The sequence below is a fragment of the Excalfactoria chinensis genome, chromosome 2 (genome assembly GCF_039878825.1).
Source record: "Excalfactoria chinensis isolate bCotChi1 chromosome 2, bCotChi1.hap2, whole genome shotgun sequence".
Classification (NCBI taxonomy): domain Eukaryota; kingdom Metazoa; phylum Chordata; class Aves; order Galliformes; family Phasianidae; genus Excalfactoria; species Excalfactoria chinensis.
In genome coordinates, this window is record NC_092826.1 from 99,340,891 (window position 1) to 99,485,069 (window position 144,179).

The 144,179-nt window shown below is 40.7% G+C and overlaps 3 protein-coding genes across 8 annotated transcripts in view; 2 read left to right on the forward strand and 1 right to left on the reverse strand.

Annotated features, from left to right (window-relative positions):
* The first annotated feature begins 1,281 nt into the window (after positions 1–1,281).
* On the forward strand, positions 1,282–28,945 carry UBP1 (upstream binding protein 1). Of its 3 annotated transcripts, none has more exons than XM_072328584.1 (16): positions 1,282–1,885; positions 9,458–9,609; positions 13,061–13,137; positions 15,589–15,694; positions 16,492–16,598; positions 17,710–17,862; positions 18,015–18,125; positions 18,682–18,789; positions 23,183–23,286; positions 23,860–23,914; positions 24,127–24,220; positions 24,830–24,920; positions 25,405–25,514; positions 26,632–26,774; positions 26,869–26,920; positions 27,111–28,945. In XM_072328584.1, the coding sequence occupies exons 1-16, from the start codon at positions 1,773–1,775 to the stop codon at positions 27,146–27,148; spliced, it is 1,614 nt and encodes a 537-aa protein (XP_072184685.1). In that variant the 5' UTR covers positions 1,282–1,772; the 3' UTR covers positions 27,149–28,945. The 3 variants fall into 3 exon arrangements, with proteins under 3 accessions (XP_072184685.1, XP_072184684.1, XP_072184686.1); XM_072328583.1 differs by having other exon boundaries at positions 1,632–1,885; positions 24,130–24,220; XM_072328585.1 differs by lacking the exon at positions 18,682–18,789 and having other exon boundaries at positions 1,632–1,885.
* Positions 28,946–29,146: 201 nt separating this feature from the next.
* Positions 29,147–77,187, reverse strand: FBXL2 (F-box and leucine rich repeat protein 2). 4 transcript variants are annotated; one of them, XM_072328442.1, is made up of 15 exons: positions 77,061–77,187; positions 63,950–64,011; positions 50,727–50,781; positions 48,947–49,021; positions 45,022–45,116; positions 42,653–42,721; positions 42,470–42,565; positions 42,035–42,161; positions 41,773–41,847; positions 38,807–38,937; positions 37,079–37,139; positions 35,316–35,360; positions 34,725–34,781; positions 31,541–31,753; positions 29,147–31,134 (listed from the first exon to the last, which is right to left on the reverse strand). In XM_072328442.1, exons 1-15 carry the CDS (start codon positions 77,061–77,063, stop codon positions 31,027–31,029), a joined length of 1,272 nt encoding a protein of 423 aa, XP_072184543.1. In that variant the 5' UTR covers positions 77,064–77,187; the 3' UTR covers positions 29,147–31,026. The 4 variants fall into 4 exon arrangements, with proteins under 4 accessions (XP_072184543.1, XP_072184541.1, XP_072184542.1 ...); XM_072328440.1 differs by having other exon boundaries at positions 31,537–31,753; XM_072328441.1 differs by lacking the exon at positions 77,061–77,187 and adding an exon at positions 76,477–76,578.
* Positions 77,188–105,835: 28,648 nt separating this feature from the next.
* The window catches only part of SUSD5 (sushi domain containing 5), a 39,983-nt gene continuing 1,639 nt past the window's right edge, over positions 105,836–144,179 (forward strand). Inside the window, exons 1-5 of the mRNA XM_072328443.1 lie at positions 105,836–105,946; positions 114,186–114,363; positions 126,959–127,077; positions 134,324–134,512; positions 144,177–144,179. The exon at positions 144,177–144,179 is cut by the window's right edge and continues 1,639 nt beyond it. Of these exons, the coding sequence (XP_072184544.1) occupies positions 105,853–105,946; positions 114,186–114,363; positions 126,959–127,077; positions 134,324–134,512; positions 144,177–144,179 (583 nt within the window). The 5' untranslated portion in view covers positions 105,836–105,852. The remainder of the gene's footprint in view (positions 105,947–114,185; positions 114,364–126,958; positions 127,078–134,323; positions 134,513–144,176) is intronic.

Consider the following 144,179-nt stretch of genomic DNA (forward strand, 5'->3'; position numbering starts at 1 on the left):
CACAGCTCTGCAAGAGGAACCATACAAGTAACAGTGAAGATGTCCACTCCCACCCTTGGTTTGACTCTGTTCTTCAGTGCTGCTAACCCCAGGGGTGGCGTGTACTTGAGCTTTATTCAGAACCACATTCTCTGCTGGATCCTCCCATGAGGGACACCCATAACACAGGCCTTGAACTTTCACCTTCAGCCTGGTGGTCGTAATCACAAAGGTGTCTGGTTCTGTCAGATCCCTTACCATGCATCAGTCCCACACCTGTATGTCAGTAAGGTTTGTACAGAAACAGAGTTGACTTATGGGAGGATGTCAGTGCTTGTGGGGAGTGGATGGAGTTTATAGTTCACTTCTGTCCCATAAGCTCTGCTCTCAGCCCTGCTGATCAGCATATGTTTATAATATATATTATATAAATATGTTTATAACTTGGGCATCGATTCCGCAACCTCATCCTCAAAGAAAGCTCCTTTGTGTGACTGGAGGGACTGCACAGGGCTGCTGCTGCTTCTATGGCAGAACAGGGATTGTGTCAAGAGAAGGGTTATCCAACACGCCGCGTCTGCACTGCGTGTGGATTTACAGCAGTTTCTTTGTGGTTAAATCCGCTGTAGTTTAACGTGGAATACAGACAGCAGTAAAAATGTGATAAATTAACTGTTCCAGTCAGGACTGAAAGGAAAGGGAAAGGGAAGGGGAAGGGGAAAGGGAAGGTAAAGGGAAGGTAAAGGGAAGGGTAAAGGGAAGGGGAAAGGGAAGGGGAAAGGGAAGGAAAAGGGAAGGAAAAGGGAAAGGAAAGGGAAAGGAAAGGGAAAGGAAAGGGAAAGGAAGAAGAAGGTTTGAGCTCTCAATTTAAAATCTAATTCTTCAGTGACGAGAGTTTAATCCAACTTCTCCCACAGCTGCTATACACTGAATAGTCACTACCGGTCTATTAACGGAACTTCCGCTTCCTTTCCCTTTCCGCTTCCGGGAGGCCGCTCCCGGCATGCAACGCTCCCACGGCGCGAGGGCGGAGGAGGAAGCGCTCTGGAGCACCGCGCGCCGGCCTGAGGGCGGAACTGCTTCTCCGTGACGTCTTCCGGTGTTGAGGAAGCGCCCGCCGATTGGCCGCGCCGCCCCCTCGCCTCTCCCCGCTCCCCTCCGATTGGCCCTTCCGTTGCAGGCCGGCCAATCGGCGGCCCCCATGGCGAGCGGGCCGTGACCCGGCAGCGGCAGCTCGAGGCGGGGGGTGCGTGGAGGAGGCCGCCATGTTGGCGTGAGCGGCGGCGCGGTGCGCGGGCGGCGGCCGGCGGGAGCTGCGCGCGGGGGCCCCCCAGGGGCGGCCTTCGGCGCCGGCGGGCCGCGGACGCCCGCGCTGCAGCTGCTGCCGCCCGGGCGAAGGATGTGGCGAGAGGCGCCGCCGAGCCGGGTCGGAGCTCGGACGGCGGCCCCGAGGGGTGTCCGGTCAGGGAAGGAGGGGAAGGGGGAGGAGGCGGCGGCCGCCGGGCCCCCAGCTCCTCTCGGCGGCCGGGCGGCCGCAGGATGCTGAGGGCGGCCCCGCGCCCAGGTCGCGCCGCGGGCGAAGGGCCCCCCCGGGGCTGAGCGCGGCCGCTCCCCCGCTCCGCACGCGTTCCTCCGTCCCGCCCCGGCCCCGCGCCGCCCCCGGCCCCTCTCGCTTCTTCCCGCCCCGCGCCGCCCGCCGAGACGCCGCCTCCCGGCGGAGGCTCCGGGGCCGAGCTGCTCCTCCCCGTCCGGCTCCTCCCGCAGCGCCGCGGGAGCGCGGGGGGCGGCGGAAGATGGCGTGGGTGCTGAAGATGGATGAGGTGATCGAGTCCGGGTTGGTGCACGACTTCGACGCCAGCCTCTCCGGCATCGGGCAGGAGCTGGGAGCCGGCGCCTACAGCATGAGGTGCGCCCCGGGGGCGGGCGGGGGCCGCGGGGTTGCCCTGCGCGGAGCGAGGAGGCGGCTTCGGCGCTTCCTTCTCCTTCCCACCGTTCCTTCTTTTCCCCTCCTCCCCTCGTTTCCATTTCCCGCACCCCGAGTGCGGGCACGTGGCACGGGGTGCCCTCTGCAGCTCCCCCGCTGCGGCCCTGCCTGCCGTTCCCGTCCTGAAAACGGCGTTTTCCTGCCCCTCGGCTGTGCCTGGCACCTCTTCCACACACTCTTCTCCGTTCTAGTTCTGCGGCTGTACTTCGCAGTTAAGCCGTGGCTGCGTTCTCTTTCGAACGTTTTAGAAGCCTTCTTTCCCGAGCGAGTAAACGTTGTGGCTGTTAATGGAATAGTAAGATGGCTGTACTTTAGTCACTCTGTTTATTGTTTCGTATTTATGCGTGGAGTGGGTCTTTGATGACCTCCATTTTTTCCTTCCACCGCCGTGCAGCTCTTTCTATTGGAGCTCAGCAGTTTCTTCTCCTCTTGACTGTTTTCCAGGCTGTACAGTAGAAGTGTTTAAGTAGTCTCTGGGTGTGCTTACTAAAGTGGAGATAAAATGGTACTGCTTAGAAATACAGTACGTTTGATCTAAGTTATGGGCAGAGCAGTTCGGTTCGTGAGTGACTTGTTAGTGTCAGAAGGGAAACTATTTTGAGACCTTTGATTTTTGGGAATCTTTCATTCTAAGGCCTCGGTCATGTAACTCAGTGTTTTTTAATCCATTTTGGTGGCCAAAACTGTGTGAGAAGTGTGCTGTTTCCCAGGGTTGCCTGAAGCTTGCTCTTGTGTCCCTCCCTCCCACCCCTTAAAGTTTCATTTCTCTGTTGAGGTGCTGTGACTGAGATATATCTGTCTTTGAAGTTAGGGGCTGGAGTTCCAGCTGAGCAGGAACAAGGGCTGTTGTCCTGGCCTTGGGATGGTGTGCTCAGCAGGCACTGGGTGCAGCATACGTTTGATGTGATTATTATTCTTTACATTAAAACTATCTTTGAGGATTTGCCAATTCACAGAACCAGGACGATTCGCCTCTTTCAGTGAGGATACTCGTGAGTGTGTATTCAGCTCTTCTGGATGGTTGTTCTTTCTCTGTCCCATTTCTGTCTGTGCCAAGCAAACGCTGATCCCACAGAGCAGTGCTGGTTGTTGGGGCTGTATGGCAACTGCCTGGGTAGCTTCTCACCATTCACTTACTGCTTTATCTTTCTCTCACGCAAACAGTAATTGATAACACTTGTGTCTGCGTTAAAGAAACGTGCTTTGTTCATCACCACGATGCAGTTCTTTCTAGGGGATTTCAGGATAAAAATCCTAAGGTTTGAATGGGCTTTTAAAGGATTTCCCTGTCTGTTTATGGAGTTCATTTCTCCTAGTAACGCACGCTGCTTAGTTCCTTGAAACTTTTGTTTTGCTCTTTAGTGGTGGTGTTTTATCATCCGTCTTGTTCTTGTTGTTATATTGGTGTTTCTAGCTGCTTATTTAGAGTTACCATAGAAAGAGTTCGGGCAGTCAAAGAGAACTCACAAAAAGTAATGTTGGGTAGATGGAGTTGTACGTTAATTTTCAATGTAATATTGTCCTCTTTGCAATTCTGATGAGTCGCTTAAAAGTGTTCTGGGAACATGTATGAGCATTTGAACTGAATTCTTTGAGCACAGTGGGATCACCTCGCTGCAGGTGCTATGGGCACGACTCGGGGATTTCAGCATTTTAGGCCTTTCTTGCACGTTTTTCAAGTGATACTTGTGGGAAATGATGGCCTGTTTAGTTGATGGTGATGTCAGATGGGAAAACTAAGGGAAGTGGTGTGACACAGAGAGTGCAGATGTTCCGGTCTTGGTTCTGTGTGCCAGCAGAAGCTGTGCGCTGTCACTTCCTTGCAGAAGGGTAACAGAAAAATAAGTGTTTCCTGGAAAAGAATATTGGGAGAACTTCTCCAGCTCTATGGCTTTGTATGTTTTTTAAGCAATGCTTGCGTGTGGCGTCTGCTTTACCTGCTCAGGATTGCTTATGACGTAGTCAGTCCTTCCTTGGGTTGGTGTGTGTGCCCCGATGCAGAGTATTTGGCATTATCTGTGTGGATATTGCTGGTGAGAAGGCTGCTGGTGAGCAGTAATAGCGGGTTTCTTGGAAGGAAACTGGCCTGACACAGCTTCTCTGGAGATTTATCTTTAAACAGTGCTCAGAGTTTCTTTACAGTCTTGAAACTCAGCTTTGCTGCTTTTCTTTTTCCCCTCTAATTCAGGCAGTGAGTGTATAGCCAGGAATTTCAGTGCAAATGTAAGTGCCTTTAGCAGTAGCGAATGTGAGTATTGCTGTGAAGTTAAACTGGCAGTGATGGTGTTGCATAGCAGCACTCATTCTCCTGCTGATTTCCTATCACTTACCTGGTGTAATGTCCATGACCAAAGGCATTATCTTCATAGCGCTGCAATAGAAGATAATTTTGGGGACCGCTAATCTTTGGTGAGAACTATTAGAAGGTGGAGACTGATTGAAAAGAGAACCTTGAGGAACTACTTGCCATTTCTTTAGCAAAATTCTGTATGTAACCAGAGTGATTTGCTGTGTTAATTGATTTAAGCTAAATGAGCACAAATACAAGAGGTACCTTACTACCCATGTTTGAATTTTTATGTGTAATTTGGACGTGCAGTATATGGATTTCTTTAAGTGCATGCAACCCCAGTGGTGTTTGTGGTGCAGAACTTAAGGCCTGTCCTTAGGAAACGTGATTATTTCAGGTGTGGCTCCATTTTTTGGGCCATGAAGTTGGTTCAACAATCCTGTCCCCTTGTAAAGCGCAGGGTGTCTGTGGGGAGCTGAGCGGACATGGCTGGAGGCAGTGGGAGGCTGCTGCAGGCGGTTTGGTTTTGCTGTGCTGTGGGGAGCTGCCTGTGGCCTTGAATGCTGAGGGAATGTTGTGCACCGACTCGCCTCCGAGGCTCGGCACTGAGGTTGTTTGTGTTGAGTTAGGTGACTATCCTACAGCTCATCCTATTGCTCTCAAGTGAGAGAGACCCTCACAGCTTCTGAGTCTCTGATATCCTTTTATTGACATCTATTTAACAAGGCTGGGTCGTGACAGTTACCATGCTAACTGTGCAGTCCCTATACAGAAAGAAAGAAATGGAGTTCTGTGGTTCAGGCCCTGCTGCCCCTTGTGGCTCTTTCTGTCAGACAGGATGACTGCTTACTTACCCCATATCCCACCCACTGCTCTGAAACTGCCACTGGTTACACATTCCTTTTTGAAGAGAAGGGCTGACTTAAGGTGTCCCACAGGGGGGGTTTGTTTTTAAATAAATGCAGCGTTTTCTGCATCACAAATACAAAGTCTGATGTTGTGGTAGTCTTTTCTACTTTTATGTCTTTCACTGCAGAAAAAATACTTATCACCGACCTCGGGGCTCTGTAAAATAGGATGTTATGTACTGATTAGCTTTGGAACCTGATTCTGTGTGCGGACACAAGTATGGAAGTATTTGTCAGGAAATAGGTATCTGGGGAGAGAGAAAATCCACAAACCGAAGCCTTTATTGCCACAGAAGGCATTTCTGGTCACAAGTGGTTCAGTGGCTGTGTTGAAAGATTAAATCTCATCCTACATCACTGACACTGTTCTGGTTTTTCTTTTCATTTCTTCCCCCCCGTCCCGGGGTTGGATGCGTGATAAAAGGTCAATGAAAAGACCTTTCAGCTCCCATACTTGTATTCAGTCTTTGCTCCTCATGGTGTACAGAGGCAGGGACTGAGCGTAGGTCTCTTAGATGTGTGTTACCAGCAGTCCGTACCCCAGATGGTGCAGATTGGAGCAGCTGCCCGATCTCCGTGTGTTGGAGAAGAACTGGGGATTTGTGGCTGTAAACAAACCTTGGTCGTACACCGTCATCTTGTTTCCATCGCGAGGTTAGGAATACAGAGCTTGTGGAGGTAGGACTGCGGGGTGTGGATGTCTGCTGCCAGACTTCCCATGAGCCGAGGCCTTGAAGCTTTTCAGTTTCCATGATGAAGTTTTGCAGGATTCCCAGCAGAGCAATACGTTTGCACCTGTTTTCCCATTCGTCTTGTGTCACGTCAGAGAAAGTTGTTTCCCAGCAGCTACTGCTGGTGATCTCTTCTTACACTGAATTTCCTTTTCTGGATGCAGGGAAAGTGCTCGGTGGTATCAGCCTGTTTCTTTTCATGTTCCTATTGCTTGTTCAGACACCTTAACAGCGCAGAGCTTAACTCCTATTCAAATAATGCTCACGAAACATTTTTCTCAAGGTATTAGCCCCTGTGAACCGTGGTTTAAAGTTTCAAAAGATCTGCGTGTTCTTGGATGCTGTAGTACTCTCACACCCTAAAGCACACAGTCCAGACACAGATAAGGCAGGTGATTGATGCAGTGTCACTTGCAGTTTTGATGACATACTAATTCCTATTTTTGTAAGGACAGGAGGTGGTTCTTTTGTTTTATGACCATAAAATCAATAGGCAGGATTTTGTATTTGGAAGGAAGGTGATTTTTGCGGCCAACAAAGGCATTTCACAAGCATGGGAAAAAGCCAAGTCGTGTTTTTCTTGGCCTTTCTGTGCTTTGTTCATGTGGGCTACTGAAAGTGGGATAGCTTATCATGTGTGATCCATCCCACTGATGGCAGAAGACAAGTCTTCTCTTCCCGGAGCAAACAGCTTCACAAATTGATCTCAGAGTTCCTTGCATCAGGAGAGTAAACCTTGGCAGGTCATCCAAGGTTTGTCTGCTTATTCACATGCTGTTAGTAAGGCTAACAAACAGTACGATTGGTGAAATAGTGCTGCTCTGTTGTAGCTCACATGCTGTGTTAGACAACCTGAGTAGAGCTGGTAGAAGTGCCTGCTGCTAATCTGCTTTGGGCTGACAGTGATAAAATTGCACCGAGTGAGTGAGTAGAAGGATGATGAAAGGATGCTGGTTATGATGATTTCCTAAGTAAGCACAGGGGTTCGGTGATTGTGTTATTTCTTTAACTATGCATGAGGAGGAGAACGGGCATCACTCATTATGCCTGCCCTCGGATTATGTTTGGCAGGATGGGGTTTGCCTGCAGTAACATTTTCCACCACTCTCAGCTGTGTAGCTGTACGTTAGGCTGTGCTATGTGCTGATAGGGATCCCGAAGTAGCCCTGCAAAATATTTTGGAGGGGGAAGGGAAAGTGGCCCATGTGGCAGGAATTCCTTATGCCAGCTGCGCTCAGAAAACCTGCTCTGCTGAATGATGGGCTCTCAATTATTGAATGGGATGGGCCGTGCTCAGTTGCTGTGCCACAGTGCCAGAAGAGCCTCATTGGAGTGGGACAGAGCTCATTTCTGAGTTCCTTGCTTAAGAGGAGTTAATAGTTGGGTTGAAATCAGGGTATGTTTCCTTGTCACCGACGCTTTACAACCAAGATTTGAAGTAGTTTATTAATACCCTATTGATGCTCTCAGCTTTAATCTCTATCAGATAGGCATACACACGTGTTTGAATGTGAGAACGCTGACGTTCCATTCTTGTAGTGAACAAAGCTAAATGTTAATGAAGTGGTGTTTTGTGTCATCTCAGAGGTAGTTTTGAATTGCTCTGGCTTCTCTTTTCCTTTGGAATGCGCTGGTGCCCAGAGGACTTTCCTTTCCCAGAGACATGTATGATTCTGTGTGGGGACAATCTCAATCTCTGCAGGTTCTTTTAGACTTTGTGCCATTTTTCTGGAGCTTTTCTTGGAATGGTGGCTTTTAAGGATGTGCTTCGTGTGCTCTTTACAGCTAAATGGTGCGGTTGGAATAGGATGCCTTTTTTTCCTCTGCAGTAGCAGTTAGTCATCACCACTCCGCAAGTATTAGATAGAGCAGGTTTCAAGCTGCTTACATTTGTCCTCTGTGTTTGGTGCCTTCCAGTGCCTCGTCTGTTAGTTTAACTACCTCCTTAACCACTGCACACATTCTTAAGGTAGGTCAGATGCATCTTCATTTTCTACCTGTGGTTTACAGGTAAGGGCTTGAAAGGTGATTTATGTAAGTACACGAGAGACTTGCTTTTCAGTTTTGTGTTACGTGAAAGCAAGTACTGCAGGCACTGAGGGCCGTGGGTTATTCATTTGGTGAGATGCTTTGCATGCCTTTTTTTATTGCACTTCTGCTCTTATGTGTGTGTATTTTAAACACTTTAATTATTCCCGTGTTCTTTCCATTTTAAAGTTCCTCTTCATAAAAGCTCTGACAACTGTTCAGCATTCCAAAGCGTGTCACGAACACAGGTTCCTGGTGCTGAAGTCCCATCTTGGGACAGTGCTTCTCCCTGGCTGGTGGCAGGGCTCCCTCCCATGTTGGGCTGCCTCTGCTCAGCCATGGAATGCTTCCCTTTGTCTTCCCACTTATCCTCTCATAGTAGCCCACTGACCTAAGGCATTTTCTCTTCTGCCTCTGGATATGTGGCAGCTTTTGTCTATAGAAAGGAGCTCTTTATCTTTGTTAAGGATTACAGCCTCCTTTGGGTTCCAGGTTTGGGGGCTGACATCACTCCAGCAGGCTTTTAGTGCTTTCTCGAACTAAGCTTCCTGCCTTAATGCTTTCTTTCATAGCATCTCCTGTGCTTCCCTCCTAATGTGAATGAGCCAAGGAACCCGTGTGGATGTCTTTGAAATTCTAGTTGTTACTTCTGGGAGAGACTGTAAACCCTCTGTGAGAATTCCCTTCCAATAAAGCAGGCTGTAACAGCACTGAGCAATGACAAAACATAATTTTACTTCGAAAACTCTACAGAGTACAAAGAATAAGTGGTAGTGCATTTTGGACGAGACCTTTAGATTGCTTTTAAAAAATGTGTTAATGTTTGTAAGAAATGGAGGGGGAAGAAACGTAAGAGAGGTGTTTGGATTAATGACTGAGCAGTGGAGACGATATCATAGTATCATAGTATTGTGTGAGTTGGAAGGGACCTTAGAGATCAATATATGATATGATATAATATATGATATGAGAAATGTTGGTTCAGTTCAGAAACCAATCTTTGAAAAAGGCTCTGTGGTTCTGCAGGTTGGTATTTAATCATGAACAGAAACTCAGTGGTAGAAAAACATTATCCTGGAGTGGAACTCGCTTATCTCTTTGAAAACTGGTGGCCTATTTCTGTATGCAAAGGCAACAAATTAATATACCGCTAGTACAGGGTATTCTCTAGAAAGTGTGTCATTGGTTGTGGTGAACTTCAGTTTCTTACATGCTGCCTGTGGACGGCATGGATTGCTGTTTATGTTTATGCTTCAGAAACTAGACATGCAAGGTTTAGCCAGTCTTTTTTTATTCAGTAAGTGAAGCAAATGACGGTATATGCTGTCTGTACCTGGTGAGTCTGCTGCTTAATCGTTACTGTACTGCTCGGTGTGGTAAAACCAAACAACAATTAAGTCTGAAAAATATTATTGTCAGCAGAATTTATGTTAAATAAAATTACATTAAATGGGGAGAAGGATTTTCAGTTGTGTCTTCTTAAACGTTGGGCAAGATGAGGCCAACAGGCTCACAAAGTTATTGTTTTTCTTTTCAGTGATGTTTTGGCGCTGCCTATTTTCAAACAAGAAGATTCCAGCCTTCCACCGGAAAATGAGGCTCAGCACCCACCCTTCCAGTACGTTATGTGTGCTGCGACATCTCCAGCAGTAAAATTATATGATGAAACTCTTACGTACTTGAATCAAGGTTGGTATGCGTAGATTGCAGGCGTAACTATCCCGAATGCAGCTTATGGTGTGAATTTCAAAACTAAATTTGTTTGTGTTTTGAACAAGTGAGTCTGGATAACTTGTTAGCGATGCTGTGTTGTCCATGTGGTACGTGGATAGCTATATGTCTTATGGTTGAAACAAACGTAAGTGCAACTACCTTTGTAGTTACCAGCTGTGTGTGTCTCCCTTTTGTCTTGTCTGCATTTATCAGAAATGAAGTAGATGGATATCTCCTCTGAGTTTTGTTTGTAGCCTGTGTCTGACTTGTGTGACAGTATGGCTTGCTTTCTACAGACAGCACTGAATGCTGAGTGATACAATAAAAAACCTCCATATAATACAAAACCTCCCTCACCTCTGGAAGTGCTATTGCTGCCCTGAGTTTAGCCAGCTAGTGTTGTGAACTGCAATCAAAATCGTTTTATGGTTTTTGGACTATATTGATAACCTTTGTACACTCTCTCTCTCCTTACTGCAGCTCTAATGCTATAGGATCACTGTTCCTTTGTGGGTTTGATTTTCCTTTGTGTACCAGCACCTAAAAGTCTCAATAGACAGCACTGTAGTTAAAAGACATGGTTCTTCAGCACAGTTTGTGTGAAAAATACCGAACCAAAAAACATACACCATTTATTTTCCAGGTCCTACTGCATTTTGGTGCATTTTATCCTTTTAGCTCAGGTGCTTCTCTGAGCAATGCGCTTAGTATGCAGGTAAGAGGGCATACAGTAAAATATGCATTGCTCAATTTTCATTGGTACCTGAACAAGTTTCATTGCACAGAGGGTCCCTTAATTTAGTGAGAGCAGATTGTGTCTAATTTCATAATGACATGGTGACAGTGAATCATTTTGAGCTTTCCGTGTGAATAAAGTTGCCTAGTGCTTCATCTTGCAGCAGCAAGTCTGTCTAAATATACCTTAAACATTACTTGGCTTGTCTACTGATGTGAGTATTGGAAGTTCTTGAGGCAATTAGTCGTTTCTTACAGACACGTGATTGCGTAGTTCAGCAATTTGCTCAGTCAGGCTTACTCTTTTTTTAATCACTTTTTGTACCTTGCGTGCTCTTTAGCAGTAAGCAGTACAGTTGCATCAGTGTGCTGGACCAGCAGCGTGCTTGGCACTGTTTAGAAAAATCTGGTATCTGTAGAAATACGCTTTTTCTTCAGGGACAGGATCCAGCCTCCCTGCCCACACAGCGCTTGAAGGTCAGCTCAGCGCGCTGGGGAAGCAGCACAAGATAGCAAGCTGAAATAAAAGGTGCTATCTGACTTCTGAGGAGAGCTTGTCGTTTGAGCACCACTGTCCAAAATAACTGTAATTGTGTCATCTGGCCTTGGAAATCTCTGCTCATATAAAGATTTCTTGCAGAGTTGTTTTGTGGGTTTGCAGTGCGCTAGGTAACCTGCTGACACTGGAAAATAAAGACATCGGTATACACTTGTTCTAAATAAATTCATTTACTGCTCAGATCCCCTCTTCAGTTTCATAGTTATCTTACTGTACTGGATCAAGACTACCAGAAGCCAAGAGAATGTTTACAGTATCTGTTAAGGTAGGATGACGTTTCCTAAGGGAACACCTAAGTGTGCCCTGGCTTAACTCTCTGTCAGTAAGTGTTTTAAAGAAAGTAGCTAATGGAATATTTTAAGCGATGAGGTTTTCAGCTAGAGCTGATGCCAGGAGTTCGGATCTTGGAGTGATGATGGTTGTTAGGGTTTGTAGTTATAAGAGCTGTTAAATGAGCCCACTGAGAATGAATATCAGAGATGTAGGACAATGTTCTAAGCTGGCTGCTGTTCAACCTGATGTACATCCTCTAATAGCAGAGATGGTATGGAAGAGAATCCTTGTTAGAGGGGAAGCTTGTAGGCTTGTTTATACAGTGCAGCTGGGCTTACAGTTCTATGAATGCAAAGACTGCTAAGGAGAGATGAGACATGCCAGCAAGGAAATGCTTGCAGAACATCATTATGGGAAAATCACAAAATCCCTTCTGGGAAATGGGCGATGTGGATCGCCTTTCTGTAGTGTGTGTGCACTATTACATACAGCATGAATTAGAGATATGTGTGCAGCTATAGGGATATGGTGGTCTTGAGGCTGTGGTAAAGTGCAGCCTCTGCAAATTGACGGTTACACCAGAAGGTCTGCTGCTGTCCTGAGGTACTTCATCAGGCTGGAAAAATGAACTGGCACAAACTTTAGAAGTTTAGCAAGCAGAAGTGCCGCATCCTGCACCTGGGGAAGAGTGACCGCATATGCCTTTACGTGCTGGGAGCCACTCAGCTGGAGAGCAGTTTGGCAGGAAAGGAGATGGAAGTCCAGGTGGACACCAGATTGAATGTGAGCCAGCAGTGTGTCCTTGCAGGAAAAAAGGTAAACGGTGTTCTAGGCTTCATTAGGCAAAGTATTGTCAGCAGGTAAGAGAGATGATCCCCCTCTACTCAAAACTGGTGGGGTCAGTCCTGAACTGTGTCCAGTTTTGGGCTCCTCAGTGCTAGAGATGCATGGACATACTGAAGAGGCCATGAAGATGATGAAGAGACTGGAGCACTTCACCAGCGAGAAAGGGCTAAGGGAGCTGGGAATTAGCTTGTGTACAAATACCTGAAGGAAGGGTACAAAGAGGAAAGAGCCAGGCTCTTGTCAGTTGTGGCCAGTGCTCAGACAAGATGCAGTGGGCACAAATTGAAACACAGGAGGCTCCCTCTGAACACTAGGAAACCCTTCTGCACTGAGTGGGTTACAGAGCACTGGCAGAAGTTGTCCATAGAGGTTGTGGAATCTCCGATCACAGAGTTAACTCAGAAGTTGGGAGTTGGTCTGAATGTCTCTTGAGCAGGTTGGATGAGGACCTGCAGAGGTTCCTTCCTAACCATCCTGTCGTTATTTGTTTTTGTGAAAGAGCTACTACATTTTGGTGTTAAACACTGCTTTTTTTTTTAAACTTTGCAGTGTTACAGCAAATAAAATCCCTTCATAGGAACACTGTTTAAAAGGCTTATATTTGGAAATCATATAAAACCTCTCTACTGATACAAAGGCAAAAGGTTAAATGGACAAAATTAAGCACGGGGGAGTGGTGTGTATTTTGGATGAAGCTTTTAAAAGCTTCTTTTTTTTTCCTGGGAAAGCAAAACACACAAAAAAACCCAAAACATCAGAAGATTATTTACACTAAATGTAAAATGTAATGCTCAAGCTTTGGGTGTATCTGTAGTTACACGAATTAAAGCAATTCACTTTTTTCGTTGCACTAATTCCTGTACTGTGGAGTGAACCTTGATAGAGAAATCTCTTAAACAGAAGTTTGAGGGACTGATACTCTTGTGTACGAATCAAAGGCTGATGAAGGTGCCCTAAGCACAAAATGGCTTTGTGGTCTGACTGTTGTGTTGATAACACGTGTTTTCTTTACAGGTCAGTCCTATGAAATACGGATGCTGGACAATCGGAAAGCTGGAGACATACCTGAGATCAATGGCAAACTGGTGAAGGTGAGCATCAGTTCTCTAAGAGTGTTGCTGTCAAACCTCTGCTGTTTTGCATATGAAAAGAGTAGCTTTTAACCCTTCCTTGCGGAGCAGCTCACGGAGGGAGATGGATTAGCTGATCTGACCACTGACGAGAGTAGACGTATTGGAACCTAATGCTTTGTTTTGTTGTTTTGCTTGTTTTGAGTTTACTGCAAATTAAAGGAAATATACATGTACACATTTTCCCCATTTATGGATGAGTTCATTTCATGTAACTTTAGATAACTAAAGGTAACCTTATCGCTTCATTTAGCCTCTGTGAGGTCTGCAATCTGATCTGTTCTGAGATGAGATGAATCTCCATTGAAGTACACTGAACTCAGGTATCTAAAGTTGGGTGAGATGAATCCAACCCACAGGCTGTATATTTCATAGATATGTTTTTTTCTGCTGCCACCAGATGCTTGCTGAATGATAGTTCACCAGTGGTACTATATATTTCATAGATATGTTTTTTTCTGCTGCCACCAGATGCTTGCTGAATGATAGTTCACCAGTGGTACTAAAAAGAACATAAAATACTACTTATAGTGTGCTAGTGTGTAGCAAAGACAGCTTTTTTACATGTGAAGCTTTAAGATACGTAGATATCTATAGATGCATATCCAGCATCTTCTGAGCCAACCCCATAAGTCCTTAGGAAGGTAGACCTCTGTAATTCTGGCTGCTCATCAAGCACTGTGTTCCATAGGTGAACTCCTGCTCTAACTCTGTATTTGTTTTGTTATGCTTTAATATTAGCAGAAGGTCTGTTGAATCTGACACGGTGCACAAAGTAGGAGAATGAGAGAGTGAAAAGTGCCCAATTTGTAGTACGTATTATTAAAGGAATGGCCTAGTGGTGGTGGGGGGGGGGGGGCAGGATTAGATTTTTCTCTTTGCAATTTTTATCCAATCTTCCAGGAAAATCTTACTCATGTTTTGTGTTCTGAGAAGGAGGAAAATGTGAAGTTACTTCGACAGCAGTACTGAGAAATTAAACCAGAACGGCGTGCCTGTGGGAGGCTGAATCTTTACCTGTCAGCTTTGGGCTGTGTCATTTGAGAAATGTGGCTGGCCTGTATAGTCCTGGGCTTTGTTCTTACGTGTCCGTGGGATGCTTGTTCAGAGATAATTTGAAGAAGCGTTAAGCACAAATATAACATTTGGCTTTGGGAGTTCTGCAATTAAATCTTTACAGCCAGGCATTTTGACTTGCCATAATTGCATATTTTGCCCCATTAGGTGCTGCTTTGTTATAGCTCTGGAGAGTCTCTCTGCTGCAGTTGTATAGAATCATACATTGGTTATGAGCCGTTTGGTAGGTGGAATGAGACAAAGCAGTGTAAAAGTTTTATAAACTAAACTTTATCGTAGCAAGGTATTGTGCTGCTACATCAACATGATCTGCACTTTGGAAACTTCAATACCAGAATCTCAGTACATTGAGAAAGAAGATGCTTCACACTGGTGAATTTGTGCATGTTTTGAAGCTTGATGCTTGTCGATCAGTGCAGCACCAAAGGGGTGGTTTGTTGGTGCCCATGCACAAGAACATGTGCTCTCTGTTATCTCTGATGTAAAATCAAGACAATGTTATATACCTTGTAGAGGTGCTGCGTTTAGAAGTCCTCGGTTTGGTTTTGTTTTTAGCACTTTTGCTCACAGTTGATGACTGTGGACGATACAGTGTATTTGTTCTCTCTGTGTTACAAATTGCTTTGCTTGTTCATGCAGCAGAACAGAAATTTCTTTAGTATGGTTTGGAGCACAGCTGCAACAGAACTGCTCATGAGAATAGGTACTGCTGGGTAATTGCTTCCAGATTCACAAAGTTAATCCAATCCTAGTATTTTAGCTCAATATTTCAGGTAGAATATCTGGAATAGCTTAGAATTTGTTTATTGCCTCTTATCACTAACTAAAATAAGTTCTAATGTAAACCTGTTTACAAGTACTGGGTGGAATTATTAATCCTCATGTCTTAGAACTTTCTACAGTAATTCACAGAATTTCCAATGAAGAGATGAAATGGTGGAGTTATATTCCCCGCTTTTCAAAATAAAAGATGGTTTTGTGTTTTCTTTCTGAGACAAGTTTATGTAGCCTACGCAGTGTTGATGTTGTGCTGCCACTGTTGCTCACTTTGCTGCATGTGATTTATCGTGACCTTTAGAATACAGAATTTGTAAATCTCTTTTTTCCATTTTTACCACGTTTTCAGCTGTTTCCTTCTGTTGAGTTTTATTTCAGTGTTCTGGGTTATTCTGGGATACTGATGGTTGCCAAGGATTTTCATTTAAAATTTTTCTGTAACTATGTGTTTGTCAGCTGTATGGCTATTTTGGAATGCTGTAGTGCTTTGTCTTCAGGCTGTTTCTAGGCATATAATAACATTGTGGCTCATCAGATTATTGTTCTCTTCCTTATTAGAGTATTATAAGAGTTGTGTTCCATGACAGAAGGTTGCAATATACTGAACACCAGCAGCTGGAAGGATGGAAGTGGAATCGCCCTGGGGACAGACTTCTTGACTTAGGTATAATTGTTTCTATCTGCTGGCATTTTATTAGATTAAATACTCGCATTTAAATCGATCATGATCATATTTATGCTAACATTGATGCTAACTGATGAAAAACACAGTGCAGTGTTCTGCGTGCCACTCGGTCATAGTGTATTTTGAACAAAAATATTCTTTCACTTTCACATTCCTATAAAACCTTGAATCATAGAATCACTCAGGTCAGAAAAGACCTTAAAGACCATCAAGTCCAACCCCAACCTAACCATACTACCCTAACTAACAACCCTCTGCTCAATCATGTCCCTGAGCCCCACATCCAAATGGTTTTTAAACACATCCAGGGATGGTGACTCAACCACCTCCCTGGGGAGCCTGTTCCAGTGCTTAAGACGTGCTGCTGAGTAAGGTAGCAGCTCTGCGTCTTTATCCATTTAGTACTCTTTGTGATTTTGATTCCTCAATGTTATTGTAATTAGGAGAACACAGATAAAAATAACTTTCTCTAGTAGGTTGTGGAAGTGTCACCTGTGTGATTTCTTTACCTTGCATAGCTTTATACTTTTATTTCATGAGTTCTGTTTCTCTGATGGGGAGGAGGGGGGAAATCAAAAAAACACCCTTGTACACAGAGTACTTTGTATGTTGAGCCTACTAAGATTGTTCAGATCTGCCCTAAAAAGCTGTTCTTGGCAGCCTTTGTTTTCTCATTGTGCTCGTATGTGCTCGTGGGAACCTTATATTAACATGTATTCCTGTTGTTTTCTTGGATTATGATTGTTTAAAAATATGTATTACTTGTTTTAATGTAGATATTCCAATGTCTGTTGGAGTCATTGATATCAAGACAAACCCAAGCCAGCTCAATGCAGTTGAATTTTTGTGGGATCCAACAAAATGTACATCTGCTTTTATTCAGGTTTGAAACTTTACTTGACTGGATGTTTGTGTTTGATGCCTTTCAGGTCACAAACAGTGGTAGGACTGTTAGCACTGGTAGCACTAGGAAGTTCCTTGGTTTCTAACAAGGCCATTAAATAGCAGTTTGCTAAGAAGCAGAGGTTCTCAGCAACTGGTAGTTATATGAGGGTTCCTAGTAAGGCTTTTCAACTTAATTTGATCTTATAAAAACAGCTTTTAAAGAGGTTTTTCAAAAAATGTCTTTAAAAAAAGAGTTCCTGGTTAAAATATTTAGTCCTATGGAGTATTTGAATTCATTTATCCTAAATAATTGGCACGTTATTTTATTTAGGAGAGCCTGGATCGAGTTTTTAGATGGGATATTCAAACTAGTTTCTTAGATCAGCAGGAGCCTCTGTAGCAGGATTTCTATTATTTATTTTTTCTGACTTGATACTTAGGCCGCTTAAACAAGCTATCTTTGCATTAGATAGAATGTTCAGTTTCTCACTGCAGTTTCATGCTCATGCTCATGATTCATTCTAACTCGCAGTTTCAACTTACTTTCTCATTAGATCCTTTTGGGGGATATTTCTAGCTAATAAACATGTGCTTTCCAAAAAGTCTGTTGCCTTTCATAGGAAGGTGGTATTTGAAAATACCGTTTTCACATGAGATTAAAAAGCTCTTCCAAACCAGAGTTTTTCTACAGCTTTGATAATACTCACGACAAGTAACTCTCTAGTTCATTCTAGCTACAGTACATGGAACAGTAGTATCTTGAAGATTTGCTGTATTCATGGTAGATGAAGTTGCCATGCTCATGCGTTTTTCTTAAAATATGACAGTTTACAGCAAATTCTCAGTAAGAATCTGTAATGAATTGTGGGTTTTGGAGGGACGTTGTTCTCACATATGCTTATTTCCTTTCTTCCTTGTCAGCTCATGTGTAACTTTTGGCTTCATTTGCACGTGAGCAGGAAAATACAAGTTAGTTATGCAGATTGGTCCTCAGATACGCTGGGTCATTTGTTGCTTGCCCTTAAGAACATACTTGTGTGGGTAATACTTAGTGAAATTCCTGTGTAGAATACTTCAGAGAATGTTATTTGTTTGAATTGGTTTTTTAGGTACATTGTATCAGCACTGAATTTACCCCTCGTAAACATGGAGGAGAAAAAGGAGTTCCTTTTAGGATTCAGGTTGACACTTTCAAACAGACTGAAAATGGAGAATATACAGATCATCTGCATTCAGCCAGCTGTCAAATTAAAGTCTTTAAGGTAAGGGTGGAAAGCAGGTATTTAATGAGTCACCCAGAAGCTCCTTTAAAGGTGGGGGACACCTTTATATTACTGTTTGACTTCCGAAATCGGATTTCAGTTATAAATCTGTTTTCCTTCTGCTTTATGTTCATGTAACTGTTCATGTTTAGCCAAAAGGAGCAGACAGGAAACAGAAAACAGACAGAGAAAAGATGGAAAAGCGAACTGCGCATGAGAAGGAAAAGTATCAGCCTTCCTATGACACCACCATCCTCACAGAGGTAACAAAGCAGATTTGCTTCTGTTTGCTGAGGAAGAAATACGTAGGCATAGTCTTGAAAGGGTTGGGGAAGTATTAGTTCCATGCAAAGGTAGGCTTTTATTTGGCAAACGTGTCCAGCGGACAGCAACATCAAATTCACAGATCCTGTTGAATAAACCTTATTTAGATAATAGATGCTTGTATTAACACACGCTAAGGTAGCACACTGTTTGGCTGACTGTACTGAACCCAAGAGCGAGCCTTTTGGTTCAGATCTAAAAACCTTGCAGCTGAAAAGGCTGGGAAAAAAACCACCCCAACAATTAAAACGGGGGAATCTAGAATTTTATTAGTTACTAAGATTTCACTTCAGACTACGGGGTTTGTTTGGGGTTTTCTTGGATGTTATTGAGTTTAAGGCCAGAGCCTCAGTTGGTTTTTGCATTATCTTTTATTTAAGCACCAGTGAGTTCTGTACAGTTTTCTAAAGAATTTCAGGAATTTTAAAAGGTTTTTAGATCTTTCCTCGCTGTATAATGAAAAGAAATTGATCCACATCTTTGGTGTTTGTCCAGATGAGGCTTGAGCCTATAATTGAAGATGCAGTTGAACATGAGCAGAAAAAGTCCAGCAAGCGGACTTTGCCAGCAGACTACGGTGATTCTCTGGCAAAGCGAGGCAGTGTAAGGGACTTCTGCTTACCTTTTCATTGTGCAAGATACCTTGTGCAGTGTTAGATATAGGAGAAACTTCCATAACATAAAGCAAAACTATTTTGATTGCTGTGTCTTAACTCGATCCGCTTACGTATACCAATTGCTCCATCTTTGTTCTTAGCAAAGGAATACTTCCTAAATCTAACACTTAAGATAAACTGTTGCAAAGGGACTGTATAACTTTACAAAAGTAAAGAGCTTTACGTTTATCCGACTTTAAATGAAATAGCCTTTTGCTTTCCTGTATGTGTGTGCTTAGTGGGAATAAGAACAGTGAAATGTAGTGAAAATGTTTTGTCCCGTGTTTTTATTTACATTCAATATGAATTTCCATGTACGTTGGTATTTTCAAGTGGCATGCAGCGTTGCACATGGTTGATCGTTATTTACTGATTTTTCCCTTAGCCATCTACATGCTGTGCTCCAAGCGGGCTTAATGTAGCTCAGAACAGTCAGCACAGCTTCATGTTGTGTGTATGTGCACCCCTGAATCTAAAATGGTTCTTCTCATCAAGGGTTAGCGTTAGATTTCCTAAAGGCAGATATCAGTGGGACCTTAGTCATGGTTAAGATAAGAAACCATCCTGCATCTTCCGTTTGGCAAAGTTGGAATGTCTGTTTATTGTCTGGCTGTGGAATACAATTACTTGGCTGTTGTTTGAACAGAACTATTGCCATTAGCTTTCCAGCAGCGCTGAGGCAGTGACTGCCTGACTGTTGTCCCTCAGACGTTATTTAGTTTTGCATTTATGATCTATTAAAATGACACACAGGGTTCTCTCCAGTGTGTGCCTCTGTTTGTAACCAGAGAGGGATCAGGCATTATGTAGGTGGGTTCTTCAGGTACTTCCTCCTTCCACTCCCCAACAGCTGTAAGCGCTGAGCTGTCTGGATTTGCCTGCTGCTGTTTGTGGGTGCGGGGCTTGAAGGTCCTCCTGTAGGATTCTGCTCTGCTCTTCTATCCTGAGAACCTGGGTTATTTTCATGTCATTTGTCTTTCCTTTCTCATTCATTTTCACAGAATGCCATGTAAATGTGCCTTTCCATCACTGCCCTTTATTTTTCTGACCTCATGGTGTATTCACCGCAGTGTCTGCACTGTTTCTCTCAGTATTATAAAAAGCTGCAAATGTAACACTGCCTCCTGGGCTTCAGAGCAGCCATTTATGGACAGGTGACTTTCACCCAGAGGCCATCAAATGGAAGATGCGCACTATTTGGCTTTCAGATACACAGAAGCTAGATCCTACCTAGGGAGGAAAAGGGAAAACAACCAGCGCTTTCTTTTCCCTGCCTTGAGTTGGATGAGGCAACAAAGCCAAAAGAGACTTGGCTGACGGTTATATTTGGTTATAGTGCTTTATGTGTCACAGTCCTAAAGCTACCATCTGATTAAGCTTAGCCCAGTTGTGGGGTTTGTTGTTGTTGCTGTATTTATTTTCCGGTTGGCTACAAGGCACAGATGGAAGTTAGAAAGCTTCCAGGTATAGACCTTAAAATAAATGGGTTATGAAATCCTGCTGCAGAAGTTACATATAGTCTATAAATGACTATAGTTTAGAATATGGAACTTAGAGGATGGAAGAGCCAGAAAGCGGAGCTGGAGCAAAACGATTTAGCAGCATAAGCATATGGCATTTCTTGCATTTGCTTCTCCTTACATCCTGTAGCAGTAGCGGTGTATGTACAGGATATGTAATATCTGCGTATGTAATGTTTGGGGAATACCTTCTGCTACATTCAGAATGATCAAATCTGTATGAGTAGAAGCATAATGAAATAGCCGCCCTGTTGCCTAAAGGTGATACCATGTGCCAGAGTGTGAGACTGCTTTGGAGCATGCTCTTGTTTTATGTTTGTTATTTGAATACAGTATAGAATGTCCTGTATCTAAAACAACCCACGCTCTGGTGGTTGGTGACCCTACACACAGCAGGGGGGTTGAAACCAGATGATCTTTAAGGTCCTTTTCAACCCAGGCCATTCTATGGTTCATTCTTTGATATGTGCAAAGAAAGATTTTCTGCCTTCCAATTTAACTCAGTGAAACCCTTGATCAGAAGTCGATAACTTATTCATACCCCGTACGGAAGGATGTTAAAGATAGGAAGCCAGAATCATTTTCTCCTTATCAAGAATCAGAAACGCATAATTTCTGGAGTACGGTTTTATCAGAAGTGATGTGTCAGTGTGCTGGTAATGGAGAGCAGTGCGTGCTGACACCTAAGGACTTAACCAGGGTATATTTTTGCTGGTTGTTGCACAGAAAGGTAGAGCACCGGTGTTTCTTCTGCTCTCTGATGGCTCTTGACACACTTGGATTCATCCTTGGCATCCTTGGAGTGACATTTTTCTGTGATGTGTTAACATCAGTAGCTCATTGGATGGCCCTGGTTAGCTCCGCTGTGGGTGTAGGAATGTCCCAAATGCTGTGCTGAGTCACCACAAGTCTGTAAGTGCAGCGCAGTGGCTCTGACTGCTCTCTGGGGAGAGCCTGCAGCAGCAGGCAAGTCCGGCTGCCATCTGTGATCCACTTCCCTTGTACAGCCCCCTGGGGTCCAGAATTGTCACGCGGGATGTTAGAAAGGCTCCAGCCTGCTGAGTCTTGATGGACTCGATGCCTGGAATTTAGTCTAAATCGTTTTTCTGACCTGATAGGTTTCTGCAGTGTGGGACAATTGTGTGTTTTCAGAGCTCAACCAGATCGCATTAATTGCAAGAAGACAGTGGAAGAATGTGTGCCGAAGCCATTTCTAGTTTTCATGCTAGGCTTTTTTTTACCTTGGACTAATGAAAATTAGGTATCTCAGTGCCCGGATGCTCATCCCTGCCACACACAACCTCTGTGACAGAAGGAAGTAGAGCTGAGCCGGCGGCCACATTGCAGGATCACTATTACGTAGCGCCGCTGCTGTTGTTGCTGGTTGGTTTTGAATAGGACTGAAGTACGTTTCCCTGAGAAGAAAGGCTCCTTGCTTTTGGTTCTTTCAATCTCGAGTCTGCTTCTTTCTCTCTTTAAACTCAGAGCTTTGTTGTGAGAACTTCAGCTGAGTTTGACTGAAAGAAACACGAGCAGCAGTACGTGCCTTGGTTCAAAGCCTGTTCTCTGACACCAGTGCATTCTTCTGCCCCTGAAATGCTTGCAGAACTGAATCTAAGTGGAGCAGTGGCTGGGGATGTACAGGTTGCATCTGTGCGTTCAGATGAATGTTTGCATTAAACTTTAGTTACAGAACCTCAGACAATCAAGGAAAACGTAGTCGGCTTCAAAAATGTTCTAGAAAAACAGCTCATGTTACTGTGCTGAGTGCTTAAAATTACGCCTTTAGGGCACGTGGTTCTTTGAGGTGAGCTTTAAAAGTAGCTTGAGGAGGAACAACAACAGGCAATATGCAGCATGGGAGGAAAGGTGGCTGATGCTTCCCAGCTTGTGGAAGGATCCTTTAAGGGAAAATCATCGAAACAAGTTTCCATTGTTACTCTTGTTTCTGGCTGCCCTCCCCATGCAAAGCTCTGATAAAGCTGTGGGAATTCCTTTACTGGTGCACGATGTATCAGAAATCTTGGTTGTTCTAACAGGTACGGTCTGAGCTTAAGTTATCTTGGGCAGCTTGGTTGTTCTAACGCTGCCTTGTAACACACCAGATCTGTTTGGTTATCATTTTTATTTCAAACGATGAGTTTGCACTATAATTGTGGAAGGCTTTTATCATGATAGTTTACAAAATAAGCCAGAGGAGACTTTGACTAAGCTGGATGGTCAGCTCACTGAACACTCGTGATCGCATAAATTTGTGCGTAACAATTCCAGCTTACCAAGCAACTTAGGAAAGGCAGCACATACAGCACAACTTTTAGTCCTACAATAAGTTAATAACAATTCTCATTTAACAGAACTCAGGTTGTATTTAATTGCTGCCAGGGAGGCTCTATTAGATCGACCAGCAACGTGACGTTGAGCTTCTCATTTTTCCTTACTGCTGCTGAACACCTGTTTTGTAGCTGCAGTTAAGCAGCCCGTTCATTCAGGGATGAAGGAAGTTCTCTGAGCAGATAGCTTGGGGTTGGTTGGTTTTAAACAGAGCAGGCCGTACAGGTTCTCTATCAGTTCCACCACCGATGCCTTCATGGTGCTAACTGTGAAGGTGGAAGTAGCATTCTTCCAGAGAGAACAGGGAAACGCTGGCTTTGGCTGGGAGTATCTGCATGTCATGTATGGGATGGAAGGAATATGTGTTTGGAGCTGCAGATCAAAATTCAGTGTGGAAGAAAGCCCGCCTTGGATCTAAGTAGAAGAATTATGCATGAAAGTAAAAAATGAACTGTTAAGAGAAACTGAGTTTGAATTCTTTACCTTCAGTGCTCACCGTGGCCTGATACTCCTACAACATTTGTAAACAATAGTCCTACTCCTGCTCCAACTTTCACCTCTGCTCAACACAATACCTACAGCGTCCCAGACAGGTAACTTCCTTTTCTGCTGCCTCACTAAAGATTGCACGCGTACATCAGGTACATTCAGAAGTGCCTTCTGAATAGATCTAGAACCTTGCTGCTGCTGTATCTGATTTCATCAGGGAATGAGGGGTTTGTTTTGACCTACGGATTTATTTGAGAGTCTGATACAGCTTCTTTTTTCATTAACAGCACTCTCCCCCTCACACAGCTCACATAATTTGTGAGATGCAAAAGATCTTCATTGCCTTAGTAAAAACATGTCCCACTGAGGCATTAATTAGGTTACTGCAATTAATCTTGGGTGATCAAGGAGTAATTTACAGCCGTATCGTCTGTATACTTTTGTTAGCTTCATATTTTACTGCTCTTCTGCAGTCAGCCTTTAAGACAAACATCTGTGTGTCTTCTCATGACTGCTGGTAAAGCTGCTCCTCCAGCTGATGAGGAATACAGAGGTTAGGAACTGGATGATGGAGTGTCAGGCTGTGATGATCTTTCTCTCAGATATGTTTATTGAGTTTCAGCCTGTGCACTGTTTGATTTGTCTTAATACCATCTTTTTTTCCCCCTCCCCTGTAGCAATTCTTCCTCCCCAAATCATCAAGGAGATGGAACCTCTCAAGGGTCTGGAGACGTGAGTGTTGGTTTCCTGGTACTGATTGTGGCTGCATAGTGACATACCTTTGCTTTATTTATTAATACCTTGGCATTAATACCAATGGAGGGAAACCATTTAACTGAGGGAGGCTTCAATATTTTGGGGGTGTGCTTCTTTTTTTTGTTGCCGTTTATTTTTAGTTCTGGTTTCTACACACAAATGTTCATGTCCAGCCTGGTTTCTTACAGCAGCTTCATCCTTCAGCCACAATCCAGGAGACGCAGCAGTGGTTGCTCAAGCACAGGTTCTCTACCTATACAAGACTCTTCTCAAATTTCTCAGGTACCGATAACTTCCCTTTGATTTACCTTTGTGTTAATGTGCCACCGGTATTTATCGTAGCTTGTTTACGTGTGATTTGCTTTTTAAGTGCTCGGATTATTTAGGCAGAGATCCTTGGAAAAGCTTTAAATCAGTTCGTCTTCTTCCTGGTAGTCTTCATATGTTCACAGCAGCCTAATACTGTCTGGCAGGTTTCCTTTGAAGCGAAAGATGTAGTGTAGCTTTTCTTGTGCTACTTCAGCTGTGTTTTTATAGCAGTACTTATGGGCAGCGATGGCCGGTTATTCTTGCTGGCTTTTATCTGTGCATTCCTAGATCATCTGTGCATTGTTTCCATAAATGAAGGCCATCTTTTTCTGTCTTCCCACTCATCAGTTACAGCTACTGATTTTTCAGACTTCTGTTTTCGTTGTTGACACCCGTGTCACTTCTAATATCCTTCCATTCAGTGTGTAGAACTGATCAGAGCTGCTGGTTGCTTTGTAGTGCTGGCTGGTGCCTGGGAGCAAGCGGGCTTTGTTATTCTTGGTTCAAACCAACACACAGTTTCTTCTAAAAGTCATAAATATGCAAGAATAAACTTAGCAAAATCCTCATGTGTTTCTCCAGGTGCTGATTTATTAAAGCTGACAAGAGAAGATCTGGTACAAATCTGTGGTCCAGCCGATGGAATTCGGCTCTATAATGCACTGAAATCCAGGTAAAACACAGAGACTTTGTTCTGTTGCTCCCTAGAACATGGAGATGCAGGGAGTGAGAATTCAGCAGCTGGATGGGCGCTGAGCACTGCCCTAAGGCTGGCAGCAGTCAGATAGAGGTTCCTGCAGTGCCCTTGGGGAAGCCCTGCTGTGTGCAGCAGTGGGCTCGGAGGTGAGCTGTAGGGCTGGTACTGGTGGGGCTGCGCCCTGCTGGCTTCCTGTACGTGTGAATTTGTTGCCACAGCACAGAGCAGCACTTGTAGGCGGGTTAAGAACAGCCTGAGGCTTTTGGATGTTACGGGCAGCATCTTGACTGATCCGTACCGATTCTGACTGAAATGGGCACTCACTACTGCAAACCTTTATAGGAGCATTTCAAGCACACTGTTGGCATTAGGAAATTACAGATAGCACTTGTGCCAAACCAGTTCTTGTCCTACCAGGGCAAGGAGGCATTTCTGTAAGCGTGGTCTGTTTGCCTTGCAGGTCTGTGAGGCCCCGTTTAACAATCTATGTCTGTCAGGAGCCAGTAAGGAGCATACAACTGGAAAGACAAGATGCAGGCAACGGTGATAGCAGCAATGGTGCAATATACGGTATGGAGCAGGGGGTCCCTTTACATACCGCTTTTGTATCTGAGAAATGTAAAGCAGGATGGGTGTAAAGAGCTGAAGATGGGGGAGAAACAGTGGAAAGTTACATTTTGCTGTCATTTTCTGTGCAGCTGAACTAAAAGTGGTGCAGCTTGGACAAGGAGAGACAGCCCCACCGTGTTACTCTCTTATGGCTTTACTATTGTTTCCCTAGGAGACAGCTCTTGTTTCAACACAGATGGGAACTTAATGTTTAATTGAAAGTTCTCATCAATCCTTGAGTGGAGCTATTTGAAATTACCATTTTCTTATTGGAGAGCCATCCCTGCCTGCAACCAACCCACCATTAGAATCCTTAATGTCTGTATGGGCTGCTGCTGTATTGGTAGCTGTGTTTGTTCTGAGGTGGAACAGATACTTGTTTCTGTGTTTTGAACTGGGGTGGAGGAGGATCTGTAAATAGAGCCCTGCCTGTCAGATATGTGCTTTGCTCTGGATATCTTCGGCCTGTGGTCTGGGAAAGAAGCACGTCCAAGCATAGAGCTGCTAAAGGCTGCTGGCACTATTGAAATACAAGACTCTCAATACAGCATCAAACCACTGAGTAGCTACTTGGTCTGACTGTTTACCATGTTGTGTTTCATCCCTGTTTCTCAGCTCCAATCTGTCAATAAGAAAACTTATTCAGACAAATGAAAAAGGTCTTTCTTTATCAAAAAGGTGGCAACGCACTGTTTCAAGCAGCAACGTCACAGTGCAACTCAGAAGTATTGTTGTCTTTTGAGGCACTCCAGAACTACTTCCAGAGTCACCTTCAGGTGACTCCAAAGGGCCGTTGAAGCCTGCACCGTTTGCATTTTGTGCAGGGCACAGGAAAAATGTGGTACTTCCCTTCAGTGTCAGAGCAAGCAGAGGCCTCTCCCTGTGCAGAGAGCTGTGCTCCTGCCGTCACCTTGAAAGAAAGCAGCTTGTGCTGCTTAGTGAGTCCAGGGAGAGCAGAGGAGAGGTATCTTCAGCTTCTACCCCTCCAGGAGCCGGCTGTGTAAACAGAGTCAGGTTTTCTCATCCATCTTTCCTTTTCCAGTGGTGCTTATTTGTGTTTTTTTCCCTTTCCCGGCAGTTTATCACGCAATCTACTTAGAAGAAATGGCAGCCTCAGAAGTCACGCGCAAGCTTGCTTTGGCATTTAATATTCCTTTGCATCAGATCAACCAGGTTTACAGACAGGGTCCCACTGGTATCCACATTCTTGTTAGTGATCAGGTAATGGAAAAGGCTGTTTTAGTATCTGATGTAATGAATTATCTGCGCTGGACGTACAGAGGAGGGTTTCAAAAATGTTCTTTTGTTTTTTTAGATGGTTCAAAACTTTCAGGATGAAAGTTGTTTCTTATTCACCACGATAAAAGGTACGGTATCTTGTCATGATATTTGAGAACATGGATGCTTATTGCACCACCAGGGCTTGTTTAAAGCAGTCTCAGAGCAGTAACGAACCACTTCTGCATGTGAAACCCGTGCCTGTTCCTCAGTGTTCTGATGCATTGCTGGACAGGTGTGCTTCTGCTTATGCAAGACTGACACTGCTTTCTCTTTCAGCTGAAAATGGTGAAGGCTTCCATATAATTCTGAAGTGACGCCACACGAATGCTAGACTGATATTCCAACGCTGAACAAAATCCTGCCTAATATGAAGATCATCCAAAACCTTAGGATCTAGCTTCACCGTATAAGATGTTTCATATTGAAAACACAAAATGACCTTTCTAATGAGCTGTTTGATAGGTGAACTTTCTTGTCACTGCCATAGCTAAGTGTCCTCATGAGAGGTATAATGCCATGACAGCTTACGTACAGGCATGGAAGACAATGTAAGCACAGGTGCTTGCCCTTCACTGAAATAAGGCGAATTACGGCCAGTAGATACAGTTTCTAGAGGTGAAACGCTTCTCTACTACCTGTATCCAGTTGGGAGATGAATGTAAACTTATTTGAGGGCATTGACCTTTCTGTGCCAGTTTGTCTGTGACTTGCTTGTACCTTACGCTGGTTTTATTTTTTGATGTTAGCAGAGCACATATTAATCTGTGTGGAGATGAGTAGTGAAGCCGATAGTGATCAGGTTGTCGGGTCTCGGAGAGTAAAGCTGTCACAACAGCTTCCGTGTAAATTGTGTATAAGAGTGTATGTAAGAAGTGTAAATGCCAGAATAGGGCTTTGAAGAAGTCCTAGACAGATGCAATATATGCATGCAGCAAACTGCATTAATAGTACCTTACTGGAGGGGTTAATACAAATCCTATGGGGTACCGAGTAATTGTGTTTTGCTTTAACAAACTTACTTAATGGAAAAGAATTGCCTATGCATCCTTTATTTTTAGTTTCCTAGGTTCCCTGCAGAGCACCGCTGCAGTTTAACTCTGGGCTTATAAAGTGTGGGGTTGAAACACACTGGCAGTGAGGTGGCTCCTTCTGACTTAGTGCAGTTACACTCACAGAGAGGTGAACCCGCAGGCACTGGGGGCTGCTGTTGCTTTCGGCACCACCGAGCAGCTGGCTAAAGGAACACTAAATGCACGCCCTGGGAGCCTCCTCAGCAGGTGAAACCTTGCTGGAGCCACTGTTATGGACGACCATAGTACCTTTTCTGTTGACTTCTCTTTGCCCTCAGATCCGTACTGTAAGGCTGGTACAGTGCCTCCTCCATCCAACCCCGCTCTCCCTTCACTCTGAAGCAGGCATTGCGCTTTTTCAGCATTTTGGCTATTTCTTGTAAAGACGTGGCACAGCATTTCCTCCCTTAACGTTGTTCCAGCTGTTTAGGTACTCAGAAGGGAATACTACAGAAGGTATTGAATGACGGTTTCTTACCTGTCATTTTGTGCCTTTGGAAGTTTCCACCTTGTGCTCTGGCTTAAAGCTTGGCAATACTTTGCTTTTTATGCTGCAGTGTTCATTGTAAACAACTACTACAGCATGTAAAAAAAGCAACCTTATTTTTTTTTGCCCCCTCTCATCCCTGGCTGAAGCGCTTAGCAGGAAAGCTTTTTAAAACTGTAGCATTGTAAAACTTACAATTCATCAAAGCTATAGATTTGGGTTTTTTCCTATTCTTTCTGCACTGAAATTAGAACTTTCTCTCCTTTTCTGCCTCTGAGTTGTTCGCCTTTGGGGTATCTTTTTGGTCCTGGTATTTTCTTGAACCGCCGATGGTCTTTTCAGCTCAAACCACCTTCAAATCCAAGTGTGTTATGACAGATTGATTGGAAAGTTATCCCACTATCATCTAATTTTAAAGAATATTGGAAGTTGTACAGTAGTTTGTCCAGCTCACTTGAAATTGGAATTAAATTATGGCACCAGCAAATTGCTTTCGTTTTTTAAAATAAGATGTACACATTTCAATTTAAGTATAATAAATGTTTTTCAATAATTTTGTAAATGTGCTTTTCTTTTTATTTGTCCTTTTGCTTCCCAAGAGTTATTAGGGATACCTCTGTAACGACTCGGAGCCTGCATTGCTTCCCCTCACAGAGTGGTTGGTAAATGTTCATAACCGAGGTGGAGCACCTCCGCAGTCGCTTCTGTTTCTAAAGGAAAATTCAAGTTGGAAAAAACTCCCAAGGAAATCCGTATTCGACATCAGCTGATTGTTTATTTATTGAAGTGCCCCATACTGGAGGAGGTTCCGTTTGTTTTTGTACATCTTTAATGCAATGGACATACTTACAAGGTTCATTATGTTCTTTAAGAAAAAAAATGAGCCAACAAAAGGAGGCAACACATTTGGACATAAGTACCAATGGCTTCCCTGGTATGGTGGAGAATAAAATCTGCTTGAAACTACAGCAGTACCTTACTGGGAATCTAAGACTGATTGTCTACTACTGAGCAAAATGAGCCCCGATTGATGGGCCTTCTGCAGTAGAAGAGAAAAACATGTACTGCGCTATCATGGTATTTATCCTTAAAGTTGAGATCTCTTCATTTACCATCCCTGTCTCCCGTGAATGGGTGAAGCAGGAAAGTAACACAGTTGTTGGTGTCCGCAGAGGTTTTAATGTTCACATCACTTGTAAAATGTAGTTCTGAATTTATGAGAAGATGCCAGAAGGCTCCAGTAGGAGCTTCTCGATGGCTTTTTTAATGAAGCCAGTATTTCTGTTAGGTTTCAGTAAACACGCAGGCCCCAAACTCTTAAAACATAAACACACACAATCAATCTTAGGCAGAAAAGCTTTCTGAGCTGTTGAGTAGCTTATCTATCTCAGATAATTAGGTTGCCTTATATAAAAAAAAAGTTTATCTACCTAATCCTCTAGCACTGGAAAACTAAGGATGAAAGCATGGCCTCAAGAGTTAATAAATACTTATGTACTTATTTAGATTATTTCCTTTTTTGTTATTGTTCCAAAGTTGACAGCTTCTTCAATAACCCAAATGTGAAGAGTTTGCCTTTCTGCCTTTGAAAACCACTGGTTTGGTTCAGTTCCTGCCCATCCATCTCTCTGCCCATCTGCAGCCCTACATGGGACAAACAGCTTGAACTGAAGTCCCCACTCCATCACAGTTCCTGCAACTGAACTTGACCTAGCTTCCATTCCTCACCTTAGGAAAGCATGAGCAGCGCATCCCTCTTTGTAGAGCTGCTCCGTCCTTCCATTACAAACATGATGTGACTGAGGACACAGTAATGGCAGTACAGGAAGCACCACGGATGGTTGTGGCAGCCCATTTCAGTGGAGTGCACAAGCTCCACACCAAGTGGATTTCCAACCCCTTTTAACAGCTGATGGCATCGGGCATAAAACGTGCTTCAGTGATGGGCAAGCTTTATCCTAACTTGTAGTTCAACTGAACCAAGTTCAAAAATTTGACAAGTATTTGTACAGTTATCATGAGGTACAATCTTTTTTTTACCTTTTGACATTACCTATTATGTCCTGTTAATGTCATTAAATGCAGTGCTGGATCATGAAGAAGTATAAGCTATTTTGCCGGAAGAGCACATGAATACCTTGCATTTTTGGTCAACGTTTGCTAAAGCTGATTTGTCCTTAAACCTGATATTTAATCTGCCACGTATATTACAGAACAGCAGGTTCGGAGTCATCCCGTGACTGACCTGAGCCCCACCTTACATTGGAGCTCATGCTGAACAGTGCTTACAGATACAAACTAACTTCCACGTTAGTGAACGTTCACCAAATACCGTAATGCTGAAACGCCCCCGCGTCGTACACAGCGCTTCAGTTCTCATGCCAACAGAAGGAAGGAGTCACTAGCACAAACCAAAGCACCACCGACTTAATCCACATCTGAACATTACAGTAAGACTTTTCACCTGGAAAAAAACAAACAACTGCTCTTCTCGTCACAAAACTGGATATGACCAAACATCACCATTATAACAGTCAGGAAACCAACTCCTTCCGCTGACTTACTTGCAGTCCGGTTCTTTTCTTCAGCAACAAAAAAAAACCAAACAAAAAACGCTGTGTGGCCGCACTTCGTGTCAAAGAATAATACAGCATCTGCAGAGGCGCTGTCCGCTCCCTCCGACCGAAGGAGGGGGAGTTACTGGAGCAAAGTAAGCATGCACTTTCACGTGGGGCCGATGAGCCTGTGGATGAGAAGTCTGCATTTTAATGGGAGAGAAGCGTAACAGGGCCAAAAATGAGCTCTCGTTAAGGCTGGTTAGCCAAAAAGCATCATCAAATTCCCCAACCTCTTCTCCCCACACGTAATTCCTGCATTCCAGATGCCTAAATATACTAAGTGTACGTACTGTACAGATATAGAAACACTCACAGTTCCAATAGCAAAAGCACCTAGAATTATAAGCAGATTACTGCTGCCCACACCAGCTACGTTCCGCGGGATTGTAGATGGGAACCTAACAGAACGAGCTCAGATGCTGTTTGCTGCCCTCCCTTTCCTGGGAGGACACCTACAGGGCTACTCCCACCATCACAAGAAGAATCAGTGGCATGGGTGCCCCCTCCAGAACAGGCCCACACAGCACCTACTCGGATTCTTTTGATTCCAGCCCGCGTGACTTGCTGGCAGTCGTACAGCTCAATTCTCTCCAGGTTGTGGCAGTTCTCCAGGTGTTCCAGGGTCACATCAGTGATGAGCAGGCAGTTATCGAGCTCCAGTACCTGCAGCCGCTCGTGACCACACGTGCTGTTGCTCAGATGAAGAATCCCATCGTCAGTGATGAGTTCACAGTGAGATAAGCTCTGAAACAAGAGAAGTATCAACAATATCAGCGCAATTCTCAATGAGCCAGTCCTCCAGCCACCAGCAACCATCTTCAGCATCTTTCACTCCACTGGTTAAACCTGCAAGGAATATAAAGTTTAAACCCAGAACCGTAAGAAAAGGATCAGTTTAGTTAACAGAAGAAGGGCCCTACTTAATTTTTAGCTTTGCTTCCAATTGAGTAGTAGAGCTTAAGAGTCCAAGCAGGTGCATCGCTGGCCAACTCCTCAGTGACGCTCCTGTTGAGTGTGGCAACCTATTGCATACCTTGGTCATCAAAAGGTCCAAACAGCACATCCAGGGTGCTGGAAGCAGGATGACCAAGAACACACAAGGAGTGACTTTCACAGCTACCATAATAGATTCAGTTTTCATATATGCCACTAGGACCGAGTTTATGTATCCTGCAAAGGAGAAAGCTGAGCCAGCAGCCAGAAAGGAGGATGAGAGATGGCTCTCTGCAGCTGTCCTCTTTCCCTCACCTCTGGCTGATTCCATTTTACTCACTCACCAAGAGTGAGCAGCCAGCAGTGACTGAGCAGCACCACAACTGCTGTGTGTCATCTCCAGAAGGTGACAGAAATAAGAAGTTTGTCCCTATCAAAAAGCATTTTATCTTACGTTTACATTCTGTGAGTCTATTAACTCACTGACTACTTAAATTCTCTCCTGTATCCACTTCCACGTAGGAAACCTTGAGCATCTGAACTGGCTCACAGTCTGGAAACAATCAGCAGCTGCAGGGTTAAAGAACATTTCTAACAGCCCCGCTGTTTCGAGGAAGGACAGGAGCTGTTGGCACAGCAGCAGCCTGATGGCTAATTAAGTTTTCCATCCCAGGAAGTAAGCAGCTTATAACAGTCAGCCTTCCTGAGACACTGTATTTGGTGCTGAAAGAACAATACAAGATGGACAGCTGATGTAAAGCTGAGTTCAGAGGACTCTGTAAAACAAATATGCAAAACTGTCTGATTTCACACACTTGTTGGTAAGTGTTAGAAATATGGAATTTCCAAAGACTTCTGCTTGAAATCTTTAGGATAAGGAAATATGGCCTTTTTTTTTTTTTTTTTTTTTTTTTTTTAACAGAATTAACACATATCAAAGATTGTGCATAACTCAAGTATGCTATGATACACTGCACCAGTAAGAAACTGTTATGATAAACAGAGCTGAAGAACTGAACTGTCTTTTCCTCTCTGGGTCTACCCATGAGTGCTTCACACAGTCTCTACTGATCTGAATGCACAAACCTCAAACAGACCCATTGGAAATTACTTCTCAAGTCCAGTAACTAAAAAAGCACGAGTGAAGATGTAACGGTTGGCTGCAATCTAACAGTGCTTTCCCTGATTTCCACAGTCTAAGTCTCTGAACACCAAGAAACAAATTCAGAGTTGTCTTCTTCAACTTCAAAATGCTTGCTTAAACTGCAAGTACACCTGGACGTACGCTAAGCCACAGCCACGCAACAGTTTACAGACCCATAGTACATGATTTCAAATCTAAAGTATCAGGATTACTTCACGTAGGTTACCTGCCAACTGCTTTCTTTCCCTGTGATTGTCACTCTGCTCATTCACAGTTTTGAGGGCGCATCCTTGCAACACACAGGATACACGTGCCAACAAAAAAGTAAGCTTCTCTGGGTCCTCTATAAAGGTGCCATGTTTACTATTGCCGCACATCCCCATCTGTGGGCTAACAAAGGCGCTCATCTGTGCTAGCAAATGGCAGCAGGTTAAGAAAAATACTTGAAAATTATTCATTTCTATGATCTCTCTGGTGAAGCACAGGCAGAACTGGTGCGAAAGATCTTTTGCAAGTACTGGTGATCGCTGGGACAACAGCACGAAAACATACCCATTGCAGAGGCACAGACCATGTAAGTGACTCCACATCTCCTGACAACTCTGGTTTGGCTTAATGTTAATAACCATTATTTCTATGGAATAGAAATGAGGTGGGACAATTAGCAAGCAAAAATAAAAACCATCAGCAACAAATACCGAATAAGGCTCTCTTTAAAAGCCATCTCTCGCCACCTCGCTGTCTTAGTGACACTGAGCTGGAAAAGCCAATCATAAGACAATTCACTTAATGAAGCAGCAAGCCTTCCTCTAATCCCATCTAAGAGCAGATTAGAAAGATACAGGTTCTCACAGGTACATTGCAAGTAGCATGTAAAAGATCTACGCTTAACAGACAACTGGCCCTAAACAGGGGAGCCCCTGCTCTAAGGGCAATCTAGCGATTAATTATGGGGTACCTTGGCCAGGGAGCAGCCAAACTCTCATCACCTGAAACTGTTCCGATGTTCAGGAAGATGTAACCAACCACTCCCTACAAAACAGCTCCTTGCTGTGCAGTAAGCAGAGTGCCCCACTGACGGCATCTCAGTCCTCCCTGATCTCTTTGGAAAGGTCAAAAAAACCTTCTTTGTAATTTAAGTCCTTGGGAAAAGCTGCGTGCATGCAAAACTAATTGCAGAGGAGGATTTGGATCTATCTTCACTTAGTGATTTTTTTGCTGTTGTTTATTCAGCATTTGACTTCAGTCTACAGTTTCCAGTGTCTGCACCTCAAGGAAACCTTTACTGAACACACAGGACTAGCTATAAAGGATCTGCATACTGTAAATTGCCCCTTACAAAAGTCTTACTTTAATTGAGGAATCACATATGAAGGAAATGAGCCATAAAATATAAGCTGGTTATTACTCATTAATTGGATCATTTTTTTAAAATCAAACAATGAATGAAATACTTGGTAGCAATCCACTTCTTACAGACTACTCAGGAAACTTCCTTTTTTTGACCAGTACCGTACTATTCGAGGGGATTTTTGTAGCTAAAGAGTGGACATTCTGTTCTTTATGTCACAGACCCACAGGGATGCTGTAAGAGTTGCGTATCAGGTGCTGAAGCTCACAAGCAGAAGTTACACTTACCAATGCTTGTAGTTTAGGACAGTGTATAGAAAGCTGTATCAAGGTGCTGTCAGTTATCTAGAAATAAAAAAAGCAACAAACAACAGTAAGCTGCCAACAGTGGCGAGGTGTGTGCATGTGGGGGCAATGATCAAGTAAGATATCCCTTCCCTTATCAGATTAAAGCTGTTTTTTTCCTCTACCATACACTTCTCTGGCAAACACCCAACCAGCTGTTACTCACAATGTATTTCCTCGTACAGAATTTCCACATAATTGCTTCTATTTACTCTCAGTACCACAGCACTTACCCCCCAATCCTCTTCCCAGTCAAATAAACAACCCAAACCACCAAAGCAAATTTAATTCAAAGTGCAGATGATTCTGGAACAGGCTGACCACAGATGCTGTGGAGTCTCCTTCTCTGGAGACACACAGAACTCGCCTGGACGTTTCCCTGTGTAACCTCCTATAGGGAACCTGTTTCAGCATGGGGTGGACTCAGTGATCCCCAGACGTCCCTTCCAACCCCTAAGATTCTGCGATTCTATGCTGTTATTGGCACTACGTTCCCACACTCGGCGTTCAATATTTCTTTAAAGGAAATCTCACCAAAACACATTCTTCCAAGTCCATCTTCTCCAGCTCGTGGCAATTCTACAATAAACAAAAAACAGCTAAGATGAAATCAGATGTAAGATAATGCGTGAGGCCAGTGATGTGGGAAAGCATAATCTTCAAGAGGAAAGTGTGAGCTCAATCCCTGCGACTATCTGACCACCATCAAAGAACAAATGTTAAAAACAATAAAAACCCCACAAGCAACACAACATCTCCCTCTCAAAATCTTTACATTTCCAGCCTTTTCTCTTAATGATGCTGGGCCCTCCTTGCCCTGCAAGATTTGTTTGTGTCATCAGCACTCAGCCATCCCTGCTTTCTGCATTCCCCTCTTGGAGGGATTCATAACTATGGCATTTACAGCCTTTGTATTCAAGTTACCACATCTGCATGCAGATGAATTCAACTTCTGCATACATCAACCTGCATCAAACGGATCTGAAAGACACCACCGCCTCTGAAACACCTCTCTTTACCACTGAAGTTTTAGAATGCAGCCTTAAAAACAATTTCTTCTGCTAGCTGAAAATACTAAAACAGAGTCTACTTTAAGGCTGGGAGAAAGCTGCACTTCACATCGATTGCTTCTTTTTCTTGAGTGATAATTCAAGCAATTTTCCCAATATTCTTAGAGAACCTGGTCTCTTCTCACTGCTGACAAGTGACAGGATGAAGGGAAAGTTTTGCCAGGGGAGGTTTTGGTTGGATATCATGAAACACTTCTTTACAGAAAGGGTTGTTAAGCACTGCAATAGGCTCCCCAGGGAGGTGGTTGAGTCACCATCCCTGGATGTGTTTAGAAACCATTCAGATGCGGTGCTATTGAGCAGAGGGTTGTTAGTTAGGGTAGTATGGTTGGGTTGTGGTTGGACTCAATGAACTTTAAGGTCTTTCCCAACCTGAGCAATTCTATGATTCTAAGTGCCTATGATATCTGATCGTGACTAGTTTCAAGAAAATGATGTCACCTTGTGAGCTCACAGCAGAACACGCAGTGCCACGCTGCTCAGACCAACCCCCAGCCCCTGTTACCAGCAGGCACAGGAGGGTACCATTTAATTGCAGCTCACAGAAAAAGGCTTGAAGTGACAACTGAAAGCCCCAGGCTGCAGTGGTGAATGATTGAAAACCACTCAGTTTAACCACTGTGGATGGAAAGATTTCCATTCACCCAAAATACCAGTAGTGTAAATTATTCCTATTTATGCAGCATATTTTTGTGCTCAGCTTTCCTAAACTAACAAGCATACAAATGTAACTTCGGGCATTTGGTGCAGTCAATATGCTTACCTTTCCACAGCACGAATCGTGGCACAAGCACTCACAGTTTGCAGCATATGGCTGAAAGCATTCGGAAGCTTCAAGGGATGCTCAGAATAATCTACTACACGATGATATTTTTGGATGCAAATATGACAAGGGTATTTGTCATCTTTAAATGGGAAATGTGGCTGGAATGTGTAACAATGTTAGGCTTATGCTAAGCAGAATGAATTCAATTTAAACATACTAAAAAAAAAATAAAAAAATAGAAAAAAAAAACCCAAGAAGGAATCTATTAGCAAAACAGATCTAGTTGCAGCTCTAAGAGCTGAAATAAAACAGATTTAAATCCTGTCCCCTCCCCTTCAATGGACTCCTTCTAATTGATTTTTCTCTTTCTCATATTCCTTCCCAGCAGGACAACATCAACTCACAGCTGCTCAGCAGCAATGAAAACAAGGTGAGCTCTGACTTTCTGAAATGACCCTTACCCGTGCTAACAGGGTAAAACCAGCATCTGTGAGCTGTGAACATCTCGCAGCTTCCAAAATCCTGAAAAAGTTGGAAATGGAAAAGCAGAACGTTAATACAGGGGAAAGCGAGTGTATTTGAGATAGAGGTTGTGTGTGACTCAGAAGCTCTTAATAGCGAAGGCACACAGCTATTTGTCACACTGATTGGCAATTAAAAAGCACTGGGCAGACTCTGGATCCAGCTTATGAGAAGATTCTAACAGTCACAGTACAGGATCAAGTGCAATCCTCAAATCTTCTCAACAGTTAGTGAAAAACAGAGTACATAATTGCAGGCATTTAAACCTCTTAAGTAAGTTTTCTCAAGAGTCATCGGAAGAACCATGTGGGAGAATATATCCTGAGTTAAGGAAACAGGGGTAAAGACCGTATCTAAAATGTGTCATTTGGAGCACATCTGGTTGTAAAGTTCTGAAGCAGGGGATAAGAAACCAGAAGACTGGCAGGTTTTTCCTGAAAGGGGGTGTGCACTCAGCCCAAGGAGTCTGCAATTACATCTCCCCTTTCCTTTCAACCTAGTTTGTAAAGCCATCCGTACCACCTGTCCTTCCATCACACACTCCTCTGCAGTAACACACAAGTAACAAGCAAAGGGTGAAATGCTCTTTCTGCTGTTCCTCTTCACAGCGGCTGCCTTTTCCCTCGCGGCACAGCTGAGGACCAGCAGCTTTCATAGCAAAGGCAGGATTCCCATCTTCTTAACTGCCTGTTAAGAAGATACTATTTTCTAGAGGAAAACAATTCTAGCTACACCTGTACTTCCCTTGGAAAGATCCGTGCAATTAATAGTGCTTCAGACTTCTATTTCCCATGTGAGCTGGGAACTGAGAGAACTGGAGAAAGGAAAAAGTCTTTTAATAACAGCACGGCTTTCTTATGGAACACAGTTGAGTGTGGCAAAAGTTTACTTGGCCCCAAGGAGAAGCTCTCGTGATTATGAATGGTAACGTGAGGAAGATCATCACTCCTCAGCTGTCTCAGGGAAAAGTTTTCTGAAGTAACAAAAGCTCTTTTGTCACTCTGAGCAACAAGAACTCTGCACACCAGCACACTGGCTTCTGCCATCTCAATGGAAGATCAGGCACCAGGAATGTGCAAAGATGGAGACAAAACCAATGCTTTACCTCCACGGTGTGGAGGTAAACCTCTGCTCTTAAAGTATGTTAGATTCTTACGCTTGCTATAAAAAGCACTAAGAAAGTGGTTGGAGAAGAACCTGCTCCAGAAAATGGAAACTCCAACCAGCTCCTCATCCTTTGTTACCTGAAATGCATCCCACAAACACCAGAGGCCTCAGTGCCTGCAGACATTAATGTACTTCATACCAGAGTTCAAGACTGCCATGATGCACTACAGAGCATAATAACAATGCATATATAACAAAATCTGTACATACAATATTCAGCTAGAAGAACTGAACTTACAGGATCTACATGTGTATTTGTCATCTGTTAATTCTTCTTTTTCCTCTATATGGCAGACTACGTTTGTTCCATAGCTACGCTGAGGACCAGCCTTTTAGTTTCCATTCAGCCGATACCGCTAACTTAATGTTTTCACTATATGGGTAATGCACAGCTAAACCAAACTCATGGATATCAGCTGATATCTAAAGAAGTGAAATTCACAGATCAGGCCAGTAACAACACGAAATACATACACACAACATGCTCATGAGATACTCACTTCAGCCTTGGGCAGTTTAGACCAAGTGCTGTGAGAGAAGCATCTGTAAGGTTGCAACAGCCCGAAACACACAGTGACTGAAGTCTATGGCATCCTCTACAGATTTTTACAATACCTTCATCTGAAATTTGCTGCAACACAGAAGAAGTTGAAATCACTCTGTTACTCACTTGTCTGACAGGAACAAAAACTCAAGTCACATTTCTGAACTTTTTGTCACCCTGTACGTAACCTGTGGATTTTCAACCCAAAAATGCCATTCCGATCACACGTTTAATGATAACACTGAAAATAATCAACACAGACAATTCTTTCTCCTCTCGGCATTTTTCCAAACACAGAATACTGCCCAAATACCATCTGAAGAATAGAGGGAGATTTTGTTCTTCTCCTTTCTCTTTTAATTTGCATTTGCTTTATAGTTTTCATACAGAGCTTTCTCTTTTTAAATGCAGTTGTCCCTATGCGAGATGTTTCACTCCTGTTCAACAGCAGGAGAATCGCAGCTACAAAACCTATTTTACACTCAGCAGTAAAAACCCTTCAGCTACACTCAGACTCAAAGAACGGAGTTTTCATTTCTCAAAACCGTTCCGTAGTTGACAGACTGAAACATGAAGTTTTTCTCAGTCTGGAAGATAAAGAAAAAAATCTCTCCGACACAGGCATCAGCCCCAGGTAGTCGCAACGCAGCTGTACATGAAACAGCAACAGGAACTACATTATTGGATGTGTGAGCAAATATCTGTTTGTTTAGAGGTCCTCTGCTTTGGAAAAAGTCTGCCTTCCTCCACTTGTTCCTACTCCATGACCTTCATTTTTCTGCCTAATGGCTAATCCTTCATGGCAAGGCAAGTCTTACAAGCCTCCCACCTACGTATGCTAACACTACTACAGTAACTACTACTGCTCTAACCATTACTACAAACACCACCTTTCAAAGATGGAAATAGGATGGGAAGCCGCAGTTCAGCACGAAGGATATCACCTTATGTTCCTCCCCCAAACATTTCAATACCAGCAGTTTAAATGTGCAAAATTTTCTCTCAAATAAAGACTGTTCCAGATACAAAACTAGATTGCCTCTTCATTGTAGATCCAGGACTTGCATAGGCTACAAAGATAAGTTTTGATTAACACAACTTATTAATAGTCCAAGATAAACCAACTATTTTCTGGCTTAGACTCTCCCAGAACATGATATATTTTGTTGCCTTTGAGATACATTCATGACATAATTACTGAGTAAATGAACTACTTCATAGGCAGGGACCATGCAGAACCTCACTCTGCTGCCAGAGACAGAGCAAAAACTTCAAGTTACTTATAGGAATATTCCTATTCTGAAATTGTGATTTCAATCCTTCTTAAGAAAGAAAATTGACCAGAAATGCCTGCAAGTCCCCTGCTTCTACATTCCAGAAATGGGACCTTTCAGATTTCCAGAGGTAGTGTCAATTCATTTTCATTTTGCAGCTACTGGATTTTGCCTGTCATTTTAAGAGGTCCATAAAACAAAGCCGCTAGAATTGAAGTGTGCACCATACAAAGTACAGGGAGACATACTATGTAAAAAATCAGTGGTAGCCAACAGTGTGCCCATGTGGCCAAGGAGGCCAGTGGTATCCTGGGGTGAATTAAAAACAGTGTGTCAAGCAAGGTGATTCTCTACTCTGCCCTGGTGAGGCCACATCTGGAGTACTGTGTCCAGGTCAGGGCACGTCAGTTCCAAAAAGACGGGGAACTTGTAGAAAGAGTCCAATGGAGGGTCACAAAGATGGCAAGGGGCCTGGAACATCTCCCTTCAGAGGGAAGGCTGGGAGACCTGGGGCTGTTCCGCCTGGAGAAGAGAAGGCTGAAAGGTCATCTTTCCAGTGACCACAATATCTAAAAAGTAGGTATCGAGAGGGGCCAGGTTCTTTTTGGTGGTGCCTGGCAACAGGATAAGGGACAATGGGCACAAATTGGAACAAAGGAAGTCCCATATGAACATGAAGAAAATCTTCTTTACTGTGAGGGTTACAGAGCACTGGAACAGACTGCCCAGAGAGGCTGTGGAATCTCCTTCTCTAGTGGCATTCAGAATCCACCTGGACACTTTCCCATGTAACCTCCTATAGGGAACCTGCTTCACCATGGGGTTGGACTGTATGACCTCAAGATGTCCTTTCCAACCCCTATGATTCTGTCATCTATGTGACAACAAACATACTGAACAAAAAATAGTCCTATGAAGCATCAATTGATGAAACAGATTCCAGTGCTTGAACTCAAGCAGATTTTATGGCATGTTCAGCAATTATTATTTACAGATGAGAAGTGACTTAACTACATTTCAAGCCTACAAGATCTATCTCACTCCTAAAAAGTTAAATCAAAAATAAAGAAAAAGCAGACATAATGCAGCAAACCTAAATTGTGTGTATTCTATGTACCATCTAATAAACATGAATGATTCCCAGTTATTTCATTAGAAATGAAGGCCTCCTTCCATTACTGTTGAAGAAGCATGCCCTTCTGCTATTTAGATGGCTCTGAATCATTCTCAGTTACAATGCCAATAGATTTTACTCTCCATTATGTAGCCCACAATATGGCTTCTGCTCAATTAGAAATCTTAACATTATGAACAGGTCAAAATGTTTGACCTTAACAGATGGGAGAACAAGAACTACATCTGTGATACTGCATGTTTTAGCGCACACACACATTTCACAAGAGCTGAATGAATGCAGTTAATTCTTACTCTAGAGAGTCTATAGTCAAAAGACAGAATGATGAAAAAATACCCCATGTAAATTCACACTTGGCTGTGGAACTGCCAGCACATTCCACAAGACATCTATTATACACAAACTTATCTGAACTGCAGACATGTACTATCTGAATTATTTAAGCGTGTCATTCATCTGGAAATGGTTTAAAATTCCTAGAGAAATATATCTTTTGATGTACCAAATACTTACTGTGCAGGACTGCAAATTCAGGATTGCAAGCTCATGACAGTGATTTTGAATGTGTTTCAGTGCTTCATCTTCTAACTGTATCAGCAATTACAGGACAAAGGAAAAGAAACAAGAAATTATAAGCAAACCAAAGGAACGTATTTATCTTGTAACACTGAACAAAAGACTACAACAAAAACAATACAGTTTTTAAATTCATGGAGATTTCAAAAAGCCAAAAGAAAAATTTTATTCCTAAAGGATCACCCAAGCAGTTATGTACCTGTGTGCAACCTCTAAGAAATAGAGCTTTTAGTCCACTACACCCTTTCACCAGTGCTTCAATACCATCCTTCGTAATCTGATCACACCAGGAAAGATTCAAATGTTCCAGATTTCTGCAACCCTCACTGGGAGAATTAAAAAAATACATAAAGTTAAATCCAGCCTTCAAATAGTCATAACAGTGGGAAACCCAAATTAAACACACTGTTAGAAATTAATGATAGCCAGTGGACCGTGCCAGGCCTCCACAGAAAAGTCACGAGAAAAGACCACACACAAACATCATTGTCTACACCCAAGAAGTGCTAGATACAAGATACAGCCAGTGCTGATGCACAGTATTAAGGTTCAACACTGTGGTTTTGTCTTAAAACTTTATTATATATTGAACAGTTCTTTAAATTCTTTAACACAAAACACTACATCTTCTTACCTTAGACCTTTCAAAGAGCTGTTTGTGATGGCTACACAAGATGTCAGATCCAGATGTTTCAGCTTGGAACAGAATCTGCTAAGACTGTAACACGTGCTGCAAAACAGCAGACACACTAAAAATACCTTCAGCTACTTCTTTTTCCAAATGTCACCATCGAACAGAAAAAAACCTTTGACTTACCTGTCAGTGATTTTTGTGCACCCGTTTAAATTTAAGTGTTCGATGTTTCTACAGTTCTGTGCAAAGGTCCTAAAACAGCAATAAAAAGCTGGAGAATTACTATAATGCCAGAAGTTACAATTCAGTCACTAGAGCGCGCTACGTCCCATAACTCCTTCCCATCTCGGGCAAAAAACTTCACCTTCAAGCCACAGAGAAAAACATCTGTTCCTGTGATTGCCTTTTTATTTTGCTACTGCAAGTTTCTGTCTTGGGTAACTCCCGAAACTAAGTGTTGTTCCTCCCTCAAATACCATCTGAGAGAGGTGTTTATTTCTGCCATTAAACAGAACTGATTTGCTTTCAATGCCTTTACTAAAATCATTAAGGAAAGGAACACAAAGGTTGGAATGGCACATCAGTTACATACTAAGTGTAGTTAAGCTTCTGGGAAGAGTTGCTACACATTTCATTACTGAAGCTTATGTAGGCACTATTAAGGAGCTCACTCCCACATCAAACAAAAAGAACATGCCCTGCACAACACAGAACTGGGACCTAATCTACTCGGACTACTAAGGGAAAGTCCTGTGGGCTCTAAATTAGTTATTTATGATTTTAAAAATTAAAATGCATCTGTGTGCACCACTGGGTATGCACGCTAAAGATGATTACAGCTATTACACCACTAAAAGCCTGTATGTATCATTATACTAATTACCCAGAAAAAATAAAAAAAAAGCATCAACTTTCTTTTCATCTCTGCAGAGTAATGTTTACAGCTGCACTGCATTTCAGAACACTGTTTTTATGCCCGCGTTTCCTCCAACTGCATGGATTTTATTGGCAGGGGTGGAGGAAACACACAAAAACATTCTTGTCTGGAGGCCTGCCGTGGTTAACAGATCCGACTACACACTCGGCTGGTAACAACTTCCTGGCTCTCCCGTGTGAACTGAAAACAATGGAAAAAAAACCAACAAAAGCAGCAGCAGTTACACTGGTGATAGTTTCCACTTGAATTCTCAAAACAGCTATTCCAAACTTCACATACTGGAGTGAGGTTTGCAATCTAGACATTGTTCAAATCACGCTATACTCTATAATAACTTGCAGGAACAGCCCGTGAGATTCAAGCAAGGGTGTGTCTGTACATGGATGCCACAAACATTCAGCACCCGCATAGCCAACACCTGCTTTGATACCTGCCTGTTACTAAATAAGCCGTGGACGTAGAAGAAGGAAAAAATGGATAATTTGTATCGCTCCCAGAAATACTGAAAAGGTCCCAATAAGTCTCATCTTAATGTTAAAGCTCACGCTTTTATCTTTCAGTGGTTAATTTCAATACAACCCACTTCTATTTCAGGGGTGTACCACCGTACTTCCTGAAGTGTCTCAGACACAGCCACCTATACCAGTTATTACAGATGCACTTGTGTGTAGTGCCAACAGCCCAGCAGCTGGTCTCAGCTAACCCTGCCCTATTTCCTGCTTGCACAACTAGCCCACTGACCCATTGATGCACACAGGCTACATGCTGAACTGCTAGACACACTTACTCCAAATACCTCTTTCCTAAATAAACACTGCCATTCAAAACCATCACAACTTCAGTCCTCTTCTCAGACACCACTAGTACCTGAATTCACTTGCATTTACTGGTTCTATTCACTGCAGGCCCCTAGCCTTAGTGTTCTGATTAGTACTTGTAAGCCTAGATTGGATATGAAAGTTAAGGGGGACAAAAAAGCAGCCACATTAAGTCAGACTGAACATCACCTAGCCTAGACTGCTGAGACAGTGAGGAAGGAGCAACAGCTGCCAAGAAGTTGTATCCTGAGCCTGGCTCCCAGTATTCTGAGTCCTCAAGGACTTGTCAAACAGGGGCCCCTTCAGCAGGAGGTAAGATCAGTGAGTTAAATAAACAAGAAATACCCACAGAGGAATCTGGATCATCAGTCTACATATAGAAAAAGCTTACAGGGATTCAAAGTATCTTGTGAGAACAAGCTGCACAGTTCCGTTTATCTACTGCATAAAGAAGGGCCAGCTTCCCTGAGGTGCTTCTGCTGCCTGTTTGTTCTTACATTGCAGAAATAAGAGAATCCCACACCCTTCCCAATTTGGCAGGCACTCAACTGCACCAGTCTTTAGTTTCTCTCCCATTGCTAGGGTCACCTCATGTCTAAACAAAAACTATAATCTAGCTACTGGCTATACGTTGTTCTCAAACTGATGGCTCATTTAGTCACTGCTAAGGTACTTAGTAATTAAGTGTCCCATTTTGACCATCAGATAGTACTTAAAATCCAAACAAATCTACCAGTAATTACTTATTTCCTAACATTTGGAACAAAAGCAATGTCTTAGCCTAGGACATTACTTACTTTAAAGAGGAGTCTCCAACAACGTGACATCCTCTCAGACTAAGTTGTCTCAGGAACCCACCGCACCTTTTCGATATATTTTCCACAACACGACCCTTAAACCAAATAAAAGGAAGATTTTGTTGAGTTTTATTCTGACACAACATTCTTAGCAAATTAAAAATCCCAACAGAACCGTATCTCTTTGAAATTCCTTTTCTACTTTAAGAAATAGGGGTACCCGATGAGAAAAGTGCTGCTCACTTCAGTCTTCAGTTCTCTTTTTGAGTCTACCATACGTGGCTCAATTTTTTGCTTCAGCAATACCCTACCCATTAAGTTTGCTGTTAGTTCTGCAAGAAATCTGCAGAACTGCCCAGAAGCACAACAGGAGGCACCTTGATCCTCAACAACCAGTTGTTACTCCAGCGCACAAGGTTACATTATCCACAAAAATGTGCTTAGGCTAGCATATGACACTGACCTACAGCCTCTTGTAAGTCCTGTTTTACAGAATAGCTTGGGTTGGAAGGGACCTCAAGGATCATCATGTTTCAATCCTCCTGCCACAGGCAGGGCCACCAACCTCCAGACTTGGTACTAAACCAGGTTGCCCAGGGTCCCATCCAATCTGACCTTGAATACCTCCAGGGATGGGGCATCCACAGCCTCTTTGGGCAGCTGTGCCAGCACCTCACCAGTCTGTTCATAAAGAACTTCCCCCTGATATCCAATCTGAACCTTCCCTCCATAAGCTGAAAACAATTCCCCCTTGTCCTATCAATGTCTACCCTCATAAAAAGTAGATTCCTTTCCTGTTTATAATCCCCTTTTAAACACTGGAAGGCTGCAATGAGATCTCCCCGCAGCCTTCTTTTCTCCAGGCTGAATAAGCCCAGCTCCCTCAGCCTGTCCCCACAGGGGAGGTGCTCCAGCACTCTGCTCATCTTCGTAGCCCTCCTCTTGGACCCCCTCCAAAAGGTTCACGTCTTTCCTGCACTGGGGGCCCCAGACCTGGACACAGCACTCCAGAGTACTTCAGTCACATCCAGAAGATTTGCCAGAGCCTACCCTTTCAAAGTTATATTTATTTGCATATCTGTTTCGACCATTTGGAAATGCCACAAGACTTCTCACGTTATGTAGCACAGTTTACAAAACAACTTCCTACCTGATCCGTTTGCTATAAAATTCTATTTATTTTCATCTTGAAAGCATTTTCCTACATAACAGGAGCAAGCAGAATAGTACAGTACTTCAAGTATTCCAAGCTTAAAGTGTAGCATTATTGAAAAAAAATGTGTCATGGTTTTATGATTTTTGATTACTGGTATCCACATCATAACATCATGTAGGGCCCTGGGAGTTAAAGTGTTAATGCTCCAGCTCCAGGTACCTGCCCGAAAGAGAATAAGAACTACATTCCCCAGAGGGCTTTGCTGTCAGAGAGGAGACAGAACTCCTGGCAAGGTCACCTGATGGGGTTTTTCTCTTTATCACTCTTCTCCTTTGCCTCTCCTCACCGCTGCCCGCCCCAACTGCGCCCATCACTTCAGTATTACTGTAAGGCCTGTAACACTGAACTGTTGGCTAATTCTATGTGATATCATTTTATCTGTGCTTGTTTGTTGTAGGCAACTAGTCACCTCCTCTCTCAAACATATTTACATCAAAACAAACAAACCAAAGATCATTATAAGCTTCATAAAATTACATATTTTTTTAGAGCTCTCCAGTAACTCAGAATTATTTCCCAGTTGAGGCCAAGTACCTTTACTGTCAGGATAAAGTCTTCTCAGTGAATTACATACAATGGAGGCTCAAACTACACTGTGGGGGGAATCCAAAATCTAACGCATTATTCAAAGCATATAGAAACAAAATAGTGACATACACTTTCTTATACACATTTATTACTTGAAGCACGTTAAAAACTCACCAAAACAGTATATTAAAAAGGACAAGTACATTAGAACGTGTTTAGGTATTTGAATAATATAGTGTCACTCAAAAACTAGTTCTTCAAATTACTCCTACTTGTGTATTTGGTACCACAGAGCAACAGATCCTAAGGAACACTTCACTTTAAGAAGATTTTCACACGTGTTTGCAGCAGGAAAAAAAAAATTCCTTTATAGTATAGAAATACATTTTTCTTGGTTTGTTCTATATCAAACAAGGTCTCAAAAAGGGAAAAATACACAACAAAACATGATTTTCCATTATCTGACAGTTTCAGATCAAGTACTGTTGGATGTTATGTGAAACATCACCAAACAGTACAACAACCAATGGAGCAAAAAGCTGCCAAATGCAGTTAGTAGCTCTTATCTGTCCTTAAGTCTACTGCCAAAAAAAGATAATACATTACTAAAACAGCTTAAAGCAAAATGAGATGTAGTTTTAGTAGCTTAGTGGGTAGTAATGGGAGGACGGCTGGACTGGATGATCTTGTAGGTCCTTTCCAACCTATGATTCTATGATTCTGTGATTCTAAAACAGAGGGCTTTAGCATTGAAAGTGAATGCATACCTCATTCAAAACTAATGCGGTGATCATTGATTTAAGTTATGAATAAATTTTAAGCATTCATATTACAAATGTACCTCAATACAATATGCTGAGGTAATCAAATTCCACAAAACCACAATGGGTCCTTACAGAGAAATGGGATCATAATTTAATTTCTTTCACTCTCCTTAACACTATGCTACAAATACATCTCAAAGGGCAACACCATTAGGTACAATAAAGACAAACTCAGCATAAATGTAAAAGCCCAACACATTTTCTATACAGCAAAAAGGCTTCAGTAAAAAGCTGGCCAAGAGAAAGACCATCAGTCTGGTGGGCTTTGCTTTTTATTTCTTGGCAAACATGAAACACGAGGTTGTTTTTTAAAGACAAGTGAAAAAGATGACATTAGAGCCCCAAAACATCTTAGACACTTAATTACAGATTCCTAAAGTCTTTCTCCTCCCTCTGCCAGATTCTCATATTTAATATCAGTTTAGCAGAGAAGTTGGCAATAAAATTTTAAGAGAACAGTGAGAAATTTTACTCTTTATTACTGTAAAGCTTCAGGAATTCTTTGAAATAGAGTTTGCAAAATATACCGAACGACCCCCATCTGGATTTTACTTATGTAATTAAAAGCAAAAATTCAGAAGCAAATTCATTGTTGTATTCTAAGCTTCATTTGCATTACCAACTGCAAATAATAAACTAGTTTAGATTAAATCAAGGAACTGTATTTCCCATAGGTTTTGGTCTTCATTTTCCAATGGCATTATTTATTTTCTTATGCACGTCTATGATAACATTAATACAAACGTGTTTTTTCTTATGGAACATGGCTGCCTTAATTGTTTCATTATACGCTGAAAAGGAGTTTAATCCACATGAACGTGCATTTCAGTCAAGGCTCAAGCCGTAGGAATGAAATGTTGATAAAATGGTAGTAAGGTACAGAGCAAAATAAATCCAGGCCAAATCAGCAGTAAGGAAAGATTTTTACCAGTTTGTTGCTTCAGTCTCTGTCCAAAGACAAGTACTCAGAGCGCTTTCAGCACTAGATGGCACTCTCACAGAGACTAGAGACTAGCAACACAGCCTTCCCACAAGGTAATGAGTCACTGTGAGCATCTCACTCAATCCAGAGACACTGCTCATACCTTTGTTTACTAGAAATTATCAGTTCTGACTTTCTAGAACTCTGCATAAATACAACATATGCAAATTATCTGATGCACTGCTTCCAAGCAAAAATCAAAAACGTAATCAGTGTAAAACAGTCAAATAGAGAGTTGTGCATTCACCACTTTACTGCTTTAATATGCTGAACTTTAGCCTTTAAAATGTGAACTCAAGGAGAGTCTATGAGGTACTTAAAACAGGCTATGCTCTTAATTATCACCAGAGGAATAAAATAAACATGGACACTAACCTCTATATCCGTCTGAAAGTTAAAAAGGTCTATTCTTTGCCAATTGCTTCCATCCAGAGCTAAAACATTCCATGCCTACAGAAAACAAATAAGAGTTATACATGTAACTGCCTGCCCCCTTTGTTTTCCTCTCAGCAATTCCAATACAACAAGCTCTCAAATACAAAAGAATATACATTTGGGTAGCACTTTTTAAAAAACCAAAATGTAATAGCAGATATTAATAATAAAATATTAACTAGTTAAAACCAGAACATTTGTTTAAATTAAGCTCAAAACTCCTAAATGGATTACACTTCACAGTCTTATGCCCATAAAATGTCTAACAGCAAGAAATGAAATGCAAAACACATACACAGCATGGTTTATCTAGATATATTCAGAGAGAAAAGTAAATGCATGTGAGACTTCTTCCAAAAAAGCCATAGTTCCTCAACATCACAAGTTACTGTTCTGAGAGGAAGACAAGCCTTTCAGAACATTGCTGACTTTCCACTGCTGGGATCATCAGGCCTTTCCATGTGCTGAGTTACATACACATTTGTTAGTTTGTTATTCGCTGTTGAAGCAGTTCTTCAAAGCAAAACAAAGTAAAAGGTAGAGAAACAAAAACATACTCAGAAAAAATAGAAATAAAGAATACTGCATCCAACTGGCATAGTTCTGAGAGAAAACAAAACATAACAAGGACTTATTAATTCACCTTGGGTTTCTTCTGATGTGTTCTAGGCTTTGACTGAAAGTTCTTAAAAAACCTGATATGTGTCTGGGAATTCAGTAGTTACATGATTATATATAAAAACCAAAGAAAGAGAAAGGAAAGGAGGGAGGGAAGAAAGGAGGGAGGGAGGGAAGAAAGGAGGGAGGGAGGGAAGAAAGGAGGGAGGGAGGGAAGAAAGGAGGGAGGGAGGGAAGAAAGGAGGGAGGGAGGGAAGAAAGGAGGGAGGGAGGGAAGAAAGGAGGGAGGGAGGGAGGGAAGAAAGGAGGGAGGGAGGGAGGGAAGAAAGGAGGGAGGGAGGGAAGAAAGGAGGGAGGGAGGGAAGAAAGGAGGGAGGGAGGGAAGAAAGGAGGGAGGGAAGAAAGGAGGGAGGGAGGGAAGAAAGGAGGGAGGGAGGGAAGAAAGGAGGGAGGGAGGGAAGAAAGGAGGGAGGAGGGAAGAGTTAATCTGCATTAAAAGAATAAAGAAAAGTGTGAAATCAAAAAGTTCATTCATGTTGCATAAGAATACACTTCACTGTACACATCTCATGTAGGAGAAAAGTAAGATTAGCTAAACATAAAAGCTTAGTTAGCATGCCTTCTCTACTACCTTCTGTGCATCTTTCTTCTCTACTGGCAGTCCATTTATTTAACACCTTTTGTACTTGGCAAGCAAACGATGGATGTACTTAATACACATGGTGCACATTAACTGAGCTACATGGAATTTTAAGCAGAACGTGTCTGAAAAATAGTGCTATACAGCCACGTGTTTTATAAAAAGCAAATGCCACGATGCCAAAATGGGCTTAATCCTTTCTCCAGATATAGAGCACACACTACTGGATATCTTTTCCACAGCCTTTAAAAAGAAGCTCAGTACATAGCAATTTCACATATCTGAACACAAAACTGGACCAACAGGTTTTTTTGTTTGTTTTAATAAAAGATGTTGAGAGAAATACTTGATCTTTTATTTTTTTTTAACAGGAAGAAGACCATCCCAATGCCCACAATTTGCAAGTAATTAAGAGAGGAGCTTCCCAAAGAACAATGACAACAAAACAATAGAAATACATACCTTGGAAACTTGTGCACATCGACACAAAGTAACTATGTCCAAGAACGAAAATATTCTAGAAAGAAAGAAAAACAATAAGAACGTTTTTATTAATTCAAACTAACATATGAACTCACTTTTTTATATAGCTCTAAGGAAAGATTGCCTGTTATACAGCAACAAGTTAAACAAAAGCATTCTAATATTTCGGATATTCAGGAGTAACCCATCACCTCAAGACAATTAACATCTACAAAATGAATCTTTTTAAAGTTTTCCCTGCTTCACTTCCCAATCACATATGAATAACAAAATATTTTATTGCTTTTAATTCAGAGAAACTGATTTATATACCTTTAATTGTGATACAATGAAAGAAATAACTTACACAGCTATAGGTGAGGATTTAAGAGTCTGGTTAAGGTTTATACTCAATTTGGTGCTACGAGTCCAGTTGTGTTTGAATGGACTCCCAACCTTAAGGAATTTGGCCATGCCCACTGACAACTCTTATGATTAGCTTCATGAATTGCGCTCTTATTTGGAGCAACAGATAACAGATTCTTTTAAATTGTCAGTGATAAATACACTGTCCACAAAGCGCGTGCAAGTATCAGTAATGTGAATAATACAGCTAACCCAAATGCATTAAATTACAGGATAACTCCACAGAAATTTTTGTTTCCCGAGACAAGCGCTCTTATAACTGATGTTAAATCTCACCCATTAGATGTTCCTAAGAGAGAAAGAAAAGCTCAACCTGTCAATAGGTCCCAGAAGCCAGTGGTGTATCCTCCCACTTTGTCTGCAATATCTTCCCCAAACTCCTTCTCTTTGATGCCACTTTTATACACCTTTCCTTCTTTCAAGTGGAACTTTCTAATCGTAAGTAGCTTTGTTGCAGTTGGTGTAAAAGAAGATTGAAAAGCTGCTAACTCAGAAAGACTGCTGTGCAGTTTATCAGTTTCGTCGTACCACCAAGTTCCCCTTTCTGCAATTTTAACACAGAACCTGGCTGCAGAGTTTTATACTTCAGTCCATCCTCCATGCTCTATCATCTCTTAAGAGGCAGCATACCAAGTTCCCCAGGAGCTGCTAACAAGCTCATGTTTCCTTGTCTTATGTTGCTTAGTGAACTACCATGGAATAGACTCCTTGCATATTTGCTGCATCCTACAGCAGAGGTTTCTTCAGTGCTTTTCTCAAGAGAGGAATACTCTGAATACTCTGACAGATTAATTCCAATAATTATTCCACATAATTCACTCCAAGACATAGTCACTCAAGCTTCACAAATATTTAGAAGGAACTGGGGAGGTGACATGTGGGCTCATTACGAGGATTAAATCTCCAGGGGCTCTCAGACTGCTCGCTATTTACAGAGTAAAACTATTAGCTCATTGTCATAGTATTTAGCAGGATGGTGTAATCATACAATCATTAAGATTGGACAAGATCTTTAAGACTATCAAGTCCAACTACAAATACATCACCACTAAGCCCGCTAACCACGTCTTTAAACACTACATCTACATGTTTCTTAACCTGCAGGGATGGTGACTCCACCATCTCCCAGGGCAGCCTGTTCCAATACTTTATCATTCTTTTGGAGAAGAAATGTTTCCTAATATCCAGCCTGAACCTCCACTGGTGCAACTTGAAGTCATTACCTCTCATGCTATTGCTTATTACCAGGGAGAAGAAACCAACCCCCACCTTGCAGCAACCTCCTTTCAGATAACTGTGGAGTGTCAAGGTTTCCCCTCAACCTCCTCCAGAGTAAGCACTCTCAGTTCCCTCAGTCATTTGTCTCAAAACTTGTGCTCCAGACCCTTCAACAGCTTTATTGCCCTTCCTCTAGACACACTCACACCTTTATGTCCTTCTTGTAGTGAGAAGCCCAAAACTGAACACAGTACCCTAAGAGTGGCTTCACTAGTGCCAAGCACAGTGAAATGATCACTTCCCTAGTCCTACTGGCCACACTACTTCTGATGCAAGAAAGGATAGTGTTGGCCTTCCTGGCCACACTGCTAACTTGTGTTCTACTGGCACTGAACACTAGCACCCCCAGGCCCTTTGCTGCCATGCAGCTTTCCAGCCACTTTGCCTCAAGTCTGCAGTGTTGCATGGGATTGTTGTAACTGAAGTGCAGGACCCAGCACCCAATCTTGCTGAATCCTACACAATTGGACTTAGCCCCCATCAATCCTGTATTCAGACCCATCTGCAGAGCTTTCCTACCCTCAGGCGGATCAACACTTTCTCCCAGCTTAGTGTCAACTGCAAATTTACTGAGGGTGCACTCAACTTACATCATCGATAACTGAATCCATCACTGATACCTGTGGAATACCACTCCTGTCCAATCACCAGCTACCTTTAACTTCACATTCAGCACCCCTCTCTTGCCCCAGTTGCTCAGCCAATTTTTAAAGCAAAGAGTACACCTGTTTAAGCCATGAGCTGCCAGCTTCTCCAGGTGAATGCTGCAGGAGACTGGGTCAAAGGCCTTGCTAACTATTTAAACAGATGACATCTAAAGCCCTCTTCTCATCCACCAGGCAGGTCACCTGGTCATGGAAAGCTAGCAGGATGGTCAAGCAGGACTTGCCTTTGACAAAACCATGCTGGCTAGGCCTGATCCCCTGACTGTCCCACACATGCTATGTGATTACACTAAGGATGACTGTTCTGCTCCATGACCTTCCCTGATAGAGAAGTCAGGCTGAGCAAGGCCCCAGGCAAAACAGCCAGGCTGAAGGAGAAGGGAGAGGGTAAAGGGGAGCACACTGTTAGGTTGGTGAAGAGTAAGACAAGGGAAACAACACACTGATAAACACAAATTTGGGAATCTATTTACTAAGCATGGCGACTCAGATTTCCAAAAGGGTATGTCACAATAACTATCAAGTCCTACATTGTAAGTATATTATTTTAATTCACTTTACAAGAAACAATTACAATTGAAAATCTGGCATTACTCTTTTGAACACTGAACCAATTCTTCCCAACTGGCAACTCTTAATAGTTTTCTAAAATAGATGTTTCATTGTCAAAACAAATTGTTTGCTAAATACCACTTCCAAGCAACAACAGAAACATTTCAAAAGATGTTCTCAGGAAATAAAATACATTAGCTTAAGCATAAAATACAGATCCCATTCCAAAATCATTTTCTTCTACAGAGAATGAAAGATGTTACTGTAATTCACATATAAACTGCTACTTGACATTTTCAGTCATCAAAGAACTGAACAGTAATAATAATTCCATCTTATCTCAAATATTAACACTGAGAAGTAAACATCAGCGGTATAACAGACATGGTTATCTTAGGTTTACAGAAGCTGGAGCACAAAAGGCACACCTTGGAATTACTTCTAATGAAGACAAGAAGCATTGTGACAAACCATTTCATGACTCAATATTCTTGCCTAAAGAAAGCATACAACGTGCTTTGGAAGTGATGCAAGTTCTGCTGGAAGTAAGGAATAACAGAAGGAACTGCAAGATGTTGAAGAAAAGGTATTTTATATATCCCATCTACTGAGGTGTCTAGCGGCCTGTCTTCATGTTTGACTGTTTATTACTGTTAGCAGATTAATGTTGATGCATCATTTCTGTTGAAAAAGTAGACTAAAACCAAATGTGGAACAGACATATTTATTTTTGCTCCATTCCCTATGAAGTGACTTTTTACAAAGTCAAAAAATAAAAGAGGTTGTTTTATGTTAAAAGGGGAACTATTTTAATAAGTATAAAATCCAAGACACTTTTACATTCATTTTCGTTCTAAAGAAGAAACTGCCTTGAAATGCACCTAAAACTGCCCTCCTCAAAATAGAAAATTTAAGCAACATTAGGATACACTCTAAACCAGCAAAAACAGAATCATTACTATTCACTTAATAATAGCATAAATAAGAGATACTAGTAAATTCTTTTATAATTGTTACGACTCATTTTGCCAACTTGTTTCAAAATTTCCACTGTTCTACTTTTTTTCCCCTCTATAGTATAGTCTTATAAGTCAACCACTGAGACAACTGCTCCTCTACTTCCAGCCCTACAGAACTCCTAGCAAATCCTTACCAGTTAGGAAAACTACCCAATGGGACACAAGATGATAACATTTTAATGGCTTTAAAATCCAACCAAAGAACTGAGACAGAGATGGCAACACTGGCGTTGTCTGGCACTTACGGTGAAGGGCTCTGTTAGTGGGCACTTGCAATTTTACAGCATGGAAAAAATTACCAAGTAGGCCAGCTGATGGTTGTATAGCACATCTGTCCCCTATGACCATAATTATGTAGGTGGAAGCTAACTCAGCCAGCAGCTGGATTAATTTCCACTTAAGTCTTTGGCACAGATTAGTTCAGGAAACTGGAAATGTAACTAGTTAACAAATTCACAGTAAAGTTTAGGATAATCTGTACTGACTTCCTGTACCCAAGGCCATTCATTTTTCCTTAGTTAGCCTGTATTGAGCCCAAGGAAGATAATCTGCTTACCCATAATCAGAGTTCTTCAAGCCTTTTCGTCCCTGGGCATACACCACTCTGGACACATAACTGCCTCATAAGCTTGGCCTTGGAGATCTTTCAACGCTAACAGTACCTGAAGTATGCATGAAATTCATGCCAGAGGCACAAAGACTTGCCTAAGTTCAGTTCCCCAGTTCCATTAAGGTAAACTTGTATTTGGCTAAAGCCTAAATTCCAGAAAATGAATATTCTACATTTGAAAGCCTTCAAGGGATGGAAAATCACCACCTTCTCTGATAGTTTGTTCCACTGACTAATCACACTGTTACAATATTTGCCTTATTTCCAAGGTGAATGTCTGAATTTCAGCTTTATGCTTTCCTCTACTTTTCTTCACCAAATTAAAGAGTGCTTTCGCAGTTAGTACTTTTTCCTTATGGAGTTTTAAAATCACTTATCATGTCACCTCTAATTCTTTTTATTTCAGTTCTTTAAATCTCATTTTCTCTGCGTGTTCTTCTCCAGTATGTTTCTTCAAAGATAGACATCTGAAGCAAATGTAGCGTTAAAAAGTTTATTAGTTCCAACAAAGCTCTACACAGACACAAAGCATTATTTTACTGCTCCCATTTTCAGAGAGCCTTTTTGACACAGAATTATATGACACTTACAGTATCTTATACATTTCACTTTCACATCCTCTACTATGACGACACATCCCAGACCACAGCATTTTATGTGAGAGGGAAATGGGACACTCTTCAGTCCTACATCCTTGTAAAATTAAACTGTCAAATTAATCCTGTTTGAACGTACCTCTATTTAATGTTATACAGACTTCCTTGGGAATGCCTTTTCCTCACATTTATTTTTGTGCCATCTGTAACTCTTAACCTCCAGTGCCTTCTGAAAGAGTAATTTCCAAAACATGGAGCAGAAAAAAAAAAAAAAAGCATTTTGGTCTACCAGCCAGTTACTACAACCGTTAACCAAATCTGAAGCTTTTCAATGTGCGTCGACATACTGCACAGTGCTCATTTTAAAAGCAAAATGCCAAACGTTAAAGTCAAATGTATTTGTAGATGCAATAATTTGGGTTGGCAGAGCCAACTGATTGTTTAATCTCAGAGTGATGCCACCCAACCAATTCTTCCACAAAAATCACAACTACTGTTAATTATACTCCTTTCTTTCAATTTTCTATTAAACAAGTCTACATCAAGCTTTTCCTCTACCCAGTGAAAAGGAGACTGTGTTTTCTAGTCATCTCCCATATATTTCCATACATTCTTCATTACTCCCACATGCTGTAAACAGAACTGTGTCTTTCCAAATGCAGAAATGGCTGATGTCACTTCTATTATTTGCTTCCTTTCCAGTGGAACCACAGAAAGAAACAACTATTTCTCAAAATCCAAACACCGTACCACTTAGAGAACAAGAAACAAAACTATACAAGAGTCAAACTGCTCATGTCTCATGTCTCTAAGGCCCTAGCCAATCTGATCACATAAGGAATAAGCTTTTGCAGTAGTGGCCTGGCCATTATTCATTCCAAGTATTTTGATACACTACAATACGGATTGATTACAGGTAGATAACAAGATGCATACACTACATACTGGTTGTTTTTGCTCTTTTAACAGTTTTTTCTCAAAACTTTCTAGAAGAATGCACAACCATACTCTGTTAACAAGCAATGTAGTAAAAGAGCATCTGCGGCTCTCTGAGTTTATTACTAATCATGTTTGAATGCATATAGTTGCAGTCTTGCCACCATCACAGAACCATCTTGTCTTCCTCCTAAAATGACATATTCAATAAATACCAAACATTGCCATAAATATTGATAAGTGGAGGATTTAGCTTCGCCCATTTTCTTCCCATCTTATCAAATGCCTTCTTAAGGCATGAGGCACCTCACCAACAACTGCAGTTCAGCAGCATTGTACAAAGGCTGCAGTATAATAAAATTAGCTAGAAAACACAGATGAACTGAATAATCACACTCATAGCAAGCAGGACCCTGCATTAATAAATTTTTAGGTAGGGACATGCTGCATTTCAAATTCCAGTAATACCTTACTCAATAAAAACCCATACTGTATATGCCTTGGAAAAATAAATGGTGAGACATATGAAAAACTTAAGGAGCCTTTTTTTTTTTTTTTTTTTTTTTTTTAAAGAACTTATTCCTATCGGGTTTGTTTCCAACAGCACATCACGAACTTCTACACAAAACAGAAATCAACTGTATTATTAAGGCCTCATCTGGAGTACTGTGTCCAGTTCTGGGCTCCCCAGTACAAAAAAGACAGGGATATCTTGGAAAGAGTTCAACAGAGGGCCACAAAGATGGTGAAGAGCCTGCAACATCTTCTCTGTGAAGAAAGGCAAAGTGAACTGGGTCTGTTTAGCCTTGAGAAAAGAAGACTGAGAGATCCAGGTGTATGAATATCTGAGGTGTGGGGGGCAAAGTGTCAAGGCCAGACTCTTTTCAGCAGTGTGTGAAGACAGGACAAGGGGAAACGGACAGAAACTGGAACATAGGAAGTTCCACACAAATGTGTGCAAGAACTTCTTTACAGTGAGGGTGATGGAGCACTGGAACAGGCTGCCCAGGGGGGCTGTGGAGTCTCCTCTGGAGATATTCAAGACCTGCCTGGATGCCTACCTGTGTGACCTGGTGTAGGGAACCTGCTTTGTCAGGGGGGTTGGACTCAATGATTTCTTAAGGTCTTGTCCAACCCCTACAATTCTGTGATTCTGCATCCAAACTTCGGTATCAATAACGAAAGAAAGGAAAATAATGTATTGCATGTATTTTTGTTAGGAGTTTCTTTTGAATTGTCTTTGTGCTTTGATGATATTTTTAATACAGAAATGAGGAACAATAACTTCAGAGAGGGGTGAGGGGAAATTTCATACAAACAAAATGACTGCCATATCACTGATAGTTCTAAACATGTGGCTTTGGTAATTTGTTAATCAAGAGCAAGTTTTAAAAAGGCTTCGATTTCAAGGAAAACAGAGCTCCAAATGGAATCAGATCTTGATTAGTTAAATAGCAAGTTCTAAAGAGAGGTTTAGGAGCATACATGTTTAAAAAAAAACAACAAAAACAAACCAAAAAACAAATACCAACATGAAACAAACAAGTGGTAAAGCATGATTCTGGGTTGTTTAAGTCACCATTTACCTCCTCTTTAGCTGTTACTCCTGCTTGAAATGCTCACTACTTTGCTTCAGTATTACTAATCCTTTGCAACAAGCATGTTTTTAGCCAATAGATGTTATTCATATTGAATCAAGTAATGCTGAAGCAGTACATTCATAATAAAGTCCCCATTGTTCAAGCATAAACATTAAACAAAGTATTTCCTTTTCATAATGCCTGAATTTTACTCATTATCTTGGTAAAATGGAAGCTTCCATTCCCAAATCTCCTCTTCTGCATTAGTACCCTGCATAAAGGCACTCATACAGTTTTCAGTTTGTGCTCATAGAGCCTCTTGGATTTTAAGAAGAAATTCCATTTCAAACAATTCTGTTCCAAATACCCAATTTAAAGATTATACTTGCACTTGTTTACAAACAAACCCAAGCCTCGTAGCTTAAACATGAAATAGAAGATGGCAGCCACCTCCTCCAGTCACAAATGACCAAACTTGTTTGATACAATCATTGTTGAGTGCTCAGTACCTCTTGCAAAGAATCTGGAAACTGCATACAGAGTAACCAAGTGGTAAATCAAAGAACTGGAAAATATAAACTTGCATCTGGTACTGATCTTGGTAAGAATTTCATTAACAATGCATGTATTTTGAAAGCAAAAAATATAAAAATAATAAAAAAAAAATCTATCATATGAAACATGGCTTATTTTACCCACTTCAACTCATTTGTGTAATTAAAGACTGCATTTCACCTTGAACAGCAAAGATAGCTGTTCAGTGCTTGACAATCTCAGAGAAACATTCCTGTTTTACAATGCACACACAATTTTCAGGTTTATTTTAGACTGTATTTATAAAGATTGCTGATCTCACTGATTGCATAGGAGCTGCTTGTAAAACTTATTTGATTAGACTCCGGGATGTAAACACAAATCTATGCTTTCTGTAAAGGGAAGTCTAATAGTGCCTTGTGAACGTAGCTTAAGTTGAGCAAAATAAGTCCCCTGACTTGCATGCCAGAAATACACCTATGCAAGCATCTAGTGCACAGCAGCTACAACACTCCAAGCTCTCGTTAACTTCCCAATACAGAAAACTCAACCATATAAAGATAATGGGAAATATATTTATTAAGCATAAATATTGAGACTAAAGTTGACAGTAAGCAAGGAAGGTCAATAAGACTGGGGACAACACATCAAATGCAGACTCAGGCCTGTAGGGTCACATACCCATTTTTCCAGTGGTCCTTAATCCCAAACACATGATTAGAAAAGCAAACAAATGATCAGAGAGAACTGGGCACAGGTCATGGACAAGACTGAACTCTCTGGGAAGTGACTGAATAGTTTGATCCTCAGCTAGGAAAACAACAGAATTTAATAATTTAGACTACGATTTAGTAAGTATTTCAGAAAAGTTTTATGCACTTATCAACCATTGATAAATAATACCACAACACCGGTATCATTTTTATTTAACACGGTTTGTACAATGATAAAAGTCATTTTGTTTCTCTGTACCCTCACAATTCTCACGGTAGCCCACCTAATCTCAAATAATCACTGAGGATACAAGTTGCAACTGTCAGATTAATCTGCTTTTGTTAAAAAATTTTCCAATTATTCTCAAGGGGGAACGGACTTCAAAATCTTTTGGCGATTTACCTCTAATTCAGGACAGAACTTCTGCTACTTCCAAGAAAACAAGACTTGATCAATAGCCTGGTTGGCAGTCAACGAACTCCCTTCAGAATATGGAAAAGATCTCACATTGATCTTCTTAAAAGCTGTGTGCTATGAGTGTGTGCTATGAATGAGGAAAAAAGCTGAGAAAGAAAAATGGCTAAATGGGGTCTTAAAAGTCACAGTTTTGTTCAAATTAGATGGAAAGTTTCAAAATCAGGAAGACTGCTGTGTTACAGAGAAAAGCATCAACAAAAAGCACCCTGTAGTAATATAAACAAAAGAAGCATGAAAATACATAATGCTTTATTAGCCTGCATATTCTTATATACAAGGAAAGGTGCTGCTGGAGGACAACTACCAAATTCTTCTCCTAACTTGGGTCCCAAAACTTTGCTCTACTTCTTTTACACCTGACTGAATGCTCAAATTTGAAGTCTGATGACTAAAACCTATAATTCAGGTATGCGAACCCTACAAGTATTGTTTAAAGCAGAAGTCATAACTTCTACATTTGAGGTCCAATTCATGAACATCAGAAGTTTGTAGGCATGAAGGAACTGAAAATGGTTCAAGTGACCAAAAGTAAACATCTCTACTGCTGACAACACAGCCAATTTTCATTTCTTGAGTAGCTGGAATAAGTGCAGGAATAACAAACAAGACCAAAAAAAGCCCACAAAAAGCCAAAACCATTACAATCACCCAGGACAATTCTTCAAAATAAAGCAAATGTTAAAGAAAACAACAGAGAAGCAGATACATGCTTTTACATATGCATGAATAGTACTTGTTTTTCCCCACAGCTTATGCTTACAGGTCCTCCGATACTTCTGTGGTAACAAAAATTGCTTATTTAATCACTGCCTTGTTTTACAGTCCATTGCCATTCCTATACAAAATCTTCTAGCACGGAATGCTAGCAACTAAAATACAAAGGAATAAACATTGTCCGTCCCTCTACAAGCCAAAAGTACTATCTGTATGCTCTACTTTCAGACACATTATTATTACCTTTTAAAATTTTTTGCTTGATATATTTTTGGGAACTTGCAAAGTCAGACCACTCCCATATTAATTACATTCACTAGATATCTGTTTGTTTCCAACACTTTTCAAACTCATACTATTTGAAAACTTTACAAACTTTAAAACTCCTTTTTTTTTTTTTTTTTTTTTTTTTTTTCCTGGCAATTTACAGGAGAAAATAAGATTCACCTTCCAGGCTCTGACATCTCACTGAAAAAGTTAATACTTTTAAATCTTCAGTAGTTTCAAACTTCACTTCTGATTCTTTTGGTGATAAATAAGGGTTTAGTTTCAGATAATGTCAAACTGCAGCTAGTGTACCTTACGTGTTTCCTGATGCTTTTCCGCAGGCAGACAAAGAAATAAAATATATGAGTGGTCATTTTTCTTTTACTTTGAATAGCACTACAAATCAGAGTTTGAAGCAGAGTCTGTTTCTTTCACTGAAAAAAACAAAGCTGCAAACAAAATGTCCAATTCACCCTATTCAAGCTATTCTACCTGTCTCAAAGCATGACTGCTCCCTCCAAACTAGTCTTCTTGAGATCACTACAGTCCAAATTAGACACTCTCCTCTTCCTCTGCTCTATTATTCTGAGTCTACTTGAGCAGGAACAAATAATCCCTTGTTTCATACCCTTCCAAAAGAGCTTCTCATTGGAGAAGTGACAGCTTCTGTAACTTACTCAACTGCGTTAGATACTCCATCGAAAACACACAAGAGATGTGCCAGTGCCTGGAAGAACTTATTTCTCTAGCACCCAGTGCTAGATTATAACCATGATATTCTGATGGGTAAGACAATAAGTGTCAGTACAGGTGTGTACTTTAACTTCAGAGTACATGAGCATTGCAATAAATAAGTTTCAAAGAGTGGCAGTATTTCTTAAGCCTGCCAAACAGAAAAATGTTTCTCAGTATTAATGAAAATACTGCCCTACAAATACAACAACAAAACACTCAAACTAATTAAACACTCAATGCAAATAAGATCAACTTCGCAACACTTCACTCTACCATTTGTATCACGATACTAACCACCTTCTTCCATGTGTCAAGTTTTAGTGGCTTTTTAATATTTGAAACAAGGCTGAAGGATTTTCCAACAATTTCCACTGGCATCTGATATAAGCAAGAAACAAACTACGTGCATTTGATGACACTTAACGTTTACTGTTCAGCTCCTGTGCTGTAAGCAAATGTTTCTACTGCAACTGATTTACTCTTCTTAGTTTAATGGCAGATTTCATAGTTAATATGACAAAAATAAGGATGTTAATTGCATTCAATACAGCAATATTGAACCTGTTCTGTCACAGTAATACCGCAAGACAATTTTAAAACATGTTGCAACATAAATGGTTTTAGGTTTTGAAAGACATTTAGGCTCCAGCTTACAACAGCATTTACTTTTTCAGGCATAAAACAAATTCCCCACTGGTAAACCTTTCTTTAGACACTCGAGTTAAGACAGTCCCACAAAGAAAACCAAGACATACCGTGTAATTACTAAATTGTTTCAGAATAAAATATCTTTGCTGTCTCATTTTCTAAACTACATCAACAAATTCTGATGAACTACATAGATAGGATGCTTAACACCTGTAACAGTGGAAAGCACCGTTATTTCCATAGAAAATAGTTCTACTGCTAGAAAAGAAATGCTTGAGATACAGAGATATGGCATGAGTGCAACAAAGCAGCGTTATTACAGTTTGTTTAGGGTATCATTGCGTTCCTTTACTCGCATTTTCTAAACAGTTCTACAAGGCTAAATTACAATTTCAGCACCACACAGATCCTTGGAACAAAAATGAAAATCTTCCAAAAATTTAATTCTTTAACAAAAGACTTTCTGCTTTAATACCACTGAGTGAAAATTCTGATAGTACAGACACTAAAAGAAGTAATAACATTCTAGGAACACATTCTGAATAAACAAGACTGCAAAACATCATTGCTTCAGATATTACTCAACATCAAATCAGACAGGAAGCAATAATGTACATCCTCTTCAGTGCATTAATAAGTCAGCTCAACTTTAATAACACCATCACTAAAAACTGTAATTGCACCACTATACGCAAACATTTCTTTGTGCAAAAGGAGTGGACCATAATGAAAGCTACCGGCACGTAAAGATGATGGAGCTGAGCAGGTTCAGTTTTACCTCTCAAGTGGTCACATTCAGTTAAGCAGTACCTCCCTTTCTTGCAGTTTGCTCTTGCTCAATTTGTTCAAAGTTGATTTCAGGTGAAGACATCCATCTGTGCCTCAACTTGTGGCTAAACTTACTGATCTCGTTGTTGTGGCTAACATGATCTACTCACACAGCAGCAAACTGATTAAAGGAATGGCTGTCCAAATGATTACAGCAAGTTCGTTCTACGACGTATAACGCAGACTGACAACAAGGATGACTGGCAGTGCTTTTCACTGCAGTGAATTTTTGAAAGCTTTGAAGTTATATTTCTATTTATTATAACAAAGTTTATAACAAGAAGAGCAAGTAACCACTGTAGGGAATTACATTAGAGAAGGGATCATACGCTCTTCCGATAGACAAACACTGTGCAGTGTGGAAAATAGTTGGCTATACGTTCTAAATATATGTGGACATCTTATTTAAGTTTCTCTACTATCCAACAAAAACATGAATATTCAGTTACATCATCCATAGTATAATGTATTTTGAACAGATTAAAACAACTCAAGAGCAACCAAAAGAAAACAGGTTCAAGAATTCCAAAAATCTAACAGACATGCTGTCATCTATTTCAAGAATGAACAGCATTTTGTGGTTTGCAAGCCACATTAGAAATATATTCTCCTATTTTACTCCTTAACACGTTATCTTGAATTACCTTAACAGAAGCTCTTTGGGCAATTTTTTGTTAATCAGGGCTTCATCGTTATTTGAGAAAACCTGGAAATAGAAAGAAAAAAAATATTTAAAAAGACCAAAAAGTGCTTTTAGAGAGTCTTTTCAATTACTATTAATGCCAAGTTTTCACCACAGTATTTGGTAACCCTACAAACAACTTCAACACGCATGATGCAGCCACACATACACTTGCTCCTTCTTAGTGATAAGATTTAGCTGTGCAAACTTTATGGAGCCACTTTGTAATTTGCACAGTTTATAACCATCCCATTACAGAAAATGGACATGTTTTACACTGTGCATTCTGTACAGGTCCACACTGAACCCTCTTTGGCACAAGTACATGAAAATTGAGAAACTATACTAACATCATGGTTTAAAGAACTTACTGCCACAGTAGTACGGCACTTCAAGAAATGCTGCAAGAAAGAAACCAAAGAGCCTCTCACCCAGAATTCCCTATTACTGATGCATCTCCCAAGTAAACATTCAGTTCCACCATCAAGATTACAAGATTGGAAAGCTGGGATATCCTTCTAACTGCCACGAAGAATCTTTCTTCTCTTCCAGTATGTACAAGGAGGAACTCAGATCTAACTGTACATCATTGTTTCTCAGTTTGGACACCACAGCAAAATCCACTTTTTTACCCATTTCTGTGAACAACAAACAGGCTATCCACACATCGAAGAATAATAAAACTAAATTTCAATAGGACCGACAAATTTAATTAAGTTTCCTTTTCATGCAAATGAAACAATACAGTTAACATAGAATCACCCAGGTTGGAAAAGACCTTGAAGATCATCAAGTCCAACCGCAGCCTAACCATAGTAGCCTAACTCTAAAAACCCTGAAATCATGTGCATTTGTACTCCAAAGAGATAACTCTAGCACTTTCTCAGAAGACACACTATTTACTTTAGCAGTTCCACACAGCAGACCACAGGTTCAGGTTTGCACTGATTCGCCCTATATCGAATACCCATCATTATCCGTAATTTCACCCTTTATGTTGAAATATACCACATACATCACAGGTTTCAGAATTAGTTGACTGCTACAGAGCACTGAAATTGATAGATTTATGGATCCATGTGCACATTTGCCATTTAATATTACATATTACGTATCACAGCTTGTTAGGTTACAGCATGAGAACAATACACATTAGGATTTCTTTTCTTTAGAGAAACAGTCAAAACAAAGGCTTAGTTGTAATTATTGTTGCATCACTCCAAAAATGGATACACGTCATCCTTACAGAGCTTAAGATCACCAAGGTGATGGTGGGTAATAATCTTGTGAGTTACAGTTAAAAAAATAAGTCAAAAATTACGTCCGAGAGCACACACAAGGTCTGTAGTAAAAGAGACGAGTGAACTTAGATCTCATTAATTCTGGTCCAGTACTCGTACATTCAGTACCGCAGACCACTACAAATCCTCTTTCAACTTCATCACTCTACAGTTGTAGATGCTTCCTCAAAAGCTTTGCTATGCATCTAGACTGTACTTTCCATTTATATGCATAAATATATGCTTTAAAATAAAGCTACCCTGCAGACTGTTGCCAGTTTACAAGCAGTTTATCCTTTTTCCAGTATAAAATCTATTATTATCCTTCCTGACTTTATGCTGGAGACTGCCAGATATACAATAACAGACACGTATGCTCACTATGTGAAGATGACACAGCTTTTAAGTTGACGAGATACGAGAAATTACTATTTAATAAAAACAGATAGAATGCATGGTCAAGCTGATATCTGCAGCTACTCATCATAGAACTATCATAGAATGGCTTGAGTTGCAAGGGATGTTGAAGATCATCAAGTTCCAACCCTCTTGCTGTGGACAGGGTTGCAACCACTGAATCAACCATTAAACCAAGTTGCCTGGAGCCCCATCCAAGCAGGCCTTGAACACCTCCAGGGATGGGGCACCCACAACTTCTCTGTGCAGCCCCACCAGCACCTCACCATTCTCTCAGTGAAAAATCCACCTGACAGCTAATCCAGAACTCCCTTCTTTTCATTCAAAATCATTGCCTTCATCCTATCACTATCTTTCCATGTAAAAGGCCGCCACATTGGTCAGGCACAGTCTGTCTTTGGTGAAGCCATGCTGGTTGTCTTGGATTGTCTCCTTGTCTCTCATGTACCTTAACATGCCTTCCAGGAGGATCTGTTCCATGATCTTTCCAGACTCACTGGTCTGTAGTTCTCCCTTTCTTAAAAAGCTGGAGCAATGTTTCCCTTTTTCCAGTCACCAGGGACTTTGCCTGATAGCCAAGACTTTACAAACATAATGGAGAGCAGCTTGGCAAGCACATCAACCAGCTCCTTCAAGACCTTGGGATGCACATCATCAGGCCCCATAGACTTACATTCAGTCTCACAAATCAGTCTGATTTGCTCTTCTCTTACAGTGGGAGGGATTTTGCCCCTTCAAGCCCCACCTAGAGGTTCAAGGACACAAGAGACATGAGAAGCTTTGCTGACAGTGAAGACTGAGGCAAAGAACTCATTGAGTACCACAGCCTTCTTCATGTCTGTTGTAGCCAGTTTTCCTTTCTCATTTATCAGAGGGGGTACACTCCCTTTGCATTGTCTCTTCTGACCAATGTACACGCAGAACCCCCTATTCATTTTCATATCCCCCATCAAGTGCAGTTCTATCTGTGCCTTGGCTTTCAAGATCCCAACTCTGCATGTCTGGAGGGCATTTCTGTATTCTTCCCAGACCACATGTTCCTGCTTCCACTGTCTGTACGTGTCCTTCTTAACTCACAGTTCAATCAGTTCAGCCGTGCCAGTCTCCTGTCTCCTCCGCTTTTTTTCCTATACAGAGAGACAGAGCTCTTATGCACTCAGAAAGGTATCCTTAAATCATTGCCTGCTCTGCTCCTTTATCTCTAAAGACAGCTCCCCAGGGGACTTCATCCAGTAATTCCTTTAACAGGCTGAAGATCACTCTTCTGAAGTTCAGAGCCCTGACTTTGCGTTTTGCCAGGTCCATCTTCCTCAAGATCACGAACTCTACCAGGACATGGTCACTGCAGCCCAGAATGCCTCCAGCCTTAACCTCTTTAATGAGAGTTGGTGAGTACAAGGTCCAGTAATGCTTCTTCTCTGGTCAGTTTGCCTAATGCCTGGGTCAGGAATTTAACTTCTGCATTAAAAAGCAAAATCATTACACACAGATTTTTGGGAACACTTAGTATTTTTCTCTTGTGGGAAAGCTGAAAACCTAAATGTGATCTTCAACTGAACTGTACTCCTGGCAACTCTTATGGGAAAAAGACCTATCATCTTTGTTTATACAAGATATAGCTAGAATTTAAAGTTGGAGTGGCAGACTGTGTTAAATAAATGAAGTACAACCTGTATGTTTGCATTTAGGAATCCAAACTAAACTGAAAAAAAGTTCTAAAGAAAAAGCAGTTTTTACTCCTACCTATAAGAAGCAAGCAACACAAAATACAACACAAGTCACAGATGAGGCCAGAAACAGATTCAAAGTTGTTTCCTCTCAAACACTTCCACATGTTTGTGTATGCATTAGCTACAGTTACCATACCATCAAGGATTGTTTTTGCAGAATTAGCATATTTAAATAAGCAGATTAGCTTCTAGAATGATAATGCATTTGCATGTCAGAAGACAGTACCGTCTTTACTGGCTCTTCAGTGCTAGATTTCAGCCAAGCGAAGAGCAGACATGGGATAAGGAGTTGATGTCTTTTAGATGAAACTACATAAAGTGATTCTGACAGCGTGCAACTGGAATCAAAAGAGGAAGTGCAAAGGGGACAATGTATTTCTTTGAAGATTCCCAGATGATCTGAAACTGCCATTTATCACAGAATTTGCTACTGAAGTAATTACCATACGTGCATGCATCATCTCTCAGAGGTAAACAGTACTGCCCTACTCAATTTTTAAACCATGACTTTGCTACCTCTCTATTTAAAAAAAAATAATAATAAATAAAACCTGTCAAGAAAGCGTTCATCAACTGCTGAGGAAATATTCTAATACCCTTCACAAATCTAATTGACTCTTCCTTGTAGTTAGAAAGCACTGACAGTGACGTGCCCTTAAAATACCTGTATGCAGCAATATCACAAAATAACCGTGGATGTAGAAGGACTATTTCTTCTTTCCTTACTTTCGTGCTTGATCGCAAGTTTGACTGCATTAATGACAGGGTATGTAAAACTCCAGAGAAGTGTGCTTTTAACTGTACAAGAACTTGAAATACAATAGACAAATCGGTGAAAGAAAAAGGGTGACACTGAACATGTGTAATAGAATGCTGCTCTAAAACCAGCTCCACATTTCCAGGAAGCACAGGAGATGCAGAAAATGTCTATGTGCTGAAAGGAATTAGGTAAACAGCACAGACCCACAATGAGCACTGTAACAGTGCTTCACCTGGTCTTGTTTCAAACAACTAATTGCACAATCCTGGGCTGCTCCTCACAATCCTTGACTGCTCTTCCATTGTAGCATCATCTCTGTGCACAGGAAAGACTGGTTAAAGTGAGCTTAAAAAAAATGAGTATTTCCTTAAGAAGACCTGATACTTGCTTACACTGAGCTTCTGGAACATATATATATATATATATATATATATATATATATATATATAAAATTGCTTCACTGTATAAATAGAACATATACACACATTGTGCAAATAGGTCAAATCCAAAAAGAATAATCTCATCTTTTGTTTCCTCTTCCACGTTATGAAACGTAATGGTTACCACCAGTCCCAGAACATAACTTCCCCATACATCACAGTTAGCTTGTTAGCATTATAAGCATCCATATGTTATTTTCTTCTGGTCTAGCAGTGATAAAGCTCTCCTGTTTACACCAGAATTACTGAGCTGAAACAATCTTTTTTTGATGGGATTGCACACATGATTTTGTACCCCATCTAGCAAGGAACTGTGGTATGATCAAAAACTAATATTTCCTCAATGAAGAATCAAAGGAATATTCATCCTGGTTTATCACATTTATCTAAATAATTCAGAAATCCCATTTGACTAATATTTTCAACATCAAAAGACAGTTACGCTATTAATTTTGTTGAAAGTTTTTTTTTTTTTCCCCTCCTTTTTTTTAAGGGATGCATTTTTAGTTGTCATTTAATTGACTCTTCAATAAAGGACTATTTCCTTAGCAGATGAAACCATTTTGTTAGCAGCTCAGCCATTATGGCTCAGTTCCACAGAGATATTTATGTATTTAATTTCCACTGAAATCAGAGCAAATGAGGATTTTCAACATGCCAACTTTTTAAAAGGAGGTTCTCAAAAACAACTTTGCACATTAGAATGCTAAACAAGCGTTGGTGAGTAAACATAGATTTGGGAGAGAAGATGACAGAGACCCCAAAGAAAAAAAAAGTCATTAAAAAGAAGCTGAATGGACAGCAAGGCTGAATTATTTAACAAGCCAGTAGCTGGGTCATTATCACCAAAGGAGACAGTAGTTTAGAATTAAATCCATTAATTTCCCTTCCCCTTCTGTTGACACAGCAGACATCCTAGTTAAGCTGTGAACATTTCCATATGTTAAAAGCATCAGGTCTTTCAGGTTTCCGCTTGCAAGAACAGCATCTATTTAGTACTATTTATACAGTAAGTGGCATTATAAGGTGTTTTAAAAGAAAATCCTTAACTGAGGTTTAACCCAGTTCCCCCAATGTGCAGATTTCTGTGCCCCAATGCAAATCCCAACAACATGCAGCACATCCCTCCTCAGTGAAACCATCTAAGCATTGCCAGTACAACTTTGCTTTCACCGCACAACTGAAACTACATTCTGCTGTAGCAAAAAGAATGCCAGCACACCTACCCAGAGCAGTTTCTGAGCACTCTAATGTCATCAATAGCATGCTAAAAAGCTCTTCATTTAGCTACAGGAGAAAAATGAAGGAGGAAGAGAAGTGTAAATGGTTATCCTTCATTAGAAATTTAGGTTTATCTCACTTTGTTCTATAAACTATTTCCTAATGGTCACAGAAAAGCTGCTATTTGGTGCTTCCTCTGGAAAGGTAAAAATAATGCACAAGAATAAAGCAGACAAGTAGAATCATTTAGCACCACTTAAGTAGCAAAATGTAACTGTATCTAGGCAACAAAAGCAGTGTTAGACAGGAGAATGGATAAGCATTGCTACCAGGACTGAAATAGGTGATACCACAGACAACACAACCCATGGTAAAGCTTTCTGTACAACCAATGACACAAAACCTCACAAAAGGCAATACCATCTCAAACTACTGCCACCTACAGCAGAGCCTTTTATTTCAACACACAGTCACTGTTTCCCTTCCAGGCTCTCCCTGCCATGCCACAGCTGCTCACTGTGTTCTGCCTCCAGTTTTGACTCTACGCACTTTTGCACCCCAGCCATGCTGCTTCCCATGGCAGCTAACCACTCTCCCCAGAGCACATCACACCGCCCTTCTGCAGGCCCTCAGCTTCCTCCTCACTGCCAGATGCCGAGTGGATCTTTCCTCTTCCAGAAGCGTGACAAATGTCCTGATCAAAAACAACAGCTCACATGAAAGCCTTTCGTGTTGGTTCTATGAACAATTACAACTCACCTTCACAGATTAAGATGAGATGTACCCAGGAATCTGTGTCCTTCCCCAGCACTTATCACTGTCCCAGGGCTGCCCATAGGGACCATACTCCTCTCAAAGTTTCCCCAAGAGCAAGGTCTGTCCAACATAATAAAACTCATCAGGCAGATGCAGCTGGTCACACTGCCTGCTTTACTGCTTGGTTTTATTCCAGAAAAGCCATCATTCTGCGCTGGCATTCAGAGCACATCACTGACATTTTACTGGAGGGCACCACAATGGCTCTTGCAAGGCCCTGTACTCACTGAGTAGCAGATGAAGGTCAGCGCTCATCTCTGCAGCCACAACTCCACCTCAAAGCCTTTGGGCCACCCCAACTCAGATGCCCTGTAGCAGGGAGCAGGAGGTGCCTGAGGTCACCCCATCTGCTGCCTTGTGTCCCCCAGCTTCTTCTCAGTTAACCAAGCAGCCGATAGAACCCTTTCCTGCACAGTTTCCAGAACAGTAGCCACTTCTGTCCAAATGTATTTAGAGCTATCAAGCATTTTTAAGAGTACGGCTTAATAATCTGACTGTGCACAGTAATTGAGGCTTAATAAGCAGGTTACCCAAACTTGTCAGCTGAGCTGGCTATCCTTTTAAGCAAGACCTGCCTTTTCCCCTGGAAAGTCACCAAAGAGAGAGCAATCCTCTGAATTAGCCCTACATACTAAGCACAGTAGCACGATTTGCTGTCTCACCACCTCCGTTATTTAAGGTGCTGTGACATTTCTTCAAATGATTATTTCATTGTAAATTCTGAGACAAATCAAAGAGGCACAGAACAAACTCTGAAAGATGCAGACATTTTCCCTGTACCATGCCAATACTTCAGGAGATGCAGGTTGTCCTCGGCTATCTTGAGTGTGCTAGCTCCTGTGTGAATTTGTTATGAAAAACAAAGGGGAAATCTGATGGTAGAATCAGATTGACCTCATTACATGCAAGCCTAAAATTCAGTTGAAAGGTAGCTTTTTATCAATACCCTCTATTGATGCTTTGCAGCTTAAGCCCTATACCTATACAGGTATACAGGTATACAAGTTTTATCATAGTATCGTGTGAGTTGGAAGGGACCTTAGAGATCATTGAGTCCAACCCCTGGGATTCGAGCCCTCTGTGTAGCAGCGCGGCACTTCTACCGCTTGTGCCACAGAGGGGATTCGAACCCGGGCCCCCTGTGTTGCAAGCGGCAGTTCTTCCACCGTGCTTCTCCCATGATACAAGCCTTCAATTTCATACACTTAGAGATAGGAGCAACACTGGGAGACAATTGACTCCGCTCAGATTACGATCCATCAGCTCATCCTTTGTCTTCTAACCACTACCAGAAATGGCAAAAGAAACACAAAGTGCATGAAGAAAAATAATCTAATGCTAAGCTCATCTTTGATGATTAGAGACTGACTGGCTCAAGGAAAAAAAAACTGCTTAAACAGCAATACATTTAGAAAAAAGCTGATAACTCTATGTCCAAACACTCCTTAAACGTACAGAAAGAGCTGGAAAAACTAGGTTTGGTTCCACCTTCATCTGTTGGAGGGGAGTTCCATCTCTTAGCCATTTACTGCTTGGTAGACCTTTCCTTCAGGTAGTTTGTAGGCATTATTGCTGGTGGTGGATTGGTGGGTTTGTTGGTTTTTTGTTTGTTTTGCCTTTTTCCCCCTTCTATAAAATAAAGGCTGCATTTTGCTTTCTTCCTCATTACTCCTCTTTTAAGATTATAGATTTCCAAACAAAAACAGCATATGATGAAGCACTGATAGGTTATTCCTTCAAAAATAAAGCCTTCAAGTGATGTAATCTTCAGATTTGATTGTTAAAACAGAACGTGGGGAAACCCAGATAGTCTGCTTTGCAGGTTTCAAAGGCAATAAATATGTGGCAGAAAATAAGAAGTGGATGGACAAACAGTCGTTACGTTGACTGTAGCCCATCATAAAGCTGGATGGTTTTCAGGTTCTGTATCTTTCAGATTCAGTGCCTTCTTCTTGAGCAGGTAAGCAATAAATCCTTCTCCAACATTAACTATACCTGTTTCAGCCACCCAAATTTAATCCAATCACAGATTCATCAAAGCCTTCAGGAGTTCATCTTTCAAAATTCCTGTTCTGAATCATCACATCAGCCTCTAGTTGCTTTTAGTGCCATACATATGGCTAGTTTTATTCCCAGTCTCCAGTATTTTAACCTACAAACTAACACACTGACCGCAGTGCAACGGAAAGCAGCGCACAAACCTAGAAATTCTTCTGCAGGTTCATTCCCCTACTTTACACCACTCTGGTCTGGATTGATACAGTTCTCCATCCAGGCACACAACCCACATCTGGAAGGCCAAATCTATTGCCAGTGACACCAGTTCACACTGTAAATGTAGCTATGGCTTAAGCCCTGTTTGTATGGCTGAAGCAGAATCTCTAAACACCTTTGAGAGGAATTTTGAATACTGATTTCCCCCCCCCCCTCAAGCATAACTGTTTTTCAAAATTATATTAGAAGATGTAATTCATCACAGAAATGACTCTAAAGCTTCTACAAAGCTGTTTTAAAGCAGTGCTTGATCTGCATCATAAACACTATGTCAGAACTGATGTTTTTCTTAGCACCAAGTGTGAAATTTTTATTATGAAGAGCAAACCTCCGCCAGACAATCTCCCCAGAGTATGAACGAGAAAATAAAAGCGACATAAGATGTGTTGCTACTGCACACATCATATATATAATGTGTAATTAATAACAGTTTTCAGTTGGAAGAGACGAAATTACGTGCCTCCTCAAGATTACGTCTGGCAATTACAACTGAATTCAAAGGAAACGCTACATAAACTGCTACAGGGAAGGAAGGCAGTTGAGGTTTAGAGGGAAAGTTGGACATTCACTTAGTTGTTACTACTTGCCTAAACTTACAGCTCTTGAGTTTCTTTAGAAATAAACAACCTTGATGCTTCTGCTTTAGAAGTAGATGACAGACCATTCTCAGAACTATGCACGCAGACATCATGATTGTTAATATTCAGGTAATAACTACATCCAGTCATGATTTGGAAACACCGTTCCTCAGTGAAGCTCTGACCTCAATTTCAGCTTCTGATGACAGAAGAGCATGACATGCTGGTAGAGTTTCACATTTATGATGACTTGATGTCTTGTCTCCTTATTGATTTCAGTTTAGAGAACATACTCAGTAACCAGTTCAAAGTAATCAAGCCCACTGAAAATAGACTTTACCATCTCTTTCTGTCAGAAGGAAAAGACAGGAGAACACTAGGATAGAGAATAGAATACCATGAATCACAGCCCATATTTTAACATTTGATACCTTGCTGCTGCCATTATGCACTTTCTTGTAGGCCACACAGCAGCAGCTTGTGGTTTTATCTAAGTAATCAAAAATGGGCAAGCACAGAAAGGAGCACATTCCCAGTTCTGCCCTCCTCTTCCAAAAGTACAGTGGTTTCTACAAAGCAAAGATAACAACCCAGATGGAATCACTCAAGAGACTGAAGAGTGTTGACAGGACAGCAAAGGAGTTGGGAAAATCACGCAGCTTACAGATTCTGGGCTTGCTTTTCTTGAGTGGGTTAGATAATAAGTGACAAGTCCCTCCTTAAGCACTGGAGATTCAAATGGAAGTAGCAAAGTTCAAAATAGCTGAGAAAGGTACCTTCCTTTGACCATTCAGCTAATTCTATAACTCTAATCAAACATACTGAAACTGATACTAGGCCAGCTTCCACCACAGTGTCATTCACAGGGACTTTGTGATCCGAATTCATTTTGCCACAAAAATAATCCGCTTGGTTCCATGCAGTCTTGGGGAGTAACATGAGGCTCAGATTTTCAGATGGTGTAATAACAAGAGGCTCAGATTTTCAGACATTCGTGGTGTATTTTTAGAGAAATCACTCAAAATAAAATTTGATCTTCAACAGACCATCAGTAAAAACCATTCAAGCTCAAGAATAATGAGTTTAAAAGTCAACAGAAACAGGCAAGTAATTTCTTGATCCTGAAAAATAAACACGGATTTGACAGAGGAAATACAAGCGGGCTGCCAGTTCTCTATTCCTTAGAAAAGTAATCTGTATCTTTTCCTTTTATAACAGTACATACTGACTTCAAAATGACTAACATAAGAATGGCATTCTTAAAACCTCAAGAAATCACTGTTCGTGTTCACCTCTGAAGTTTCACAAAGAATTAAGGTTTCCCACCACGTGAGGTAAAGTTCCAGTGGGAAAGCTGTTTTGCAGAAGCTCAGACAGAAGGTTGGACTCCAAGCCTGCCACATTCAAATCAAGTTGCTCAATAGATCTTGCTCAAGAAGGATGAGAAGCTCTAACATTTTTGGAGTATGCTAGAACATAACACAAAACAAATGAATTGATACATTGATGGAGTATACCAATCACCTTCCCGAAAAGGTTATTAGAAAGAATGCAAATGAGCGTTGTGGCTCCAGGCTACTGTTTGAACTCAGAGCAAGAACTCTTCGATTGCACAATTTAATACGGTTTTGTCATACTTAGCACATCCCTTTCAAGTGTGTTTCTGAATTCAGGAGAAATATTACCAGAACAATTAGACAAGTCGGTAATTTATAACGACACTGATGCTGTTATTCTGGCTTCTAATTGACAAAACAGCTGAAGTACTGTTAATGTATACCCTTCTGCTGGCATTCAGATCAATACTGTCACAGTGCCAAGATTAGTACTACTTTACTCCATTAACCTAAAAATAGTTGCTATGCTTCAGTCAAAATTTGACTTCAGTTTCAACTTTCCACATCTGCTAACCCCACATAGTCTCTAATTTTAACAAAGATCACTAAATCAGTCTTCTATTCCAGTCTGCTACCAAAATAAGCGAGCAATAAGCCCATGGTCCTTCTGATTTGTAGAGACACCAGTATTTCCTATACTGAAACATCTTGTGTTAACTGGTCAAAATGAATCCCCTTTTCATCTTGAGTTAATGTAAAAATATTTACTTATTTCGTAAAACACCTTATAAAATATTTTATTCTTTTTTGTTTCCATATCTGTAACATGAAATAAATCTGTTTTTATTAAGCTGCCTCTTCGGGTATTCCACATCGGAGAAGCCATGCAGCACGTGTGATGGAAAACCAATGCAAAGCAGGACGTCATCAAGTCATATCACAATCATCTCACCAACACCACACCACCTACAGCCACATCCACTGGCATTTGCTATTCCTTGTAGCAACAGATATTTCCTACATCCTCTGCGGATCAATTGTGTCTATTCTAAAAACACAGCACTACAGAGAGGTGCACCGCAAGTACTGGCTACCCAAATTATTATTCCACCTCACGTTTCGCTTCTCAAGGTTGTTTTGCTCAGGTTCAAAATATACTGGAAGGGAACAGAAGGGATGGCACAGAAGAGACAGAAGGAGCACAAACATTCCTGTATGCAAACATAATAGAAACAGTCAAGCTACACCGCTACAGGGCTATCCCTGCGTCCCTCCATAGGGTTTGGCACTCCACCCCATACAGGACTATCGCTGTCACCCACTATTAGCCCACCCTCATCCACACAAAACCAACCTTCTGCCTTAAAACACCGCATTGCCCCACGCATGAAAGGCTGGCAGCCTTCCCCGCACGCAACCACCACCGCAAAGCAATCGGGCAGAAAGTTGTAACTGAAGCCACGGATGATGCCAACACCCTTCCCAAGCACATCAGCTCGGTCTCCGCTCCCTGCCACCTGCTGCACGCAGCTACCGCCTCACCTCACAACCAACCCCACAACACAGGGCGCTCCACCGCTCTCCCACCGCCTCCACACAGCGACGCAGCCAACCCCCGCGCCCACCGCATACACACCGCAGCTCTGTTGTGGTTAGAAATCCACCTGCGCATACGCATCGATCCGCCGCCGCTACGCATGTTTATGTGCCACACACACACACACACACACGTACACACACGTATGTGGAGCGCGCGCACAGCCGCGGCCACACCCAGCGCGTACACGCCGATGTTAGTGCCCGCACACAGCGCACTCAGCGCATCCCCGCACACACCACCACGAGCACTCCGAGCTCACGCACCGCCAGCCCACGCCGCACCGCCCGCTCGCCACAGGGACACACACACACACACATATATACATACACACACACACACACACACACAGGCAGACCGCCACGCCCTGGCAGCCCCGCACCGCCCCACGGCCGCCCCGCACTCCGCCCGTTACCGTGCCCCTCCGCACAGACAACGCTAGTCCCCCACCCGCCGCTACGCACCGCCGCACCTCTCACACGCACAGGGAACGCCGCCGCCCGCAGCCCACCGCAGCCCCACCTGCCGCGCCGCCGCTCCCCGCCCTGGGCCCGTAGCGGCCGGGCCGAGTCCCTGAAGCACCGCGTGCCGCCCCGGGGCCGAGGGCCTTGCGGCGGGCTCACCATGGCAGAGGCGCGGCGGCGAGGCCGGTTGTCCTGGCGACGCGGAGTCCCGAGGACGGCGCCAGGTGCAAGGGCTGCGCGCGCGCACCGCCGCCGCTGCCTCCGCCGGAGCCGGGGCGGGGCCGCCGCCGAACCCACGTGACCGACACCGCCCCTGCGCGGTGGGGCCTCGCGCCGCGCCGCCCTCCCCCAACCCCCTCCCGGCTCGGTGGCTCCTCCCTCCCGCCCCAGGTGGCGGCCTCCGGGGACGGCGAGATGGCGGCGGGGGTGGCCTTGTACTCTCGGAGGAGCCGTGTCCTCTCGGAGGAGCCGGTCTCGGTCTTCGCACGGGCTCCGGTCCGTCCCTTCCCGAGCTATGGGTGTTACCGGTGAGGTTTCACCGGTGGGCTGCTCCTTCAGCCTCAGGTTGGGATCTGCGGCTCTCCTGTTAGGAAGCCGAGCTCTTTAAAGTAACGCGCACTGTGTGAGCACCGCGTAAAACCACGCTCAAAGCCAGGTACAGCGTTGCCAATAACACAAGTTACATCTGTTCAGCAGTCACAATACCGCACACAACACCAAGGAGGTAGGTTTTGCTCCTCAGTTTTGCCTATCCCAGCAGGCGTTGCTTTCTGTTGGTGTAACCTCCAAGCTTCCAAAAGACAGAAGCGGCCGTTGTAGAAGAAACACAAGTTTGCTGTTTGGAATGAGCTGCCCTCATTCCTTTTTAGAAATGAAACATTCTGCTTTGATTAACAGCAAAATATGTTTTCTTAGGAAAGTGCCCTTTCTCAGAACCCGCAGGGAAATAGTTGGTGTGTACACATACCGTTTGTTGGCACTTCTCTGGGCCTACTGTCTTGCTCTCCAGATTTCAGAGAATAACCTGGTTCATACGTACGGCTGATCTGGTTTGTATAGCAGGGAAGAAAGCCTCAGAAATGTGAAATATGTATAAACAATTCGGACACGTTCGGCTGAATTGCAGGAGGCCTAGGCTAGCAGTTTCTCAATCCCACTGCTTCACATGAAATATATATATACCCACATGTATATATATATATAAATTAAAAAAGAAAAAAGATTGTCACATGATTTTTAGTTCAGCTTGAATTTCTGGACTCTCATAAAAGTAGGGATAGATTTTCCTATCACTACCGTAAAAAGAAAGCAATTCAAGGAGCCAGAATCAGTTAAGAGTTGCAGCAACCTGAAGAAAAAGAGATCATATTTTACAAAAAGAAGTGACCTTGTGGAATAATAACTGCGCTTGTTTCAATGGAGTTCTGAATAATTGGCCCAATAGGGATCTCTTTGAGGCAAGATGAGAGGCAAATGTGGAGCAGGCTTTCCATGGCCCAACATAGGTTCTCATTTGATCAAAAACTGTGGGGAGGAATGGAACTATTACAGAACCGATTTGAGCCAATATTTTATGTAATACAAGACTGTAGGAGAGAAAACTCCTTGTTTCTTCCCTCAAGAAAGAAAAGGCGGTTATGTATTTGCCACCTGTGAATATGTTTAGGATACGAGAGACTGAAATCTCTTATCTTTGGATCCAGACTAACTAATGATGATATTGTGCTGCACCTACTGATTTTCTGGACTGTTTTTGTTTTTTCCTTTTGAACTGCGTTGTGATATAACTTGAAAATTCAGTCTAAGAAAAGCTTACTCAAAAAAACCCCAACCCTCTAGACAGTCTTCAGTTCTGACAGACAAGCAATTAGTTGTGGAAGGAGCCTTCAGAAATGTGCATACATCTTGGTCTGTCTTCTCCATTTGCCATCTGTGGAATGTCTCAGCATCCCCATTTGAAGTGCGAAGAGAATGTATCCACACTTAGTGTCTTGTTTTCAACCGATGCACTGCAGTGCCTGTTGATGGAAAAGGGTTTCATCTGAGAATTTTCATCCAACTCGAATTTTACCCTTCTTAAATGATCAGGTTTTTAGCTCATGCCTCACTCTGGTCATTCTAGAATGACTGATTAACTGAGCTATTACTGATGTCTTTTAATTTCTTAAGGTACGAAACTATTCAGCAGCTCAACTTAAAATAAATGAAAAATGGTTTAAGTACTTGCCATGGAAAATGAACAAATGACAGCTATAAGAAGGTGGGTTAATTTGCAGAGACTGTAAGGGTTTAAAGCAGAGGGGGTTGATTCTGGGGGTCTTGCTCTTCCTAAACAACAGGTTTGGGGCCTCTGTGCTGTTAGGTTCTGCAGACCAGAAGAGACTTTCAGATTCTAGAAAGCCACTGTAACAACTGAGTAGCCTGGTGTTGCAGACTGAGTTTTATTTCTGGATTCTAGCCATTTCATTCATTCTTTCCCCAACTTCAGTCCCTAACCACTGAAGATTTCCCAGCCTTGCCAGGCTGCAGTTACTGAGTATTTGGATTGCAGGAAAAAACTTGCCATGCAGTAGTTTTCTCTACAGTGGTCGTTTGGTTGCCTTTGAGTCTAGAACTGGCTTGGTATTCTTAGCAGTGGGCATATGCTTAGAAATTTGTATATCATTTTTTTCCAGGAATTTGCCTCACTAGCTGAAGGAACTTGGTTTGAAGCAAAGTAATCACTTGTCTTACTTTTCCTTCTGTTTTTCCTATCTCCTTTTGTGCAAATCAAATGAGAGTAGGTCCTAGAGATCAGGCACAACAAATTAAGGATGCAGCAGTTCCCAGCCATTTGTTACAACTCTTGCTTCCACAGCATACCCAAGGCTAGTAGAGCTTACTTCATGGCTCATCAAGCAAATCTGTGCTGAGACTGCTGAAGAGGAGAGATCCTCACTAAGGATCCTGTTAACATAACTCAGCCATGAAGGGCTTTGACCAGAAGTGTGAAGGAAAATGGTTAACTTTTGAAACTACTACACTGAATCTGAAGCTCATCTTTTCTTCAGTTAAATGATTGCAACAAGAAGGTCCATATCTACTAATTTCCATTACAAGTAAAAATAGTCAGGGGGGATATCATGTTTCTAGGATGCTTTTCTGGTGTGTTATACATGTTCACATTAAAGCATAAATTAAATAGGTCATGTTTTAACATCTGACATAGCCTTCCATTTGCTGTACCATCAAGATTCATATGCTGAGACTTCCCAAATTGTTTTCCTTCCTTGAGCAAAGCACCAGCACATACCATCTCTGTGCCATGATTTATACTTCATGGTACAGCTGTCTTTTTAGAAGTTGCTTTTATGCTGCTAGTACTGCACTTGCCGTAGGTTGGGAATATCCTACCCTACTCAGACTGTTGGTATGCTGGCTCCTCTCAGCAAAACGTTAACAGTAATAAATCAGCTGTCAAGATCTTTTCTACTTAAGAAAGTAGAGGGAAGTGAGCAGATCTTTAGCTGTGTATACCAGAACCGACTGCCATTTGGGTAGTAGTGGTAGGATTGACTACACACTTGGGTGGAATCAAGCTCTATGCTTTTCTTTCCTGAGGGGGACCTGAGCAGAACCCAGATTGTATGGAGCTGTCAATGAGGGAGAGAATTGTCATGTCATTGGGAGCTACTCACAGTGATGTCTTGAATATTATAGCAGGAGTGGCAGGTCACTTTTACTTAGGTAAGTTCGATTTGTTTGAAGGAGTAGGTGGGTTATGTACAACATTTTCTGTTTACAAAACATTAAAAATAGAGGACTACTGAGCTGGGGATTATTTAAGTAAACTGTGCATACACAAATACTCAGAAATACAGAGCGTTCTCCAGAGGTGCTGGAAGAGGTGAGCAGTGTCTTTTTGAGGCCTCTGTCATCTTTGTAAGGTCATGGTTGTCAGGTGTGGTCCCTGGAAACTGGAAAAAGGCAAATGTTACACTGAACTTCAAAACAGGCAGGAAGGTCCAGGGATCCACAGACTGGCCAGTCTCACCTTAGTCCTTGGAAAACTTATGGAAGAAGTTCTCATGGAAAGTTCCACACGAGGAACAGCAAGGTGACATGAAACTTTCAGCAGATGAACTCTAACCATTGTGACCGTCTTTTAGGATGAAATGACAATGGATGGGGGGAAGAACAGTGACTCTTAAGTGCAGCCTCCTACACAGTTTCTCATAGCATCCTGGCATAGTGACATAATGCATCCTCAACCGCTTCATTCCTGGATTGCGAGGAGCAGGTAACATGCTGGCAAATGGGGCAGCCATTCAGAGGAAACTCTGCAAGCTGTGGAAATGGGCTTACAGAAGTCTCAGGCCGTTTAGTAAAGGCAAATGCAAATTACTACATCTCGGATGTAGTAACATCCATGATTACACAGGCTGGAGGCTGGCTGGCTAGAAAGCAGCTCTGTAGGAGGGCACCCAGGCATTCTAGTGTACAGTGAAATGAACACGAGTGACAAGTGTATTCACTGGCAGCCACAAAAATGGCATTAACAAGAGAGGTTGAGGGATGGAATTATACCCTCTACAACGCTTGTGAGACTACTTCTGAAGTACTGTAACCAGTTTTGTGTCCTGCTTGTCAGGGAGGTGTTGACAAAATGGAGAGTCCAGTAGATGATCACTGTGTTGTCTTCAGAGAGTCCATCAGGCATCATTTTCAGTCAGAAAAGAGAGTGTGTGTGGCAAATTTATTATAATGCATTCTCAGCATCTTTTCATTTATTTATTTTTCAGTTTTGAGAGGTCAAGGTTGGTTCTTTTTTTATATTTCCATTATCTCAGGTAAATTCAAAGAGTTGCTTTTAAACTTAGTTTTGTATGAGTGAATTTTTGCAGCAGTTAATTACTTTATACAAACAAAGAACAAAGATTCAACCAGATGTAACAGTTTGAACTTCACCACAGTCACTCAAATAGTAATGTTTGACAGTTGCTCTCTGTGAGACCTTGATAAGCCATGGCACCTGTCCTGTACGGGTTTATGTTGTTGGTTATCTTCATCTACTAAAGTAGCTCAGCAAGCATGAAATCTGTTATAGAAATCTCTCCACCTGCAAATCCAGAATTTTCTGTATCTATGCTTCTTCTAATGTGGTATATGTGAAGAATTTCAGAGCACATTTTCATTTGTCGTACAGTTTTGACAGAAGAACCTCTGCGTAGGTGCTTTCAATTTAATTTATACTTGAAGAAGTGTTGAAATGTCAATCACATTTGCCATTAGAAGATATTTGTTTGGGAAAACTAGTCTGATAAAAGTTTGGAAAGTTGACTTACGTTCTTGACAAGGACGTGGAACAAACGCTTAACGGCTGTTGAATGTATCTATCAACACTGCACAGATACAGACTAGCTCTTCATGTGGTACAGACTGGTGGTAACTATTTGACCTGGTCTGCCTTCCCCTGTGGCCTAGTGTATTTTGACTTAGAGCTGTATTCAGAAATTGAAGTCCCAGTTAGAGGAATAAGAAGTCACGGAAGCAAAATTCATGCGATTGCAAATAAAAATAAAGTTTGCAAGTGGGGTGGTGTTTTATTACAAGTCTAAATGTTTTCTACCTGTGTCATAAATATCAATGAAATTTACTGTTTAAAATTGCTTTAAATTACTTCTCAGTTGTTTCATTTTCTAATGATGATCGTTTGAAAATGTGAAATAAAAGCCTTAAAATAAAGTTAATTTTTGTCCAGGTAGACTAAAAGTCATTGAATCTGTCTTTTCTTGTCAGGCAGAGAGTTGAATGGTGTTTGGTTGGATAAAGGCAGTAGAGAATATGAATAATAGAATTTCAAATGGGAAATGAAAATGATTGTGACCAAACGATTTGGCAGTATGTCTGACTTCTCTCAATTTGGAATACATGGTTTTGCTTTTACACAACGGATAGTTTATGTCTCTGCCATTTCCATTATCATAGATTTCTTATTTATGATTTCTTAAGTGTAAAAAATCTGTTTGACTGTTTCAAAAGGCAAACATTGTGAAATACTGGACTTTGGACAAGACTTAAATGAAGAGGGTTCCTTCTCATCTGGCTCACCAACAAAAAGTTAGAACACGGTAGTGAAGAGATAGCATTGATACTTATGCTGTTTTCTGATTGCTTTAGATTCATTGATCCTTTCAGAGGTTATAGCTTTCCGAATTACCGATTTGAACTGAATGCATGAGGCTTTTGTTTTGCTTTTATTTGGTTGTTTCAGTGCACAGTTTTGAATACAAGTGAGTTTTATGTATCTACGTTAGCTGCTTAAATTAGAACATATTCCCTTCATTATTACCTGCGAGAAGTAAATTATCCACCTGTCTCCTATTGACTGTATAAGGAATCTGAAATTCTTAAATAAACACAGTTACCCAGACAAAATGAAGTACAAAAATTAATGCTACCAGAACATCTTTTAGTTTCATGGGCTTTTGAGTGGGACCTGTAAATATTGCTGCTACAGAAACTATAAGTAGGAGTTACAGATGTGATGCCCTCTTAGAAATGAAGAGAATAAATCCCTTTTGAAAATTATGCTGTTCATGGGCTCTTCAGAAGGATGCATTTCTACTGAAGACCTCAGTGTACTTTTGTCATTGGCACAGTTAGTTCTCAGATTACCCAACGAGGCATTATGTTCTCAAATGCCCAGGGACAGTTTTTATTTCTGTTCTAAATCTAGGTAAATTGAAGCATAGTGAGAGCATGGCACATGTTCAAGGACATACAGCTGATCAGAGGCAGTGACAGAAATAGAAACCAGGAGTTACAGAACATGGTATGCACTTGTAGTGTGAAACATGGGTTGCTTGAACGTCCTCCCAAAATTAAATGAACATTTGCAGCCTAAGCTCCAATCCTCCAGACTCCCATTACTTGGTAAAGTACTTGCTACTGTGCTTTCACAAGGACTATTAATGATAGCAAGCATTGCTTCAAATAGCAAGTGTTTGCAGATGGATGCCTAAATTGCCTTCTATGGAATAAAAATGAGAACAAGAATTTTAAGAGAGGTTGAAACAACTGCTAAACCAATTACTAATGGCTGATTGGAAATACCATAACACATCCAAAAAAGTGTGCAATAACATAGAAAAACATGCAAAAACAATGCCAAGACCATATTTCTAAAGAATTTCCATAATCTCCGTATTTTTATGTAGGAAATGTATTTTAAATGTTGAATACATTAGACTTAAAAATAAATGTTGTTTTGGCTTACAATAAATGGTGACAAAATCCTCATGACAACTCTACAATTATCTGTTGTAACAAGCATACCAGTGAAAGGCATTAAAAGTCATGAAAGGTGGATTGTGTTTATTTCAGATGGGATATGTTATTAAGACCATTTATAGGTCCACACAGAATATATTATTGTGTCTTTTCATCACCAAAAAAAATAAAATCAGGCAAAAAAAACCCACAAATCCATAACTTCATTTTTAACAGCTTCTTTCCTTGGCATGGAACTAAATTAATCTCCACTGTAATTTTACAGACATCAGTGAAATTAGTTCAAGATTTCATAATGTGACTTACGCTTCTAATTTATTTTTTTTTCTTTGTATGATGCAGAAAACAAGCAAGCAATCCCAAGAGATTTCTGCAGACTATCAGTGAAATGCTGTGTATTTTCATGGAGGTCACCCACTGCAATACATACTCCTTTGCTACAGGTATTATGATGCTGTTGTAATTTTTTGGAGAATGTTCTTTGCGGGAATAGGCTCCCCAGAATTAGACCAAACACACATACAGAGTACCCCAAGTAGTGCAAATCTTTCATAGCTAGAGAATGGCACCAATACCTCAGTTTATCTAGGGGCAATGTCCTGATTTCAAGTCTATTGGAAAGTTGACACATGGCTCTGTGGGTCAAGGCATGACATAGCTTATAACTTCCTTGGAAGTCCTTGAACATTTTATGTTCTGTGCTAATGCAGTGCAAGTATACCTTGTGCATGGAGAGGTCTTCACTTGCACAGCTGCGGTCTGTTCTGTCTGGCACTCATAGACAGAAGGCAAACAAATCATCTGGGATGTTCCTAAAAAAACCCAAATGTCATCTACCACTAAGGGAAGTGTAACTGCAGTCCATGGACAATATGAATGTTAGGTGCTGGTTCTTGCTCTTTCAGGCAGGACTGTTTTTACTGAGCTTTCCGATGTGGAGACTGAGCTGATGCCCTCAAGTTCCTCAGCTCTCTTAATATGACTGAACTGAAGTGCAGCCTGCACTTTGCCATTCTTTAAACACCTCTCTTGATGTGTGCTTGGGAGGAAGTGTGAACAACGGATAACTAAGCCTCCAAAATAGATGCATTAAGGAATCTTGATTAATGGTGTTCTACTAATGCCTCTTGGTTCTTGTTTTGCCTCTTTCACTCAACATTAGCTCTTCTGTTAACATGGTCCCGGAGCCTGATGGCCCCAAGTGTCCTGCAGATGGATGAAACAAGAAATTTCTTCTCAGAAAGGTAAGTAAGTTCATCTAGGCTGCACACACTGCCAGATGATCTGCAGACTTTGTGTAATGGCTGCAGTAAGAAGTATGTGCCTTGTGTGTGTTAGGTCTACAGACAAGTTGTCTCTGTTCCCTTAGTAGGAATGAAAAGAATCAGGCTTCTTGCACAGTGTGACAAGTGTGAGACAAGTGTGAGTCTTAAAAATTTCCTTCAGCAATCACTTTGGTCCAATCATTTGCTGAGGCATCTTTTAATTTTACACTCCTGTTGCACATCATGGAATCTGAAATCACTGGCTAAACCCACGTTATCAGTTCTGTTTGCTGACTTTACCCATCTACATTTTTTGTGCTCATATTCTTTGCTTGTTCCTGAGCTCAATGAAGAGGACACTTTACAGCAAGAATGACCACTCTGTGCTACAGAAACGGACTACAAAATGATACTGAGAAGCAAGATGTTTGCATGAGGATATTCGTACAAGATTATGCTTTGATGCCTGGAATACGCCTGTTGCAAAGGTTCTGTGGTCAAATTTACTGGAGCATAACACTGTGAAGTTGAAAGACATGAATAAGCCAAATCAACATATGTGTTTGCACTGTTGAATGGCATTTACAACACAAGGTGGTAAACCAACCTCACTTCAAAACAAACCAATTCTCCAGGCAATGTGCAGATCAGCAGAACTGAAGCCTACACTCACTATAAGCCCAGAAGACAAACTTAGCCCAGTTTGATGGACAACATATCTCTGCACTAGGGACATGACAGGAGGTGATGAGGGAAGCAAACCTGGAAGAAAGTCAGTGTAATTAAAGATCAGAGAGAGGAGTGCAAAGTCCAATGTTAAAATCCTTCACCTACTGAGAGTGTATTTTTCAATAATATTACTTTGAAAACAGTGATTTATTTTGGTAGAATATGGGAAGAATGACTACATACCTATTTTTGTTTGTTTGTTTGTTTGTTTGTTTGTCTAAACTGAAAGTGTTATACATCGTCAGCTCTGAACTTGCACTTAACCTAGTCTGACATCAGGATGTGTCACATTTCAACTCAAACCAAGTACAATCAGAGACATGAGTAGCTCTAATATTTTCTAGTTGAATTTTACTAATGTCATCTGACATAATTTGGGATAATACATTAGCAGCACAGTAGCTGCTTAATGGTGCATTCTTGAGCAATGTTATTTTATTAAAAAAATCTGTACTCATTCAGTGGAGCCACAGCTCCATGCCATGTGTTCATATTCTCCGACACAGAAATAAAAATAAGTTCATTTTCCTATAGTTTCAAAAAATACATGGCATTTTCCTATAGATGGTTGAAACTTCTGTGAGTTACACATGAATTTACCAAAATTCATTTCATTCAGATACCTTTACACAGATACAAATCCAATGAATGTATCCAATCTGTGCCCAATTTGGAGGGTTCTTACCCATAAAGATTCTGTATATAACATCCGTCCGTGTACAATTAAGCCAAAAGTTTTAAAAGAGGAGACATTTCCAAAGAAGATATTGAGACCTTTGCGAAGAAGTATGGTAGATAATTGAGTAAGTACTGATTTGGTTCTGGCCCTTTCTGCATGTTGTTGGAAAATAGGTCATTGCTTGTGTTTCGATAGCTACGGATTGTAGCTAATTCCAAAGTACAGCAGAACATCCATGTACACAAAGAGAATTTATTTTTCAGTGATCAATAAAATGAGCAGCTACTTCACACTGGCAATTATGTGGCATTCTAAGCTTGGGATGACAAAATGTTTACTTCCCAGTAGTACTCTTTCAAAACCCATATTTTCCTTCTCTCTTTCACACTTTCTAATCTCTCTAATTGTTTTTTGTTGTTCTTGTTGTTTTCTTTTGTAATAACATAGCTTACGTGCATGTAATGCTTTTCATCCAGAACAGTGCCAAAGTACTATACAGAGTGTGTATTGTGTTAGAATGTAGCTTCACAACAGATGCATTTTTCTGTATTAACACTGTTTAGAGAGAAAAGGACCCTGTGTACAGAATAGCAAGGGTGTCAAGAAGACTAGAGTGTGTATGTTCACATATGAATTGTTAGATCAAGAGTGAAGATTGATGTAGAACCTCCAGTACTGTCTGTTTGATTTTTCATTTCCACGGCTCAAGTATTTTAATGTCACGTTGTTTAAGGTTTTGTAATTTGTGGAGTAATCAATAGATACTCCAGTGTTCTGTAAGCTAGGGAAGATTCTGAAGGGGGTACATAAGATGTACTATAAAAAAAAGCCTGGAAAATGTCATTCTGAATTTGACCTCATTACATAAATCAAACTGAGCTTTCATTTCCATTTCACTTCTTTGGGATTGTGTTAAATATATGACTGCAGGTCCCCTCCTTTTTTTTCTGTAATTGAGGAAAAAAGAACAGATCTTTTGATTCTTGTTTTTACGTGTAACTACTATTGTGCACTTTTTGTTTTGCATTTAATATCCAAAACTTTTAAGAGTATTGTAGTATTTTAAAAGCCTATGGTAAGCATGGGTAAAGCTTTCATCTGAGATAAGTATTACCTATAGTTTTTTCTTCATTAGTTACGAACTTTAGCCTTTATAAACCTTCTGAGATATAAAGTAGCTGAACTCTTTGCAGCTATTTATTGTCTCTATGGGAATTCTAATCAAAATTCTAATAGTCTCTCAGTCTGAGGGAGTTTCAGTTCTTTGGCCCTGGCATTTCAACAAAGTTGAAACCAGTTTGATTTACTTTTCCCATAATTATAGTATGAAAAATGTTCCACTGTATTCTTGGGATGGTGTGAAACTCTTCCTTCTTTGCTTGAATCTTGAATAGCAGAGATTTTCATAGAAACTCTACTTTGGTAGGAACCACTGAATTAAATGTATTTTTTCCAAAACTGTGTAAATATGAAAACATAGTCCCTTTGCAGCATGCAATAAAAAATGGTACCCAGTATCCCATTTTCCTCTTAAAGGATTTCTGAGCACTAGATTGGTGTGTGCAATGTATCTAATAGCTCTGATGTACCTCCTGTCATAGAATCACAGAACCACAGATTAATAGAATCATAGAGTAGCTTAGATTGGAAAGGACTTCAAGGATCATCAAGTTCCAACTCCCCTGTCACTGGCAGGGTTGCCAACTGTTGAATCAAGTATTAGATCAGATTGTCCAGGGCCCCATCCAGGCTGGCCTTAAACACCTTCACAGAGATGGGACATCCACAACCTCTCTGGGAAACCTGTTACAGCACCTCCCCACTCTCTCAGTCAGAAACTTTCCCTACATCTGGTCTGAATCTCCCTTCCCTTAGTTTAACACCATTCCCCCTATCACTGTCTAAACTTGTAAGAAGTTGATTTCCCTCATGTTTATAAACTCTCTTTAAATATTGGAAGGCCATGATGATGTCTCCCCTTCGCCTTCTCTTTTCCAGGCTGAACAAGCCCAGTTTCTTCACAGGAGAGGTGCTTCAGACCCTAGATCATTTTCATGATAATCCTCTGGACCGTCTCAAAAAGCCCCACATCCTTCCTGTGTTGGGGGCCTGAGTCTTGGGTGTAGTACTCCAGCTCAGGCATCATGAGAGCAGAGTAGAGGGAGACCATCACCTTCCTTGCTCTGCTGGCCACCCCTTTTCTGATGGAACCCAGGATACCATTAGCCTTCCTGGTTGCAAGCTCATACTGCTGGCTCACAAAAAGTTCTTCATTAACCAGGACCTCTAAATCTTTCTCATCAGGGCTAAGTTTCTCCCTGTGTGTCATCCTCTGCTGATGCCTATTGGTCATTCTATGAGGAAGATATTTCATCACCAGTCACTGAGACACATCACAGATTCAATTACTATATTAACAGGCTTGTCACACTGGAATGAATTTTCCCAGATCCAGGAAAAACTATTAGCTCCTTAATGATAACAGTAGTCCTTCCTGATACAAATGCAAGGTAAGGCATTAAGCATTGATTCCTCCTCCTCCACTAGCAGAAGTGCTCAATGGTATTAATTTAGATTCTCTGTCACTACAAGTCCAAAACTAACTGCCATACCTTTCTTTGCCTTGTGGTTTTGATTACTTGTTCAAAACTCTTTATGACCTTTGGAAGAATGAGAAGGTTCTCCATCGTTACACAATAGCAACCATCGCCATCATCCCACTTTGTGGTTTGCCTGGAAATTGCTTGCAGTTTAGAAAAACGTTTAAACGTTTTGTTTTAATTTAGTGCATATGCGAAATAAATTATACTATGGAATGGTGCTGTCAAATATTTATTTAATATCTCAGTACTTGGATTCACTTGCCAATCAGATAAAATTAGTTTGGAATTCTTTTACACTGACATCATTTTCCTAACTTATAAACTCACTTTTAGACACAGAAATAACAAATGTTTTCATTGGCTTGTTGTGAATAGCAGTGATGTTTAGGAATTTTAATGTACAGTTTGGTGTTTTCATAGCGTCACTAGGACTTCACGCTTCATTTTACCTAGAGACAACGTTGTCCTTAAACTACTTACTTTGTGTATTTTCCTATTTTCTAATTCAACCTGAGTGTTAAAGTTGGCTCCTTTTAGGTGATTTGCATAAAGTTTAAAAGGTGTAGGATTTCCCAAGACATAACTAAGCAGCAACAGTGGCTGCACGGCCAAGTGTATACTGCTGGGTCAACAAGATTGGCTTTGAACAATCAAACAGAAAGCATAACTGAGAAAACTGACTGGTATTTTGAGGGTAGTTTTATTCTATGTGTTACTCTGCCAACATCTTTCCATGTAATCCTGATGATCATCTCTCATAAAAACAGTGTATTAAATTGTAAAGTTCATGAAAATAAGGCCTGCTCTAAAATGTATTAAATAGGTGCACCTCGCCTTAAAATAGCTTTTCTCATCTGTTAGTTGCTTTGTGTAGGATGAGATGTTGTGCCATGCTCTATATATTTAGCCAAAGTTTTATGCAGAATTAGTTAGTCATGTAATAAAGGACTGTAAACAAAAGTAGCATCTTATTTGGATTCAAGCAGTATTGCTAGAGTTTAGTCAAATTCCAAAAACTGAACAGGGACAAAAATGAATCACTATGGTTGTACTGAATTTCCCTGCCAAAATGTATTAAGTTTTGCAAACATAAGAGCTCTAGTAGCATTACATTTCCATAGTGTGTATACCATTTTTTCTTTGTTTTTCATGACTCAGGATTCTATCAGTTTTCAGTCACGGGCTTGAAGATAATTGAATAAGCTTTGCACAGGCAATGCTATAAGAGAGGGGAAAGACACAGACTCACAGACTTTACAGATGAACATAACTGTGTCCACTTATGGGAGAACTATAGGAGGAAGGATAATAGTCCTTCAGAAAATAAAACAGTATGTGAAAATAACAGGGAATAATTCATTTTGAGTCTTTTGGCTTCTGTTTGTGAGGTGGATTTCCTTCCTTAAAACATTGCCTGTGTGGCTGTGTTTCTAATGCCTGCATGGCCAGTGAGAATCGTGCTTCATCACCAAAGCAGCCAGGTTCTTAGGAGCACTCGTGAGACCATCACTGAAGCTTTTAGCAGTGAGCAGAAGGAAGATGGGAAGGTGAAAGCTACTCTGCCCCTTGTCTGCCAAGAAAGAGAATCCCTTTGTATACGTGCCAAGGGTAAATCTTGAAGAATTGGCTTCAAACAAGGTTTCTTTCTTAAGCATTTCCATTTTTAGGGAGTGGCATCACAACAAATCTATAATTCTAGTAGAATTCTAGAGTTATTTTACTCTTTATTGATCAAAAGTCTTAACTGTGCTTTTACAAGGACTGCTTCTGTTTAGCTGCACCATACAAGCTTTAGAATAGAAGTTATAATGGGAACAGCAATTAGTTATAACTGGGTGCAGTTTAACTTGGTAATAGAGTCGAGTACTCCAGCTTCTGTGGGGCCATTTATATCTGTGATCATAGAGAACAGCCTGTTACAGGATTATCCAAGAACAGAGTGAGCTCAGGCTGAAGAAATCCCATAGAGTACTTTTGTACTCAGAATTTCTCAGTCATACCAAGTATGCAGCTTTTTTTGCACATCGTGTTATGCATAAGCAGACCGTAGAAAATATCACAGACACCATTTACAGCAAAGAAGGCCAATAAATAAAGGCTGAGGAATCAAGGATCTGAAACTGTGGTGTGTGGATGGACTGCAAAGCTCTTTCTTGTGGTTCACCAAATAAAAACCAAAACACATACTAAAGCTAATACACGGTAGATTAAGCTACCGGTACCGGAAGGGAATGGGGTCTGTGAGTAGATATTTTACTTATAAAGTGGTCTGCTGACTGAAAATCTGGAGCACCATCAGAGTTCAACTAATTGAGCCAGACAGCTTGTTAGACTGTCTTGTAAAAGCTGGATGTCTGGCTAGATAGCTTTTGGCACTTTGAAGAACGGAGAGGCAGATTTATGAACTGGGCAAATGAGCGCTACAGTCAGGAATTTTTCTAACAGCTTGGCTGTATCTATAAGACCCTCTGACTCTTAAAAAGATGCTGCTTTGAAAGCCAGGTTCTGCCAGCTCCTAAATGCACCATTCAGCCTAGGATATTACTGCTGATTTTAAGCACCTTATCTTCTTGTGCAGTTCATGCGACTGCAGGGATAAGCTGCAAGTCTGTTTTGTCCCCTTGTATACAGCAACACAAGAGCTTCCAAATGGCAAGAAGGTTCAGGAAAGACACAGTTATGTCTGCACATAGCTGAGGAACAGAGCAATGGTAATGCAGAGAAAGAGCGTGATGCACTAAAGGAAAGGTGAATGTTCAGTTTCCTTATATATATAGGAAATAAACATTCCTAGCAGTGTACATCTCTGCAAGACACCCCCAAAACCCTTGTGGTAAGTTCAGTTTGCATAGGAATTGCCAAATCCCTTCCATGGCTCCCCGTCAGCAATTGGGTCCTACCTAACTCACTGTGTCCTGAGTTACAATGCTGATGAATCTCAGTATCTGTGCCACCAGCAAGGAGCCAGCAGTAGCGCTGCCAAGATTTCTGCACTTGTTTCTGTTTCTTATGTGTTGAACGTCATTCCAATTCAGATCCATCAAACTGTCCACCGCAGAAGCTGAAACATCATGGGCAAAGGAATATACAGATTTAGAAATTCTTGGAAAAACCCCGCTGCTATAATTGTAAATAGCTGCTTTTCTTCTTTGTATGCTATTTCCTTTATGGATTCTACATATTCTGATTTCCAGGCTTTATAACTGAGTGGAATTGGTGGCATCATGCCTAAAAATGATTGAAAAATAAAGTAATAGTTGCACAGAGAGGAGCATGCCATGGAATTTCCAGAACAATTGTGTTAATCTGACTGGAAATAGTGTGGTACTTACCAGGGCTACAGATACCTTAGCTACACAAATAGAAGGAAACATCAGAGAGCAGAGAGCACGATCTCAATCGCATGATATCTTGATGCTTCTGCTCCTTCTCCTAATAAAATAAAAGCTATGAAACTGTTGAGAGTTGCCCTTCACAAGCCACCAATAAAGTTCTGATCAAGTTTGGAAAGCTTCTTATTAAGGCTGAGACATTTCTTGGGCATAGTTAAGGCTATTAAAAGCGGAGGAAAACAAAGCAGATGAAACTGACCCACATCCCAAAATAGGAGGATGATGCTACATCTTTGCATTTGCCCTTCTCACCTCTGAAAGTCTGAGGACAAATAATACTCACCACTCACCGGTGCTGTCAAGATACCACTGATTTGTATAATTAATTGGTAGTTCTGATCATGAGGATGCACGAGGAGGATTTAAGGTTTAGTACACCAGTTGGAGGAATGAAACAGAGCACTGAGACTGTTTTGGAGCCAGACTCAAAGCCCATCCTCGTTCAGGATTGAAGACAAGAGGGAGCATGGCAGTCAGGAAATTCCCCTATTCTCCATTTTGCCAGTTTTCAGTGTGCACACTCCTGCTTTGCTAGTTTGAGGACAATGTATTTTAGCAGCCTGTCTTGAAAAATCCTTCATTGCTACCGGGTAAAAGCAGAAAAAGATGCAAACATATGGAGAAAGTTCAGACTGATTTCTGGCAAATACCACGCCTGATCCACGTGGCAGTTTTGCCAACCTTAAGTGTTCCAAAATCATACGTGATGAAGGTGGCTTAAAAATAATCAACTTGGACTTCCTTTCTGTTTGCCTTCTGACTTAAAAATAATCAATTTGAGGATCTTTTTATTTGCCTTTGGTTTCCTAGCCTTCAGGGTACACTCAGATAATATTTTCCCAAAACCACGTGTACTAGAAAACTACTTTCTCTTTCCAAAATAAAAGTAGTATTTCTCAAGTGAAACATCAGCTGTAAACTGAGGTTGTAAGTACAAAATAGCATGTGATGCACAAGAAATTAAATAGAATTGCAATATTTTTCCCACTATATTTTATTTTCCTTGTTATGGTATAAAGTTAAGAGTAGAACAACAGAGAAAGAAGAAAGTGGACATGTTAATATAAAACAGAGAAGAGAAAACAAGGATGGTAGAGCTGAAGTGGAAGAATAGCAATATTAACAGTACAGGAGATTTAGGAAGAGAAAGCAAAGTGAACCAAAAGGAAATATCTTTAGATGTGTACCTATCATTTTGAAGTGTGGTGCTTGCTTTAGGGCTCTGGAATCAATTAGGGCTTTAAACAACTATATATCTGTAATTAGTTATTTGAAACTATTGCAATACTTAACCAACTATTAGCCCAATCATAGCAAAGGGGCATGTAGGTATCTAGAGACCTGGTGTTTCAAAGCATTTAGATGCCACACACTCATGCTGTTCTGCACATATTTCTCTTGGAAGGGCAAAGTTACTTGAAATTCAGAGATCTTCAAGAGTGTTGAGAGTGCATTCTTAAAACTGTTAGATCTGAAATCAAGTATACAAGGTTTCTACCCACTTCACCATGAAGGCAGTCAAATGGAACAGGCCTCCTAGCAAGGTGGTTGAAGAACCATGCCTGCCACTGTTCAAGAAGCATTTGGATAATGTCCTCAATAATATGCTTTAACTTTTGGATAGTCCGGAAGTGGTCAGGCAATTGGACTAAATTATTTTTGAAGGTCCCTTCTATTCTATTCTATTCTATTCTATTCTATTCTATTCTATTCTATTCTATTCTATTCTATTCTATTCTATTCTATTCTATTCTATTCTATTCTATTCTATTCTATTCTATCCTATCCTATTCTATCCTATCCTACTCTACTCTACTCTACTCTACTCTACTCTACTCTACTCTACTCTACTCTACTCTACTCTACTCTACTCTACTCTCTTCCATTTCTTTTCTTTCTTTCTTTCTTTCTTTCTTTCTTTCTTTCTTTCTTTCTTTCTTTCTTTCTTTCTTTCTTTCTTTCTTTCTTTCTTTCTTTCTTTCTTTCTTTCTTTCTTTCTTTCTTTCTTTCTTTCTTTCTTTCTTTCTTTTTTTCCTTTCATTTTTTTCCTTTCATTTTCTCATTTACTTTAGCAGGTATGTAAGTCCATACATGGCTGTCAGAACCTACTTTCCATAGTCTGCAATGCCAGACTTTCATATGGGTTGAAGTAATAGTTCATCAAGATGGCCGAAAGTCTGGCAATTTCTTCAAAGTAGAAGATCATTCTCATTTTTAAGACTTCTTTAATTTTTACCATTCTATATACATTTTCCTAATGTGTTCCCTGTATCATCCTATCCCTTTCACTTGAAGCAGAGTTGACTTTTCATTGCTCCCTTTCTTTTTCTCTTATTAGACTTTTTTATATTTCTTCCTCTGCCTCAAAATTCTGAGACATGTCCTACTTAACTTGCATTGAGGTGTCTCACATCTCAGTTTAAATATGGCTATAACATAGTCTCTTTGTACCCATTTACTCTTTCTTAAATCTTGGGAAATAGTTGTACCACATTCAGTCTCCATTCAGCCACTTCATGTATCCTATCTCCCTATGGAACTAAAAGCAATTACGCTGTTCAGGAGACTGGATTTGCCTTGGCTGAAGTTGGTGAGTCACATTTATTCTACAGTAAATATCTGGAGGTATTTTTTTTTTCCATATTTCAAAGCAAAGCCCATATTAAAGGAAGATTCCTCATACAGTCTACCTGGATAGAACTATTTGCACTGAGGGCTGAATACAAAAGCAGTGAAGTCCAAAGACAACCACAGAAGCACTGTTATTGTGACTTGGATGGGGAGCTAAGATTGAACTTACAGTACCATTCTGACTAGTAAAAGAAGTATAAAATACTGGAAAAAAAGTATTTCTTTCTCTTGCGTTCAGAGGCACAGAACATTTGCACGTGCATTCATGTGCAAAGCTGTCACGCAGTCATCTCTCCTACCCTAAGACTGCTCGTCTTAGTAGTAAGTATTGGTTGTGTTCCAAACACTGGCTCACTGTCTGGGTCAGAAAAAATACCAAGGATAACATATAGACTTTGAATGAGACCTAAAAAGATTAGTCAGATAGAGAAAAGAGGGTTTGATAAGTACACTATGAACACAGACTAAATCAGAAGGAACAGATCTTATTTCAAGCCATATCCATTGGTCAATCATTCATGGCTATTATAAAATCAGTTTAAGTAGCTTGGTTAGCAGTGTCCCAGCTACTGAAATTAGGCAATATTTATTGTATAATGAAATGCTGATTTTTTTATTCAAAAATTTTATCAGAGAATTTATTAAATAACCTTTCTATTCTACAGTACTTCCCCCCCCCCTCCCCCTCCCCCTTTTCTTTGGACACATACTGAGTTTTAAAAGTTGTTTCATTTCATACTTTAATTATCTTTTTAATACATTTACTGAAACCTGTTGCATGTGCATGAGGTACACAGAAAAAATATCAAGGTTCTTCAAGTAGGAAATCTTAACCACAGATCTAATTCTGGAGGTATCAGCGTACAATGAAGTCTGCAACATTAGATCAATGTCTGGAAATCACCTACTGCCAGATCCTGAGTTGTGAAAATAAAGAAGCAAGAGAAAACATTCTCCCCTTTTCTCTCTCTCCTTTTCTCATACACCCGCAGAAGCACACTCACCCACACATGTGCATATGCATGCATGTATGCACGTACGCACAAAAAGCTTCTGTCTTCATTCAGTTTGCGCAGCTTCTTTGTACCATTACAAACTGCAGATGTTCCAGACTGCAGAGGAAGGTCCAATTTCATTTCAAAATGAAGTATATGATTTATATGCTAATAAGATTTTATATATTAAAAATAGTTTAATTTAAAAGATTAAAAGTCATCTCCTTGGTAGCAGTATTCCATCCTTAGAGTGGCTTGGGAGTTCAGAGTTCTTTTCTCTGTACTTCTACTTTTAGAGCTAAAATTGCTCATTCTTTGAGGATACACAGCACTGATTTTTCTTTTACCAGGTGAGAGAGAATGCTTCTTAAAAATTAATAAATAAATAAATATCTTTGCATCAAAAACATCCTGGCTACTTCCACTGCTTAAAATGTATGTTTTGATGTCATTTTAAGTTTAATGTAACATCTATGCATTTTCAGTATTTTTAAAGCTAATAATAATCCACTGCTATTTCTGTAGCAGGTAATAAAAATTGTTGGTTGCAGTGCTGGTAGTCTTGCAAGAGCTGATGCACCTATTACAGTTTCTCAGACTATTAAGCTCAAACCCATTTGCAAGAGTGCTCCAGTCCAAAGGGCTGACATTAGCTCATAGGCTGCTAATTCTGGTTAATGATTTTGGTACACAAATTATGCTGTTGGCCCACCCTAGCTGTCATTATGGCATGTAGAGTGTACTTTAACAGCTGCTTAAGTGTTAGTCAACTCCTGAGGTTTAGACTTGATCTCAAGAATGAACATGAACTTTGGAAGCTGTGGATAGTACTTGGCAAGTAGTGTGAATATGGGTTGGGTACTGTGTGTCTGATTTCCCTGACACAAACTGCAGGGTTGCACTGAAAAGGAGAACATTCAAGATGATGTTCCTAAAGTGTAGCTCAGCCACTGTAAAACTAACAGCAGGTATTCAGTCTTTGAAACGACATTCTCAGTACCGTAATGCAGCTCAGCCCAAGTGCCTGCTGATACTACTGAATCCCATCACTTTGCAGGGGACCTTGACAATGGTTTTGAGTTGAATGCACTTTTCTTGGCATTGTGTATGTCCAGAAAATGTGGCTTTGCTTCTTTAGCTTTCTCCTCCAGGAAAGCTAAATGTCAGCGTGAGACCCAGAGCTGATAAGCTGGAGAAAAGATGCTGAGGAGAACCTGATAAATATTTTCTGAATAGATGGAAAGCCACACTGTGGGCAAGAATGTAGCTGGCAGATTGAGAGGACAGAAATTTGCTCTCCTCATGATCACTCAGAGCCAAATAGCTTGATCTTTTTGTTTCTAACCTCTTTCTTTCCATGCTTCAGTTCTCCAGATTCCCCTAGTAGCTGGGTACCATCTGTATCTGCATGAGCTTTTGCAGTATCTTCTCTGTCATGCTTATACCTCCAGCAATCTGTTGGATCAAGTCTAGGAGAGGGACATGAAGGGAGCTGAAGCATCTCCCCTGCAAGAACAGGCTGAGAGAGCTGGGGCTTTTCATCCTGGTGAAGAACAGGCTCTGGGGGAGATCTCATAGCTGCCTGGGGCCCTACAGGAAAGCTGGGGAGGGACTTTTATGAAGGGCATATAGTGACAGGATGAGGGGAAATGGTTTTAAACTGGAAGAGGGTATATTTAGACTACATATTAGGAAGAAATTCCTAAACCTGATTTAGTGGGAGTGCCTACAGCAGGGGAGTTGGAACTAGATGATCATAAAGGTCCCTCCCAGCCCAAACCATTCTATGATAATACTTAACATAGAACACTCAGTAGCTTTACACTCCAAAATGCTCATTTCCACTCTAAGGAGAGGTAAGGACCTGAATGACTTGGAGAGACCATAAATGTGTGAAAGAGGTCAGACTAAAAGATAAGTGTGCTAGCTGGAAGGGAGGGAAGAAAGGGAAGTCCTGGAGTGTAGATGGGTATTTTCTTCCCTCTCTGCCATTTGCCTCATATTCCCTAATGCCTAACCAAGCAGCATTACTGACCTTGATAATGGTATGCGTCTTGAAGATCTCATATGTCTTAATTTCACTTCATCCACTGTTTATGAACATGACAGCATTATCCAAAGTGCTTTTGGCGTGTTTTAGTGGTGCCATTTTCATCAAGTGGAATTAGGAAAACAGCTCTTAAGGCTTTGCACAGATCTCTACTTAGAAATAGTACTGCTTAAGTGCAAAGTGCAGAAGTTCTTCCACATGCTCTGCAGTCTTCCAAATGTTGAAGCCGAGGCTCAGTGTCTAGGTGCAGTTTATATTTCATGACTATACCTTGTTATTTGAGACATCAGGGTACTGCAATAGCTTGTTAGCACAGCCTTTTGCCTCAGCAGGTCTCTGAGATGTTGTTGGCTCAGCCATTCATGCTAGCTTAACCTCGAATGCCAAGCACAGAGGTTTCTCAATTGTGCTTCGCTCAGAGGGACACTTGGCCAAATCCTCAGCAGCTGAGAACCTGTGATGAGGACCAAAGCCTTGTAAGCATGCAATAAATTAACTTTAGTTGAACCATTCAGTACTTTAAAGTTCCGGATGCTAGGTGGGCTGAATTTGAGAGGGTGGTTGTTTAAATGACTGCAAGTGGACTGGTAAGCCACTCCTGGAAGGCAAAATATATCTATCCCATTTAGTCAGCATGTAGATTTTTGACCTTGAATGTGGTCAGTTCTCAAATGCCAGCTTGGTTTTATGGCAGAGCCACTGGTCTATGACACAACATCCAGTTCCCGTGTCGCGTGCAGCACTAGAGGGCAGAGCTAACAGCTAATGAGAAATTAAGGATGCCTTAAGGTCCAGGGAACATACCTTATAATGCAGTTAAATAAACTTCTAGGAAACAGCTGGAGAACCGGGCTGAGACACAAAAGCCGAAATATGAGGTGACTGGTAAAATAAATGGTAGATTAATTGCTACTCTGGAAGCAGGACGAATACTACAGTCGTGGCCTTGCATATCTCCCAGGCTCTGTTTGAGAGCCTTCATGGCTCTGAGACACGCTGTTCCCAGCTTTTTGCAGGCTCACTTTGTGCACATTTACCGTCCTGTGTTTGTGAATGGGAGGACTACTCATGACACTCTGCAAAGTGAAGCTGAGGTGCTGGAGCTCAGCTCTGCTGTAGGAAGCAATGTCCTGGTGGGTGCCACACACTAGGGAAAGTGCCTGGAGAAGCTTCATCCTCCAAGTTTGTCAGGGAAAGCCTCTTCCTGCGTGCTGTATTCCAGGGGGCTTGCTGTGGTGGGGGTCTAGAGCACTCAAGATAGGAGTGGGTGGAGGTGTGTGGGGATCTATGGTGAATGTTGAAGCTCAGCTGCTGCTTGTTGGCCCAACAGTGCAGAGAACCACTGAGCCATGCACCTTTTGCATCATTATCGCAGAGAGTAAAGCACAGCTTACATGGACGGGAGGCCTTTGTGCTGAGGTGGGTTTCTCTGAGATAAGAGCTGGTGAGGTTGAACAATTCCTCACAGATTCAAGATATTGTTAGAAGAAATGGGAATGCAAACAAGTGGGCCCTGAAGAGATTTCTGCTAGTTAGGTTAGTGGAGGAAGGGCAGATATATGAACACTTTAGGGTTAGTCATGGGGCTCGCAGGCTTGCAAATATGCTCTGAGGAAAGAGGAAGATGTTTGGGCATCTGCAGAGCATTTCAGTAGCTTGACCAAGCACTGGTGCAGGTTGCCCAGAGGGGTTGTGGAGTCTTGGGGATCTTCAGAAGCCATCTGGACATGGTGAATGTTGGAGGATGTGGGAAGAGAAAGGTGAAACTATGAAATGGGAGTGGTTCACCTGCAAACAGGCGAGGGATATCCAGGCGAAATATTAGATTCTGCCTTTACTCAGACTTTTACAGATGTCCAGTGAGACCCAGGAGAAACCACTTGGCTAAACTTCAATACCTTTTGCACTGCTACATACCTTTCACCCATTAAACTGCTGCAAGGTTTTAGAAAAAAAAAAAAGGAGAGAAGAAGGTAAAAATTCCAGCCTCCTGCTCTCCACTCGCAGCCAAATAATGCCAACCAGGAACACTCAGACATTTACCTCTGTTCGCCGAGAGAAAAATGAAGCTTCTTTTTGTGTATCACTAATATTGTGACTGCTGCTTTATGGCCAGATATCTATGTTGCTTTTTTCTCAAGACTGCTCGGTCTTCAAGAAATGAAGTGTGACTTTTACAGTTTGCATGGCAGTGATTTATATGGGGGTCACGGCCTGTCGCATGACAACACCTGACCCCACATAACATGATGTAAGTGTAAGAATCGCAGTCTTTCTCAGGGTCAGCAGAACCATCACACAGGTCCCAGTGTTCAACACACCACCCACAAAGTGGGACATATATCTTTTTCCTCCTTTTTATTTTCATTTTTTTTTGTCAGCTCCCTGAATTACTTTCAGGTAGTTCTGCACGTTTCTACTTTTTCATTTAATTAGGTGCAAACACTCTGTATAAATAAAATAAAAAGTTCCCTGCAGCTAGCAGACTGTTGCAGACTGCCAGACACTGAAAAATGTTTGTCTCCATTACTGTTGCTTGCTTAATAATTCAGGTTTTATAAACAAAGAAATCTTTCTCTCCTTTTTATTTTTCCTTTTTTTTTTTTTTTTTTTTTTTTTTTCTTCTCTTTTCCAGTCAGCTTTTGGGGTTAAAATCACGGATACAGCTGTAGAATAAGTTTAGATCTCCATATACACTCTGTGTATTATCAATGAATAGAATAGATGTACAGTACTGCCAGTGATTCCTGACTGCCTTTCAGTTGCATGGACTTCCATGTCCTTTAGAACACATCACTGCAATACTTGTATGTAAATGCCATATTGCCCTTGAGGTATTTCAGATCCCTTCTCATGGTGTTTGGCAAGCTGAGCCAAAATTCTGTATGTCCCATTTCTAGTGCAGCTGAAGTCGTAAACTTTAAGAAGCGGACATCTCCCATGATAATGACATAACACTACAAAGATATCTATAAAGGAATTGGATGGTTTGCTAAGAGTGTCAGAATGGTGTGTATAGCTGATGAGCTCCACTTGTATGGGAAGAGACAAAATCTGAAGGTGTTGTATAAACTGCAGGTTGACATCTTAGTGAACTGCAGTACCCAAATCCTCTTGATTTGCACAGTTCTTTCTACTGTAGAGAGTGCAGTCTTCAACATGACTGCCCTGTAGGGAATTAACTCCTTCATTACATCGGCATACATCAACCAGTATCTGAAAGTATGGCTATGGTAGCTCTTACCTTGGCAAGGATGCCACAAATAGTAGTGGAGTTATTTATCAGTGCCATTATTTCATGCAGATTGTGCAGCTGAGTGTAGGACATAAAGCAAAATATACTCCTCAGTAATTTCTCTATGTACGTCCTTGCAACTTCGTCTGGGGACAATGCTTCAGATGTTCCAAATGGTATGATAACTTTCAACAATCATACTTGTTAGAGCAATTTAATTGCCACCTCACTTGCTCTTGTATTAATTAGTTCTCTTTCTTAAAAAAAAAAATAAATAAATAGGATGGTAAATAAACCTTAAGTTTATAATCCATTTAAATTTAGCTCTTCAGACTAAATTATGCAGACTGTCAACATCTGAAGTTTATTGGTTAATGCAAGGAATCAAGTTAAACTGAATCTCCTGCTTCAATAGAGATTAGAGGTGTCTTTTTTGGTACAGAAACATTTTTTCTCTATTGTGCTTTATTGTGATATGAAAAGTGACCTTTCCTTTGACTTTCCAGCATTCTTCAAAGGCCAGATTCACTGCCAATTGCAATTCTTGAACAATTCTGCCAACATCTACCCAGCTTGGCTGGAAACAGCAGATGTTTCTGAGGGTGTCTGCAAAAGGCCTTAGGATCTTGCACCTTTATCTTGCAAAGACTTAAGATCATGTGTAAGAATTTGCAGATTTGTGACTTTCACACCTACAATGTCTATATTATACAAGTCTTTCAGGGTAGAAAGTAGATACTGCCAGTAGTAGATATGAAAAGGCCAAATATATTAATAATAATATGGGCTCTATTGTAGATACATATTTTCAAATGTCTTTGATCACCTAAATATCTTCTAGGTGGTTTTTTGATTCTGAGAATCCACTCTTAACCTGAATGACATATTCCACATGGAAATGTATGCTGATGCTCTCCAGTTACGAGATGCCTGAAGTGTTATTGTGTGGTTTACAGCACATGAGTGCTTTGTGTGCACTGCATTCACGTGTGTATGTATAAATACTTATGGCACTGTGCCTTCACGTGTTTTACTCCCTATGTAAAAGCCTGTACACAGTGAAACAGTGTTTTATAAAATATCACTGTTGGCACATTCACTACTCCCAAGACAGGCATGATCTATGAACTGTGTAAAGTTACACATACAATTAATCTTTTGTAATGAAACACAAAACATTGTACATTATACACTGAGATGTTGGACCAGTGTGTTACTGTAGTACTGTGAATGCTAGCAGTCCTGAGCAAACATTTATATCTGTACCTATCCATCATAAGATCCAGACCTCATTTTGGGTTTTTGGTGCGAAGAAGTCCAGCGTATAAATGCAGGTTTTTAACCTGATTAATGTTGATTTCAATGCAAAGCAATGTGCACAGCATTTCACTACCAAACCTGATCTGCTCAGTTTTATATAAATCTTCCAAAATGCACTAGGAAGAAGGGTTTTTTCCTATTGAAATATTAGATTTGAAGGACAACTGGTTTGCAGTGATGCACTTTATTACTTCCAGGAGTTTGTAATTGGCAAGCATCCCTCTCTTTCCAAGCTTACATTCTTAATTTACAGCTGAGATGGGATGAGAGGAAGAAGCCAGTTCACTCTACCAACTGTTCATGCCTTCAGTAAGGAACATATCCTGTGGTCTGTTGTAATTCTTTGAAATCAGTGACATGTTCTGTTCAAGAATACAAGCTGAGATTTTCCAAGACAGGAGCCAGAGTGGCAACATGCCTTTACATATATCAACAGGAGAAAATGATCCAATTATAGCAAAATAAATCAAGCAGACCTTTGGAATTTTAGATGGAAATCTAGAAGATACTGCCCTTTCCCACAAATGCTTTGGCCAATCCCTTGGGGACAGCAAAGTGCAAATAAAGTTGTCAGCCCAATGACAAATGTCAAGGAAACATGGAGCTTCTGCTGTGGTCATGTCAAGTCTTGGTTCATGTCTGTGTGTCTAGCCGTAAGTGCTTACTCAGTTTCATGAAACATCTTTGCTATCTCACTGAGAGTAAATAGATCCAACATCTTCTTTCTTCTTTTTGTGCCCACTGATGTCAAACTACTGGAATATCAGAGAGTTAAAAATGCATCCTATGCCATCAGCAAAGTCACCAGTAAAAGAAACAGTAAAAGTTCAAAGAATGCTACAATTTTTGATTTCCTTTTCTGTCATGTTAATTTGTGCAGTACATACCATACAATTTCCATTGGCACAAAATGCAGTTATGTAGTTACAGTGTACTGACTGTTAAAGATATAGTGAGCATTGAAGCTGCCCTTCTAATTCTGGTGGTGTTCCTTACAAGTCCTTGATTGACAAGGCAATGTAAAGAAACCTGCTGCCATCTTTGTTCTTTGGATAAACAGAAAATTCAAAGCTACCTGTCCAAAACCTTGCAGAGCATATATTTGCATTGTGTACATGTGTAGTCACAGAATCAAAGAATCACAGCATTGTAGGGGTTGGAAGGGACCTCGAGATCAGAGAGTCCAACTCCCTGCTAAAGCAGGTTCCCTACATCAGGTTGCACAGGTAGGCGTCCAGGTGGGTTCTGAATATCTCTGGAGAAGAAGACTCCACAGCCTCTCTGGGCAACCTGTTCCAGTGCTCCATCACCCTCACAGTAAAGAAGATCTTCTGCATGTTTGTGCAGAACTTCCTATGGAAAGAGTCTAAGATTCCTTAAAAGTCACCTAAATCAGAACATTACCCAGATCCATCAAACATGGGTATTTTTAAAGCTTCCAGTACCATACCATTATTGCTTGCTTGAGTATCATACAGGGAGGTTCCTAAGCTTGAATCATATCAATCAGACTTTAAATAGCATTTGGCAGGCTCGTCATGCACAGAAGATGTCTACATCTGTCTACCAGCACTTTGCCCTTTCTGCCACCAGGGCCGTGGTTGTAGGTGGGTTGGATTCCTGCTCCTGCTGTTGGTAGCTTGGAGTATCCAGCAAACTGAACATTTTTGCCCAGCTTTGAATTTCTAAGGGAAAAAAATTTAAGAAGCTGAAATAAAAGCAAAATAGGATGGGAATATGAAAACAACATTTCTCAGCTCTGCTCAGTTCCAACAGCAACACAAAACTATTCCGTTTATATATTTAGTGAAATAAATCCTGGCATCACCACTCGTATATTTCCTCTTATTGTGGGTTATATATTTCTTTTTTTTTTTAGTTTTGTTTGGACAAATTTAGGACGAGTGGGAATAAGGGACAGATGTCACTGCTGTAAGTGTTGACAGCAACTGGAAACTCCAACTACCTCCATCCCCAAGGAGCACCAGCCCGTTCCTCTGGGTCAGGGGCACTGATGAAGAGATGAAGGGCAGCGTTTTGAAGTGGACTCCCACTTTGACCTGTGGTTCCTTCTGCCCTTCCAGAACCCCTGGTCTGGAGCAGCAGGACTAGCAGTCCCCATCCTCAGCAAAGCTCCGCTGTCATGGTGTGATGCCATTTGCCACCTTTCCTCAGCTCTCACCTGCAGACAGTCATTCTCGCTGTGACAGATGCTGACCTGCGACCCTAAGTAACACCCTGGCTGCTTTCACCCTGCAGAGAGAAAGCGCTCCCCACTCCCCATCCCATTCCCGTGGGATGCACAGCTCTATCCACAAACTCACCCCTTCCCAGCGCCAGCTATGCAGCTGCCCTGCTCCCCTCAGCCAGTGATTTTTCCTGCTCGTTCCTTGTCTCGTCCCCCCTTTCCCTCCCTCCCGGTGTCTGCGTTTCTTGCACCGCTCTCTGTTTACTGACAGGGCAATGTGACTTTTCGCACCGGCTCTCGCTGCTCGCTGCCCTGCCGGCTGGGCTGGGCAAAGCCTCTCCCCAGCCCCAGCTGGCCGGACATCTCCCCCCCCCCACCTCCCCTCCCCTTCACACTCGCCAAGCGACAGATTCCACTCTCCCTCCCTCTCCCTTTCTTTTTCCACCCCTCCCGCCTTCAGCACAGACCCAAGACGCAGGATCCCGCCGAGAGAAAGCGGCTCCTTGAAACCATCACCGCAGCCCGTGCTGCTCAGGAGGGAGAGGAAAACCTCCACACCACCTCCTGCAGCGGGGGGCTTCGCAGAGGGGCGATGGCTTTGGGCTCCCATAGATCATCTCTCACCTTTGCCCGGGGTGTGGGACCCGTCTTCTTCATCCTTCAGATCATCTCCGTTCGGGCTGATGGTGAGTCTCCACTCCACTCGGGCTGGGTTGCTGGGGCTGGAAGGAGAGCTCTGTGTTGAGATGTATGATTGAAAAATACAACAGCAACAACAGCAACAAAAAACCAACACCAAACCAACCTTTCTTTTTTAATAAAAAACTTAAATACACGCCCCAGCTTGGGTTAGGAAACGTGTGATTCAGAGCTTTCCGAGACTCTACAAATATCCTGGGGTGAAGCAAGGAAAGGAAATAAGATCCCAGAAGGCTCAGATTGTTTTATTACAACAAAACGACAGGATAGTGACCTTTTCCAGGGGAAGTAAGGATAACAGAACAAAGCCAGAACACAAATAAGAAGCAGCAGCTCTCTATTTTTTGTTTTGTTTTGTTTTTACTTCTAATTGAAATTGCAATTTTTTTTTTGAACGACTTCCACATCTACCCAGCTCAGATGTTACCAAACATCAGCTTACATGGGCAGGTACTGAGGAAGGGGAGACGAGAAGCTGAAGGCTTCTGCTCACAGCTTTTTAGGTTCGGTACCGCATGCTCAGGACAGCAGCTGACCCTCCTGCACGTGGGCTTCACCTGCTCTGCACTGCTGGAGGGTTCGATCGGAGCACAAACTAGGCTGAATCACCATCGGCTGCTTACTCTGCAACATACTCACTGATGGTAATCCCGAATGGCAGCATCCCTTGCAAGCAGCCCATTCCCCTTTGAATATAATTAAGCCCCCCTGATGATGGCCGACTTGCCTTGGTGATAACATTATTAATTTTTAAAACAACCGTTTCTTTTCTTGGGAAGGCAGTGCTGAATGGCCGTGTTTTTAGGTTTGTTTTTTTTTTTTTCTTTTCATTTTGCAGCTTATGCCTGATCTCAGGATATATATATATATATATTCAGTACAGTAATCCTTTACCATTGATGTTTGCTGCATTATGCTGGAGAACAGTTCCTTAATATTATAGGGCAATAAAAACCTCTTCTTGTTCTCAGAACATTTTTCCTCCTCGGCTGAAATTTATGTCATTTGGTTGCAGTTACAGAAGGGAAACTGCAGTTCTGATTTTAGGAAGTCCTCCTTCCATAGCAAAATCCCTCTCAAATGAGGAAAGAATGTATCACTGTGGATGAAGTCTCTCCACATAACTTGCAAAAGGTATCAGGATGGGAATAATTAATTTGCCTTTCTTTTCAGGGACACCTCCCAGTTTGTTTTGCTTCTGTAGAAATAAAGGCATCTTTTTGCTTTCTAAACAGACATCCCCTCAAAGAGAAAGGGGAAAATGCTGCAGACCATTTCGAGGCAGAGTCCGTGGTAGATTTTAATTGACATCCAACAGTTTGTCAAATCAACTTTACAAGTGGCAAAGCAATTATAAGAATTAAAGGGCAGGATACTTTATAAGTACTTTATAATTGCCAACCGTTATTACAACACTGCTGTTCTGACTTTTATTTAACTTTTAAACGTCATTGCTGAAAATGAGTAAGTCCTTTATTAACGTGCTCCTCGGCGTGTTCTCCTGCTGTTGTTACTCTGAACAATTGTAACACTGTCCTTCAAACAATCTGTCTTAATGTGCAGAAGAAAACATTTGATTTGAACTTAAAAATTTACTGTTACACATAAATTTACGCATTTGAGAAGATCCGAGAGGACTAAACAGTAGCAATACCCTCTTACATAGCGCGTTTGAGCCCGATCCAAACAGGAAACCAGTTTCTCACTTGTGGAAATTATAGGTAAAAATACAACTGTGCCACTCTCTATTATATGCAAACGTCACTTAAGTGATGAAGGACGGTTCGGGGTGACATTTGTATGCATTGGGTACTTTTAACTGAAAGTAACTGAACGTTTTGCAAAGTGCTGAAGGGATTTTGACTTCACCTTGTAAAAACCCAATGAAATCCAGACTGGCCCCTGTTACAAGCAACTCCCCAAAACTGCTTAGAATGTATTTCCCAAAGGAAGACTTTTGCTTTATTATCTCGCACACAAATAATGACAAAGAATGGGCAGTAAACCCGGAGACCATTGGGGTCTGGTGAAAGTGTAAAGCCTTGAAGCTTAATTGATCTCTTTTGACTAATATTTACAGCAACGTGTATTGCTGTAGAGTGGATAGACTCAGAAAGTCAAAAATAAATGCCTAAATAAAAGATAGCTTTGTTTCGTTTTGCTGTTTGCTTTTTCTACAGTGGAAATACGCTTGTCCATAGCTGTGGTGGTCAGGGTCAGGCAGATAGGGGTCTCCTCAGGGCCTGTTCCTGCTCGGACTTACTCTGGTGTAAATGTGAATCAGGGTAGTGCTATTACTGCCAATGCAGTTACTGCAGAGTGAGATAGGTTGTGGAAAGGAGTCAATAAACACAGCTCGACATTCAGGAGTTGTTCAGCCACAGCTAGCACTGGTAGGTTCCGGATCTGTGAATGGGAACCACACAGTCAAACAGCAGTGCTGTGTGACTTCTTTTTCTCCGTCAGAACCGACTTCACCTTTATGAAGACAAAGGTTTTAATTATGTTCTTGTGATTGTAGCTGTTCTTACGTACCCCAGTGCAAATGGAAACTTTCTGCAGATCTTTGCTTTGGGATAGGAGAACAAGAGTCTGGTTTCATACGTGCTGTACAGGAGTCACCTCTGCTTTTCTTGACTCTTCTTTTTGTCCCTACTATTGAAATGTAAATAGGTATGAGCCATAGTTTTCTGCAGATTACTTGCCCTGAGAAAAAGCACATGACAGAGAATCACAGTGATTACTAATACACACCTGATATGAGAAATGCTCTATTTGTAACACTTAAGAAATTATTTCAAAGTAGTGGTGTTCTGTTGGCTCAGTTTGGGGTTACGTACAGAACCAATTGGCCAAGGCAGTCACAGAATCATAGAATCACAGGGGTTGGAAGGCACCTCTGGAGATCATTAAGTCATTTGGTAGTGAGCACACACTGTGACTGCAGAAGTTGCAGGTAAAAGACTATGAATTCAGAAGGCTAGGCACAATTAACTCTGGATCTGACTGTACTTCTGACCTAGAAGCAGATATTTCTGATGCTGAAAGACTGATACGCTAGTATTTTGCAGTGTATTGGAGCAGACTGATATCACTTTGGTGCTCACACAGCTGCCCTTTTGTCACATATCCAGGCTAGATGTACTATTCCAGTCTATAGGGAAGAAGTCTCACACTGGTAGTAATTAAGAATTTCTTCCCTATAGGATTGCTGTTAAGCAGAAGTCTGTGGGCAGAAGCAGCTATCAAGTATGTTTCAATAAGTAAAAAAAAAAAATGAATCAAAGTGAATAAATATTCTGAAAAATAAAACATACACGCAAAAAAAGAATTAATAATCTGAAAAGCAGAGATAAGGAGCAGTTTTAGATCTTCAGTAAAAGTCCTGGAAAATTTTAAGAGGGAAAAATCCTACTGTGGTCTTTCTTGATGAAAAGGCTCTAAAGAAAGCCAAAGGAAAAGAAAAGAAAGTATGCTTCTTCTCTTCTGCTCTATCTCTATCTATACAGTTGCTCTTGAGTAGCAGGTGTGTAAGCAATTCAGGTCCTACTTGCAAACCAGCTAATAAGTTTGTATGTTGCCAAAACAAATTCATAAGCAATTCCAAATATTTGATCCTAAAGCCTTTACTAACATTAAAATTTAGGTTCAAACTGAGCTTAGCCGAGGAGAACCTTAAAAAGTGACCTCCAAATGTTTCTACTTTTCTGATGATGCAACATTTTAAGCAGTTTGAATTAAATAAGACATGGTTCATTTTATTTTCTCATAGAAATAAAACTCTACACTCATGAACACTCTGGTAATTACCCAGGTCTCTCTCTGTAATTGTACAGTTTTATTGAATCCTCCACCCTTGCTATTACAATCAAGACCATTGTTACACACAGCCATAGAAATGGAAATGAAATTGCTTTTGAAGTACAGAGTTGAACTTCTCTTCCTCCACTATCCTTTACTTCCATTTTAAGACTTCAGCATTTAAGTAAAAATAATTAAGCATCCAAATATGTACATCTTTTACCGCAGTTATGTCATTAAAACTGATGAGGTTCTACTACTTGAGCTAGTAAACATCATCATATCATTACCATAGGCATGCCTTTTTAAGTACCTCATTTCATATTATTTATCAGAGACTCTTCTGTTTGAAAGTATATTTGGTTTCTTCAAGCACGGTACAAGTCCTCAGGAGGATGTGGAAGAACTGGAACTTCAGTAGGCTCTGAACAGTGCCTGTATACCTCAGAAGAACTTGTCCTGTTTGTTCATGTATTAGAATAAATTATCCAACTCTGTCTTCTGCTAATTCTGCTGGGATTCCTACAAGTAAGAAGGAATGGAATTTGAACTCTTGTGAAGTGTCCCTTTCTGTGCTTTTCTGTATCTGATTATAGGCAGCTCTTCAGTCTCTGATGCATAATAAGGTTCAGTTGTTAGAAGCTGAGTTTAGCAAAATTTGAAACTGGAAATAAGGTGGAGTGAGAGTAATGAACCATTGGAACAGTTTACTGTAAAGTGTGCTGTAAATTCTCCATTACTTAGAGTCATTGAATCATGACTGGATACCTTTTGAAAAGACATGCTCTAGTTCAACCACGAATTTTTGGACTCTGTGTTGGAACTGCAGGGGGAAATCTACAGTCTAGTTACGCAGAAATTCAAACAAGGTGATAAAAATGAATCCTAGAGACCCTGAGATCTATGGTTATGTTTTCAATCATACTATACTGGGATACTCTTTAATAGAACTGTATTCAGCTATTGCTTGTTGACAAAATTTTAGAGCCAAACAATAATTAAAAATAATAAAATAAAATAAAATAAAATATTTATCTGTTTATCAAAATAGAATTACATTTCTGTAATAATAGTGAGCAGATGATAACAGAGACTATCTGTCTAATATAGTGCTATTATTAAAGAAATTTCAAGTGTGAATTTACATTGAGAACTGCGAGTTCAGATGTTAATCAACTACAGGAATAATTATGTCTTATCACTTATGTCTTAGTACTGAAGTTAGAACTTTTTCACTAGTTTCAGAAGGGAACCTGAAAAAACTCCATGATGAAGACATTTTTCATTCTGAAACTGTAAAACTCAAATTGTATATTAAGACTTCTGAGGAAGGCTACATCCCATGGATTTCTTGCTTGAGCTTGAAATGAGAGACTGGCTTTGTGTGAAATCTTCAGAAAAATATGTAGTTTGGTAACATGTTTCCATACCACATTTCTCATCATTGCGCCATGGGAAGCAGAAATGTTACAGGCAGAAATGAAGGAAGAGAACAGGGAGGGAGCTCAGACATGGTGGCTGTTGCACAACCGAAGGTATTCATACAAATATACAAAAGGGCATGATCCTTGCGCGCTGTGCCTTATGGAAATATAGCAGCCTTGTATTTAAAACAGGGTGATAGTACATCTCTTGATATTATCTCAGAGGGAAAACTGGTTTCAACTACTCTGCGCTGTCATAGTGCGTTGAACAGAGGAATACTATTGGAATACTTCACAACCCATGTAGTAAAACTGACTGTGTATCACTAAGTATGTGAGACAGTTGAACTGTGAGCTCCTACTTATTTTTTCCCTCTAAGTGTCCCTATTCAAAGTGACGCTGGGCAGAATACTGGGGATCCAAATGTTTCATTGCTAAGGTATCAGGTGAAACTTGCTTGCATCCACTTGTAAACTAAAAAAACAGCCAACAACAAAGCAAAACATAGAGCACATGTTAAAATCTGGGTAGATAGCCATAGAACTTTGGAGTTTTGGAGAAGATTCGCAGTTTGTTCTGGTGAAATGGACAGCCATTTTTATCACCTTCTGGCTGACCAGAATTTCCTATGAAGCAGTTCACTGTAATTTTCTTGACCAGTAAGACTTTACTGGGTTACCCTAAAACCTATTTGCCTACATATTTTGGGTATCCCAGAAGTCTAGCAATTTCATGCTTTCTAGCAAGAAGTTAATTTACCTTAACAGTTGTGAAACACCTCTAAAAAATGTAATGCGCAATGTAACTGTTAAAAAGGCAAAATGATTAACTTTATTTCTTCTAATTTTTTTTGTTCGTGGAGCTGAGTCCTTAAAGATTTTTCTTTCTAGTTTAGCCTCCTAAATAAAATGCTAATATCTGGAAAGCGGGGCTTACTGCCGCGTCGATATTTATGAGTTTTCAGATGATATGGTGCTGTGGTGATAAACTTGCCGTGTGAGTTAAGTCAGGTGATACACAAACTTGTCCTATATACCTTTGATGATATCAACCCCAGCAGCCTAATTATGAAATATTGAATGGGGCATGTTTTTAATTTAATCAAAGCCTCAATAAATGATTATACTCAAATTCTGCTTATCTTTATAAAAGAAAGTTGTTCTACAACTAAGGAACAGCAATTTAAGGTCATTCTGCTTATATTGTTCCTCCAAGCCCGTGCATTCTTCACTGTGGCTGTTCACAGCTTTGAAAACAACAAACTCATTTGTGGTTGCTCCATTATTTGGGCATTTGCAAAGAATCCTGAGGTTTTTGTACAAAAGTGTGAAGAGGCTTGCTTTTTTCACCAGTCTGTGTGAACTCCCTAATCCTAGTTATAATTCATGATATTATGTACGGCTGAGAATCCAGAGACGATTTAGTCTGGTGGTAGGACGCTGATTCTGGGTTGCACTCCTAGGTCAACTACTGTTGCTACCTGAGCCTGAGAAAATCACTCTGGGTACTGTGAGTTCCTGTTGCTTATCATCACTGCTTGTCTTGCTTATTTAAATTGCTCTCTGTCTGTCAGGACAGCTTCTCACCATGCATATCTAGAACGCCCATCAAAACAGGCATCTTTATCAGGACCCATCTATTCTTGTTTGTTAGTGTAAACACAGATGGCATATTTACATGAAAGAAATTTTGCATATTTCTATGTAAAGACTGATTCTTTCATTGGTTTAAACACTGCACTAGAGAGAACAGAGAGCTGCTGGGTCAGACTTACCCTGTATCAGTGACCTGTATGTAGGATTAAATTCAGATTTATCAATTTGTTGAAGTAACTTATAGGGGGGAGGTGACTCTTTGTACAGAACCAGCTTAGATCAATCTGAAGGATTACAGATACTGGTCAATATATTGTGTGAGTGTGAAGCAAGCTACCTAATGAGCAGTCAGTATGTGCTGGTACTTAGACTTCCCTATAACCACTGCCACTAATCTAATTTTTAAATCAGCCATAAATGTTTATAGACATTTAAAAGCTGTCTTCCTGTGCCTGCAAGCAACCTAAATTTATACTTGAAAGTTTAGAAGATATTCTGAGGGCTGTTACCTTCAGAAAGAAGACATTTGTGGCAATTTAAACACCAACACTGTGAAAGATCTCATTGTTTCATTTCTTTTTCTGGTGACATCCAGCTAATGTGTTTATTCCACAACCCAATAACTTCTCAAGCTTTATTGACAGAACCCCAACTGCCCTTTTCCCGATCGCAGAAATCTCTAACATTCACCCTTAACATCTTTCACGGTGTTAAATTAACTAAAACAAACTGAACTGAACATAAAAATAATTCAAGAAACTGTTATGCTGAATCTGTCCTCATGCTCATTCCAAATAAAAAAAGTCTTCTATTAAGAAATAAATCCCATCTGTCTTTCCAGAAAGACACGAAAACAAAGTAGCTTTGCAGCAGCATTTAGGCACAAATTTCCACAGAATTACATTATTTTTATTCTACAGACTAAGTATAAATCTCTGACGTGGAAGAGTGAGTTACAATACTGGGATCTCGATGTGTTCTTATTGTACACAGTAGTTTTACAACTGTAGTTACATTGTGCTTGGTAATGAATTCCAATGTTATATCCAACAGGAGATGTTCTGACTTTGACTACTTATGTGCATATAAGAGAGAGTTGGTGCTTTCTCTTTCCACATTCTAAGCAGAGACCTATAGAAGAAAGGCAATCTTTTTGTGTGGACTAAGAATGAACAGGGACTTAGCTCTGTTTGCTTTTCTGTTGATTAACATAAGTAAAAGAAAAACTACAGTAAAAGTCTTTACAGTGTTGCTAATATTATTAATTCCAAGAAATAGATTGCTAATCGGTTTGAATTTAGTAAGAACGAGAAGACTTTATTTGGTGATAATCTGCATTATTTTTATGGAATGTATATTGAGTACCATGCCACAGCGAGTGACTTGATCTTTCTTGGTGCTGCAGGGAAAGTGTTTGCACTTGAGTCCAAGAACAACTCTCAGGGTCTGGATTTAGCTGAAGCTGAGAAAGCTTGTGTTGACCTGAGTGCTCGCTTAGCAACTGCAGAAGAACTGAAAAGGGCTGTCCTGGACTGTTCCTTCCTTGGCTGCACCACGGGATGGCTGGCTGATGGCACTGCTGGGTAAGAACAACAGCATAAACCTTCCTGAGAAATATAAATGACTGCTGTAAAGATATTTTTCCTCTTAAACTAAATTTACTACTGAAAAACACTGGCCACAGTTCAAGCTCTATGGGTATACACGTCATCCTGTCCACAGTTTCCTCTTGCTTTTTTCTACTGAGTTGTCGCAGTTCTGTTTAGCTAGGCCCATAGTGGGGTGCTGGACCCCAAAGGAGCTTGCAGCCTATGGACATAATACTGAGTTATCAGCATCAGTGCTCCTACTGACTGTAGGTACATGCTCAGTTTGCTGAGATTCTCATAGAAATTGTGCTTCTGTCTCAGTTATTTACAGTTGTCTAAGTAGATGATAGACATGTTCAAGTATACCTAGATATGATAATGAAAGCCTGTCAGGGAGCTGGGTGAGAAAGCTTACCTGAGTGCTGATGTTGCTACTGGACATGCTGAACTGTATTATTGGAGGTAGCACATGTGACTCCAAATGGCAGTAGGCTGAGATTTGTCTCACAAACAGCATTACAAGAAGTAAGGAGGAAAAGAAGCGGGGTGAATTCAGCACAGTGATGTTTCTCTTCTGCCATGAATACTGCAGAAATCCAAATGACTTTCAATGAAATTATGATTTTGAGGACACGTCCTCAGGTCTGCTAGCTGTGCACCAGCAGCAGCACAGCTGTACCACCATGGTGCTCTTCCTGCATGGTGTTAAGGGCTTCCAGAACCCAAGTGACTAATTCGTGTTACCCTACAGTCTTTACAACATGCCACAGGTGAAGAGGCTTCATATTTGATAGACAAAGAGACCAAATCACAGAGATTCAATAAAAAAGAAACATTGGAGTTGAAGGTTGATATAAATGTTGCATGTTCCTAATGCTGAAACCATACAGGAACTGCCAGTGAGAGCATGAGAAGATTGAAGTTCTCTGTCTTCTCTCTTGAACCTTTCCTTCAGCAGGCTTATCAGCCACAACCTTAGTGTAAAATGTGCATTCATTTCTTTGATGCACTTTACAAAGTTCTCATAAGTTAGAGAGTAATGTCTAATGTGGTATCAGTGTTCAGTGGTGATAATGTTTTGTTTTATCAAGACACTGTTTATAGGTTCCCAAACTTTAGTACATAATTGGATTTTGCGAGTTATCAGTTACCCTAAGCATACATTGCTGTTTGTGTACTTTCAGAAGTAAAGTGGAACTTTCAAAAGAGACAGAAAATAGCTACAATTGAAAAATATTTAAACAACTTCAAGCAAAAGCAACTTGTTCAGTTGTTCCTTTATTTCTCATGTGAAAAAGATTTTTTTTAAAGATTTATTTCTATGTACCTCTAGATATTTAGAAAATCAAGAAATCTCTAAATATATAAATAGTGATCTAAACCCTCAAAATTTTTCTTCCTACCCCAGTTGCTTATGTGTCGTATAAACTGAAGAGCTAGTCAAACTGTCTGTCTAAGAAGTGCAAAGCAAAGTTGTGTATGAGTCCTTTCGTATCACCTAATGGTGATGGTAATGGGAGGATGGTTGGACAAGATGATCTTGTAGGTCCTTTCCAACCTCGTGATTCTATGATTCTATGTTTTCTACTGTGCCTTTCTTGTTAGAATGAGCTTGCTGTACGACTCCCCAAAGCCACTTCTTTGTCCTCTTCAAAATCCTTTAGAGTCATGCTTACAAGAGAACTTGGCAGTACTAATGGGCTTGTACCACCTAGTATGCTTATTCAATCCTTGATATTTTCTCCCTCCATTTCAGTCCATCTTCTTGTTTCTTTCCTATCATTGGAAAAGATGGAAAGTCACAGGCAAGGACGATGAGTGGTTACTTAGGTCTCATAGTAATGGAGACTATCTCTTCCATTTTCCCATACTCCATTCCTCTGGTAAATTCTGGAAAGGACATTAGAGGGGCACATGAGTATGCTGTTGCTGTGCAGCCACCATGTACGGGGATTTCTGTAGGTCCTCATCAGAGAGTAGTTCTTCGGAGCTCCTGTAAGCTGAAGTTCTTTATTCTCTTCTCTGGGACTATTTTACAAATGGCTGGGCAGGCACCAGAATCTGTGTTAGTTGCTTCACTGAAGTGAATTCTTACTACTCCCTGGAAAAGTGTGATGTCTGAAAAGACTGTACTAGTTTCACTGTTAGTTAAGGCAGCTCTGGAGGAGGAAAAAAGTGCAAAGTATGCAAATGGCACGAAGCTATTCAAGTTGAAGATGTCTGTGCATAATATGAAGATTTTTTTTAGAGGGATTTAGATTAATGAATAAAATGATGACAAATGAAGTTCAATGACAGCATACTTGGGAGTAATTATGCAGTCTACCTGAAAGTATTTCACACACCAATAGCGTGTGAAGTGATCTATCAGTCCAGAAAAGATAAGAGGAAATCACTGGGGATGGAACAAAGAAAACCAGTGCCAAAAAAGACAACTGAGTTTCTGAAGTATCTGTGGGATGGGCTGGATAACATGAAAAATGAATACACACATATATATTTATACACACAGATGTAGGTCAGTGTAACAGGAGGCTTTGGAGTAATTCCTTTAGGGTTCCTGTTACACCACCTTAGAAATGTCCTAAAACAGGAAAAGAAAAGAAAAGAAAAGAAAAGAAAAGAAAAGAAAAGAAAAGAAAAGAAAAGAAAAGAAAAGAAAAGAAAAGAAAAGAAAAGAAAAGAAAAGAAAAGAAAAGAAAAGAAAAGAAAAGAAAAGAAAAGAAAAGAAAAGAAAAGAAAAGAAAAGAAAAGAAAAGAAAAGAAAAGAAAAGAAAAGAAAAGAAAAGAAAGAAAAGAAAAAAAAGCGTAAGAGTGATTAAAGGTATGGAAAAGCTACTGAGGGGGGACTCAATATATTTTTACTTGTCAGTTATTTGCTTTAAAAAATGTTTCTAGAGGTACCTATTTAGTGCTTTGGGTGTTTCTTTACTAAATGAAAAATACCAGCAAGGATAAAGGATAAGCTGTGAATATGAACACTTCAATCCACACTCTCCTCAAATGATTTAACAAGGAGAGGGCAAAACAGGCTTCACATGATTACAGAAATAGGCAAAATTATTTCCAAAACACAGGACTCCTCAATGGGTACATCTTGTGTTATTTGTCTTGATGGAGCTTCACATCTTCAACTGTGATGGCATGGCCCAGAGAAGGAAGTCACCGCCCACATTTACTAGTCCAAAACCATTTAGGTCTTTAGAAATTGGAAATAATACCTTGGATCCCACCCAGAAACTGACTGGAATCTATTGAAGATCCCAGAGCTTTAGTCCAGCATTCTCCCATATCCTCTTGGACCATGTGCATCAGAAGGGAGATGAATAAGAGGAAACATGGGAACATGATAAAAGAAGTTCCTAATTTCAGGAAGAATGCATTTTATTATTATTATTATTATGCTTCTCTTTTTCTTTTTTCTTTTTTTTTTTTCTTTCTTTCTTTTTTTTTTTTTTTTTTTTTAGTGCCTGGAAAATATCTTAATCTTTCCCCTAAGGAAAAATGGATTAGATGCTGGCAACAGAAGCAAGCACAGACAAATAATATGAGTGAAGGCATTGTGGAGCTGCAGATTTTCTGACATGCTTCAGTCCTTCTTCCACAATATAGACTTAAAACTGCATATAAGCATGTAAGGACATTTTCATCTCTTGATGAGTCTCCCAGGTTTTGCATAAGTTAGTGACAGCCAGTTCATACCTGGTCGCTGTTCTTTGATCTTTGTGAATACTTATAATCTTACTTAAAATAAACGTACTCATCACTCTTTGCTGCCATATCCTTATTATCATTTTTACATCCAAATCAGAGTCTATAAGCCTGTGGAAGTTTCTCCTTTAATGTCTGAGGCACATTTCTGAATCACTCTCAGTACGTTTATACTACCTGCTCTCAGCATGTTAGGGTGTCAAAAGACACCATTCAGCAAAGAGAGGTGCCAGTGGAAAAAGATACCAGTCTGCTAGTGGAGCTGCTCACTGAAGTTCACTTACCCAGTTTTTTTCTCTGCAGTCTGAGTTATCCTAAGCAGCAGGTTTTGACAAATACAATTTGCCTTAACTGACTTGTGATGGAAATTGCTTGAACAAACTGTTCTCTGCCAGTAAATCCACACAATAAAACTCATCAGTGTTGTGGTTTGAGCAGACTGGGACAGAACATCTTCCACAGGCGTAAGGTTATGTTTTTGTCTTCCACTTTCAATCGCACAGATCAACCCAATTCAGAGCTTGGGGCTGTTCACAAAGCAAGTTTCTGGCAGGTCCAGGGACATGGAAACTTTTAGATAAGATTCACTGATGAATAGGTTGGGTCTAGAGGGCAAGTGGTAAGTTCTTCCAGCAGCCCCAAAGCCAGTCATTTACAAGCCAGCCTTGAAATGTGTAGCTTGTGAAGTATTACACACTGTTAGAGTGCAGGAAATGAAATGCTGTTTAGGCAGGTTTCATTTGTCAGATTAGAATGAGCCCTAATAGCTATTTATACTAAAATGACACTCTTATGACTTATTTGCATGTCAGACGAGTGAGTCAGTAGAACCAGAAAGTGATCTGCCAGAATATAAACAAAAAGTAAAGGTTGTAGAGTTGTTTGAAAACCTTTTACTGCTATCTTCTGAAAACTCCGTGTCTAGTCCTGCAGCACTGGGCAGTTCAGTGCATTCTCTCAAATGTTCATTTCTGTTCTTGCTTTTGTTTTTGTTTTTAAATTAATGTGACACAGTTTTCCTCATGATCAGCCCTACTAAGTGTGCTCACAGAGTATTAGAAAGCAGCTATTGATTTTTGCAGTCGTAAACACTGTCAGCAACTTGGATTAAGATATTTGTAGCACATTTAGTCATTTCCAGCACTTTTACAGGCCTGAGAAGATGAAGCTGTCCTGTTCCCTCTGTTGCTCCTCATTTTTCTATGAAAGAATGAATCCATGTAGCCCAACTGTAAGCTACGGTCTGAAAGCTCTGCATAGACTCTCTGTTCTGTAATAGCTGTCCTGCAGGGCACTCAACCTGTTTCTTTGAATGAAATTGCCCTAGGCTGGTTCCTAGACAGTCCCTGGAGGATTTGTCACAGAGGGGATAGATAACTCTGGAGTGAGCAAACACAGCCAGCTAGAATTGAAGCCTTGCAGTGGGAGTCAGAAGACTGAGGTTCTTTTCTTGGCTTACCACAGACCAGATGTTTACTGCTAGGAAAATTACTTCATCTCTGTTTTTCCTTCCTTTGTTAGCTCTTTGGGTTTTGCACTGACTCCTCTTGAATGCTTCTACAGTGTCTAACACAACAGAGCCCTTGGTGCAGATACACCAGTGGGAAATATAATAACAAGATTCAAAATCAGCACTTCACAGGGCGATCTGCTCCCTTTTCTGCCTACAATGTGAGACTTGCCCAGCACCTGGCAGCAGGGCAATAACAGCATGTTTCCTGGGAAATTAAAAAGCAATATCCAAAGAATGAAATAGGAATAAGTCTCTAGCTCTTGCCAGTCCTCTCATCCATGTATATAGACCTTTGGATTTGTTGGCCCTATGAAATCTGTCCAGGTGTATATAATGTAACAGGTCTGCTTGCTTATCTGCAGAGGAGCAATCCTAATAATATGTCATTTTGCCAGGCTCCCAGTTTTATTTCAAGGCTGTGCTCTACTGCCTGATGAGAATGCATATGAGTTTTCTCCTTCACGCCTATATGACATGAGCCAATTAACTCCCTTCAAGAGATAATCCAGACATAGGTGACAGGATACAGTCCAATTAAAAATGCTAAGTCTAGTTCTGAGACCAAAGGATCCTGCACTCTGAGATGGTTTCATGACACAGACTCTAATCCCACAGTCCTCAGCTGATGTCATACTCTGCTAGAACACACCTTTGTCTTAGCTAATGACTTAGGTTAGAGTTCGTGGCTAAGACCAGAAAAAGTCATAATATTGAACAGAAAGGTAAGCCTGGCTATGGAAATTGAATTAAATGCAACAGTATTGCATGAAGTCTAGAAGGAACTACACTGAAACTATCAGTTCAGTTGGAAAAGCAGAAGAAAGTGCTTGGAGTCTTCACAGAACAGAGTATGGCAGTGAGCCTGTCACACATCTGTGACAAAGAGAAATGCACTCCTCCTAAAAGACATTAAGCATCTCTTCCAGGAGATGCAGGGCAGTACTGAAAGGCTTGAACAAGGCATGAGTGAGACAGCACCTGCAACACTGCAATGTGATTCTTGACATCCAAGCTCAGAAGGGGTGAGTTCAGACTTGGAGATACACTTAATCTTAACAAATATACAAGAGTGACTAAAACCAAGATTTTAACTTGCCAGCTAGGTCTAATGGTGTTGATATTTGATTTTTCAGAAGAACTTCATCTTCACATCCCTCCGCCCCCAGTCTCTCTATTATCCAATGCCATCTGAAAGCTTCTGGTCTGAGCACTGAGCTCCTTTGTAAATTAACAGCAATTTAGCAAAAGTTTTTAAGCCTTTTGGTGACTAATTAATATCATTTGTTATGAACACTGTGGAATGGTTCGTTCATGGAGTACATACAATTGAACTGGGTAAAACCAGCTACTTAATGACACTTGCTATGTCTTTGAGCACCCAACTAACTAGTCCAGGACAGGAAGCTCTGCAGATCTCCTCTATGTACACTGAGAATGCTCAAATTATATGTACATAGCGATATTACAGTAAAATGGCTATATAAAATCTTTCATACTAGGCTACAGTATGAAAAATCTGCATGAATGGGCCATATTTATTTAATGAACAGAGGCCTTACTATGTCAGTAGTCATACATACAATTTTAAGCACAAAAGAGTGCATTTTGGGATATATTTTTAAGAACTTAAAGGATATTGGTTCTGCCTCGGTAAGACCTCCTTTTGACATTTCCAGTGGCAGTATTGCTGTTGGAATGTCTTCATGTCACACTTAGCAACTGCTTTCTTTGGGTCGCATCCAGCCAAAATTAGCCTCTATAGTTCCCAGTCAATGGACTTTCCAAAGCCCACCTGTGCTCCCCTTCATGACTTTTCATGGAAATTTTCTTCCCTTCAGTAATCATGAACATGTCATTTGTATTTTATTCCTCATCAGAGCCAGCTTTATAATTTGCAGTTTCCCAAACTACAGAAGGGAAAGGCTAAGAATAAAAATCCTCCAGTTTGGCTCCCAGACTACTAATTTTTTTCTCTCACCTACTTAATGAAACACAAGCGGTAAAACTGACCCACGAAAAAAATTAGCACAGGATGTTAACGATTTATCTTGACTAAGGGTAGCGATGAAGTTTTAAACTTTCTAATTAGAGAAAGTCTTGTTATAGTTACATTATGTTATGAATCAGACTTTCACAGTGCCTCTACTTCCACATCACTGATGATGGCTACTGAGTAGAATATATTCATATTCAAGCTCACACTTCCATCAAGAAATGCCATAAGAACCTCCTGGCACAACCCAGCTAATTTATTGGGAAGACAACTTACAGTCAATTGGCAGATAGCACTGTGACTATAAAACACACTGGTTCCACCTACTGTTTTACACACTGATGCTGGAATTGTTCAAGCTATGTCATATAAGCTCAGCCTTTAACTCCATCTATATAGACTTAGGTTTACTGAAAATTTTTCAAGTATTACAGAATTACTATGTAATAATATAAGAAAGCAGAAGTAGCAGTAGACACTAGTATAGACATAATTTATTATTTATATTAAATATGATCTCTTAATTTGATGTTTATTAGATAATCGCATATTATGTCATATAGTGGAATAAATACTATTCAAATCAGCCTCTTCTGCTATTTCCTTCCTTGAAGAGAGGAACTAGGAATAATGCAAAATATACCATATCTCATTGTTTAGTAGATGGATTGGAAAAGAGTGTAACCAGCACAACTGCAAGTGGAATGCTTCAAGAAAGTCTGGTTCCTGCTTTGTGCTAAATATTACATTTTTTCCTCTTGTACACATACGCTAAATGCAATACCTGAATTACCTTTGCCATCCTCTGGTCTTACCTTTAGGGTAGGTACAAAGCAAGCACAGAAAATTGTACTTATGTGGATGAATTGCCCAAAAGTAGATAAGCTGGGTCCAAAACAGTGCAGAGTCCCTGTGGTTTCTCTTTCACTCTTGCTTGAGAGGGAAAGAGGCAACGTGAAGCAGGTTGTCTTTCTAGGCTAAGTGGCAGTAGACTGAGGAGATCCTCACTAGATTTTGGTTCTACTTGTCAAGAAACCAAAAGGAAACACCATCAGGTGCCCTTCTACTTTCCATCGCAGAGCAGAGGCTGTTATCAACACTGCTAAAATCCTTTTTCCAATGATGTTCTTCAAGTAAACTCTCATGTGATGGATGTTGTGGAAGTAAAATTTCAGTACCTCTATTTGAAGACGGTGACCATAATTGCTCATAAATGTAAAACATGGGACTCTTCTAGTCTTTAAAGCAGTACTGATTTTCAATCCTCATTTAAACTTGCAAGATAAGGCAAGAGAAAAGCTACGGAATTATTTCTCATAAAATTATTGTGTAAGGCAGAACAATTCCTTTCAGTTTTTTAAGGATGAAAAATAGAACCAAGCTAGGAAATCTTTTGAGAACACCACAGCCATGAGAAAAGTAAGATGCTAGTATTGTGTCTGAATTTTTACCTTCCTGACAGTATGTGATAGTTACATCGTACATGTGTGGCTGATTTTTATGCTGTCATTGTAAGAGTTTATCAGAGATCATAGCAGTGTGGTCATAATTTTTGGAAATGCATGAGTATTTCAAGCAGATATGTATCTAAGGCAGAGAATTATTATGGACGATTTGCATTCTGAACTCAACAAGTTTCTTCCAAGCACGTCTGAAATGCTACTTTCATAAGAGATTTCCATAGAAGGAAAAATAAAATCACTTTTTTGTTTTGTTTTGTTTTGTTTTTTTGAATAAGAGGTACAAAATCATGCATTACACTGCAATAAGCAGCAGATTACAACATATCCAAGAAAGATGAGGAATGAGCAGTTCTGTAGGAGTTTATGTTCAATTACTCCACAAAAGTAGCAATAAATGGAATTAAAAATCCCTACATGACTACATTCTTCAAAATGGCTGGGTGCTTAGATGTCCTCCTACAAAAAAATACAAGCTTTGTGGCATTCTCTCAACCATGATGCATGATGCACCACTGCAACTACTCAAAAATAATAAAGAACTAGGTTCTGCATTTCCACAACCACTCACCAGGGTGCTGGAACTATAAGAGATGGCTGTAAATAGGAATAATATATATTTATTGGTTTCTTATAGCCATATGGAAATGCTGCTGCTAAGCAAATGTCAACATATGTTGAATTCTGAACTGAGAATGTGCTTGCCATTTTCCAGTCACCAAGTGAAAGCAATTGACAGAGTTAAAAGCATCAAACCTACCTGTGAGAACTGAGACAAAAGTGCACCTACCTCTTGCATCCATAATTACAGCATTTTACAGATTTAGGGAAACATACTCGCCCTCAAGAACTCTGAGAAAAGAGGCGATTATTGCATATTCTCAGTCGTGCCTGCAGTCCTACTGACTGCAAAGACACAAATTCAGTGCCAAAGGCATTGCAGGTCTAATCATTAGGGCTGCTGCTGAGAAATGCTGAGCACTACTGAAGCTCCTTTTAGCAGTGGTAATAACAGCTCATGGAAGATGTTCAAAGCCTGCAGGATTGAGCTTTGGTAGGAAACTACTGACAGAGAAGAAGGAATAGAAGACATTAAATAGATTTTGTTTTCTTCTTTTATTTATTTATTTATTTTCCTGTGTCTGCAGGGCATGTTTTCTTTCCTCTCGGAATAATTACATTAGAATGTTTTCTGTTTCAATCAGATCAATTTTAATATGACAAAATCCAAATTAAATTTCTTAGTGGAGGATTAGCCAAGGTCTGCTCTGTTGTAGGAAAAAAAAATAGACAGGAAGAGCAATTTTAAAGCTCCATGTAGAAAAAAACCACACAGTGAGAACTACATTAGAAGATCTTGACGTCATTTAAAGTCTTTTTTTAATATGTAATGTTGAAAACATATTTAAGAAACATCTTCATGTATTTGATCTAACTGGATATCTAAGAAATGCTTTTAAATTAATTAGCCACTTATTATGTTCTATTTTTATTGCCTACAAACTTGCAATTTGTTGTGCAATACATGGAAAAGAATAAAAATCATGCTTTTTGAACACATAGTTTTAAATGTGAATCAAATATCCTGGTTTAGTGATGATATATGTAATATGGATGTGCCACTCACAGAAAACTTTCTAGCCTGTTGAAGAAACGATACAGAAATAGTCCTTTGAGCAGAAGCAAAACAGAACAGCTAGAGACTGAAATTCAGAATCAGAATGTTCAAGAAGGATTTTTAAAGCTAGCTTCTAAAATATCAGAAATTTTATTCCATGCTTTAACATACAAAGAAATATTGCCTGACTTTAGCAGACAGGTAACATAAAAACAACTATTTTTTGTTGCTGTTGTTTAAAAGTGCTATAGTCTTAAGTACACCATGGCAAGCAGGAGATCCAGATTTTTAAAGATATCTCGTTATCTGTCTATTCAGGGTTGCAAGGCATAAGGTCAGAAGACAAGAGAGTAAGTGAGCATTGGAAAGACTGAGGTTGCTAAGTCACAGTTTCATTCACTTAGGCCATGAAAGACCTACTGGAACAATATGTGAACACATACAAATGTTTGCCAATTAACAGGCTGGTTGTCCCAGACATCTAAAACCACTTTGACAAATGAGTTGGTCTAGGTGCTCGATGGCACTCTTGAAGAAATTAGACCTTAAATGATGGCATTAAATTCTAAGAGAACTTGATTTTAAGCTCCTGTAGACAATGTAGTCTTCAAGTGACCCACAAAAAGTCAGGAGGTGCTTTCCCTACAGAAGAAACATGTTCATTTTGAAATTATGGAGCAGCTTTTAGTAGGGGATTACATCATGTCATTTTTCAGAGCAGAAGTGTGGTAGGAACCATTCCGGTACATATGCGTGACCAGTACCATATGGCTTTTTTCATGTTGCTTTTGTTTGTTTACATTAAAACACATTAAAGTTGAATGTTTAACTGCTCAAGAGCCAACATATGTCAGAATTAAGATGGTCTGCACAATCATAATTCAGCCCACTTGTGTAAATCAATTGTTATGCAGAATTTAAGTATAGGATCAAATACTGGCTTTCTACTAGAGCTTTTCCACATTCAGTAAATGGGCAGTTAGTCAACATTTATTTTATTATCCAAAATGAGTGTGGGACTGCTGGCAAAGCTCGTTCAACCATTGCGCAATACGAAATGATAGATTTCCTCCACTGGAAAGATTACTCTGCGGAAAACATTTTTGTCTTGCTTTCACTAGAGGAGCTGACCATGCAACGCTTCTACAGACCTGCTGTCTGTAAAATATAAAACCCACACCATTAATATCCAGCTGCAAAAATTGGGGCTGAATTCACTTTCCCAGCCTTTCTAACCTTCAATGTAACAATAAAAGCAGTGTCTTCTCTAACAAACTGTCTTTTATTAGTAAGTTCTAAGCAGCCAACACAGCTGAAAGAAGAGATAATTAATAATCTCTTCCTCTATGTTCAGCATCTACAGACTTGTAGAACTAAATACAAATTTTTAACCTTTGTTCAAGCCTATAAAAAGGCAACAGGGTGGATTAAGTACTGCTGAGTACCAAACCAGAATAAATGGAGTTTAAACAAAGATGTGGAAAACCTGTTAAACCAACTAACTGGCCAACCAATGAACCAACCAACCAGCTCATTCCCGAGAGCTCAAGATGAGTTTTATCAGACTGCAATTTAACAACAATTTAAGAGAGTTTAACCTGTAAGAGGACCATGATTTGAAATTAGAGAATGCAGTGTTCCTGTCTGGTCAGTTCCTGCTAGTTACTTTTTGTGCTGACAGCAGTGTCTTGGCTATGCATCTACACCATCCCTAGTCCACCAGAACTGGGCGCTACAGCTCAGTATGGGAGTAAATAGTGCTATTTCTGTTTTCAAAATGGAGAAAGTGAAACAGGTAAAAATGCTTTCAGTCACGGCTGTGCAGCAGATTAAAATATCAAAATAACCTGGAACTTATGCAGCAAGCCTAAGTTTATTACCAGTGATTTATAATCTTTCAGACCAAGTCTTGAGACTTTTACTCATTTTTTTATCCAGGAATCATTAGTGAGAATTTGTACCACTGAAATGCGAGCGCAGAATATGGACTCAAATACAATGGGACTTGGTCTGATACTTTGAAGCATTACAGAATATATGATAAACATCCCTTTATTGCTTCCTATGCCTTGGACTGACCTACAGCAAGCATTTTTTTAATTACTTCTAATTCTCCCTTTGCTTTTTATTCATACATCTTCCTGTACTAATGCCTTATGTGCCAACTCTTAAACAATTAAACTAAGGCTAAAGCTAAAGCCTGACTATGTGCTAAAAGATCTCCAAACTTCACCTGCATGTACAACTCCAGAAGATTTCTGATCATTTTTTTTTCTTCTTCTTCTTTATTTTAGGACAATAATATGCAGAAAGACGGGCAGCAAACAACAGAGCGTGAAAGCCATTGATGTTAAAATTGAAACCGATCCCTTTGTGAATGACCAATATGATGCTTTTTGTGTAAAGGATGAAGGTCAGCACTGATATACTATTGAAATAATGCACAGTAATCACTGTCTTGAAACATTAGAAGTTTTGCCTTCAATTTTTCTACTGCTGAGAGGCAAAATGGGGATATTAAGGAATAAATCTGTGTAGCAATCTCCTGCTGAGAGAGCAAACTGCTACAAAGACATTGGTTGCAGTGAATAAATTGCATTACCGTTTGTCTTTGCTGCAGTTTAGCAAGTTCAAAGAGCACTGCTGATCTGAAAGAGACCATTCTAGTGTTCAAAGCACACTCTTTATGGAAAAGGATATATCTGGCACCAACATATCTGATATACCCGAAGCATCTCCCACACTCAGCACTGTAGCTAAATGTAATTTGGAAATCTGGCTTCCAGCCACAAAACACTGTCTTGTTGCGTATCTGTCCATGCACAGTACTTGTGTGCAAATATCTTCATTGCCTCCATTTTCTTTTTGTTTGTTAGTTATTTTGTTAACAACTGCAGCCTGGCCCATGGATGATTCTGAAAGCCAAATTATTTCCAGTTTAAGTTGGTGCTTAAACTTTGGGATTCAGATGCTGGAATGTGTGAGGAAAAATGGTGTACAAAGGCAAAACATAAATTGTTACTGCTAGACAGGATTGTGTAAAGAAGTTTGGAAACCCCTGAAACAAATTACTGGTGTCTGCAGTAAAGTTTTGCATTTCATTTCAAGGAAAGCAGGGGCAAGCAGATGGCCTTTACTGAGAAATGCTAAGCTCATAGTGGGGGCATTTAAACTAAGAGCGTCAGCAGAGAGAATGAAGATATGGTTGAAGTTAAATGTGGCAGAAGTGTTTTACACCTTGTCATTCAAGCACTGCAGAGTTTGACTGGCCATCCTCTCAGATAACCACCATGCTACGAGCTTCAGGCTCAGCGCTGCTACAAGCAGTGCCAGCTTTGTCACCCAGTTGTTAATGCTGTCACACAAGCACCTTTGTGCTTTCTGCCATGCGGCTTCTCACATATAAGAGCAGCTCCCTGTAAACATCTGCAAAACTATCTCATTGTCTTCCTTCAAATCTCTCTTTTGTCAGTATCCACCCAAAGAGAAAATACTTGCAAAGGGTCAGGCAGCTGTGGCTTGTTGAAGTCATTGCTGTGAGCACCACTGTCCCATTGTACGCTGTGCTCCCCTACCCTTCTCCACCTGCTGCTTCTGACCTTACGCATAGGGAAGGAACTGTGCTTGCATTTTGTATTTGTTTGCTGCTGACAGTAAAGGGGAGGTGGTGAAAATAAGAGGGTAGTCTGATAGTGTTTGTTGGAAAGAAGTTCTACTTTACACCCAGAAACTGCACAGCTAAAACTCAGGGGAAGAATCAGATCATTTGCTAAAAAAGAAACAACTTGTTCACATGTATTTTGTTCAAGGCAGGGAGTTTCCTGGTGACAGAATGGGATGATCGTGCCAAAATACTCATCAAATATTACTTAAATACAGAAATGTTTCCAGATGACAGTAAGGCTCCCTCTTCTTTGACTACACACACAAAAAAAAGTCTGTATGCAAAGTTGATGTTTGAGATAAAGCCATAAGTGAAGCTGTGTGTCTGGAAGGCCCGGTCTATAGCTGGTATGAAAAGATCGGTGTCCAGAAAGAAAACAGCCATCACTCACAGGCGTAATGTACACTAACACACAAGGCAGCATGAAGTAGTTGAATGACAAAAGAACATCATACATCTGAGGGATGCCACTTTCGGTTTTAGGAAGTAATTATCCAATAAGAAATAGCAATAGCAAACTGAACAGAAACTCAACAGCTTTCCCTCTTTGTCCAAGCTGACTGAAGTCAGCTAAAGGCACAGACAGGGGGGCTGGTTGAGGGCAGGTGGAGGGAATAGTCAGATCAGCCTTCCCTTTTTCAGAAATGACCTTGTTGGTGACTCTTATCAGCTCTATTTTCTGTCCTTGGGGCTATGCAAAGGGCACCTCAAACCACCATGAAACTTCTAGCATGAATCATTACAAAATTGCCTTCTTAGGTCTTGATTTACAATGAATCTTTAGTCAATTATCATTTAGCCCATGATTGACTTCGTCTGAATTGCTGAAGCATATACTTCAGTATGCCCCAGCAGTTGGGGCAGTGGTCACATGCTTATGGGATCAGGCTTTTGCACATAAAAATATTGAGGAGACAGACACAACCTTTTAATACTTTTGGAACAAATTTGGTTGCGTACACAATGAAGAATCACAGCAGCCTTTGATACTAGGAGTTATGTTTTGCAGGGAAGAATGCAGCTGTTATGTTTTATGAATGCTGTGAGTATAGCTGTAGTTTTCACATTACAGAGAAACTGTCTCCTCAGTTTCTCAGAAACAAGTGTTTCATGCAGTCACTAGGAAGACAGGGAAGACAGTTCTATACTCGTTTGTAATCTAAGATCAGCAAGTTTCTCTCTCAACTCCAAGTGCCAAAAATTACCTAAAAATATGCTAGACTCTGCCTCTTCTGGAAATGACATCTGAACATGCAAGTCAGATCTGTCCCACAGAGTGTGTATTTGTTCTCAATCAAAACTCACAAGCAAACACCTATAAGAGAAAGAAAGCCAGAACAACAGAAAGTCGAGAGACTGGATTTTTTACTATCACTTTTTTTTTTTTTTTTCTTTTTTCAGGAAAACATATCATTCAGTTTTAATTGTATATAATCATCTTGATGGTCCTTCTTGCTTTTTTACTTTTCCTTTTTTCTTTTTTTTTAATGCAACAAAGGAATGATCTCTTTGTTCATCCTTTCCAAGTTGTACTGGTTCTTTCTTTCGGTGACAACTGGTATTTACAGGGAACAAGCAAGACCTCTGTTCTGTCAGGCTTTGATTTGCTGCCATCATAGAAAAAAAAGTAAACAGGCAGCAAATTGTAGTAGCTCACAGCATAAATGCAAATCAAACTTTGTTAAACAGGACTGCTGGCTCCAGATACCCATCAAAAACTGATGGCTTATGTACATTATTTCAGCTTGCCTTTTTCTGCGGTAAGAATGAATAAAAAAGAAATGTGAGATCAAACTACTATTTGCTTTATATTTAAACCACTTCTTCTAATCTATCATGCTTTCCTATGGATATGAGTTTTTTTTTCTTTAGACTTTATTGCTACAGCTTTCTTTTCCAGAGCTTTGCATATAGCTGACAGTGAATTTCCAGCTACCTGGTGATGTCATTTAAACCAATAAATGAAGTTAGTCTTTTCCAGCCCTATCTGATGAAAGAGGCATTGGCATCCTAACATCAGTAGCTTACAAGCGGCACTCATGTTGGCTATGTTTGATTTTTGTACTTTATTTGTACTCAGAGTTTTTATCCAAGATGAAAAATTCCATACGCTTCAGTGTCTCTGCAATCAAGAAGAAAAACAAACATCCACGCTCATCTTTCACAGGGCTGAGCCTGAAGAGTTGTGTTTTCCAGTTTCTTAATGACAAGATGACATCCTATGAATTCCAGTGGTCTCTTTGGAAAAACTGCTGAATTGGGCAGTTGTGAAAGGGAATGTTTTACATCAAAGAGGATGTTTCGTGTCAGCTTTCAGAGCGTGGTACATTGGTAAAGTAGCCATTGTAGATAATCAGATTTCAGTAGATTTGCAGCTCTGCCAGGTGGCGTGGAAGCAGAAGTCTGCATCTATTTTGAGTTGATTTTTTTCTTTCCTTTTGCTAACTGGCTGTCCTTTCTCTAGACAGTATCATATCAAGGCGTCACTAAAAATCTTTACAAACCAATGAGTTACTTGTAGTTTAAATTGAGAAAATGTTTCTGGACTGATGAGGAGGGATGTTATTTCCTTAAAGTGTCTCATGTTGACTGCCAGAAATCATCTGTGACGAGCTCCTTCCCACACATGGTTTGACATTAAAGTTCCTCTTCAGAGGGTCCATAATTCTCTGAGGTCAATCAAGACAGAATGTGCTAAATCAGTTAATGAGAAGTGAATTAAATCCCTTGTAAAAAAAAGAGTAGCTGCTAAGTCTCTCAAGAAATTCATCACCAGAATCATCACTGGGCCTGGCAAACATATCTCTGCTAAACACTCGCATCCTTGCTGTGCCATTTATTCTTGTTCAGTTGTTAGATGTTGCCTCTATCCTGAATTCCAGTCATGTATATTGACTGTGGTGGGGATTGTCACTCCAGGACATAGTCTATGCCAAATTAGTGCTGACATGAGGTTCTACCATGTACTCGCATATTTCCATGTATCTGTGCTATAATTTCTTGCTGCATAGCCTAATCCATCCTTGCTTACTAAAGCTCAGTTATTCATGTTTGCAGTTCTGTTAGGTATTTGACCTCATTGTCAATATGTGGGTGCAATTTGCATCATATCTTCTTCATAAAATGGCATCCAGATGATCACCCACCAAGACTTCTGCTCACAGCTGGCATTAGGACATCAGAGCTCTCTGAGGTAAACTGAGTGAGCACCACAATATCTGGGAATGGATTCTGGGTTTCCAGGTTGAACATGTAATCTTGCACAGGTGGGGAGGTTTGCCACCTCCTGGCACACAGGCTGCAAACAAAAACCTGATGCGTGTCCCCAGATGTGGCTCAGTCTGATGAGCTGCTAGGCCAGTATTACTTCTGTGCTTGTACCAGAACAAGCAGATTTGATGAAGCACTGAGAAGGAATTGTCATAGCAACTGAGTCTGCAGAAGGGTGAGGATCTGTAAGACGCAACTGTGAACATTTCCATACTTTTTACACGAGAAGATCACAGCCATATGAATGTAGGAACTGGTGCATATCTGAGAGATGTCGGCTGCCCCTTAGTCCTTGTCTCCTCTGTCACGCATTGCACTCTGCAGCAAAGACACTACCTTGCAACATCTCATAAGAGAGATTGAAAAGAGATTGGACACACAATGTCCATCCAGAGATATCTTTAACTTCCCCTTTTCTTTCCATTTACACATCAGCCTCATCTCTTTATCAGAATCTCATTATTCTCTGCGATCACATCTGTTGCCAGATTTTACAATAAGGCTCCCTTCAGCTTGCTTTCTTTCCTGGAAGATAATAACGTGCTTTTAAAATGTATTTGACATAATGTAAATGTATTTAGTCAGTGTGTTATTTTTCTGCTTCCTTTGGCCAAATAACTGACAAGCGAAGCTTTGTAGATAAGAATATTCTCTGACATGTATTTGTCCCACACAGCCTTGGGACCAATACTTCCCTCAGAGCAGATACACAGTTCCCATTTGTACGGATGAAAGTAACTGCATAAATAAAGTACATGAAATGCAGGGGTCTGTAGCCTTCCTATGAGGCAATAAAATATTTTTTATTCCTTTCATCCACATCAATCTCCATTCATCCTACTGGCTCGCAGGAAGCGCATTAGCTGCTAACTACTCCTCACTTCCTCAGATGCCAAACCTCCAGAAGACTGTGCATAAACTGAGCTTTGTGTAGCCTCAAGAGCTTGTTTTTTCTGTCCGTGTGTGTGTGCATAACTCCCACTAACTTCTGAAGGTGTTAGACAGTGTATGTATGTGTACGGTACGGAGAATAGACTTCAAAGCTCTGACTTCAGTAGTGTGTCCTTTAAATTAGTGGCAGATGTTTTTCAGAATACCCAGTTGAGATGTGGTTAGCCATCAATTTCTAAGACCCTGATTGAAAAGAGCTTTCACAGAGCGTGGATATTTATCACACGATATTCATTGCATTATAAGGTAAATAACGGTCAACGTAAACACATTATATTTCTACATAAGTGTTTATTTACATGAAGCATGTAGCTGGTGGGGACTCCAGAACTCAGTGGGGATCTTGCAGGATGCCCATGGTGCTGGTGAGGCTTGCTCCCTGGCAAGACAGTCTGAGCTTTTGCAGAAATTGGATTGAATAAACCATATTTTCTTTTCAGTCAAAACTATTGCTCGTTGAAAACTGTGGATATGAAATCGTATCAATGGAAATGTTGTTCATTTGTTGTTGTTAGGATGACAACTATGCAGTGTAGATGCTGTCCCAAAAGCAGGCTCCAGTAAAGTAGCAGAGGTGTTCTCTGAAAACATTTCCCTTTTTAAGGAGCATAATCTGAAGGAGGTCATGTTTTCACCTTTCAAACAAAAGTCTTTTCATGGAACATAATCTTTTCATAGCCAACTAAATAGTTAGCTTTTTGTGTCCAAGCAAACAGGGTACGGGATAGATCAATACTAGGACATTGACCTAACCCTAGGTTTCCCGTATCCTGTATAATTATCAGAACCCCTGAGCTGTTGCCTACGAGTCTTTATTTTTGCTGCTCTGTATCAGAACAAAAGCAGATTTTTGAATCTTCAGTTATTTTGGCAAATGGAGTAGTTGGGTTTTTTTTTTCTTCTACTGTCAATAAGTGTTCTAGAACCACTGGAAAAAGTCCCAGATTTGAAAAAAATAATATTATAAAAATGTATTTTTACCAACACTGCAGACTTTGTCTATTGGGTTTCTTTGTAAGACCAGGTTTTTGCAAAATGAAAACCATTTTTATATTGTTTGCCGTAATTTTTACTTCCTGTTTTTTTGGTGCTGTTGACAGAAACATTATTAAATAACATCAGATTTTATATGTAACAAATTCAGCTCACTGAGGGCAAAGCTAAGTTATCACTGGGTTTTGTTAAGTTGAAGAGCACAAATGACCATTTATAGAAGTTAGGAATCTCTTGCAGGGAAACTGAGTACCTGAGAACAAACCTTTGCTTTGGAGCATGTCTAGATTTGTCCTTCTGGGCATTTCCTTTCCATGCCACTGACTCAGATATTTCTTCATCTAATGGATATTAAAGTGCCAGTCTTGAACAATTATAGAAGCTATTCTGCAGTGAAGAAAATTTACCGAGTCCAAGCATTTGCTTTCCAGTCCCAGCCTACCCAAGCCTCTGCAGAAGTAGATAGTGGAACCTGACTGTCTGTGCTGACTGAGGAAGCAAAGCTCCTCTAGATGTGTCATTGTTGCACATCAGTAACTGTACACATCAGTAACATCTGTTACAGTTATTGCATCACAGTCATAGCCCAGTATATATGGTCCCAATTGCAATTTCAGTTTACAGCTGAAAACAGTTATGAAGGAGTGTAAGAGTGTGCACCAGATGAGATGCATTGGTTTCTGTAGGTTTGTCCTCAGGTTGCTATTTTAGCCATGTTCTTAGCACTGTATTTAAAGACCATTGAGAGATCTATTCAACCTTGTTTCTTTCCTCCTTTCAGACAAGCCGTGTGGAGACCCTCCATCCTTCCCTCACACCATCTTGCATGGCCACACCGGCTTTGAAATGGGAGATGAGCTGCTGTATGTTTGTGCCCAGGGGTACATCATGGGCAACAAGGAGACCGCGTTCACACTGCTCTGCGACAGCTGTGGGGAGTGGTATGGGCAGGTGCAAGCCTGTGTCAAAGGTAAGCCTGGCACAGGGAGCCATTTTTACCCTTGCTCTATCTGCTGAACCCATTTCAGGGATTCACTAAGTCTTATCTTGGGGCCTTCCACCATCTTCTTTATATTTCCCACAATAGCCTTTTTCTTTACTATTGAACGTTGCTTTTAGTTACTGGAAACAAGCCTTTGGGAAGAATCTTCCTCCACGTACTGGAATTCTGTATGATTTTGATCTTCTTTATGATCTTGTGTGCATTCATTCTGATCCTGGATGGAGTCTGTAATTTTTCAATGTACTTGCTTTGTTTACTCAAGGAAAGGGATTACTGCTAATGTTACATCAAATATCAGAGGTATTTCTTTCGGTGTAGTTTGAGAGGAGTTGTGCCCAGTCAGTGTCAGTGAGCCAAAGACATTGTTTACCAGATGGAGTGCACAATGCAGGTTTTGTGTGTCTTTTGCTATGTTTATTTTCACACGAAGCCACAGAGTTGCTACAGACCAGGCTATTGAAATCAAAACTCAGTGTTTGTTCTTGCTTTTGGGAACACAAAGCAAGCACAGGGAAAAGCTGCTATCTTTTTGTAGGAAGACACTAAGCATGGCCTGCGCACAAAGAACATCTTTCCTTACCATAGACATGCTGAGGCAGTCTGTGGCTTTATCAGTGGGTCACCAGCCTTATATCTTCTTACGATGACATGCTAAGGACCCAAAGAAAAGATCTTCCTTCCAGAAGTGAGAAAATGCCTAATAGAGATGGAGATCAATATTTCAAGAGCACTTCAGACCCATACTCAATATTTCCCCACATATTACTTGCAGCTCATGCCACAAGATGGCTGGCAGTATCCAAGCCCCCATCTCAGGCTGTTTGGGCTTCTTAACCATGGTGAAGGTGCAGGAGTGTCTGCAGCTCCAGCTGCAGTGGGGTGTGCTGACAGGGAAACTTACTCCATCTGCATAAACATCTGTTAGCATTTTCAAAGTTGCTGATAGTACATGGGTTGGGTTTTATAACATTTTAGTTTTGTGCCTTCTCATTGCTAGGTTGAATTGACCTGTCTGTCCTTCAGGTGTTCTTGGCTTTCATTTGGGAAGCAAATGGGTAGTACTGTGGTTGTCCATCTTTTAAGCCCCTCACTTTGCCTGCTGGCTAATAGGAAGCCATTCTGGCTGAACTTAGCTTTAACTCACCCTTCCCTAGTAGCTGTTCCAGCACTCTTGTACTTCCAGACTTACATATATGATAAACAACATTTTATTTGGGTAAGTTAGGAAAATTAAAGATGTATTAAGAGAAATGGCTACACCACAGAAGAACACTGTGACGGAGTGGCAGTAACCCACAGGAATACAATTTGTGTTAGATTTAGGCAGCAAGATGGAAAGGTTAAAAAAAGAAAAGTTTCATATTTTAATTTGCCTTCTTAAAAAGCACACAATTTTTATGACATGCTGTGCTTTCTGGATATTTCTCTGCAAGCAGATTGGTGGCTACCCAGATATTTACTCCCTTAAAAGCAATGAAAATGGATTATATTATCAACTAGCTTGACTCAAGGAATAGGGCTTTTATAAAAACAAATCAGAAATGAAAACCACAATGGAAAGAGAGTCTAGGAAATTATAATTGGCCTTTTGCAAATGTTCAGAAACATCTATCTTTATACGTAAGTCAATCTGAAAGTAATGTCTCCTATTTATATCCACGGAAACTGCAACAGATACAAAGAGCACAATAACACCACCTGATAGAGCAAGTTCTCAACTATGAAACACTATTTTTCAATGTAGTCACCACCATGAGGTATGCATTTTCATCAGCAATGAACAAGAGCCTGTATGCCGCACTCATGAAAATCTGCGCCAGTGGAGGTGACCCGCTATTTCACAGCTGCTGTGATGGTGATGATGACACTGCTAGGAAATTGTTGCCTGTGTAGTCCACCTTTCATCGGCCCAAATAGGTGGAAGTCAGGAGGCATCAAATCCAGACTACACAGTGGGCACGGTAGGACAGTCCAGCCAGGATTGGCAGTGTGCTTCACCAACTTCAAACTGACATGGGGCCTGGCATTATTGTGTTGCAAGAGGAAGGTTTTTTCCCTCTTTGTCTCAATTCTGAAAGTTCAGGCCTTCAGTTTAGTCAGCCTCATGATGCAGTGTTCAGACCAGATGGTTTGTCTGGGTTCCAGGAAATCCAGAAGGATCACCCCTTTTTCTATCCCAAAAGACAGTGCACATCACTTTATTCACTGAGGGATGTGTCTTGAACTTTTTCTTTGATGGGGAATTCACTTGGAATTCCATGGACTATCGTTTTTACTCTGGATTGTGTAGTGACACCATATCTCATCACCACTAATGATGTGATCCAGAGAACTGTCACTTTCGGCATCATTTTGGTTCAGCAGGTCTCAACAAAGTGTTCTCTCTACTCCTGTGTGAGCATTTGTAAACTGGTAAACTTTGTGATATTCTGACGTTGTAACCGTAGTTTGCAAGAGATTGAAGCTGATATTCAGTTCTGTAAACAGCTTTCTGGTCATAATCCAGTGTTTTATGTGGATGAGCTGATCAAGACGCTCTTCACTTTGTGGTGTGACAGCTATGCACGGCCATCCAGAATGCAGCTTGTCTTTCCTGCCACCCTTGAAAAGCAAAACCCACTGCCTCACTGTGCTCACATCCACTGTTTGGTCTCTGTAAACGTTAAGTTCTCTCTGAGTAGCAGTGAGTTGTGTTTGTGCACCAAGGAACAAGATATTCAGAGCCATCCAACTAGTGCAGAGGTACCAAAAACATTTCTGACATCTTTCTGGACAACTTCAGCTTCCGGAACTGCTACTGCTAACAGCAATTCATATGATTAAGTGAAATACTGCAGGGGATGGTGGGGAACATGGAGGTAGAGAAGGGAAGAAGGGAATTTACATCTGATAACCCAGAGGAGCTGATTTTCCCACAATCATCTGCAATAAATTGACACTTCTTTTTCCTTCACTATGAAAATGCCAGTTTCATCAGACGTAGAAATAAAACTGTTTTACACCAGAGTAAGGATGGGAAAGAATCGAGCCATTTAAGTTGTGTGTGTTTCACTGTTTTCCCTGGATAAATAGTCTATTTCCCCTGTTTTGCCTCAGCCTTTCACACAGCCGCAGGGGCGAGAAAAATATTTTTAAAAGAAATAGGAAAGTGTGGCCGTAAAATCACAAACATCAACACTGGAACTTGGGGGCAGATGTTACACTGAGGATTATGATTTCTAAAATGATTTAAATGTAGATTTCATGCTGAGGGGATGCCTTTGATTCATGTTTTTAAAACACTTTAAGGACCTGGGGTAGAAAATACGCGTTCTGTGAATCATTATTAATTACATATTCAACCCTCCCAATCACAATTCTTGAAGAAAGGAAGCTTCACAACAAGACTGAAGTGTGTTTTATTGATGCTAGAGTTCATTATTTAAAATGAAAAAGTAAGAATTCAGTCAAAAAGAACAAAAAGATTGGAATTTAATTAAATGAGGCCTGATTTACAGTTGACAGATATTTTGGGGTCATAGCAGAGAGGAGAATAATTATTGTGTAAGTACTCCAGGAGACAGCAGACACAGCAATTTCTAAGTGCTTGGAGGCAAGCAAATAACTTCTCTATCATGAAGGCTAATAACTGACTTAAGGGAGAATTTATGTCCCTGTTGGCAGACAGCACTGTTTCTGTTCTCACGGGCTTACAACGGAGGAAAGATGATCGCAAAGGAACTTCAATGAACATCTAAGTGCTATGCTTAGAGGCTGGTAAGATGATACGGTTCCCTGATGCCGAGTGTTCTCTGGGTGAGCAGCTGGAAGAGGGAGGTAGCCGTGATGCTTTGAGCAGATGCAATCACGGGGAAAATGGCCATCAGAGCATTAAAAGAAGTCAGTCCTACTCCCGAATTTGGTGATGATGTGACAATGGGCAAGTCACCTTGCTGTTCTCTGCTGTTTTATCCAGCACGTTTGTGAAACACTGATAATAATTGTCTGGCTTCATAAAGCACCTTGAGATTTGCAAGTGTTATAGCTGTGTAATGTGTCCCTTGCTGGTAACTCCCACATCATCATGCACAGCTTTCCAGGATGAATGCCTGTCTAAACAGTGGTCATTGTATTTTTCTAATGTTGGTGTAAAAGCATTGGGCATGCTCTATGTTCCCAGTTGCACACCCAGAGCAGATTCAGATCTAAGAATCTATCACCTTACCAACAGCTAAACGCAGCATGTAAAGCTGCTCATGGAAGCATCCTTATGATCAGCTCTCTTCTCTGCTTTCAAACAGTTAGAATAGAAATGCTCCATTCTGGCACCCGCTACGTAAATGTACGACAATCCAGTTAGCAAATCCGTCAATCAAAAGGAAAAATAAATGTATTATGCATTAATACCTACTTATTCCAAAATACTTTGGCAATGTTTGGCTATGGGTGTCATTTAGAAGTCACATTAAGTGGATTCTGCGTACAATAAGGTATGGTTGAAACTGAGGACAGAATGTATTGCAAATGGCTTCAATGCTCACTCACACGAGGGTACAATTTTTAATCAAGAATTTCTTTTTTTAAATGAAAAAAAAAAAAAAAAGTGGTTCTGCATAGCGGTGTTTCCTGCAATTTCTCATCATGAAAAGATGCTGTGTTCTAGCTGCAAACACAGGGGTATTCAACCCAACAAAGCAACCTTAAGCAGGGGATGGAGAAATACAAGTTTTTGCAGTTTATTATTTTTTCTTTTTCTGTGGAGAAAACAGGTTTGTTTCACAAGATATAACCTGAAGATTGGCATTGTGGTAAAGTCTGAAAGCAGACACTATGTGCCATGATCTGGCTGCACTGAGGGCACCAAAACCAAACTGACTCTTCACTGAATTATAGAATGTCTTGGTTTGAAAAGGACCTCAAGGATCATGCAGTTCCAACTTCTGTGCTGTGGGCAGGGCTGCGACCCTCCATCTCAGGCTGCCCAGGGCCCTATCCAACCTGGCCTTGAGCACCTCCAGGGATGGGGCAACACAGCTTCTCTGGGCAGCTGTTGCAAGCCCAGTTCCCTCAGCTTGTCTTTGTAAGAGAGGTGCTCCAGCCCTCTGATCATCTTTCTGATCCTCCTCTGGACCCACTTAAGCAGCTCCATGTCCTTCCATTTAAAACTGGATAGAAGAGCACAATTCATTTTTTGTCCTTTTCCCTTGACAGCTTTTTTGTTTGTTTGTTTGTGCTTTTTTCTTTCTTTCTTTCTTTTTTTCACCTATAAGCTTGAGACAGTAGAGGTCCTATCTTCCGCATATCTGAGAAGCCTCTCCAGTGTCAGTCCTTGGGTGCTCTCCTTGCACACCCAATGCTGGTCTAGTTTTTCCACACAGAGGACATGCTCCTGATTTCAGCATAGCAAGGGTTCGGATGATATTGAACACTGCTGGAAGCTTCATCTACAGCCCCTAGACTTTTTATTTTTTGCCTGCTCTCATTACTTCAAACAATGTCTTCTGAATTTTCAAGAGAATTATTGATTCATGTCCATGTGGTGCATGAGCATGACCAGCTGCCATCATTGAAGTCTTTTTTTTTTTTCATTAGGAAGGGTAAAACAACTTGTCCATGGATTTTCATCTTCTTTCTGAATGCTTTATTTATTTATGTATTTTAAGTGGAAAGGGACAGCTGTGACAGGCAAGTAAAATAAGTAAAAAATACACCCAAGGCCTGTCAAAACGATTGTTATGACAACCTTGGGTTCTCTTTTCAGGTCTGTCACTCCACGCTTGTATTAGATTAACGCAAAGTATCGATCTGACAAGAAACAATTCTGCCAAACTAAATTAGTTTAAAAAATGTGATGAGTTTTGTATTTATGCTAGCAGGTTTTCTGCCAGACTGAAAATCATCCTCCCTCTTAGAACTGCTACAAGGGAAAAAGGCAACATCAATTCTGTATCTAGTGTGCTCTGGCTCACTTGACAGAAGAGTGTCCGTGTACCTGAGCCTGATCCAAGTCAAATGGATAATTCTTCAAGGTGCCGTAGCTCACAAAGCTGAAAGATCTCAGGCAAATCCATGTAAAAGCTCTTTCCCTTCCCGCTCCTAAAGACAGAAGCCAGCGTGTTAATATTTGCTGTAACTACTCTGAGATTCCTAGAATAAAGATGTATTTATAAAGTAGAAATGTTTATGGTGATGGTCTACATAGAATCAAGTTTCAATTTCCTGTGCTCCAAAAATACTTCCTTGAAATATGCAGTGCACTTCATGGTTGTCCAAAATAGCAACGCTGAAAATAGAGCTCGGATGCCAATATGCTATCTAGAAGAAAAATTAAACTGATCTTAGAGTGTGGAAAATGAGAGTCTTTGTTTTTGCCCGTCTCTGTGTTTGGTCGCTGTTTTCACATTAGGATTGAAGCTGAAAGAGATGAAAGCTTTTTGAGACTAGATGCTTCCCAGAAAGGACGAGGCTAAATTAAAAGGATTTTACCTTTTAATTGAGCTTCACATCTTTGGTAGTATGCCATTTCAGCATCTGTTACTGGAAAATGTTCATTTCAGCCTCAGTAATCCCTCAGACAGCGAAGCAAAAACTCACTGATCCTTCAGTCTGCCAGAGGATGATGGTAGGGGCAGGATCTAATGATGACCATATATAGACAGATTTCTGTTTCCAGCTAATTAATTTCAGTGTTGGCTCCTCTTAAAACCAGATCTGCCCAGCCAGGAAGGGGCAAACACTTTTAAATCAGTTGCTAGCTGTCTTTAAAATGCATGTAAATAAAGGTTACAACTATTTGGATAGGAGGTGGAGCTGAATCTACTGTAGCTGGTGCTCTTCAGTTCTGAGGCTGAAATTCAGAGAACCAGAAAGCTCTAGAAAGTGCTGAGGAGGTGAGCAAAGAGAAGTGTAAAAGTCGTGCAATCTGTTCCTGGAAAATCACGCTCACAGCTGACTTAAAAGATTGTCATGGTAACACAAGCTCACTAAATGCTAAGTCCAAGCTCTGCTTGAAGGTCTGAGGCTCAGGAGAAAGAATAGACTATTATTGCTGTGTAAGTCGATTCAGTATCGCATAAATCAAAGCTTCAGAGCAAGGGGTCTGTATTTCCTTTGATGGTTAGAGTGCTCAATAGTTGCTTTCATTCTGACATCCCATAAGCTAACATTAGTTATGTTGATAGTCTTTGCTGTAAACTATACAAATAGAGGAGACTGCATATGAAAATACATTATAGCAGCTTTGCAGCTTGGGCCACAATCTGATTGTCAAAAAGAACAAGACTCCCTTATGCAGTGACAAGCAGTGCATAATGAACTCCGATCTCAGGCTCTCTTTAGACTATAATGGGCTTTTTCTTTCCTCAGCTGAGAATTAAGAAAGCACCAATTCATTTCTATACATACGAGATGAGGCCAAAAGACAGCAGGTTTGGGGACGTGATTGATGGTTCAACAAACTCATAATATGTTCTGATAGATGCAGGACTTGTGTTTCCCTAGGCACACATGCTCTTTCCTGATGTGTCTCCACAGGACTTTCTTCTAGAGGACTGAGTACACTGCAGGAGAGAGGCACTAGAGGGCCAGAACTTAGTATATGTAACAGTGTATTACTACAGTCGTTAATCATTGACCAATAGTCCACACTGGTCAGTAAGATGAATGCTAGCTGCCTGTGCATTTTGCTGACCAAAGAATAGTTCCGGAAGAAACAACATGAGCAAGTGAATATAATATTTGTTCACGGATGTATGTGCATGCACTAGAATACCGTAACATAAAAAATCAATGTTCGTCCTTCACTGCAGTATTCTAATCTGAAAAATAAAAGAGTGGTAAAAAATGGTAAGAGGTAAAGAAAATGTACAGTTGAAGACAGATCGGTGTGATGAGCAGTAGACTTGGTAAATGGCGAGTTCTCACATTATGGTGTTACAGTATATTATATATACATATATATATATATATATATGTTCATGTATATCCAATAGGCAGCTGTAGGCTGTCCTGAGGAACACTGGAGTTTAGCAAAACAGTCATAACAGACACCGTGTTCTAGCAGGGATCTGAATGCTAAGAGGATAAAATGGTGTGGGGCACTGTTTCCATGCAAAGAGAGCAGCAGGTAGGAAAAATTCTTGGGAGTGAGACAAAGGAACAAAGTGAGACTAGCATTTGATGGCTATTATAAACATTACACGGCAATGGCTCACACAGAGCTTCATGAAAATGTTGCTAGCATGCTTTGGTATTCAGAAGTACCCTCCAGTCATTAACTGAAGTCTGAAATAGTATTGGAAGGAGGGTTGGTGTGAATTCAAAAAGTGAGATTCCTACCAGGAAACTTTCCACTCTGAGAGCAGGATTCCCAGTCTGTTGTCTTTCTTACACATGGGAAGTTTTCTCCTGCTTTGGAGAGGATCTAGAGGGCTATTCAAGCAGACAAGGAGACCAGGACCAGGAAGAAGAGAGACCCATTGTTGGCCCCATTGTGTTTTGTTGCAGGCTGAATCAGGCATCTTTGTGTGCAATCCACTTCTCCTTCATGGTAACTTTCACATAGGTATTAACTCTCTGCAGGCTATGTCACACGTTTTATTTTCTTCAGCATAACCACTTCACTTTATGGTAGTCCCAGATGCTATTCCAAGAAAAATACCTTTTGCTAATACTCATTCTGTTCTGGCACCTGGCTTAAGCTGTTCTGGCAAAAACTAAGCTGGTGTGAGCTGTATCACCGCTAAGTGGTTTTGGTCAGACTGGTTTGACAATATTTCTAATCTTTCTTAAGAGTAGACCAAATATGGCTGTGCCAGAAGTCTGGGAAGGAGTCTCCAAGGAGAATGTGACTCATTCGGAAATTGAGGTGGGCCCCAGACGAAAAAGTGATTCAAAGTTGGTTGAGTGTAAAAAGGCAAAAAAGATAAGGCTTTATGAATGCACTGATTTGTAATACAGCTTCTCCTATTAATTTCTTGTTTCCCACGTCATGCCAGGTTTATTGCTTCACTGTCTTCACAAAAGACTAAACACTCTCTTAAAAAGAAAAATTCTCACCCTGAATCAGTTTGTTTTATTTTCCATATCCCAAGGCACTATTTTCTTGGACTTTTAATGCCAGCATAAATCTCCACAATTACATCAGCTTTCTATGGAGTAAAACTTGTGTGAGCTGAAAATCAACCACCCTGTCTAGCTTGGAAAATTTTTCATTGGGCTAAGGCTTTAGAAGAGTATAAATTACAATACATTATTTCATTCAAATTCAAACACGGTTCCATGCCCTGAGTTAAGGCTATTTTGCTGTGAGCGGTAGGTCTGACGAGGTCTGGGGAATATTTCTAAGTCAAACTCCAACTTTGTGATGAATCTACCCCTCTGTTGAGCTCTGTTAGTTAGCAATGGTAATGGGAGGACAGTTGGACTGGATGATCTTGTAGGTCCTTTCCAATCTTGTGATTCTATGATTATCTTGACTATCAGGTTGATGGTGGAGCACCCCTTTTCAAATAAGCAACAGCACTGAATGAAAAATACTGTCTGAAAATCATGCCTCGCCGCATCTTTCTTCTTGGCTACTGTAACAAATAAGTCCAGTGCTTTTCTGGAGAAAGTAAATGTTGGCATCTTATTTTATTTTTTACTTTTCTAGATG

Bases quoted from the DNA above. Each gene is read 5' to 3' on its own strand.
- UBP1 (XM_072328584.1), top strand. From the start codon at position 1,773: ATGGCGTGGGTGCTGAAGATGGATGAGGTGATCGAGTCCGGGTTGGTG. The intron at 9,610-13,060 runs GTTGGTATGCGT...TTTTCTTTACAG, and splicing joins TCTTACGTACTTGAATCAAG to GTCAGTCCTATGAAATACGG. The intron at 26,921-27,110 runs GTACGGTATCTT...TTTCTCTTTCAG, and splicing joins CTTATTCACCACGATAAAAG to CTGAAAATGGTGAAGGCTTC.
- FBXL2 (XM_072328439.1), bottom strand. From the start codon at position 76,539: ATGCGTAGCGGCGGCGGATCGATGCGTATGCGCAGGTGGATTTCTAAC. The intron at 42,162-42,469 runs GTAAGAAGATGT...TAATTCTCCCAG, and splicing joins AGCTCTTTGAAAGGTCTAAG to TGAGGGTTGCAGAAATCTGG. The intron at 37,140-38,806 runs GTGAGTATCTCA...CAACTTTTTCAG, and splicing joins CTAAACTGCCCAAGGCTGAA to GATTTTGGAAGCTGCGAGAT.